The sequence below is a fragment of the Dicentrarchus labrax genome, unplaced genomic scaffold, assembly GCF_905237075.1.
Source record: "Dicentrarchus labrax unplaced genomic scaffold, dlabrax2021, whole genome shotgun sequence".
NCBI lineage: Eukaryota > Metazoa > Chordata > Actinopteri > Moronidae > Dicentrarchus > Dicentrarchus labrax.
Window position 1 is genome coordinate 20,415,406 of NW_026136705.1, and position 143,488 is coordinate 20,558,893.

At 40.5% G+C, this 143,488-nt stretch overlaps 8 protein-coding genes and 1 long non-coding RNA gene across 20 annotated transcripts; 7 read left to right on the top strand and 2 right to left on the bottom strand.

The window, feature by feature from the left end:
• The first annotated feature begins 1,433 nt into the window (after positions 1-1,433).
• Positions 1,434-13,472, top strand: LOC127363728 (clathrin interactor 1). Its single transcript, XM_051400563.1, has 12 exons — positions 1,434-1,738; positions 5,798-5,902; positions 6,114-6,210; positions 6,788-6,896; positions 7,311-7,496; positions 8,234-8,402; positions 8,748-8,958; positions 9,053-9,134; positions 9,298-9,375; positions 10,049-10,371; positions 10,506-10,689; positions 11,295-13,472. Exons 1-12 carry the CDS (start codon positions 1,698-1,700, stop codon positions 11,699-11,701), a joined length of 1,992 nt encoding a protein of 663 aa, XP_051256523.1. The 5' UTR covers positions 1,434-1,697; the 3' UTR covers positions 11,702-13,472.
• A 132-nt stretch (positions 13,473-13,604) lies between these two features.
• On the top strand, positions 13,605-17,510 carry LOC127363734 (transcription factor Sox-3-like). The gene is made up of 4 exons (XM_051400575.1): positions 13,605-14,903; positions 15,759-15,998; positions 16,140-16,374; positions 16,504-17,510. Exons 1-4 carry the CDS (start codon positions 14,450-14,452, stop codon positions 16,769-16,771), a joined length of 1,197 nt encoding a protein of 398 aa, XP_051256535.1. The 5' UTR covers positions 13,605-14,449; the 3' UTR covers positions 16,772-17,510.
• A 223-nt stretch (positions 17,511-17,733) lies between these two features.
• Positions 17,734-31,498, top strand: tcerg1b (transcription elongation regulator 1b (CA150)). 4 transcript variants are annotated; one of them, XM_051400539.1, is made up of 21 exons: positions 17,734-17,860; positions 19,302-19,533; positions 21,031-21,183; positions 21,693-21,954; positions 22,056-22,298; positions 23,662-23,721; positions 24,817-25,014; positions 25,285-25,391; positions 25,571-25,659; positions 25,786-25,946; positions 26,394-26,475; positions 26,599-26,734; positions 27,025-27,114; positions 27,234-27,352; positions 27,551-27,701; positions 27,908-28,072; positions 28,887-29,069; positions 29,288-29,467; positions 29,601-29,684; positions 29,917-30,017; positions 30,612-31,498. In XM_051400539.1, exons 1-21 carry the CDS (start codon positions 17,814-17,816, stop codon positions 30,811-30,813), a joined length of 3,045 nt encoding a protein of 1,014 aa, XP_051256499.1. In that variant the 5' UTR covers positions 17,734-17,813; the 3' UTR covers positions 30,814-31,498. The 4 variants fall into 4 exon arrangements, with proteins under 4 accessions (XP_051256499.1, XP_051256501.1, XP_051256498.1 ...); XM_051400538.1 differs by having other exon boundaries at positions 17,793-17,881; XM_051400541.1 differs by lacking the exon at positions 23,662-23,721.
• Positions 31,499-31,942: 444 nt separating this feature from the next.
• Positions 31,943-41,623, top strand: LOC127363732 (prenylcysteine oxidase-like). The gene is made up of 7 exons (XM_051400573.1): positions 31,943-32,286; positions 33,438-33,644; positions 34,243-34,417; positions 35,329-35,540; positions 35,913-36,053; positions 37,678-38,089; positions 38,350-41,623. The coding sequence occupies exons 1-7, from the start codon at positions 32,178-32,180 to the stop codon at positions 38,597-38,599; spliced, it is 1,506 nt and encodes a 501-aa protein (XP_051256533.1). The 5' UTR covers positions 31,943-32,177; the 3' UTR covers positions 38,600-41,623.
• A 2,767-nt stretch (positions 41,624-44,390) lies between these two features.
• LOC127363746 (uncharacterized) lies at positions 44,391-46,332 on the bottom strand. Its single transcript, XR_007884938.1, has 2 exons — positions 46,200-46,332; positions 44,391-45,837 (listed from the first exon to the last, which is right to left on the bottom strand). It is a non-coding gene; the product is annotated as an uncharacterized LOC127363746 (long non-coding RNA).
• On the top strand, positions 46,274-78,209 carry crebrf (creb3 regulatory factor). 9 transcript variants are annotated; one of them, XM_051400545.1, is made up of 11 exons: positions 46,274-46,417; positions 54,540-54,866; positions 55,692-55,817; positions 57,465-57,530; positions 58,478-58,653; positions 60,836-61,977; positions 62,161-62,358; positions 63,842-64,031; positions 64,244-64,317; positions 64,522-64,641; positions 65,415-66,992. In XM_051400545.1, the coding sequence occupies exons 2-11, from the start codon at positions 54,783-54,785 to the stop codon at positions 65,810-65,812; spliced, it is 2,574 nt and encodes an 857-aa protein (XP_051256505.1). In that variant the 5' UTR covers positions 46,274-46,417; positions 54,540-54,782; the 3' UTR covers positions 65,813-66,992. The 9 variants fall into 9 exon arrangements, with proteins under 9 accessions (XP_051256505.1, XP_051256506.1, XP_051256507.1 ...); XM_051400546.1 differs by lacking the exon at positions 46,274-46,417 and adding an exon at positions 53,318-53,595; XM_051400547.1 differs by lacking the exon at positions 46,274-46,417 and adding an exon at positions 53,318-53,595 and having other exon boundaries at positions 65,430-66,992.
• Positions 78,210-80,337: 2,128 nt separating this feature from the next.
• Positions 80,338-84,717, top strand: bnip1b (BCL2 interacting protein 1b). Its single transcript, XM_051400586.1, has 6 exons — positions 80,338-80,456; positions 81,645-81,737; positions 81,848-81,939; positions 82,407-82,514; positions 83,121-83,239; positions 83,361-84,717. The coding sequence occupies exons 1-6, from the start codon at positions 80,373-80,375 to the stop codon at positions 83,555-83,557; spliced, it is 693 nt and encodes a 230-aa protein (XP_051256546.1). The 5' UTR covers positions 80,338-80,372; the 3' UTR covers positions 83,558-84,717.
• Positions 84,627-95,418, bottom strand: LOC127364570 (stanniocalcin-2). Its single transcript, XM_051402202.1, has 7 exons — positions 94,982-95,418; positions 94,626-94,750; positions 93,768-93,983; positions 89,229-89,362; positions 87,840-87,982; positions 85,935-86,146; positions 84,627-85,593 (listed from the first exon to the last, which is right to left on the bottom strand). Exons 1-7 carry the CDS (start codon positions 95,129-95,131, stop codon positions 85,269-85,271), a joined length of 1,305 nt encoding a protein of 434 aa, XP_051258162.1. The 5' UTR covers positions 95,132-95,418; the 3' UTR covers positions 84,627-85,268.
• Positions 95,419-95,496: 78 nt separating this feature from the next.
• On the top strand, positions 95,497-100,907 carry htatsf1 (HIV-1 Tat specific factor 1). The gene is made up of 10 exons (XM_051400574.1): positions 95,497-95,714; positions 96,350-96,514; positions 97,587-97,821; positions 98,050-98,097; positions 98,252-98,406; positions 98,872-99,035; positions 99,143-99,239; positions 99,332-99,421; positions 99,534-99,671; positions 100,025-100,907. Exons 2-10 carry the CDS (start codon positions 96,350-96,352, stop codon positions 100,268-100,270), a joined length of 1,338 nt encoding a protein of 445 aa, XP_051256534.1. The 5' UTR covers positions 95,497-95,714; the 3' UTR covers positions 100,271-100,907.
• The last annotated feature ends 42,581 nt before the right edge of the window (positions 100,908-143,488 follow it).

Genomic DNA, 143,488 nt, shown 5'->3' on the forward strand with positions numbered 1-143,488 from the left:
TATGCTTCTTTTTGGACAGATTCAGTGTTTTATTCTCATTGTTCTATTAGCTCTTTGGATGTTTTCCAATGCAGGATGAGGCTGTTTATCAGAGAGTGAAGGCTCTGTCAATATAACTTGTTCAGGTCTTCAAAGCTTAAAAAAACATAAATAAAACTTTAAAAATAACATTTTCATTCAGTTTTCTTCACAGAAATATATGAAATACTCACATATAGGCCTACTATGTATATTTTTTTACTTTTCTTACAAATCTTAAAATGAAGAAGGCCTCACAACAACCTAAAGAAGCTTTGCCGATTAATATTTATTCTAAACAAATAATAATTTGTAAACTATCACCATCTACTCTTACTCCTATCTGGCCCTATGTTTAAGATCAATAAGGTACCCATCAACTTCCCTGCATGGAAACGGAGAGGAGCAACCAGCCCGGGGCACCTTTTCAGTGACCTTCTCCAGCAATTTGCCCCACCACTGTCACTACCAGTAGATACAGACAGAACTAAACTATCAATAAACCATTGGATCAATATGTTATCAGACATAGAAACGCTCACATCAACCCTAAAAGACAATCTGACCCCAATTTATAAACACCTGGTCTCCTTTCTTGCAGTTCATCCAGAGCTGATTCCTCTCCACACCCTCGCTCCCACTCAGATCTTCTCAACCCCAATATTATAACTCAATCTGACAAAACAACCCACACATAATCTGCATGCCCAACACCATCAATACTACCCCCGCCCACTCACCTCCACCTTTTAGTTTTTATTTATTCAGTTTTATTGTTCTTTACTACTCTTCCTGCTTTCTTTTTTTATGTTTGTGCATTTTATGCCTATATTTCTGTTGTTGTTTTGTAAATATTGTTATCTGCTTGAGCTAAATAATATATATTTAAAAAAGAAAATAGAATATGAAAGGGATCTTCACACATTTCTCATGAGTACTGGCTGTGCAAATGAAAACATACTAAATATCTCAAACTACCGAAACAAACAGTGAACTTTGTAATATTTCAGATTTGATTTGCCTCTCTGTAAAAACTCCATGAATCTTGTACTTAAAAGGTGATTTCGCCAGTGATAATGTAGATATTGATCATCCAGAGTGGTTTTTAAAGGGAAAAAAACATTTCTATGTTCAAAAAAGTTAAAATAAAGAAACAATTTGTAAATTAAATCAGCAGAGTTGTTGGCCAAATATAATCCTTTACGTGATGTAACTACCACCATTGAAACACAAGTTCACGTTTTGTAATGTTAAAGTTGCACATAGTGGTTTTTAAAGAGGAGATTACAACATTTCCAGACACGGTCCTGACATTTGTCCATTTATTTTATACCTGAGGAGACAACGGGGTGAAAACTAACATTATAAATCATCTACAGGAATCAATAACGACTCAATTATATGGTCTTCATTGGCTCATTGTTCCTGCACCACACCGACTCTGTGAGCGAGGGCGCATCTCGACGCTTCGGTGACGTAGGCAGAGGACGACGTTTCCGTAGCAACTGGGGCCGGACCGTTACCCGCAGCGGCTGCTCGTACCAGCGGAGCTCGTCGACAAGCACCAGAAAGGGGGGGGGGTTGTCGTCGGTAACCGGATACCACCGCTGTCTTGTGAGGGCGTAGGGACACGGGGGCGACGCAGTATCGAGGCGGCGAGCCCGCAGGTCCGTGCGGAGATGCTGAATATGTGGAAAGTCCGAGAGCTGGTGGACAAAGCGTGAGTACCGAGGCGCAGGTGGAGCTGTGTGGCTAAACCGATGCTAACCGGGTAGCTAGCGGCTTTAACCGGGCAGCATCAGCGGCTTTAACCGGGCAGCATCAGCGGCTTTAACCGGGCAGCATCAGCGGCTTTAACCGGGCAGCATCAGCGGCTTTTATCGCTGACAGAGGAGCTGTCAGCTGGGAGCTCCGATTAGCTGGCTAGCTGCCAACCGTCAACCTTGTGGCATAAATAGAAAATGTGTGTGTGTTTTTTTACAATGGCTCCCCCCCCACACGCACACACTGGATTGTAGAGAGTAAAAAAAAAAAAAAAGCCACATTATTACACACTGAAAGCTCGACATTTGTTTCCGATCTAGACTGAATGCTATCCAGTTAGCTAATTCCGCTAGCATTGCTAAGCCCAGGTCGGCTCTGTGTGTCTGTTGTGTGTCTGTTGTGTGTCTGTTGTGTGTCTGCTGCTGCAGAAACACGCCCTGTCCCACCCCGGGGATGATGCCCGCTACCTTCACCGTGCATTCACATAATAATATTACACCCGAGCTAGAAAGCTAAACGTTAATGATGCCAAGCTGAAGTGGATAGACAAATTGTTTGTGGAATTTCCTGTCAAGTAGCTACCGACCATGTCTGACAGTGTGACAGTGTGCTACACCGGTCTAACGAGGCCTGAGCCCCCCCCCTGGCCCCAGACGGAGCTTGTTAGCACATCAGACTGTAGTAGAAGCTAATGCTGGTGTTGCAGCATACTACACCGTGGTTTATCTGAACTCTAGGCTACCCATGCTTCTTTGTGTTATCTCTATTGTTGCAGGTATAGTGTGCAGTGTAGTGTATTGTTTAGTTGCAGTATAGTATGGTTTAAACCGGCTAGGGTTGTGAAAACAAAGTCGGGTTTTAAGTAGATTTTACACAGAAAACTGTCATATTGTATTTAATAGAGCAACAATAACACAGTTACATGAAAAGCATGAGAACAGTGAAAACCAGATCTAATGACAGTATGCAATGATGGTTCAGTTAAAATCAACCTTATAGAGTCCACAATCTTCATCCAACGTTAAAGGACATATGAGTGTATGAACTCATAATACACATCAGAGTCATGACTATCTGGATTGATATCAAAGCCATACGTCATAAAAATAGCACTCGTAGAACCAGACTGTTCTTTCTATAGAGTAACTAAAAATCAGAATTTGCCCTGTTTGAAATCCAAATATTAATATATTATAAGTAGTATGTCAGTGCTTCATCTGCTGTCACACATCAACTTTTTAGATTCTCCTCTTAAACACTGATCCAGTCTTTTAACAGTTCATTCCCCCAAGTTTATTGTGGGAATGGCTCAATGTCAATACTATAACCTTGAATCTGTGAGAACATTATAAATCAGATTTTTTTTCCTGACTCAAATAACACCTAAGAGAGAAACGTGTGTTCGGTTTAAAAGCACACACGTTATATAGGGTCTAAAGAGCCTCCTGTGACAGCAGAAGAATCTGTTTTTTGTTGTTTGTGTTCGTTTTAGGTTTTTAGGTTTTTAGATGTTTGTATTGTAGATATATTTCAGTAAAGTATATGTGCCTGTTATCTGAATGCAATCCATGCATTCAGTAAGGATTAAGAGCCGAATTAAGTATTTTTTTCATTTTCATTTATTTTTAATTATACACTCGTAACTTTATCAGGTACACCCATAAAATCTAATGCAGTGCAGTAAAAGAGCTCAGTCATGAATTCTACCTTTTATAAATATAACTTTCAGTTTTGATTAACACTGTCACATTAATTTAACTATATGTTTATACTTTACTTTGCAGTGGTATTGAACTGAACTGCACTATATTGAGAAATTTATCTAATGTTTTGCTCACCCCATTTAAAAACATGAGCAGGGATATTAGAAACACATTTCATTATAATGCAGTAAGGTACAACACCCCAACTAAGAAATAAACATACAGTATAGTAACACCTCAACTATTCTTTGTCAATATTTTCTTATCTCTTTCAACCAGTTTCTTTGTTTTTGCATATGAGGTTGATAATTTAAAGTTGGAGGTTTCGGTTCCCTGTGGATTGTTAATGTGGACATGCATTTTGATTACAATCGTGTAAACAAGGTTAACCACAGACTACCATTAGATGCATACTGTGTGGGTGCTGTATTAGCACTCATAGGTATTCTGTCTGAACACTGAAACGTCTAAACAAAATGTTGATAAAACTTAGGGTACAGTTTGGCTCTCTTGCACCATTACCAAAAGCATCTTTTTTTTTAGGGAGACCTACCCTTTATTTTTGGTCGATTGATTAAAGAGTTGGTTGTTGTCAGCCGAAGACTGAAGTGTAGGTAGAGTTTTGGTCGAGCAAGATTTTCTTCGTTTGACTACAGCTGTAGAAATCTATACATTTTTCCCTGTATACCTTTTTATAAATATTGAACAAGGCTACCAACAGGAAGTGTTTTTTAATTTTCTTTATTTACTTTTTCAATCCTATTAACAAAACTCAAAGTAAGAATTCTAACATGAAAATGTTTCACTTTGTCTGCTCACAGTTTGAGATACTGTGTTCTCCAGGAAGGAAGGACCGATTTATTCAAGATGAAGTAGTTAGAAGAAAGTCGCATTAAGTAGAGATGAGTGAAGAGACTGAAGGAAGGGGATAAGAAGAGGGAATATATCAAAGTAGCACAGACGGAGAGATCAACAGAGCTTTAGATGGAGTAATAGACACCAGCTCCTATCAGCTGTTGGTGCCTGGCTGGGCATGATGAATACACTCTATTATTGATCTACTTCAACAGAGTTGGCAGCGGCGGCCTTGCTTTTTCTGCAGATTAAGAGTCACGCTATTATGGAGCTCTCGCTGTCTGTGTCTGTCTTATCAGCTGACAATAACACAGTCAAAAGCTGTAAATGTACAGATGCCTCTGACTTTCCTTTAGGTGGGAGGGTGGCAGGGCTCAGAAGAGAAAGAGATGGAGGGGAAAGGTAGGAAAAGAGAGCAACTGCTGAGGAATAAAAAAGTGATGATGGGTTTGAAAATCGGGAGAGGAGAGATAAAACCGGGTAGGAAATGATGTGAACTTGAAGAAAGGCCAGTTGAAGAAGTAGGGATGAATGACAGGCTGAAGGAGCTGCACATAAAGTTATGATGGAGAGGAAAATGTGTGTTTCAAGTTGCAGTGCTGTGGCTGTGTTCTTTTTGTTAGGGGTCTGTAGAGCAAGCCATGGCCATAAAGAGATGTAGCACACACACAGGAAAACAAACACAGCAGCAGGTGAGCCCACAAAAACAAAAAAGGCAGGAAGCAGACATTGCTAATGGGGGGAGGTTTGGCTGTGTTTACCTCGATGTTTTACATACACACACACACACACACGCATACTCTCAGACAAATGGATATACACACCCTTCTCACCCAATATGCTTTTGTGTGCATGTGTGCACACATGCATGACTGTCCTCTGAAGTGCAGTGGTCAGGATGCAGGCTTTTAGAAAGCTGTCATTCATTATTCAGTGAGCTGAGATTCTTCTTGTCTTACTTGATTTCATTGTGTGTTGTGTGTATGACACATGAGTGAGTATAACTATTGTGATCATCTGGTTTTCCACCGTTCTTCTCAGCTTGAGTGTGTGGTGTGCATGAGTGAGGTGTTGCCATGGTTGAACAGAAGGTGGACATCTGTGATGTGTAGAGAGTGTGTGTAGAAGTTAGATACGATAGTGACGCCGTAGTGTTCTGCCCTTGTGTTCTACTGTGTAAATGTGTCTGTGTGTTTTTAATTGTCAGTGTTTTGGTCTGTCCGACCTCTGGAAATATGACCACCTGAGTGTGAAAGGGAATCAGCATTGAACATTTGCTGATTTGGAAAGGTGCAACAAGACTGACTGACTGAAAGACAGTAATAAGCACTGTGGTCATAATAAGTGAACAGACAAGAAAGGAAAGCCACATTGTTTCACCTTGTCTAGGTCTGAGATACTGATGTTAATATGAATATATTATTGGTGTAATTTATGAAGAACATTTGTGTCAACAGCACCAATGTGGTGATGAACTACTCGGAGATCGAGTCCAAGGTGAGAGAGGCCACTAATGACGACCCATGGGGACCCTCCGGACAACTGATGGGAGAAATAGCCAAGTATGTGTAACATACACAACAACTGCACAGTGTTCACATACACACATTCACATAAGGTGTTTTATTAAGGAGAAATAAGAGTTCTGTAAGAAAGACAAGTAGGATTTAATTCTCCCCCAGCTCTGTTCTTTAGACCCAATTCTGCTTTGTTTACCTGCATGAGTTTTCCCAGCACTATAATTATTGTGTGTGTGTATGTGTTTGTGTGTAGATCTACCTTTATGTACGAGCAGTTCCCAGAGGTGATGAACATGCTGTGGACCAGGATGCTGAAAGACAACAAGAAGAACTGGAGACGAGTCTACAAGGTATGGCGGGTTGGTTGTTTCCCAGGTGTGCCTGTGAATCTTAATTCTGTATTGTTTCGTCAGGATGTATTAAAGCTGAGTGTCAGTGCTTTGTTGTGCCTGTATGATTGTACATGTGAGGTGCAGTGATTTCAGAAGGAGCATAGTTTCAGTTTGACTCTCTGCTGTATTGAGGGATGTTTCTTGGTTCCTTAATGATTCCATGTGTACAGGTATGAATGAATCCTGTATATGTGTAGTGCAAACAGCGGTACAATCCAGCTACATTCGTGTGTCCTGCCCAAGTAATCATATAAGACTAGAAATGACTAAGAATATGAAAAGATGATAAATTATGCAAGAGCCAAGGAGGAATGGGATTGGATTTTGAGGAGAGCAGTTCGAGAGGGGATGTGAGACAGGACGGGGAAACTGTCAGAAGAATAGTTGAGTAAGGCAGAACTGACCTTAAATATTTTTTTAGGAAAGATTATTTCTCACTGAGCAATGGTGACTACATCCCCCATAATTATCTCTCTTATGATGTCTCTCACTCCATCTCGGGGTATCTCTCTTTTTGTCTGTCCCCCTCTGCAAGGCTTTACTGCTGCTGGCCTATCTGATCAGGAATGGGTCTGAAAGAGTCGTCACCAGTGCCAGAGAACACATCTACGACCTACGGTCTCTAGAAAACTACCACTTCATTGGTGAGTCTCTAAATTAAAATCAAATTAAAATTAGCTGTGTGCAAACTAGACGCTACCAGAAAGATGATTGATTGTTAAGATAGAATAGGTTAATTAATAGGTTTCATTCTCTGGGGAGCATCAATACACTATGCTCAACAGATTGTCATGCCAAACTTTCCCTTTGATGTTAATCATCCTCGTGTGCAATTAGAAATTTTGTCCTGATGGTGGTTCTACAGGAAATAACCAAAAACATAACGATTGATCGTGTGTCTGTGTGTGTGTGTGTGTGTGTGTGTGTGTGTGTGTGTGTGTGTGTGTGTTGTGTGTGTGTGTGTGTGTGTGTGTGTGTGTGTGTGTGTGTGTCTGTGTGTCTGTGTGTGTGTGTGTGTGTGTGTGTGTGTGTGTGTGTGTGTGTGTGTGTCTCCCCAGATGAGAATGGGAAGGATCAGGGCATCAATGTGCGTCAGAAGGTGAAGGAGATGGTGGAGTTTGTCCAGGACGATGACAGACTCAGAGAAGAGAGGAAGAAAGCCAAAAAGAACAAAGATAAATACATTGGCGTTTCCTCTGACAGTATGGGAGGAGGAGGAGGTGGAGGAGGAAGCATTAAGAACGGTAAGTAATTTATCTCCTTTGACAGCTTGAGTCATGTGGATTAAAATTATAATATAACTTCTCAAACCCAAAGGATTTAAAATTCATTGCAGGAACAATATGATGTAAAGCAATCATGAGACTTTTTAAATGGGTATTTGAAGTTAAATTGCCTGGACTAACAAGGAATTTGAAATATTGGTTTATTGATTACTTGATTCATTTCTAATTTGATAAATGTCTAAAAAAGGACAATCAAAAGAGCCCATTGATACGTCTTTAGTGTCATGAAACACAGAACAGCATTATCACTTTGGATGATCTTTAACAAGGAATTGTCAAGTTTTTTAAATGAATAAATGACCTAAATCAAAACGGTTATGGATTAAATTTATTCCAAATGATTTATTGTCTTAGCATTAGATTAAAGCTCCTATTGATCCAGTAAAGGAAAATTTCAGGTGACTGCTTAGCAGATGTCCCTTTTCCCAGTACTGTGCCTGTTTCCTTGCTAAAAATATGTTAAATTAGTCAGTTAATCAGACAAAAGAACATTATGGACCAAGTGATTAATCAAAAAATATTTAAAAAATAATTTGCAGCAGCTCTAATCTTATTGTAACATCATATAGCTGAAATTAGGTTTATACCACTACACCACTATGTCCTTTGGTGAATGTCTGTGAAACTGCACAGTTACACAACTTAAATTCTCTCTCTTTCTCTCTCTCTGTCCTTTTCTGTCTTCTTCCTTCCAGCTAATGAGCTGGATCGGAGTAAGTGGGATGAGGACTGGGATAAGAGCAGAGGAGCATTCCCCTTCAGTGAGAAGCTCGGAGAGATCAGCGACAAGATAGGTAGCACCATTGACGACACCCTCAACAAGTTCAGAAAGAAGGAACGAGACGACTCACCCGACAGAATCAGGTAACACACAGACGATGTCCACAACACACTAATACATGTTAATAAGACATCTGAACAAATGGTAGTTTTAAAATGAACTGAGGGTGTATATGGAAGTTACTACATGCTGTCTTGGTTGAGCATAGTGTTATTGCAATAGGTAATTGGCTTCTTTTTAAATAGCTGCCTTTTTAAACTGAGATAACGCCACCCACTTGTTGCACATCAGCACTGGTTGCGTGTCCTGGATTATGCATTATATAACCAAACACACACAGACAAACAAGAATCTCAAAGCAACTAAACCGTCAATAGTGAAATCTCCTGAGTACTGCTTCTCATACGTCCTTCGTCTGGTTGCCATAGCGACAATGAGGAGGACCGAGCATCCAGAAACGGCAGGCAGGAAACCCTCGAGTTCAAAGATGAGGAAGAAACTGTCACAACGAAGAGCATCCAGATCACACAAGCAACAGAAACCACAACCACCACCACGCGGAAACGCAGCGGAGCAACAAGCAGCAAGACTCTGGACCTGGGAGCTGCAGCTCACTACACTGGAGACAAGAGCCCAGAGGTACTCACACAAAAGACTTGTGCTTTTCCAAATGTGGGACACATTTTCAATACTACACATTTAATCACCTTGTCCTCTCTACTTCTCTCTTTAGTCATCAGTCAGGCAGTCTTCCAGTAGCGGTCTAGCTGACTTACTAGTGATTGACCCTTCATCCAATCCGAGCACTACAACAGGTAACTAAAAACTGTTACACACTTTGAGATGTGGAAGAAAGATATGCCATGAAGGGGATTTACAAATTTGGTTATGTGGTGTACAAGTTGTGTCACCTTTTGCTGGAGAGTTTTCAGTCCTTTTGCTTTTTTTATGAATGCATGTATGTGTCCGTCCATCCAGGTGGCAGTTCAGACCTCATTGGTGGCTTTGCTGACTTCTCCTCTCCTGCAGCTTCTGCCAGCCTCCCAACTTCCACCGGTAAACTTGTTCTTGCCTTTCACAGCTCTTCTTCTAGTGGTTGTAGGGTGCTTTCATACCTGTAGTTTAGTTAATTTGGCCAAGGGGAAAGATGAGAGATTGCTGCATTTTGACTGATTTTCTATTAACAAAGAGGAGTAAACCTGAAGTTGTACAGACAAATCGACTGAATGTTCTAGATAATGACAAACTGTCAAAAAAGACCTGTCTCTTTTGTACAGAAATATTCTGGGGGCTAGCTGCTACTACTACTGTGCAAACTTCTGCAGTTAACATGCTTTGCCGCAACCCAGAATGCAAAGCGGTTTAGCTCAAACTTGCAGACTACACCTGGATAGTTGGGTTGGATCACATTTTCATCACAAATGAACAGGTCCAGAGTTTATGTGGGATCAGACAGAGATTACCTCCTCTCTAAGGTCTCTGTGTGGTAGTTTTGGTCCACATCTGAGTGCACCAAGAAGGAAAACATACCAGAGTCCAATTTAACTCGACTAAAAAGTAAAGGTTTGAAAACACCCTCAATTTATTTATCTTCTTTTAGTGTATTAAGATTTTTTATAGTGGATTTTTAGAAAATGAATGTAAACTTAATGAAGAACACAGTTCCTGGTAGTTCCTGTTAAAATCCAATATGTTACAGTCCCAACTCAACATATCACTCGACTCACAGCTGCTGCATCATCCAATGGAAACGGAGAATTTGGAGACTGGAATGCCTTCTCAGCCAATCCACCAGCTTCGTCCAGCTCTGGTCCCTCCCAGCCCGTCACTGACCTGTTTGGCAGCGTCCAGTCACCTACAACCCCAGCCCCTAATCCCGCCACTGTCCCGCCTTCTGCCGAGCTCTTTGACCTCATGGGTGGAGTAAACCATCAACTAACCAATCCACATACAACACTGAGTGCCTCTCAGAGCATGACTTTTTCTCTGGGAGGGGCGACGCCAGGACCATCTGTTGGTATGCCCACCATGCCTCTTTCTCGGTCTCAACAGGTAGGTACAGTACATATCCCAGGAAGTCCTAATTTGTCTCAGATTGTAAGAAAATCTGAAAATGTGGTAGATTATGAATGCCACTGAAAATCTTATTGAATAAAATAATTTAAAATGTTTGCAATTTATTTCAGAGCTTGGGAGGTATGACATCGCAACAGCCCATAGGACAACAGCAGAAGGTTGGTGTTGGAGGTCAAGGATCTTTAGGGTCGACCTGGTCTGACCCCTCTGTCAACATCAGCCTGGACTTCCTATCAGCAGGCCTCAACCCCACTAAGACACCACCCACACTCAACAATATCATCCAGCAACAAGGTATCATGTTTCTATACTGTGATTCATTTTCTGTATGCAGTTTCCACAGCATGTGGATGTAAAAAAGTTATATATATATATAATGCAAGGTATATGCAGGTCTCGAAAAGTCTTAAAGAGTGTTGATTTCAATCTCCTAAAAAAAGACAGGTCTCAAAATGATTCATATTAAAAAGTCCTGAATTTCATTTAAAGGTCCAGTGTTGGTGGTGTTAAAATGTGATATAAATACATGGACTGGGTAAATAATACTAGGCCATACTATCTCTAGTAGGTTTCATGGATATCTTTCATACATTGGCTGGTATGACCATGAAACGGGTATTAAATTGAATTCTGTGTGGTACTACAACATATTAAAAAGAACCCTGCAAAAACCTTGTTATAGGTTTCAAAGTTTTTCAAGGTTTCAAATTGAGGATTTTAATTCAGCAAGTCACCAAGTGATTTAGTGGGACATGTTGATGTCAGTGGACATTTGAAATATACATTGTTTAGCTCAGTTAATTACCTAATAAAAATTACCCACCTCCTGTTACACAGTATAAGGCTTTATATGGTAAAACAGTGTATTAACTCGTCCCTGCCCATATGTGTCTGTGCAGGAGTGCCTCCTGTCAACCTGTTGGCCCAGAACTTCGGAGGACTCAACCTCAGCTCCCCGCCCCACGTGACACCCATCAGACCACCAGCCAACGCCATGATCGCAGGCAATGCCATGACGATGGGCATGCCCGCATCGATGGCAACCGGCATGCCTGCTTCCATGGCAGCGAATATGCCCTCTTCAATGACCACGGGCACCATGGGGATGGGGGCAATTCCTGTAAACCAAGGCATGATGGGAATGAACATGAGCATGAATATGGGCATGGCCGCTCCAGTGATGATGGGTGGTATGGCTGGCATGGGAGTGCCAGGAGTTGGGATGGGCCTAACACACTCCATCACCCCAGCTGTGGTTCCACCCAAACAAGATGCCTTCGCTAACTTTGGCAGTTTTGGGAAATGAAGGAGTGCAAATGTGTGTGTGTGTTTGAGTGTGTGAGCGTGAGTGTGAGTGTGCATGTCTGACATTATGAGAGTATGAACCACTGAAGGACTGCTGTACTTGAAGACAACCTTGCATGTTTCTCTTATGCTTCTGCTCTCGTTGGCGAACTGGCACCAGTGATGGTTCACTATGATCTTGGAGGTATGGGGAGAGCGCCCACTGGTGCCCCCTTACCCAATGGTAATTTGATGATGTCATCAAGTAATGTCACATAGAGGACGACCCTAAGAGCAGGGAAGGTGTCTAGCCACAGCTTCTAGTCCTGTGGTGAAAGGATCTTCATCTTAACCTGTTTTTATATATGAACTACAGTATATCCCCACACCATTACAAAGAAATCACTGCAAAACGTTCTTCTCTGTGACTGAGAATTCAATCAGTACAACTCTGTATTGTAGCCCAAGATATCATGTTTTGTATTATTTAACCAAATTCTATCACAAGATTTAAGCCATTACATTATTGGCAGGGGGTTTCTCTCGATCATTGTGCAAACAGTATAACAGCTGCAGTATCTGGAGTACACTGAATCCACACTCTGGTCCTCCAGCAGAGAGCAGGATGGGTGTATGTGTTGATATAAAACTGTATGGTGGTACTTATTCTAGAGCCATATTAGGGTGGATGAAGCACATATTACACCCTTTTTTCTCTCCCCTCCTCTTTTTATCTGGCTTGACTCAGTGTACAGTAAGACACTCAGTCCTATTGTTTGTTGATGTTTAAATGACAACATGGGTGAGGCCTTGAACTGCTCAGAACAAAGGTCCTTAAAATGCTGTTGGGCTCTTTGATATTACAATAATCGCTCACGGTTAGAAGTGATATTTGTCCTCTACTTAACATTTTTTCCTTCTGTCAGATGAATGCGCGATGAAAGGGTCAGTCAGTATTTTATTCAGAGTACTATTCACTGATATTTTCTCTTTATTTCTGAGCCACATAGATTTATGCTGCCTAGTCTACTTTTGCACACATACAGTTTAGGGTTAGAGGTACAGGTTTTTAAAGAGTATTTTCCAGCTGGCTGTGTGAACAGAGGGTAAACGATGGTCACCATTTTAAAGACTCACATTCCTCTAAATTTCTTCCATGTTTAAGGCAGTTGCACATCACAGAGTTTTGTGTGCGACAACCCAGCAATGTACCTTTTAATTACAAAGTATTTTTGCCAGCAGACATTTTTCACCCTGCAGCTCACTTGGTGGTGTAACGGTGGCATATTTTTGCGCCCCACAAACCACGTACTATAAAATTACCGCCGTAACATCGGACTTGGATTAGATAAATTGGCAATTATTTTTCATTAGCTGAGTTTTAAATTGTTTCTATCGCTAGCTGAGACAAATCTAAAAGGTTTTTTGGGGGTCTCGATTGAAGTGTACGTGTGAGAAAAGCGTGAATGAGTGTGTGACTTTATGTATGGGTATAGTTTTCTCTGTTTGATGTGCAAACACAGCTAAGCAGAGCCTCTTGTCATTTTCCGAGGCACTGCACTCCAAATGACCAAATCTTTATTTTGTTACTCTCAGAAGGATGATTCCATAGCTATTAGTTTAATATTTTATTAGCTTAACTTGTAGGTTCATATGTTCATATGGGAGAGCTACTACTAACATAACTTAGTTGACGGGAATCATGTTTTTGTTTCTTTTTCGGTACATCTCGTTTCATTTGATTGTACTCTATATTTTCTGTACTTCATTCGACATTAAATTATAATATTAAAGATTAAGTTTCCTCCTTTTTTTTTTAACAAAGCACAACCTTAATTAGTATCGTTAGTAACACCTGTGTTTACCCTGCGATTTCATGTCAAAATGGTGGCTGTGATAAAGGTCTGTTCATTCATCCAATTGTGAAATATGGTTGAGTTAGGTGCAAATACATGTTTGTGAGGTACACGGTAGCCTTGATCTTTGACCACCAAATTCGAATCAATTCATCATTGAGCCCAAGTTGACTTTGTGGATCTAATTTGAAGAAATTCCCACAAGAAATTCCTGAGCTATCTCGTTCCTGAGGCCACAGTGACCTCGAACCTCCAAAATCTAATCAGTTCAACTTTAAAGAAATCCCCTCCAGGCGTTCCTGAGATATTGCGTTCATAAGAATGGGACGAATGGACAACCCGAAAACAAACATCTAATATTTATATAAATATTTTCTGAAGGAGAAGGGACCTTACTTCCTCAAGAGGTTGGGAGGGTTACTTTAAAAATGTAATCCAGTACAGTTACTAAATTACCTGTTTAAAAAAATCTAGTCTGTAAGGTAAACAAAGTATCATAATACTTGATTACTTTGTTACTTTTGGATTACACCAATATCAGTAAGAAGTATTGATGCTGTGAGTGTATGTAACCTTTGAAAAGAAGATGGAAAGAATTTTATAATTGTAATGCTGCTAAATAATCCCATTTTTTTTACTGAATGTACTGTAATGGATTACAGTTACCTTTTGTTTTGTATCCTGATCACATAACCTGTAATTATTGTTTATTGTTTGTCCAGTCCGTTATATTAAAAAAAACTGTTTTGCCTTAAAAAGCTAAATAGCTGTTAGCTTGAACGTCACAGCCGTTGAGCTCTTTCAACGTCCAGAAACGTTCTGTTGCCAGGGCAACCAACGGTTTTTAATTCAACACGAAAATCCCCCAAAAATATACAGTGATAGTCGCGACCCTGGACACAACCCCTCAAAAAATGAAACCAGAAAGGAGTCCACCAACCAGACACACTGCCGCCGGCCAGGACCCAGCGACGGCCGCCTCTCAGCGGACCGGAGAGTCGAATAAACCGCTGGACGGGGCCGGAAGTGGCTCCTGGGAAGAGTACATAGCCTCCATTAGAGCCAGTTATCAGTTTGGATGCGGAGACGGAAAGATCCCGCCTTTATCCACCGTTATAAACAAACCACCCGGTGGGGTCCGGTTAGAAACTGTCACTTCAGGTTCATGTCCAACAGCAGCAGCTGCAGGTTCCCGGGTCAGTGGTGAGCAAAGTGTCCCGCTCCAGGTCACCGAGAGGCCGGGTACGCCACAGGCCACTGCGGCTGGAGAACACCTGAACCGGAACCCCAATCCGGCCCTCCTCACACCGACCTCACCCGGACCGGGAGCCGGAGACTTCAGATTTAACATCCAGCCAACGGAGGAAGGTACAGTAAGTAGTCCCTTAAGGTCTGTGTGTGTACTGCGGGATGGGAAAGGAAGCAGAGGAACAGGAAGATAAAGAGGAAATATGTGGGAAATCTAAATTAAATTAAGAGAACATAAGACAAACTTGTATTTTGTTTTAGATAAAGTTAGAAAGGGAGAATTGTGAGATTGTAAATCACATTAAGACATTCAAGTTAGACCCATGAGTCAGTAAAATTAGATTTACAAGACAACTAGTCAGAATTATGATATATTAAAGAAAAAATATGATGACTTAAAGTAAAAATAAGACAGATACCACATAATATAGGTCAAAATTCTGCGATAGTAAGTCAAACATTGGACTTTCTGTGTCAAAATTATGAGATATAAGTAAAAGGTTTAAATCTGGGTCAAAATAATGATATATTTGTAATAACTTTGATAGTAAATCAACAGCAAAATTCTGAATTCTTTGATTTATTATCTAATAAGTTGTACATAATATGAGTATTTGTTTTATTTATTTTGTCATCCCTAATATTTCATGTTTTATTCTTTTCCTGGTGGGAATGTGTTTCCTTGAATCTGGTAAGTGTCTAGAAATCAGCATTTGTTATATGAGCTTCAGTTCAGATATACATAACTCCAAAATAGATAAATCATCTGTGTCCCAAAATATATTTAATAACAAAAGGGAAAATAATGAGAAGATGGAGTTTGACAGACAGTATTTAGGGGCATTTCTTCATTAGGTGTTTTATCTTTCTGTATGTCTTTTTGCTGTAAAACATGTTTGTCATATTCCAGATTTCTAAGGGAATCTTTTTCTACAACTGCTAGCAAACTAATTAGTCCCCAAACGTCTCCACCAGATCTGATGCAGATGCAGTCTGGACGAGACAAGAACGGATACATTAAGCGGCCGATGAATGCCTTTATGGTGTGGTCTCACATCCACAGATGTGCCCTGCGCAAAGCCTGCCCCGGAGCCAGCATGACAGACACCAGTGTTCAGCTGGGCTGTGAGTGGTCCAAGCTCAGTAAGGAACAGAAGAGGCCGTACTATGAAGTGGCTCACAAACTGAAATGCATGCATACGCAGCAATTCCCCGGTACGGACGATTACTCAGCTAAATACTACACTGTTTCTTACTACTGTGTCTCGTATGGGAACATACATTAGGATATATATAAATATATAATCTGTTGTTTTTTCACTTACTCTGGCTTTCTGGTTTGTTATATCATGCCAGATTATGAGTTTCACCCCCGGAGGAAGAAAGTCAGAAAGTGTTTGCCCTTAGGACAGAGAGCAGGACATCAATCATCAGTCTTTGTCTCACAGGCCATGCCCCAAGCTCACTCTAGGTTGCAGTGCCCTAGTATGTATGCCATGATGCCCCACACTGTGGGCTACTATCCCTACCCATCTTGTTGTCAGTATCAGCCAATGGGCCTCTACTCCAGGCTCCAGGTCCAAAGGTCAAGGTCAGTGAAGTGGGAACTATTTTCTTACAAGGCTGTAAGCACACAGAATTCCCCATTCAATGACATTTGCTTTGATGCACTCAAATACTAGCAGTAATTTCTAATTTACTTGCTGTGTGCGTATATCAGGATTTTCTACAGGTACCAACATGCTAGCAGCTCCGTGGAGGAAGTGAAGAATTACTACAATACTTACCTGCAGAGGGATGAGACCGCTCTGGCTGCCCTCGCCGGGGAGCGTCATCCAGCATACGTTAGTCATGAAGTCGTCATTAGCTCTACGACAACATCGGGGAGCCTTGAACAGCCTGATATTGTCACCTGCCAACAGCTTTCAACCAGCAACAAAGTGGAGTGTATATGTGAGGATGATGTTGATGTTGTTGGACTTCTCTAGGTTCGGCACACACAAGGTCAAATAGGTCAAATAAACAAAGTGCCCTGTGATGTGTTAGTCTGCTTTTGTAATGAGGTGAACAGGTGTAGTTTGCCTGCAGCAGAATATTGGCAGAAGGACTCTGCTGTCCTGACTTCAGTGGGAGGTTTATTCCACCGAGCCTTGACTGAGATTGTGCATTATAACTAAATATTGCTTGTATTGAGCTGGAAGGTTAAATAATTGACTGCAGAAATATTATATAGTTTATATACAATATAATATAGTTTGACAAATGTATCTTCACGCAGAGAATGAAGCTGTAGTAAGTGGACCTTGTGTTAAGAGTTTCGGTGTCTCTGTATTTATTCTGGTTTGCAGGCCCACTACCAGATGACCCGTGAGGGTTCATATGGTCAAAGACTGTTGTTCCCAAACCCCAGAGAGATTTATAGACAAGCAGTTAATCCTTTCATACTCTATTCAACTGCACACTGGATGATTGGTGTGATGTGTTACGTTTTTTTATCTTTTTTTTAAGGGAGAAACACAGAAGTCGAACAGGAAATAATATTGGTCATGTTTCTCTAAGTCATGCCTGGACATGAATCATCTGATTCTTGACTGATGTTTTAGGATGATAGCATGCAGATTTTGTTATGGATTTTAATGTTGGGTATGTAAATACAGTTTTAAATACAGGACATGTTTACATACAGGTTTTTACTACAGTGGGCACAACAAAATACCTACCACCATCACAGCAAACACACAGAGAAGTGGTACGGAACATGCAAAAAACAAAAAAACAAACAAAAGTGTGAGTGATTCGGGTCCAACTTATCAACAACTCCCTGCACACTGCCTGAACAAAGACATCCTGTAAAAGTGGATCCAAGCACACCAATGAATGCTCAGCCAAACCTCCCAGAAAACAATCACCAACCAATCAGAGCGCACAGACGTCGGGCTGCGCTGTGATTGACACCAACGCTCGGCCAATAGGAAGCAGAGAAAGCACGTAGGGGCGTTTCCAGGAAGAGAGCGGTTACATTTTCCTGTAATGGCGGACCAGGGAGAGAGCGAGACTATCGGGTTCAGCGACAACAGGTCAGATAAATGGCAAATAAGGTGCTAAGATTAAACTCACTATTAAGCATGAGCTGATATTTAGTACGGAGTCGGTCGGCGGTGTTTTCCGGTCGGGAGGTTGCGATAAACGCGGGTTTCACCTGTGAATGTAGCCACGCTAGCTCGTTAGCTCCTCGCTAACTAGCCTGTGTTGCCGAGCGGCTCGTCCGTGCTCTCCGCTCGTGACACGCGGTAAACACAGGCAGCCAGGTCACATACACCGACCCGTATCTTCCTCCCTCACTGGGCTTCCCACCTCGCCAGGACCCCCCCTCTCCACGACATTGTGTTCAGACTCAACTCTTGTTTTAGGTTTTTTCTGTACGCGAGTGTTAGTGTAGCAATAGCCAGCTAGGTTAGCCAAGCTATGCTACATTCATTGGGCACACAACTCCGTCCGTGGTGTTTTGAATGAACTGGCTTTCTGTTGCTCTGTTTGGGAATAGGCTTCCCTTTTTATCCGATTGAGTGTTGGGTTTTATTTGTTTGTCAAGGTATGCAGTCTTTTATGTGGCCAACAGGATATCGCCCTGAAGAGTTCAACATTTAAACATATTACAGCCACATAACGTAACGTAACTACAACACCCACAAACATCATCCTGTCGGTGTTATTGTAACTTCAAGAGAGTATTTGTGCAGCTCAAAACTAACTGCGTCCTTCTCAATAGAAAACCTCTAACTTAAGTCTGCCTGGGTTGTAAAGCAAGTATCACTCTGTGTTATTTTGTATGACTTGCAAATATGTAGATGTTGTTAATGTTCATAATTTGTTGCGTTAACTAACAATATGGATTAAGTGCGAAGAGGATTTTCTTCCAGAATGATTTCTGAAATAGTTGAGACTAGCAGGTGAAGGGGACAGCTTCAGTGGGACTTCATATGCACTCTGATATCATGATAACTTTGCAAGTTGCCACACCTAGATAGATGTTGTGATCATCCTATAGTTAGTGCAATAGCCCCTTTTTATGTTGTAGAATTACCTACAGATTTGTGTAGTAGTTTAACAGCAAATTAGCTTGTTTGTATTGATTAAAGTGGTGATGTTGGAGAGTTTTTTTTGTCAGTGCTACTCAGTGATCTGCCATCAAACACTGGTTGTAAATTGATAAGCAATGTAAACATATATCGCGAGACGGTTAGATTGTGATATGAATATGTGAAGATTTAAACTGGTGAGGTGATTGTGTTGGGTGAATCATTATGCACAGTTTATACCCTATCTCAGAAATAAAAAAAGAATCTCTAATTCTCTAGAGAAAATAATATTTTGTAGATTTTTGTGTGAGAAAATCTTTTTCCGTCCTAATTTGTCTTCAATCTGTTAAGAACTTAAGAAAATTGTATTGCATTGTGAACCCACTATCATGAAATGTTTTGAATTGTGAGTTAAACTTGATGTTGTTTTGGCGTGCAGAATGGTGCAGCAGGCAGTGCGGTTCCGCGGCCCTGCGCCTGCACCCGCGCCTGCCCAGACCCCAGTGTTGCGAGGCCCTCCGCCACTCCTTAGGCCACCGCCACCTCCTTTTGGGATGATGAGAGGGCCACCGCCGAGACCCCCATTTGCACGTCCACCCTTTGATCACAACATGCCGCCCATCCCACCACCAGGAGGCATGCCACCACCCCTCGGACCACCTCATCTACAGGTAACCCGTTTCCCATTCTTATATGACGTGCATGTTTTTCTTTATGGATGTAGAGATAAACTCTCATATTTCTGCTTTAAGCTTCTTTCTTATTGACAGTTGCAGTACCTATGCTACTGCGATTGATATCCTTTTAATATCTTGCCTATAAATACTAGAATCTCGGATTCCACTGATTAACACACCTTCATCTAAACCCGTTCAGACACACTGACCCATTGTGGTGGTCTGTTTGAATGGGTCAGCATACGTCGTCAGCAGACCCTCCTTCACAGCTTCCCTCTTTGGTTAACTGGCATTTCTATCAAGGATGTAATTGGAAATTTGATGATACCAAACGGTCAATCAACATTTAAATGATCCCATTAAAAAAAGTGAAAGATGAGGTGAGAGAAGATGAAGAGAGAGAAATACACGTGAGTGAATGAGAGAGAAGGGCAGTGTGTTCATGGATAGACAGAGGTGAAACTGAAACTCGGCTTCGATCAGGAAATTATTCAGCAGAATTATCAGTGAAGTCCACTGCTGACTGTCTAATATGATTGGGTCCATCATCGCAGGTCCAACACATGTTAGACCAGCATCATATGTGTATCTCCTGTGGAAATGGTGCTGTTAACCTGTATACTCTGTCCTTTATTGCAGTAGTGGTGGCCCACAGTCATTGTAATGTCACAGGGATAATGTCAGTACACTAACTTATATTTGACTAATTAGTACTAATGGCGGTAATCTACATATTACACTTTTCTTCTTCTACTGTTTATATTCAAAGTCGTCTGATCAAGAGTATTAATTAAATAAGAGTAAATGCTGTGTGCAGTCCAAAGTTAAGTCAAAAGAAAAGGGTAAATCCTTCAGCAGAGGTGTGATCTTATCGATCAGTGGTACAGCCAAATAAAAGACATACATTTACGGTATGTACCATGGTTTTGGGGTTTGGCATGCTACAGCTGATAGACTATTACTTGTGCACCGCCAAAACTTTGCGGGTAAAACTCAACCTCTACAATTTCTGTTTCACACGTGTGAGTAGTAAACATAAACAGGTTATTTTGATAGTAGTTGTTTGGGTCACAGGGCGCACTGAACCGAGGCAGTCGCATACCAAACGAAAGGTCCTGTACCAAATGTTTCAGGACAAATACACATAATGTTGCGCCTCTACTTTTAATCATTAGAACAAGACACAAAACAAAATCAAGTAGGAATATGACAAACAGGGTTTTATAATGTCCTTGGCTACCACCTTCTTCTTAATTGATTCTTAGATGCAGTGTGATTCTCACTTGTATGATACAAAATTGACACACAAACCACCCAATTTGAGAGGTTTCAGTAAGCTCTGACTGCAGGCTCAATAGTCAGCAGCTTATCTGACTGGCCACTTTTCCATACCCAATTAAGTCACATTTAGTTGTTTTGGGTAATTTATATTCCTAACAATACTCCTGAAGATCTGAAAATGGAATGCTGGGTCTCAATGTTTTGCTACAGAGACCACCGTTCCTTCCCCCTCCCATGGGGAATCTGCCGCCTCCTCCAGGGATGCTGTTTCCTCCTGGGATGCCCCCCATTCCTACATCTGGAACCCCTACACTCAACCCTGCAGAGGAGATCTGGGTAGAGAACAAGACGGCAGAGGGAAAGGTAAACTTCAACAAACAACAGACTTGCACATAGCAGGGTCCCTCTACTGGTTTATGCAGGCTGGAAAATATGGAGAATGAATTAACGATTTTACAGTATCTTTAAAGTTTTTCCAAAAGTATATTCAAATTTAGGAACATATCGCCCTCGAGCCCCAGGGGTTGTCTGATCATGTGGAAGTCTAAGAGCGAAATATTGTACTACAAATCTAATACACAACTATACATTGCTGAAGGGATCCACTAACCCACTAAAATGATTTGTTTCACTGGGGAATTATTGTGTTTACACACACACACACACCCTGATCAAGGAAAATCCTGTGGTAAATTGTCTAATTATTATCTTTATAATATTGGGCTGGTATTTTAAAATAAGTAATTTGGATTATTACAATATTTAAAAAAATTCAGCAGTGTGATTACTAAGGGTTGATGCTAAATATAACTTATATTGTAGTTACTCTTTGTCAAGTTAAGTGTTTTTCTTCTCTATGATCCATTCAACAGGCATATTATTACAATGCCAGGACCAGAGAGTCGTCGTGGAGTAAACCGGATGGTGTGAAGATCATCCAGCAGTCTGAACTCAACCCTCTACTTGTAGCAGGGGGTTCTGTGACGGGTGTGACTGCAGCTGCCAGCTCCAGCAGTGTTAACACTACAGCCAGCACAGCCTCTCCGACTCAAGCCCCGTCCACAACCCCCTCCCGCACAATAACCTCCAGTCCAGACTCCACCTCTGCCCATTCCCCCTCTGTGACCATTGCAGGTGAGTACACAGTCGAATATCAAGCGCACACAAACACACACACACACAAAAGCGCAAAACTAAAAATTCCTCTTTTTGTTTGTCTTTTTTCCCCCAAAAAGCCACTGTTGTAGCAGACCTCAATTCTGTTGCCACAGTGACCTCAGCTGTTGCTGTGTCTCCAGTCACTGTAGTAACTGTTTCCACGGTGCCATCGCCTGTTACAGCGGTGCAGACCGTGCCTCTGCTGCCTGCAGCCCTGCCTCACAGCGTGGCCCAGCCCACCGCTGCCATACCTGCCTTCCCCCCTGTCATGGTGCCACCTTTCAGGGTGCCCTTGCCGGGAATGCACATCCCTCTGCCAGGTAAGAGCAAGAAACTAACAGGACACACTATCTAGCTGTTTCAGCATTTCCCAACAGAGTCTCGCTGATTGAGTATTCCAGTTATTTAATTACTCTGATGCTAATAGGCTACTTAGCTGTATAAATGTTTTGTAGCATCTGGCATGTAGTTTACAGTCTTGATGGAAAGTCTGAATCAGCATTATGGGTGAATCTTTGATAACAATAAAAAAATGAGGGTAGCCAGTGGAACACCACAGGAGGATATGATGATTGACGTGCAAGGGACAATGCACACAAATTAACACAAGGACTTAAGTCCACTATGTTAATCTGCCAGATTTAGCCAAACACTAATTTTCATCTCCAGTTCCTGGCAGGTTGATGGCATATCAGAAACATTTAAAGAAAACGCACAAAAGCACGTAAGCACAGAAGGACAAATTGTATTAACACAATGGTCAAATTGTGTGTATGTCATAACCACATGACTCATAACGGACATTACAGGAAAACATACACATGAGCACAGCCAATTAGTAACAGAAATAACAGAAGCTCTAGATTATGTATCCAGATAAGTATCCACCAGTAACCACTGTTTTATAGATTTGGAGAAGGAGTTGAGGGATGTAATGTTCCTTAGTTCTGTGGGTAAAGTATTCCAGATATGTGCTGCTCGATAGGAGAAGGCTGACTGCCCAAAGGTACTTTTTGATTTAGTTTAAGACCATGGACATTTTGTATACAGTGTTTAGTGGCTTAAATTTAAATGTAGGCTTATGTAAATGCTCCTGTTAGTCCTCTGTGTTTGCTTTCAAGTCTTTTTTTCTGTTGCTTACCTCTTCTCCTCCTCTGTTGTTTGTCTTATTTGCGTCTTTCTTTTCTCTCTGTCCCTCATTTGGACATAAATTGATTGCAAGAGATCATTCAGGTAGTTCATTTCCTCAGTTTATTGTGTTCTTTGTGGACCAAGTGTCAGATGGAGCTAGGTATACATGAGGCCTGATGGTTATTCAGCTGACAAATATCAGACTGAGAGCTTCCTGACTGGTGTTCCAACATTATGCTTTTTTAAATTATTATTTTCTTTGTTTTATGTTTATCATAATTGTCAGTGTAGCAATGTCCTCCAAATTCTTAGTTTGTAAACCCAGTGAACACTGTGCTCATTCTTAACATCTCTAAATACTTTACAGCCACATAAACGTACTGACTAACTAACGTAACAGTGATGCACCATCCAAAATTTCGGCCGTGTGTTTGTCTGACTCGGGCCACACACTCACACACACGCACACACAAACTCTTACACACCGTGTTAGTTGATGTCTAGTGTCCTGCTGTGTTCAACCAGATGCTTGCTTGTCCGTTGTTCTTGCAGGTGTAGCAATGATGCAGATAGTAGGTGCACCCTGTGTAAAGGCAGGCCACAGCGCCAACGGTAAACACCCAGCCGCTCGCCTCTCAGATCTACAGTAGATGGCATGGTAGTGAATGATATCTGCATAAGTCATATGTTTTATATAGGAACCCTCAAACAGTGGCATGGTGGTGAATGGTGTGAACATGATCCATCAGGTGTACAGTAGTGAAATTTCCTCCATTCCAACAGACAGAGGCAGAACATACAGCCTGATTGTTGTAGCCTAATTTGGACTCATTAGTGATTATACCTCCAGATTTAAAATTATCAGTTTACTGTGTTTACTCTGCAAGGCATACACCCCATACAGCATTTCATCACCAGCATATTTTCAAGATGTTTTACTGGACAACTTGCTTGCTTGCATTTGCTTGTTTAAAACAAACAGGAAAGAAAACTATTCCCTGGTGCAAACATTAGAGCACTCAGCGTTCACTAAGTGACGAATGCACTTTGCTCGTGTGTTCCTCAGGAAATGTTAGGTAAAGTGTAAGACTTCATTGTTTTGCTTTAGTAAATGAGAAGACACTTGATTGTAATTAGCATCTAAATTGTTAGATTGGGCCAAGTTGTAGATTTTGAGGTGTGTGGTTGGTACTGTAAACAAGTTGAGACCCATCTTTGTGAGGACAGATCCCATAACGCCAGCTGCTGTTGCCTTGTAGTGATTCAGTAGCAGTTAGGGCTACATGTTGTGGTCATGTGGTTGTTTTCTTTTGTGGCATGGTTGTTTGTGTGGTCACTGCTTTGTTTGTTTGTGTATGTGGCCTGTGTTTGTTGTCAGTTATGTTTCTTGAAGGCAGAAGTTTCTTCAGACAGAATTCCTTTCATTTCACTCACTCATCTTCTCCTAGATGACTTGGCAAATACTTAGAGGGACAGTGCTTTTATGTTGAAGTGAGTCTTGTTCTGCCTGTGGAGCTGTCTGCTTTTTTTCTGCTAACACATTATTGAATATTAGTGGGCTACCTCGGACATGACATTTCACAAATTGATGTATGAACTAATGTCTCTTCTAGAGTTTAGTCCACTGCAGTTACTATTAGTGGCTCAGACAGAAAGAAGACTCTCAGCCAATCATGGTCTGTCTCTTTCCTCTCTGACTAATGACAGGCATGCTTCCTGGTATGGGCCCGCCTTTAGTTTCCATGATGCACCCACAGCTGGCTCTCTCTGCAGCTCCCTCCATGGCTGGATCATTGCAGCTGCCTGAGTGGTCAGAGTACAAAACAGCTGATGGGAAAACATACTACTATAACAACCGAACACTGGAGTCCACCTGGGAGAAACCACAGGCCCTGGTGGAGAAAGGTAGGCACTGCCGGCTAGTGCACACACACAAGCTTTGTCAGAAAAGATGCACAGCCAAACACACAAGAACCCTGATCCCACATTAGCTGTTTTAAGATTGACCTGTGTCACTCGCAGGTATGACTGGTGATTAACAGGTTTAAGCTAAGGAAACTGAACATTAAACTATGGTAAAATTGATGACAAGCTGCTTTTCTTGACCTTCACTACACCACTTTTACTTAACTCATAGTTTGTGTCTGTGCGCCTTTTTCTCCTCCCCGTCTTCAGAAAAAGAAGCAGAAAAGATCAAGGAGCGTCTGGCCCAGGAGGAGGCTGAGGCTATGGAGATGGAAGATGAGGAGAACAAATTAGAAAACACTAATAATGTCAAGGAGGTATGTGAAGAGTCAAATTACCTGCTGGAACAACAAAGAAACTAATTTTCTCTGTCTCAGATTTTGAAATTCAAATGTGCTTTGTTCCTATGACCCTAATTAAGTACAGTAGTACATAGTATCTGTAGTATACTGATATAGTGAACTGATTTTTTCATTACCTTTTTTTTTTTTTCAAGGAGCCTAAAGAAGAAGAGATGACTGAAGAGGAAAAAGCAGCTCAGAAAGCCCGGCCTATAGCCACTAACCCTATTCCTGGCACACCATGGTATGCACATCACAGCCCACACCATCTCTCCCTCCACTTTACTGCAATAAATCTAATGCCTTCTTGTTTCCCCTTCTCTTTGTGCGTGCTTGTACGTCTATCAATGTGAAATGTGGTATGGTACAGGTGTGTGGTATGGACGGGTGACGATCGCGTGTTCTTCTACAACCCGACAACAAGGCTGTCCATGTGGGACCGGCCCGAGGAGCTGGTTGGTCGAGCTGATGTTGACAAACACATCCAGGAGCCGCCTCACAAGAGAGGCCTGGAGGACACCAAGAAGACAGGTGTGGACTACACTCACAAGCATTAGTTGCGTGCCATACCATATAACACTGCTTGGGACATCCATTGTCATTAAGCATTGTTTTGGGTGACGCATGTGCCTCGAAGTAATTGGCGTACGTTTGTTAGCAGCCGTTCAAGCAACTACTGCATTCAGAAAACCGATTAGACCGACGATTTAAAAGTGCTGAGGTTTCTGATCGTCTGGTATCACGCGACCACATGCGGACAAACACATGTTCACATGCAGTCAGTAATTATGACAATATATAATAATGATAATGAGACGTAAGCAATTTGATTTCTTGTTAGTGTTGATAACTTGAAACAATAAAATGTACAAAGTCACAACACCAGTGGCCAGAGAAACACATGTGCATGATGGCTGCTATCATATGTATGCTACAGTGTGTGTAGTATTTATTTAGTGTTTGTGTGTTCATACACAGGTGTCAATAAGGAGGAACCAGAATTAGCCATTGCTACTGAAGAGAATCAGGACGAGGAGCCAACTAAAGCCAAAAAGAGAAAGTAAGTCATGCGTGTCTCGCCTTAGTTAACATTATAATACTGCAAAGGTCACCCTATATCTCTAAAAAATATGCTGTCAACCCTCCTGATGCTCTTCTGACCTGTGTGGTGTCACTCTCACAGGAAGGAGGATGTGAAGGAAGCAGACTCTGAGAAGGAAGCGGCAATGGAGGCAGAGCTCAGAGCTGCCAGAGAACGAGCTATAGTGCCACTAGAGGCACGGATGACTCAGTTCAGAGAAATGCTTCTGGAGAGAGGGGTAAGACAAATTTTATTCTGAAGTTACTACATATATCTGTGTATCTAGGCACAGGCCTATGGTAGACAGGAAAAACCTATGCATGCTTTGAATTTTTCTGTAGGTTTTAATGGACATTCTTAATTATTCCTTTGTGTCTTAATTACTTGAGCTGTTCTTACTTGTTAATTAAATTATATTGTCATGGAAAAAATAGTGAAATTTGACATAATAGTGTTGTGATGTAGTGTTTTAAGTTTTAGCTGTCCGTTTAATGCCTGTTTTATCCGTTTTTCCATCCATCCATTTAGGTGTCTGCATTCTCGACTTGGGACAAAGAGCTTCATAAGATTGTGTTTGACCCACGTTACCTTCTGCTCAACCCAAAAGAGAGAAAACAGGTTCGGTTTCTCACGTGTTTCTGTCTCTTGTTACTCACGTGTTACTCTTTCTCACTTTCTCACAGTATTGTACCGGCCATTATTTTTAAGTCATATATTTATGTTTACGTCCACTTCAGGTGTTTGATCAGTATGTGAAGACACGAGCAGAGGAGGAGAGGAAGGAGAAGAAGAACAAGCTGATGCAGGCCAAAGACGAGTTCAGGAGGATGATGGAGGATGCAAAGCTCACACCTAGGTAAAGGGACTGGCCACTTATCTACAGTTATTTTACCATATATTTGCAATATTTACTATTATAATATATTATTAGTATTAAACAAAAGTAATATCTCGTTGTGGTGAATAGATCATTTAATTTGGATGTTTATAACTGTTCGCTTTGCTTCAACATTGTAAATTTAATCTCTTTTTCTTTTGGGTTTTATCTTTACAGAACAACGTTTAGTGAATTTGCAGTGAAGCACGGCCGAGACCCACGATTTAAGACCATCGAGAAGATGAAGGACAGGGAGGCTATCTTTATAGAATTCATCACTGCAATGAGGAAGAGAGAGAAAGAGGACTCCAAGTCCAGAGGAGAGAAGGTATCACCCACACTCAAATATCAATGTACAGTATCTCTCTCTAGAACAAGAATGTGATGTTTTGTTTTTTTTAGGTTAAAGAGGTCGACTGACCATGAGTCAAGACCTATGCAGGCTTTTCTTACCTTGTTGATGTGCCTTGAGAAAGTTACTGAGGTTCTGCCATCTGCACAGTTTTGATGTGTGTGTGTGTGTTTTACTCTCAGGTGAAGCAAGACTTCTTTGATCTCCTAACTGAGCAGCACATAGAGGGAGGCCAGCGGTGGAGTAAAGTGAAAGAGAGGCTAGAGACTGACCCACGATACAAGGCTGTGGAGAGCTCCGCACTCAGAGAAGAACTTTTCAAACAGTACATGGAAAAACAAGCCAAGGTAGGAGCAGTTCTCTGTATGGGGGATGATTGCTTCAATGTGTATCTTCTAGTGATATCTGATCTGATGAAGATATTGTTGAACATTTCTTATTTTACTTTTGTAGCTGTGGGTATAAATTAGATGGTACACAATTGGATGGTGTTAGTAATAGATTAATCGGACACATACCTGATTGTTCTCCCCCCCCCCCCATTTATTATTTTTATGGAAATAATATGCTGCCACACGGCCAAGACAACATCCTAAAAAATATACCCGAATATACACATGACTGCATAGAACAGAGGGGTACCTGCACTATCTCCACATTTTTGCTGTAATCCACACCAAATTAAGGGAAAATACTGCAATACATTCTCAATTTAATGTCCTACTTTAATAGTATGAATTAGTATGTGATTTCGAACACAGCCACTGACTCCTAATGAGGGTGTTGCATTATGGGTTGTTTGTAGACTCATTGTTGCTATGCTCGCCAGTTTCTTTAGGTCCATTTATAGAGTCTGTCTTCTTATCAGCGTTGTCTCATATTCGGTTAGAACGGAACATTTCTTCTCTGTGCAATTAGTCAACTTGGAATCGAGGATATTACGTGACTACTCAATCAGTGAGAAAGACTCAACATGCCTAGTATAAATAGTGTTGTCCTTGTGATTGACTTTAAATGTCAGGAGGAGCATTGTAAAGTTAATTCCTACCCATTTATAACCAAATTATTTAATCAACTAACCCTGATTTACGGTTCTGATTTCAAGCTACTCATCACATAACAAATAAAGATTACACAGACAACGTGTGTCATACTCCACAGAGCGTGGACATCGATAAGGAGCGGGAGTTGGAGCGGCAGGCTCGCATCGAGGCCAGTCTCCGAGAGAGGGAGCGGGAGGTGCAGAAGGCCCGATCAGAGCAAACCAAAGAGATCGACAGAGAAAGGGAGCAGCACAAGAGGGAGGAGGCCATCCAGCATTTCAAAGCTCTCATGTCTGATATGGTGAGATCCTCTGCAGCTGATTGTAGCCATAGTTGTATGTCCTCACTAACCCCCTGCAGAAACAAATCAGATTTTAGAGCTATGATTGTGACTGCAGGGATTATTATTTGGGACGTTTAAGATATAAGTATGTTGGCAGGAGCACAAGACGGACTAGTGTCCAGAAACTTTGATCCCATGGAGCATTAAATGAATGTTTGTGTTTGTTCATTCCTCAGGTACGGTCTTCAGATGCAACGTGGTCAGACACGCGCCGTAACCTGCGGAAGGACCATCGCTGGGAGTCAGCATCACTGCTAGAGAGAGAGGAGAAGGAAAAGCTGTTTAACGAACACGTAGAAGCACTGGCCAAGAAGAAGAAAGAACATTTCAGGCAGCTACTGGACGAGACCAGCATGGTAAAGACTCTCTATTTGTTTTTATTTCTTGCATGTGCACACAAATACTACTCAAGACTTAATGTCACGTCCATTTCTACACTTTATCACTTATTTTGATCGACTTTTTAAGTGTATTTTGTTTGTGTTGTAGATAACTCTGACAACTACGTGGAAGGAGGTGAAGAAGGTCATCAAGGAGGACCCTCGGTGTATCAAGTTCTCCTCCAGTGACAGAGTAAGACTCTTAATGAGTAACCTCCTGTCTGCTTGTATAATTATAAAATAAAAAGATTAGTCACTTTCTGACAATTATTTACTTTGAGTGTTGTGACTCTAGTGACCCAACTTCTGATTTGATCAAAAGGATTGTTGATATTTTTATGTCTTAAAAAGATTTTGGTTAGAGTATAATTAGGTTTTAAATGTTTCCTGTGAAATGGAGTCTGATGTGTTAACCTCTTTTGTAGAAGAGACAGCGGGAGTTTGAAGACTACATCAAAGACAAGTACATCACAGCCAAAGCTGACTTCAGAACCCTGCTAAAAGAGACAAAGTTCATCACATACAGGTCTGTACATTCACTCTTTACAGACTAGATAATCAAAACTGTCATTAATAGTAATTAAACATATTACAAAGTGTTGTTGTACGTATAAATTCAATATACCTAACCTGATTCAATTAGAATTATTCGAGATTCTAACCTGTTATACGACTTAAGTATCTATAAGCAACTTCATTTGTCATAGTCTTATTATTTTCTCACGTCTTTAGATGCAGTTTCAGTTTATTTTCCCCAATATTAAGCAGACTGTTTGACAAACCTTTAGAATTAATATGCAAAGTCCTTGGCTCAGTAACTTTGGTAAATGATTGGAAGATTCTTAGACAAGTAGCATTTAAGTCACGACAAACTGCAAACTGTCATTTAACACTCTTCTTGTGTCACTTACAGACAGTCGCAGTTGTTTTTTAACGCCCATCCAGTGAAAATATTTGAGTTTAAGTGACTGTTGCAAAGGAAAGTCTGGTAGTTGACTATAGCTTTAATGAAGACTCATAAACCACAGTCTCCCCCAGAATCTCTCGTGCACAAAAAGGAAAGCACTGTTACCATCCTGCTTCTGAGTGCCCTCTGCTTTTCTGTCCTCTCCTCCCCCAGGTCGAGAAAGCTCATCCAGGAGTCAGAGCAGCATCTGAAAGATGTGGAGAAGATCCTTCAGAACGATAAGCGGTACCTCGTTCTGGAGTGTGTCCCAGAGGAGCGCAGGAAGCTCATCATGTTCTACATCGAAGACCTAGACCGCCGTGGCCCACCACCTCCCCCCACCGCCTCTGAGCCCACCCGACGATCTACAAAGTGACCAATTGCATCATCTTCTCGGCCGGTGCCCTACTCCTCCTTGCCCTCCCTTTGGCCAGAGCATGACCCCAACAACCCCCTGAACCCCGCCCTCCAGGCCCACGGCTGGCCTCGCAGTGTTATTGCTGGGGGTCATGTTGCTTAGAGATGTACCATAGAGATGAACGGTTAAGGTCTCTGTGTTATGTCGCCTCTTAGCCCTGTAATAGCCCAACATTTAAGGCAACAGCAGGGAACAGAGGTTACCTGATCTCAAGGTGACCCATGACCCCTCACCTCTGACTGACCAGATTAGAGGGAGAAGGGATAGTGATAAGGCTGCTGCCTGAGCAGCCACAGAGGTGTAAGATAGTGGATGTAAATGAAGTGTGTGAGAGAGAATGCGTCTGCGTCTGTGTGTGTGTGTGTGTGTGTGTGTGTGTGTGTGTGTGTGTGTGTGTGTGTGTGTGTGTGTGTCTGCGTGTGTGTGTGTGTGTGTGTGTGTGTGTGTGTGTCTGCGAATGTGTGTGTGTGTGCGTGTGTGTGTGTGCACGTGTCTGAGGCGTCCTTAAGCCTTACTGCTCCACTGTGCCAGTCATTGTTTCAGCGGCTCAGTGTGAATGTTAGTTTCTGCTCAGTGGTTTACTCCGATGTCGCAGCAGTTTCTCTGTTGAATGAAATAAAAGCAACTTCCACTGTTTTTTCAATATTGTCGTCCTGTGAATTTTTTTTATTTTTGTTTATAAATGAACATCTCTAAACACACTTTACACATGTTTTGTAAATGTGTAAATACAAGATTTTTTACAGCAGCCATTTTGACATGAAATAGGGTAATCGGGTGTTAATTATTATTATTAATGATACTAATTAAGGTTACTTAGTGTAGCAGAGCCTTTCTAGTGAGCCAACATGAACAATAACCGCATCCTGATCTTAAATAGTATCACTAATAAAGTTTCATGTCAATATATCTGTTCTGTATCAGCTTTAAATTAGCAATTAATTAACACATCCGTAGTTTGCGCGACCGTACGCAACATTAATCAACCAGAATTGCAGCGTTACGTAAAGTACGTAGACCAACGGCCGCGGACCCGCGCAGACGGCTCTGATTGGTCGAGGCGAGTCGTTCTTTGAGATCACGTGATGTTGCCGGACGTGGGCCGTTCATTGGTGAATTGATTTGCATCAAGCTTTCATCTTTTGTGGCTTAAAACGCAAACTCATTCATTTACAGCGACCATCGACATGTAACGGTTTAAAAAAAAAGTACTTTTGTTCTGAATCGACCGTTAACGTGTGTGTGTGTGTGTGTGTGAAAGAAAGAGAGGAGCTAACGTTAACCGCTCCTCTCCTCCCGGTTGTCGCTGCTCTGTTTCCGCTATGGGCGGCTCTCTTCTCCCGCTGTTCGTCGTCGTGCTGACAGTCCGGTCGGCTGTCGGAGACCCGGCGGGATCCGCTCATGTCGACGGAGCTCCGCCTTCTAAAATAGGCAAGAAAAGCAGGTGTTAAAACATCAAAACCAGCCGCGGAAACGAGCTAATGTTATCCCGCTGTCAGAGCACTAGCGTGTGTTTTAATGAAGCAGACACATAAATGTAAACTCCTTCAGGTTATTACATATACACATATTCCTGTAATATCTGCAGGTTGGGTGTAATTTTATTTATTATTAGACTTTACAAGGGATATAGTTGGTGCTGCCTCATTTATCTAAATATACATTATCCGGGTGATAAAGATAAAATCACTTGGCATTGTGGTTCAAAGGTGTTCATGGAGAAAGTCTGGGCCCTCGCCTCTTTCTTCTCATCCTAACACGACCCTATTTTCACCTGTCATCATCTGTCCACCTGCTCACAGCCCACCAACACATACTGTACCTACACACAGAGACTTATATGACTGACTGGGTAACCTTTTTCATAGGCATGGTATGAAATTCAGTTGGTTTGCACTATAAGTACATAAGTACGTTTTGCAGCTTTTTTTTGGTGATCTGTAATTTTGACAAAGGCACAAGATTGTTTGGGTGGCAACTTAAAGTCCAGGTAAGGTTAAAAATGTGTTAGAACAAACAACAACCAGTTCTGCTGCAAAAAATATCTTACAGAATTAAATGGGACAAGAATTAGTTATATGAATTTAAAAGGCAAAAACAAAGCCTGATTAAGAAGTTAACCAATCGCAGTGTATTGACTGCGTCACTGAAGTTAGCTTGAGGGAGGTTTCTCCCGTGATTCTCTATTGAATCACATTAAGGGTGCTATTAAAGGTAAACCCTGCAGTGGAAATTTCCAGTGGGGAAAAAATACTCCCAGAAACAGCAAGTCTGCTTGCTTCTCGCTACAACAAGACACCATTATTCATCGTCTGCATTCCTCTGTCCAGCTGTAGAATCATGACTACCCACTGAAAGCTGCAAAATAACAGAAAACAGTATTACTTTTTAATCACTCAGTTGTGATTACTTTATTTCTTCATCCATTTGAGACACATGTACATGTTACCATGTCCTTAAACACCCAGATGGCCCACAATAATATAAACAGTTCTGTATGGTTGATGGTCATTTCATTTCCAAACTGCACTCTGATTTTAACACTTCTTCTCTGTCGTTGGCTCTGATCCTCTGTGCTCCAGCGGTGGTCGGGGCGGGCATAGGAGGCAGCGCCACCGCCCATTTCCTGCGGCAGCACTTTGGCCCTGAAGTGCAGGTGGACGTGTTTGAGAAAGGGGAGGTTGGAGGTCGTCTCGCCACTGTAACCGTGAACCATCTTGACTACGAGTCGGGAGGTTCCATCATTCACTCCCTGAACCTCCACATGCAGGAATTTGTCAAACAGCTAGGTTGGTTTACACACACACACACACACACACACACACACAGATTAAAAGGCCAAGACTTTTTTAGTTGTTTTAATGAAAAGGATGCATGGTTGCATATTAAATATAAAAAGAGCTAGGCTTAAAAAAGATTTTCAGTACAACAACAGCAACAGGGGTGACTCCAAGTGTAACCTTCAAACATCTGTTCATGGTTACAAGCTAAGAAAGCTTCCTGGTTTAAATGAGGAACGCTTTTTTTGTAGAATATAGAGATCCTGAGTATCAGCCATGGAGATAAGTATGTAGCTTGATCAGATAAATGTTGTGCCCCCAGCAGATGTACGCTGAGCAGGAAGAGTGGTCGATGGTTTGAGTTTAATAACCACCGCCACATGTGTCTCTCTCTAACTGGAAGACAAATCATTATGGTTCTGCAACCTGACAAAGTAATCAGACCACATGACTGTTTACATCTCGTTGTGGTGCCGTCCATTACTCCTTTGATTTCTTCAGTAAAAATTGACAACTGTTACAGACAAATTCATTCAAAGCATCCTCAGTATTAAAGTTCTACCTGTGTGTGTTTGTCCTTTGTGTTTTCCTGTTTCCGCCCCTCAAGGTTTAAAGTATCGTCGCAGCGTCGCAGGTAAGACGGCGGTGTTTAACGGCGAAGAGGTGATTCTGGAGGAGACAGACTGGTACCTGCTGGACCTGTTTCGGCTGTGGTGGCGCTATGGCATTAGCTTCATGCGCCTGCAGATGTGGGTGGAGGAAATTATGGAGAAATTCATGAGGTGAGCCAGAAATATTAATGCCCTGTTTGCTGTTTAGTTTCATGGCAGCTGTATGGGCCCAACTTTAGTACTTGCACCTCTTCAAATTGATTTGTCTTCCTGGTCTGCTCCATATTTTCTCCCATCTGTTTCTGGTATCAGTAATGTTACTTGATAGTTAAGATAAGGTAGACCTGGTCTTAGAAGGTATAAAGTATTCTTCACTTTTACACTCTTCACATGATACCAAACAAGTTTACATTACTGTAAAAGCAATAACTTCAGCTGTAGAATAAACAACACTCCCTCCCAGTGTTGCAGTCAATGGGAAAAGCCTATTCTGTGCCATTTATTATTTCCTACACCTGCAGCCGTAATCGCTGTAAAACCTCGACTCAGTGTGTGACTTTCCAAGCATGAGGTTGGCATAAATACAGACAACAACTTGCCTGAAATCTTTAAGTGCCACTATAATGAAAATTGAGCTCTCTTCATCCTCCCACAACAAAATGATACAGTATAAATCAACAGAATTAATGTCCACAATCAGCCAGTCCTCAGACTGTCAAATATTAAATCAACGCATTCAGTCTTTTGCTGCAGTTCTGTTATCTTTCTACTCAGTTTCTGCTTGAAACATGAACCAGATTTTCATGTTACCCTTCCACCATAACAATTCGCTGACCTCTATTTCCTCCCTCAGGAAATGATTTATCTCTGTATCACTTCTCTGTAAATCAACAACAGTGAGCCTGAGTATCTCTTTGCCTGTCTCTTTGTCTTTTTTGTTATGCTGGGATAATCGCTGAGAAGTTACTTATAATCACAACTTTCAGATAGACATGAGGAAAATAGATTCATATCAATTTATAAATCTGTCTACAACTAAAATTCAAAATGAACAATTTGTTGTGTGTGCTTGTATAATACAGGATCTACAAGTACCAGGCCCATGGCTATGCCTTCAGCTCGGTGGAGGAACTCCTCGACTCTCTCGGTGGGAGCGGCTTCATCAACATGACCCGAAGGCCGCTCTCTGATTCGCTGCTGGAGCTGGGTGTGTCGCAGCGCTTCATCGACGAGGTCATCGCGCCCGTCATGAGGGTCAACTACGGACAGAATGTCAGCATCCCCGCCTTTGTAGGTCAGATAAGTGTTAAGAAATGAGCAGTAGAAGAAGAATAGAGAGCGAGGGGGGTTGATGAGTGGGAAAGAGACAGTGAAGAGAGGGAAGAGCGAGGCTGCGGTGCTGAAATTAGAGCCAGTTATGAGCCGAAAAAACATCTACGTCGCCGCTGATGTAGGTCAGGAGAGATGAAAGGGAAGGGGAAGGAAAAGAAAAGAAATACAGGAGACGAGGAAGGGAGGAGCGGGGTGTCGAGAATAGCAGAGAGGAAAGCAAGGTGAGAGGAGGGGGTGGCCTGTGGGAGCAAGAGAACAGGAAAGTGTGTGGGCAGCTGATAATTGGTTTACAGCTCTTGGCTCTGTCTGTTGTGAGTCTGTGTGTGTGTTTCAGGCGCTGTGTCTTTAGCTGGTGCCCAGAACAACCTGTGGGCGGTGGAAGGAGGCAACAAGCTGGTGTGTTCTGGCCTGTTGAAGATGGCCAATGCTAACCTGCTGCAAGCACAAGTCAACTCCATCTCCCCAGTCTACTCAGGTACTTAACCCCAATGTTGGTTGAGTGGGATCATGTTAGAAGTCTCAGTATTTTTACAAACTGATATTAGATATGCATCATTAAAAGCAGCACGACTGGGGCCGTCACACGTTTGTATGTATGGAAGTAAAGAAATGCTATGATCATTTGACGTTTAAAGCAACTGAATACCTGATCGTGACATTCAACCACTGCTGAATAATGATCTACAGTATCTGAATGTATTTCGTTCGAATCCCCCTTCTTTGAAATTTCCAGAAGGTCATTTCATGAGTTGAAATTTTAAAAACGGGATTTTATTTTTCTTCCTTTTTCAGGGAGCTTGAATGTTGAATGTCCTTCCCTATCTCTCTCCCATTTCCTGTCATCTCTCATTTCATAATAATGCCCAAACATACTCAAAGTATCTGATATTGAATCATATGACTGGCAGAGCATTTTCTGATTGGACAGATTGATTCCATTCAGTCTTGACTACGTAAATAATCAGAAGTTTGATTTTGAATTTACTTGAATTTTTAAATCCAGAAATGACAGCGAGCAGCGTGAATATAGTTTTTCTTTTTAGATTGGACACTATATTGTTGAGTTAGCAAAAAAAAGAAATAAATCAAGTTTTTACCCTTAAGTTACCCTCTGAAAATCTCAAAGAGGGAGATTAAAACCAGACATTCAGAGTTTTCTTTTTATATTTCAATGCTGTTATCTACATTTAAACACTTAATATTAATTAAAGATTAAATATCTCAATTAGAAGCTCAGAAAGGAATTAAGACTAATTTCCTTATTGTGTTTTGCGTGTGTAATGGCAGTTACTGTTATTAAGTTGTAGTTGTTCTTGTTGTCATGTGTTGACCAATCAGCAGTGCCCACATTTCCAATGGCTGCACGTTGTGTATCTTTAAGTTATAGAAGTAGAACAGGACTATATGACTGATTATTTTCTCATTCCCTATGATAACCAGCGAACAACTGAGATATTTACAGCAGAGTGAGAGAGAATTCCTACGTTTGATACCACAAAAATAAAAACAATCTAAAACACAAACATAGTCATATTGTGGTGACCTTCTCTCATAATCAAACAGAAGAGGCTTTCGGTGAAGCAGAAACAACTGTTGGTCAGTGAAGACTCTCAGTCATCCAGGTTACAGGACATCTAAAAATACTAAATACTTATATATGCTAGATATACTGTTTGTCCAGTGACTATAGCCTCAATAGACCAGAATGTAAAGCACCAACAGAACATGTTATTTAAAAGGCACAGTTAAATGCTACAAGGTCAGGTCTCTGGGTTGTTGAAAGCAGCTCTGGGAAATGTAGGAAAACTGAAAATAGGGTATATATTTCATATAACTTCAGGACTGTGACCTTTTTCACACTGGAATCTGATATAGGCCACAAAATAAAAAATTGAGCGCTAAGGCTTGCAGTGTGAACGTAGCCATAGAAATGCATATTTATCATTCTAGGGTGTCAACATTGCCTGTTGGCACAGACATCTCGAGACATGAGAAATGTGCTGGATGTTTATATCTGCCAGTAGATACCAGCGGACTTTCAATGAATTTCTATCTGAATCATGTCGTACACTGTTGACATTGATTTTGTGTCTGTACAGCGGAGGCGCCCCAGTACCAGTTGAGCTTCACCACAGCAGCAGGGACGGGATCAGAGCTGTATGACATTGTAGTGTTGGCGACGCCGCTCCAGGAAAGTGTCAGGTCCGGAGTCCACTTCCAAGGTTTCACCCCTGCCTTTGAGCAGCTTCCCGGCAGCTATCACAGCACTGTAGCAACCATTGTCCATGGTTACCTCAACACCTCTTACTTTGGTTTCCTGGATCCCCGCCTGTTCCCCTTTGCCAGCGTCTTGACAACTGAGACACCCGATCTGTTTTTCAACAGCGTAGCTAGCGTTTGTCCAGTCAACATCTCGGCGGGCTTCAGGCGTAAGCAGCCACAAGAGGCTGGAGTCTATAAAGTGTTCTCGCCACAACCTCTGGACAAGACTCAACTCAAAACACTCTTCAGGTCAGCCACCTTCTCTCTGGTGAAGTAATCATGGTATTGACTAGGGCTGCAGGTATCTATTATAGTCATCGATTACTGCATAATGTGACAATTATCTTCTCAATTGATCATTTGATCCAGAAAATAGTGAAAATGCCCATCATCATTATGGCTAAAAAGCTGTTTACATCAATTCAACAGTTATTAAATGGGTAATGTGTTATCATAATGAGAAGTGATTAAAGACAGAGTAACAGCTTTACTGTACCTCCCAATCTTAGGTCGTACTACTCAGTGCAGGTGACAGAGTGGCAGGCCTACCCCAGTTATGGCAGCAGCCAGGGACTGCCGCCTGTGGAGCTCCACCCCAATCTCTACTACCTCAATGGCATCGAGTTGGCCGGCAGTGCCATGGAGATGAGCTCAGTGGCCGCCAAGAACATCGCCCTGCTGGCTTACCACCGCTGGAACAGACAGACAGACATGGTGGACCAGAGAGACCTGATGCACAGGATCAAGACTGAGCTATGACCTGGTCAGCTGAAAGCATGCCTCAGCGAAGGTTACTCCTAAATGTGTTTATGTGGGGAAGCAGAGAAAGGGTTTATGGGTAACTGAAGCTCTCATAGCTACATGCACACACATCCAAAGTATTAACTACACTCAATTAAATTTTATGTCCTGCTGAATTCTGAGCCAGGGAGATTCTCGTATTAGAGTACTTAGCTGTTACAGGTTGTCTTGTGAGAAGTCTTCAGTGTATTTACAGACACATCCGAGCAGTATATTACTACATTATTACTGATACAACAAATTAATCATTAATATATTGAACATAATCTGACCCTGCCTTATCTTCAATAAGCTTAAACACACATTGTCATACAGAAAAACAAGCAAGTATCAAAGTCAAATCAAGTGTAAAACTCATCTTAATCGGGCCACTCAAGCCGACAGTGCTACTGTCCAAAGCCCAGCTTCATTTTGCTGATTGCGTCGTTTTCTGTGCCAGCGACATTTCCGATATATGAAACATATCGAAGTACTGGTTGAGGATTGATTGCTAATGCTAATTAGTGGTTTCGCCCAAAAAAAATCTGCTTTTCTTTGCCAAGAAATAAGGAAAATAAGCAAACATGGAAAACACCAGCTAATATTTAATCTCAGTAGAGAGTGAACTGACTGTTAGGAGGCTGTTTTATTGAGTTGCCGTTGGTGTAACTGAACATCAGTTAATATGAGTATCAGGTCATTGGATCTGCTCTGTGTAAATAAATAATCCTGTATGCAAGTCAAGAATCAGTGCACCTGCGAATCAGTATTGAGAGCATGTATTTAAAAAGGCTGTGAGATATGAGACAGACCAGTGAACATAAACACCACTCTGTCATATAATCAAAAACAACTGCAGCACTCCTGTTACTGTATAAATTTAAGTTCTGTTAATGCACTTGCTGTTGGCGTGAACTGTTCCAAGGAGATCTCATTTGTAAATTAAAATCATTATTCAGTGACTCATGGTAGTGGCCACTGGTGCTGTGCTCTATTGCCCCCTTTCATCAGACTGTTTCATTATCTCCCCCCTTCCTGCTGCTTTTGTTGCATAATCCAGCGGAAAGAATTTTTTTTGAGGAATGGAGCCAACAAGCTTTCACACTGGACCAAATAAAAGCATGAGGACAGATCTGTGGAGCTGCCGCTGGTGATGATGGCACAAAAGCCTTGTTGGGATCCTGCATTTTTATTGAGTACTGTAATCTTGAGAAAACACATACAAAGATTTAGAGTTGGACGTTCACTTCCAGAAATGGCAAGTGTCTATAAAAGATGGTGTGATGATATGATAGGAAAACCACTGACTGTTGATTATCCTCATAAGACTTTGAGAAATGCCTTGTTTTATTCATTACTAATTTATAAACAGGTTTTGGACTGAAGTGGATTTTCTGGATTCAGAAAAACTTAACTGTTGTCATCTGAAAACCTTGTGACTTCAAAGGGCTTCATTTGATGTATAATGTGATTGTGTCATGTGATGGGAAAACATCACAACCCTTTAATCTGATGAAATTGCTTCAAAACGCTGCAATGGTGTCAGAAATGGTCGGGCTGAAATGAAGGTCGTTTATTTTCGATTCTGAACAGCCGACTTTGTTAAAATTCACTCTGCAGCAGCTTCTGTGTGTACAACATTAATAAATATTTGTAGCAATACCGTCTTTACATGCTGTAAAACAAATACACACAGTGAGCATTATGGAGCCATCGAAAGAAAAAACAGTCCCAGTTCGAGGTCTTCATCGTCAGATAGAATTTGCTCTGTTGGTGGTGAACCTCTCGTCCAGGTTGGCCCTTAACTTTGAGCATGATGAAACCGGTGTGCTACGGTTGAAAAGACTAGTAAGTGCACCTTTTGTTGGGATTGTTTCCAAGGGCGACAATGAACTTTAATGCATAACTTCTGAGCCAGCAAGTCCTTAAAGTGCTGTGGACGTAATCAGCTCAACAGATCTGCTGATAAGAAAAAAGCTAATAAGTGAATATTGAGTTGGGATTGTTCTGCCAAAACAATTTTTTCCAAGGTCAGAATGAACTTTAATATTTGATATTATGGATATTTTACACAGCGAGTACGAGTGCAGGATGAAGTTTAGTCTTAAAACAATGAAAGACAAGTAGTTGGAATACCACCCTTGAAAACAAAGGTACAGTTTGTATATTTTTCAAGAGATTTGGGGCAGTTGTGGAAGAAGTACTAAGATCTATGGAGTGAAAAGTACAATTAGGGCTGCACAATTAATCGAAATATTATTGAAATTGCAATATGCAAATCTCAAGAGCTGTAATGTTTTCATAAAGGTCAAATGTGTTACAAAACAGCATTATAATGAAGTACTGTACTTATAATCTCGAGAATTAAGAAAACATTTTTGTTTCGTACGGACCCCCCAAAATGTCACATCATCATGATTTTAATCAGTTTCTTTAGTGACAGTTCAATTTGTGATGAAAAATGATAATTCCCACATAATCGTGAATTGCAATATCTGTCAAAATAATCATATTATGATGTTTTGACTGTATCGTGCAGCAAGTATAATATCTCTCTGAAATGTAGTTCTAGCAGAAAATTACATAAATAGTCCAAAACATGCTTTTATTACTTCAACCCCACTGACGATTACATTGATTGAGTTGTTTCTATAAACAGGATTTATATTTTGTTTAACTACAGATTTGTGCACGTTCATTCTCGACCTTAGGAATAGTAGTTTGACAAATAATTTTGCCTCAAGGTCCACCTGTTAGCTTTTTTGCAGAACTTTTAACTGCATTTTATAGACCTTGTGGATAGTCTTTGAGTTGTCTTCAGATGGACTGACAAACTGAGCAATCTCCACCCACTGAGGAAGATCGTGAGATGCGATTAAAAGCTACGACAACAACAGATTTGGTGTCACATCTAACCACTGATGCTCTACAAACTTTACTTTCTGCTGAATACGGCATGTATCAACATATTTCATCTGCTGATAAACAGTAATGCTGCTGTTATGCTGTCTGATGTGCATTATTGATACTATACAATACAATAAAAGGATGGTTCGGATGGCTTTCCATGAATAAGGTATAGTAAAAAGTCCACCTATCCACTGATTTACATCTGAAAACTCAGGTTTTATTTCCTGTCTACTAATAATTTCACAGTAGAAAGTTTACACCTCTGAGCTCTGAACATAATCTATTTTCCTGCTTGATTTAATTCTGCTGGTGTTCAGCCATTTGAAGTTTAATTTTCTTTTACAGGAATGGGAAGAAAAAAGGAAAGTTATTAAGTAATATGTCACTAACAGGACATCTAGCGTGGCAGTCGACTGCCCATAAACCCCCGCCACAGTCGTTCCAGTGGATGATTTTAAAAATCTTGATTTACAGATTTATAAATCAGATTCATGCAGTTAAACCGACATCTTGCAGTAGCTTTGTCACTGTGATGGAAGTTGGAGGTTCAGATCCTAAATCTGTCCAGCCGCCAAAGTACATACACACCAAATTATTAAGTTGTTTTTTATTTAAGTCTTTATGTCCTTAACCTGAAGAAATCCTCTATTTAAAGACCCAAAATGAAGTTCCCCGGACCATGGACACCCTCTTGCTGTGATTTAAGACAGATTTCTGCTTTTACTGCAGGAAACATTGGAGCACGATCGTTTCACCATTTCATGATTAAAATTCTATGGAATATATTCTGTATTATTCAGGGAGATTTTCCTGTCAAGCTTTAGGAACAGTGTTGTATCCCCAGTCAGGAATGTAAAACTTTCAAGGAAATGACAACCACTAAGAGGCCTGCAACAAAGCTTATCCTCTCCACCACATCGGTCTGTTTACTATCATGTATAATGGGCCCTGTGTCTCCTCCGTCTTGGCTTCCTAGCAGCAAGAACACAATCACAATGCTAATAACAGAATCAAAGGGGAGAATTTCAAAACAAAGTGTCCCAAGATCTCAAACATATGACTCAGTTTGGTGTAACATGGGTCACTTCTGCGGCACTTGAATCCCTGTTGCTGATGAGCTGTTATACACTCAGCCAAGTCAAACTGTTGTAAGTTAAAATAAACTTTGAAGGGAACTCTTCACAGAGCAGGTTTAGAGAGGTTTCAGACTTTTAAACAGTCAAAACTGAAAACAGTGACAAGCTTTAATTTTTTTGTTGATTCTGGCGACCCCTGTGGACAAAAGCGGTAGTGTTTCCATCGCCTCATTACATTGAATTTGATCCGGTGGCAGTTATTAAAGGTCCAGTGTGTAACATTTAGGAGGATCTATTGGCAGAAATGGAATATAATATACATGAGTATGTTTTCATTAGTGTATAATCACCTGAAGGTAGCAATCGTTGCATTTTCGTTACTTTCTAATAAGCCTTTTATATCTACAGACGCTGCAAGTCGCCATGTTTAACTGGCATGTTTCTACAATAGCCCAGAACAGACAAACCAGAACCAGAAAAGAAAAACACTGGCCTTAGATAGGGCCTTAGTGTTGGAAGGGGAGGGTGAGGCGAGGGATTTGAGATCGGCAACTACCCCGCTAAATCCTACACACCGGTTCTTTAAGTACAATTAATTTGGCTTTCAGTGGACTGAATTTAAATTGTTATTTCCAGTCTATCAGCATTCAACTTGTCCTTGTTAACAGTACTGTATGTTGGTAGCATCTACCACCCCTAATGTGAGACTTTCACACAGTATCTCATTTAGATCATAAAATATTTAAATTTTATTTGCAATGGTATACAAAGAAATTCCCTGAAAAAGGATAGAATAATTTTACATGTAAATAGACTGTAGCACATTATATTTCTGTGTAAATAAATGCACAGAAAGTCAGCAAAAGTACTCCAGAGGGTTAACACATAACACATCATCTCATGTACCCTGCATGAAAATCCTCAAAAAAACCTACAAGATGCTTTGGGGACGCACTGAAGTTTCATTTCACTGGAAGCTCACCAATTCCTCACAACTCACACACTCCGATCATCTCCCATCCTCGCCAGACTTCACGTGTGCTCTGGAGTGATACTGAAACAGAAAGAGACCACAGCTGTGTTTTTCCGGATAATTCATGTTTTTATAATTTTATTTATTCAGTTATTTGTTTTTCCTATGTTGTCACACTTGATAATAATCAAGACTGCAGTCATAGTTTCTCTTTCCAGTGAAAGGAGGGGTGGGGGCTGCCTGGAACAGCTGCTTATACGCCCCCCTAGAGAATCTGGACTCAATGGAGTCTTTTACTATGTAAGTCAGTTTATGGGAATCAGGCAGTTGATTGCTTTTAACTTGTGTTTTCCTCTAGTGGGACTGAATGTTACATATGATGGAGAAATGTGAATGCAACCTTTAGTTTTGTTGTTTGTTGTGAAGGCTGAACGTCTCGCAACGTTGTTGAAACAAAGCGAGGACATAATTCTTTGTGATCTGTTTGACCAAATGGGGTTAGTGGGTGTGGATCAGAGTCAGGCTGAGATATTTGGTTTAGGTTTAAATTGTGTTCTCTGGCAGGATTGTAGGTTTCTCTTAGGGTTAGGAAGTTATGGGTAGAAGATTGGATAATAAGATTTTCTGTCTCAGAAAAGTGTGTGTATTTGACAACAGCTTGATCATTAGGCTAAACATGAAATCAACAGCCCTGCCATTGTACATTAAAGGAGTACTCCACAGATTTAGCATTGCACTCTTATAACATTGTCAGACTACAAATGGACAGTGTAAATAAAGGATCAAAATCAATTCAGCAGACCCAGAGATATCTGATCTTTTATTCTTTATTTTCTTCTTCCTTGTCAAAACATGGTGCCTACATTACCCACAATGCAACTTAGCTGCAGACAGTTTGGGCAGAGATTTAGGTGCGTTATGCTGAAATCAGCTAGTCCCAAGAAGATGACGAGTAAGGCTTCAGCGTGCTGGTCAGCTCATCTTTTCTACGTCCATGTTCAGATTTTTTCTTCAGACCCAACCGATGCTGACTCAAGTTACATCACTCGAGGCGATTTATCCGACATCACACATTCCCTCTAGAGCCACAAAATGCCGTATACAACTTACATATGCAGTAGACCTGAACATACACTTTAATGTGAGTTCCTCTTTAAGATACAGACCATACAGTGGTGTAACAGTAAGTGTGAATTTGAATGTGAATTTATTGAAAGGATATCCCCTTGAGATGTAGCATCTCATTTTCGAGGGGGTACTTAAGACACAAATTCAAAATAAAACACATATAAACAAAAAACAGCATTGCATAACAAACTGCAAATCCAGATAGACAGAAAATAAAGTTAAAGTTAATAAACTTCATGATATGGTTAGTAGCGATAGATAAAGTCTTTAGATGTAACTGTTGAACACTGGACATGCTTTGTATGCCAATATTGTATTAGACATTAGAAGGGCACATGAAAGGTTAATAACAACCTACATGTGGAGGAGGAGGAGAGAGGAAGAGTCTGGATGCTTTGAAGCACACCTGATAAAAGGAAGTGAAGAAAAAAAGCACATGGCTCCTTTGTGAGTGATAACTGTTTATGTTGTGTATCCTTGAGGCTGAACAGACTCGTTGAAAATATCTCCATCCTCATTTTTTCTTGAAATGTTGAACACTACTTGCTGTTAAAGCCATGTTTACTTGAGTTCTTCTTCCTGCCTTTGCTTGTGCCTTGCTTTGTTTCTTTGCTCGTTCGCTGACCGTAAATCAGTGGGAAAGGTGTCCTTGTGCATAACAAATATAAAAGAGGACCAACATGCACAAACGTTGCTCCAGAGCGCTGCTAGTAGTGGAAAACTCCACATGGTACCTTTAAGTGTTTCAAAATGTGATGAAGTGAAAGGACCAGTATGTAGGATTTATCTAGTGGTGAATCTGCAGATTGCAAGTAAATGAACAATGTTGGTGTCTGTATTTGACGACCTAGGAATGAGAACAGGCTATAAAGTGAGTAGGAGAAACTACGGTGGCTGCGAAACTTGTGAAAAATGTGAAAGGCCCTATCTACAGCCCAGTGTTTAGTTTGTCTGTTCTGAGCTACTGTAGAAAGATGGCAAACTCCACCTGTAGCATCACTCGCTTCACCCACACCTTCCAACACTAAGGCCCTTTCTAGAGCCAGTGTTTTTCTGTTCTGGTTCTGGTTTGTCTGTTCCGGGCTACTGTAGAAACATGGCAGACTCCATGCAAAGGTGACCTGCAGCGTCTGTAGATATAAAAAGGCTCATTATAAAGTAACAAAAACACACCGATTCGCTACATTCAGGTGATTATACACTAATAAAAACATACTTATGAATCTTAAATTACATTTCTGCTAATAGATCCTCCTAACTGTTACACACTGGACCTTTAAGGCAACAAATGGTGACCACACACACACACACACACACACACACACACACACACACACACACACATAGGGGAATTAACTCTACAGAAAACATAACTAAATAGCAAAATCACTAAAATATGAAAAAATTAAAACCTTTTTGACCCTTTTCTTTGGGTCTGCTATCTGCACTACAATAAACACAGTATTTATTGAGCATAGTGAAATGTTGTCACCCAGCCTCGGACTCTGCTCCTATTGGCCCACTGGCGCACCACGTGGTCGGGCAGTCACGCGCTTTCCAGGAACCCGTCAGGAAGAAGAAAAACAAAACAAACCCGAGAGAGCTGTAACAGCGCGTGGACTCCATTGAAAAGGGGGCCTTATTATCTCCAACACGGGAAACTACACGAGGTCCAACATGAAGCAGAACGTATGCGTGGGCGTCCAAGAAGTGAGTGGGGTTGTTATCGATTAGTTGTTGTGAAGGGGGAACTTTGGATGGGTGTTTGGTCCGCGGCGGGAGGATTAGCTTTGAAGCTAACAGGCTCGGGTCGGTTGTTGTTGTGTATCGAGCTTCAGCTGGGATGAGGAAGGGGGCGGACGGAGGCCATACTGACTGTGAGCTGCGGGTGAAAAAAAAAAAAAAAAAAGGAAGCAACACACTCGTTTTTTAGTTCCGCATTTAACAGAAAAACAATCCTTTTTTTTTTTTTTTTTTGAGGAAAACACGGTTAGCATTGTCGCTTCTTTTTGCTGCAAGTTGTTGTTGTTGTTTATTTTTTATATCGCGCTCTTGCAGGAAGTCTTCAGGCAATGTGAGGAGCTAGCTAACGCTTTCATGATGACTGGAGATTAATTACTAGTCAAATGTCACTCAGCGTTACACCTGTCCGGCTGATTTTATCGATTATGCCCTTTTGCACAGGTGATCGATCAGCCTCTTTTATTAGTGTGAGATACACGTCCAAAACTCGGATCAGGGTGGTTTTAAAAACGACACTTACATAAGACTGACTTGCACTCTACTTTTAAAACTATCTTAAAATCGTGCAGCGCCTCTTACAATGTACCTAAAAACAATTTAAACGTGTCTTTAATGTGTCTGGAGCGTTATTGATTATTATTGAGGTATTTAAAAAGCCTCAGTGTCACAGTTAAATCCTCAGTGGTGACTTTTTTGCAGGCTCTGAGCTCTCTGTTGGGTACACGCCCCCCCTCAGCACTCAACACAGCCACTGCTGCTGGACTACAAAATAAATAAATAAAGCTCGACACAGCTAGAAATGTACAAATGATGGACGTTAAATAATACACCCGGATCAGACTCATGTGTCCCCCGAAGAGATATCTTCATCATCGATTTATTTGTGATGATAGATTAGTTTGGATTTTGTTTTTTACCTAAACAACCTGCTGTGTAGTTTATCAACCGGATTTGGGCAGATAAACGCTTGATTTTCTGTGTTTTTCTCAGGTATAGTTACTAAATAAATATCACGGATTGACGTATGATCTTGTGCTGCGTTCAGGTTTTGCGCTATCTGGTAGATTTAACTTTAAATGTCTCTTAAATAAAGCTATCTAGGCCACGGGCATGTAGGCCTCCAACTTGTTTATCTTCTGCCTCAACCTAGATTGAAACGGGCTGTTTATTATGTAGCAGCTCTCGTGATTGACAGTCGTAGCGGCCACTCAGACACGCCCAGGGGCGGGACATGATCTCCGCTCGACCAATAGGGAAGAGGGATTACGTGGGTGTTGGCACCCAGGGTTAGATTGAGGTTTTGTTTTGCTTTACTGAGGATCTGTGATGAGTGCAGAGACTATGGAGGTACTGGTGACATTTATGGCTTTATTGGTGTTTATAATAGGTAATTTATGATCTATACCTGCATGTTTGATGGTGATGATGCTGTTTTGAGGTGTAGACGTTCGTGCTCTCAGACTGTGCCTCTCTAAAACGGAGTGAATCCATCACAAAGAGATGCAGGGATGTAACATTCAGTGTTTGTGTGGTTTTCTTTTTTTTTTAGAAGGTTGAGTTAAAATATACTTGTATTTTCAGCTTCTAGTACTGTTTCCTACCTTTTTGTGTTGTGATTGTGTTTTTCGACTGGCATTGTAGTTGTTTATAAAAGGTTTTTGTGAAACTGCAAAGCTCATTGTGCTTATATCAGCATTTGCAGTGTCTCCAGTAGAGCTGGTCATCCATTGCTATCGGTTGGTATCATGTGGGATAAAGGGGGAAACATTTGTATACCATGAACACAAGTGCTGGTACGTCACCTATATCAAGTCATCACATGCATTGAATTCAGGATGTTTTTAAAATGTGTTTTTCCAAGTATTTAATTATTTGTTTTTATTATCATACTTCATTTGCATTCATGTGCTTGTGTGCTTACAGCAGTCAAGAACCGTTTACTGTTGAATGATTCTCATTCACATGAAATATGTAAATACAACTGATCAACCTTGTTTTTACACATGGCTCTGCTGCTATATTGACTTGTATGATAGTAAAGGTGAGCTTGAAATCAGACTTCTTCATATTTTAGATTTGTTGTTGTTTTCTTTTCTCAGTAAATCTTGCTAAGCTGAAGCCTTGTCCCCACCAGAGTGCTCTTGTTTCTGTATCGTTCCCAAATGGATCAAATTAATTGACCTTGTTCACAGCAGACATTTTGACCTGTCATAGCAGGACAACAATAACGATGGCTCAGTTGTAGAAATTATTACAATGCTGCACAGCAATCAACAATAATATTAGTTACACCTCTTTCAAGTCAAAATGTCTGCCGTGAAAACAGTTTGTTGAACTCTAGTTTCACTGCACGTTTTTTCCTCTGGTCATTTGCGTTCCCATTGCAGTGGCTCTGTGTTCCCCAGTTTGTCACTGGTTTAGTGATCCTCCTGTGGGTGCGTAGTTGTGTTTGAATCTGAAGTGAAGAATATCTAAACGTTGTGGCGTATACTTCATGTTTGTTTCTCAGTTGCTGAATACAGCCATACTTGTGGGGGTCTTAACTGTAGAGTTTAGTAAAATTAAGGTATTTGATCAGCCAAACACACAGCAAGCAAGACAAAGCAATAATATACCTGTAAAATGTTGTATTTTTAAAATGTACACCTGAATTATAACCCCAATGGCCACATAGCTGCAGTTAATTTGGTGTCTTAAGAGCTGTTCATTGTGCAATACTGAACAGTACAGCACAACAAAGGGCTGTTCAGTGGACTGAAGAAAGAATTTGCACTTGTATGTTGCATCTTTGTGACTGAGAATGCTGGTCTCTCTAACTGTGACCTTTAACCTGTAAAGATGAATCAGGGCTTTTTAGCCTTTATTGTCCTATTTTCAGTATTTTTTTTTTTATTGAATTGAAATTTGTCCTCTGCATTTGACCCATCCTAAACGGTTGGAGCAGTGAGCACCCAGGGAGCAACTTGTGGTTGACTGCTCAAGGACAATTTGAGACATAGACAGGGGGAGCCGGGGGAATCGAACCACCAACCCTGCGGCTCAACTTACTGAGCCACAGCCGCCCAAGTATCAGAATCATGATATAAATATTAATGTTTTTGTAATAGTATATTGGTATATATTTGGATTATGGCAAATGCACTTAAAATGATCAAATAGATATTCAGTCCGATGATGCGTTTCCCTCCGTTATGCATTACAAACGACAAAAAAAAACAAAACTGGTGAAACATATTTTGCAATTACATTTAAAAACATTTCTTAAAATCATGATATCACATGTCTGAAATCATATATTACAATACGACCCTGTAAAAATCGATACGTAGTCAATAATATTGAATCGCAAGCTCTACTTTCACCTGCCTGCTCATACCACTAAATCAAAAATGTCCATATAGATCAATCAGCAAAAGTCCCAACCTTTGCACACAATTGGCTGTAAGTGAGCATCCATATTCTGTTTGTCTGTTGCCACACTGTACCGAACATTTAGGGCTTGTGGATTAATGACCTTTCATGGTGTTTGCAGAGATTCTCTCACATGTCCTTTTTGGTAAACAGGCCTGAATATCCACCTTGTTATCTGTGTAGGAATAAGGGACTGACTGGTATCAGTAGGTAACTCATTTCAAATAAGACACTGCTGATTGGCCTACTTGGATCATGTCCAATGTTGTGAGGCGGAGAATGTGAGCTGTTTGTATGATAGTGGAGCTGTGAGTTGAGCGCAGCACAATCACAACTAAACTCCTCTTTTTGTTCAGACGTGAACTAACAGGGAGAGGAGGAAATGTACAGTGGTTGGTTGTCTGAATATTTATTGTTATCTGATTGTTTATTAAGATTCAGTGATAATGGTGACCAGACAATGTTGTCTCCAAGCACTTGCTGTGATTAAACTATCCACTTAGGCAACCAGCTTATCATACATTTGTTTATATTGTTTTGTACATAGACAGTTTTGTAGAGCCAAAAGTATTTTTGTTTAAATACTCATTTAGTCTGGGAAGCTACCAGATTTATAGTAATAATAATAAAGAGCAAAGTTTGGGTATCTTTACTTGATAAAAAGCAATTAATTGTAAAATGTATGACCATCAAACCTGCATTTAGTTTCCTTTCTACCACTTGACTTATCCACTAATGTAAACATGGCATAATAATAATGATTTTTATCATTATAATACTGCGTCCCCAGTTGATGTTCATTTCTAACGTTCACAAACAAAGAAGACAGAGCTGTTGTCGTGCGAGTCCATTTTGAGCTCATAAAGGACATGTGCATGTGTGACATCGCGCAGGAAGCCGTGCATTTGTAGAGAGAGTGCATTGTGACCTCGCATGTCAAAGTTAGTTGTCAATCGACGGTATAAAAAAAAAAACAAAAGCACAATTTGTAAATTGTGTAAGAAGACATTTGATATATATATATCCAACATGTGAGTTGCAGCAGAGTGATGCAGCCACAGTGCATCATAACAGCGTAATCAAAAGTCAATCACATTACCAAGAGTGAGGGTAGTGTATTGTTACCTGGCCTGGACGGGCAAAAGCCGTTCCTTGTTTCAGACTCAACTAAAATTGTTTATCCCTTATGTACTTCTGTGATGATGCTGCAAAAAATTCTGTCCTGTTAAACAACTTCTGTCTTCATCGGTTTGTTTATCTTTCTTTAGTGAACAACACTAATGTATTTTTCTATAAGTTTTTTTTTATGTTTGTCATAGCCTTCGAAGTGAAAAAAGATAATATTTAAAGAGTTGAAAAGAAGGCCATGAGAAAATCTGAAATGGTTGGAGGTTACAGGTTAGATTGGTGGTGGCCGTAAACCAAGTGAAGTCTAGTATGAAGTATAAGGGCTAAAGGAAAAAGCTCTAATGCTTCATCACTGAACTACGTCTGACCGAAGCTTGGGAGAGAAATTCAGATCGAGTCTTTTGGGGCCTGTCATGCTCGGTCATAAATATCCGGCTCTACATCACAGCCTGTGTCAGCTACTGAGTAGTGAGTTGGATTATTAGATTCTGCTGCCGCAAAATATTCGGTGCAGCTTTGCTTGGAGAGGTGAGGAGGAGCGTTGTGACTTGCTTTGTGCACGTTTGTAAGATTGCTCGTTGTGAACACAGCCTTTTTTGTTTCCTTCTGTGATAGCGGAGAGTCTGGATTAATGTTGGTGTTACTGTTGTGCTCAGGCCATATGTTTCCTCATTCTGTTTCGGCTAGAAGTGAAGCTAGACACAGCTGCCCTGGAAGGAAGTACACACTGAGATATGATAATGATCGCAATTTGTATTTCAGAAGTTCCAAATATACAGTTGGGTCTTTAAGAGAGTGTGTGTGCATATGCATATTTATGTGCATAGACAATTGTGCTTGCATGTGCCTTGTTTTTTGTAAAGGTGTTGCTTTTACTGTCGCTGTTGTTGTAATAGTACTACCAATGTGTTTTCTGCCACTTCCTGTCTCTATGCAAAGTATGTATACAGGGCGACTGAGCTGAGGGGTGAGAAGTTCAGTCAGCACCCAGTGAGAGGAAGTGATGTCGTCAACCGGGCCTCAGAGGAGTGGGATTGGTGCACAGTTGTGTGTCAGCTGTTCACTGCAGGGGTCATGTCTCCATGCAGATTCACATTTATTTGTTATGCAAAAGCGCCGAAGGGACCAAAGATCAGTTCGTGTGTTGCAGACGGTACGCGTGAGAGGAGGGTAGAAGGGACGATTAAAATAAAGTTAAAGTTAAGCCTAATGTACTCAGAACAAATCAAATGCTCTCTGAAGGAAGGTGGGGAGGCGGTTGGGTTGGGAAAAGTCGGTACTTTCTGAACATACGGTGGGGGCAGGGGTTTGGAGCGCACCACAAATTTCTCAGAAGCTTATTCTCACAACAACTTCCGGCAGCAGACTGAGAGCTGCTGTGTGCTTTGAGCGCTTTGCTAATGGATTTACCGGTTCGTTATGTTGATTGGACGAAAAGACGGAGAAATATTTACAAATGATTTTATTACCAGTCATTATTTTCTTACTTCATATTATATCTGAAACAATTAGTGGCTTAATCAAAGGTCCAGTGTGAAGCATTAAGTGGCATCTAGCGGTGTAACTGCAGATTGCAACAAGTGTGAAGGAGAAACTACGACGGCTGTGAAACGCATGAAACTGTTTGAAAACCACTGTCTAAAGCCAGTACTTAGCTTGTCCCTGTGGGCTACTGTAGAAACATGGCAGTTTAACAAGACTCCCTGCAAGGTGACCCGTAGCATCTGTAGATATAAAAGGCTCATTCTGAGTTAACAATAACATAATTATTATATTCAGGTGATTATGCACAGTTGAGAATTTATCTATGAATATTTTATTTGATATTTGTTAATAGATTTCTCCTAAATGTTACACACTGGACCTTTTTAATCAATTAGTTAACTGACAGAGTAATAATTAGCAAGTATTTTGATACTCGATTATTTTTAAAGTCATTCCGTAGTTATACCATCTTAACTGTGAATATTCAATGCTTTTCTTTGTTTTATATCATTGTACATTGTTTGGATGTTTTTACTATTTTTTGGACTTTCTATAGAATAAACAATAACAGTTATCAGATTAATCAGTAACACAATACGGTTTCCCTAACTGAACAGTCCACTGTACGCAGACTGCAGGTGAGGTCTATTTGGATAGACTGTCTGCTGCTTGGCACAGTGGATTTCTGCAGTCTGCCCGGGCTGGCATTGCCATAATGATTAATTGGCTCGTTAATGAGTTTACCGCCACAACCTTTTCTACCCTGTCTGTCCTGTTTTAAACCCAGAGTGAATACCTGATTGTCTGTCTCTAGCTTATCATAGTAGGTACCAATAAAATGTATGTTGCTCTTTATACCTTTTATGATTCCTCTAAACTCTGGACTCCTTGTTTGGATCATGAATTCATTATGTAAACTGGACTCCAAACATGGTGCCCATTAGTTCAAATGAGAATCGCTTGCGTTAACTAACATCTTCATTTATTTCCATGTTGTATGTGGTTACCGTGACGATCTACCCTGGTTAAAAGTGAGCCATCTTCATGATACCCAAAAAGGTCAAGCTCAAACACTCATCTTGCTTCATCATACAGGCCCCAGAACATCAGAGTATATTTAGGTCAGTGTGTGAAAGTGAAAGTGAACAAGAGGGACCGAGGAGGAAAGATGAGATTACAATAGAGTAGCAAGGCCTAATGCTAGGCTGATGCTGGTCCAGAGACAGAAGGAAGAGCCTCCCATCCTGCAGTTATTAGTAAACACAGGGATGACTGGAGGCAAACGTTCAGCATTTTTAGAAGCACTGGGACAGATTTTCCAATGATATGTTCCTTTAAAGGACCAATGTGTAAGATTTAGGGGCAATCAGAGATGAAGTTGCAGATTGCGACTAACACTGTTCGCGTGTATTTGACGACATGAGAATGGGCTGTGAAGTGTGTAGAATAAATTACGGGGGCAGTGAAACTTGCAAAAAAAGGCAAAAAGCCCTAAATACAGCCGGTGTTTGGTTTGTCCATTCTGGGCTACTGTAGAAACATGGCGGTTCAACATAGTGGACTCCATGGAAGGTGACGTCTGTAGATTGAAACGGCTCATTATATTCCTATTTACTAATGAAAACATACCTAACTTGCATAATTGCAGGTTAAATTGTTGATTTTAGAGCTACAACAAATTATTATTTTCATTATCTATCAATCTATTAATTGTTTCGGTCTATATCAGAATAAATGTCCACCAAAACTTTCCATTTGTCATATTTAAGTTTTTATGTCTAAACACCAAACATATTCAGTTAACTTTAATTAAAGACTTAAGAGAAACAGTTTCTTTAACATATTATAAGTTGATTATCAAAATTGCTGTTAATACATCACAGTTCATCCTGTTGCAGTTTGGTGCGTGAGAGAAACAAGCAAACTCAGCAGCTGTGGTTAAAATGTACTTGCATGTTACTGTTCTTCTTCTTTTGCTCCTGTCTCTTTTGATTCTTATACTTCTATACTACTTATACTTACTTCTTATACTTGCTCTGTTTGCTCTCTCCGTTTTTTACCACAGACCTGAAGCATACAGCCTACCACACCAGACCACAACAGACCAGACCAGACCAGGTTGAGCCCAGTTACTAACCCCACCTCCCCTCCCCCATTTCCCCCAAGCCTTGAAGGCTGCATCCACCAGCGCTCAGCAATCGTCTCATTAAGCAGTAATTTATTGCGCTCATTAGACAACATCACACCACTGGGACCGGACAGGAGGCCCAGAGGTTCCCCCCACTTGAGCTCTAAGCTGTGCCTGGCGATGCCTCAGGTAAAAGGAACAGAAGAACGGAAACGTTGCCGTCACTGGTACACACAGGTTGCCTACTGGACAGTTTTCAAAAGTGTGAGAGTCTGATTATTTCTGTTATTTGAATACTTATATAATCAGCCAAAATGTCTGAAACAGAATGAAAAACCACAATGTTGTTAAATCCTTATAAGTACAACTAATATACACCTCAAACTAAATTGACCAAATAAAAAACTGACCCAAAATCCAGTGAACAGATAGAAACAAAGGAGCTTTGCAGAAACCAGATACAGACGTAGAGTATCAGAGATGTGAAACATAGTTCAGCTGTGTTGAAGGAAGCGAGCGGCTGACCCTGGTCCAGTGTGACGTCTGTAACCGCTGCATCCAAACAGCTGCTGCGGGCAGATGGGCTAACAGTGAATGTGTTAGTGAATGAATATGAACTCTGGATCCTTCTAAAAATACGTATGAAATGTCTCAACTGAGTTGAGTGTGAACATAACTTTGGATTTTTTATTCTCTGTGGTACTGACTTAATAGAAACATTACACAATCGGCCTCAGGAGAAGACGATCTTGGCCCCCTAAGTGGTTTTCTTTTTTAAATGATGCTGCTCCTTTTTTCCTTTCTGCTCCGTATTTATCTCATTGTGGTTCATATTAGACACTACAATGACATAACAGACAGTTACTCAGAAGTATGTGGTATCTTAAAAACAAGACACGTCAGAGTAATCCTGGGTGCCACCTTTTATAATGTGAATCTCTGTATGTTTTTGTGAATGACATGTATTAAAACAAACAATTACACTTAAAAAGTTAGTTTGTTAGTTTTTATGAGATTTTGTCTTTTGTGTTTATGACGATTACTATTTTTTGTTCACTACGTGTTTTTTGTCTTTCTGTTGCGTTGCAGCCTAGCGTCAGTGGGATGGAGCCTCCCTTTGGGGACGCCTTTCAGAACTACTCGTTTGCTGACCAGGCCCTGACGAGCACTGATCTGCTCGCCACCAGCTCTGACCCAGATTTCATGTATGAACTTGTGAGTGGCTGCACACACACACACACACACACACACACACACACACACACACACACACACACACACACACACACACACACACACACACACTATATAAACTAATATAAAATAAAGTAAGTAAATATTTCTTTGTACAAAGGTTACTATCACCCACACCTGTATGTACAAATATATAATTATGTATAACAACACACACACACACACACACACTCACTCATCTCACTACTAGACGGGCTCAGACGTTGCTAACCATCCTTTGAACCTGACTTCTTTTCAGATCAGTCACAGCTGCTCATGCTGCGCTGTCACTGAGCTGCATCTGAATGAAGGATCCAAGTTTAAAGATCACCAGTCAAAGTTCACTTCTCCTCGTGCGTCACACATTTGACATAAATAGTTACATATATTCTCAAACACACCTTTTTTTTAATCACTTTTTTGCAACTTACTCACAGGATCTTTTGTCATATATTCTTCTTCCTCTTTGTCACTTTCATCATCTTCTTGTATTTTGACAGCCGGTTCATGAGTTAGGAAAAGGGACATGGCAAAATTGTGAGAGTTTGTCAGTTTACAGAAACCAGTTTAGAACTGAGCCACTCCCCCCTTTTGCCAATTGGCATTAATACAAACACACACAGGCAAATATAAAATAGGAAAATTTGACATTTTTGTGGACTGACTGACAGAGCCAGTTATAGAGCTGCTGGTCAAAGCTGAAAATGCTTCTCATACTAACTGATCATCAAATCATTCTGATGTAGCTTCTTACTGAATCTGTGTAGTTTGGGGTTTAGTTTCCCTTCAGTTATCAGCGTTTACTGATTTCAGCTTTCAGTCATCGATGCTAGCTGAACAATCGTGCTGCTGCCACTTCACGTTAAAAGCTCTCCACTGGCATATCAGCGATAGCCTTCTATTGTGAAGCTCCTATAGTATATCACATAGTTAGCAGAGCAAAGTTTGCGTTGCTATTCTTGGTCAGTGGATCAGTTTTAAATGTTGCAGCGTATATAGTACAAGCTGAAACAGCCGCAGTTGAGATGTTAGATGAAGACCTACAGACTACAGGCTCTTAATGTGGTTTTCGCGAGTTTCCAGCACACCTCCAACACGTCAAGGTAAACAGCTTCTTTTACCTTGCCATGCTGTGCAGTGGAAAAACACTCGCACTGAGCCAGCTTGAGTGGCTTGAGTGGTCACAGTTGCTCACGGCTCAGCTCTGCACGAGTATCCCCACCCGTATCAAAAAACAATATTAGGTTACATGGTACACAGCACACAAGCTCCCAACAAACACCAGAGAGAGTTCAAAGAACAGTAAGTGGCACAGCGATATATTTTGTTTTTGATCCTAACTTATTAGTATTTAAATAAATAAAAGACAACAAAAACACACACACTGCAACATTTAAATTAAATACAAACAGGGAAGCAATTAGGTTTTGAATCCAAAACAGAAGAGCTTTTAGTTTACTAGGACTCCTGCATAGCATGAAGCCAGTGTTATGGTGTTAAAAACACCTGTGCTTTCTTTGCTATAACAAAATGTCTGCACAGACGACAGTAGACCTTTTTCAAAGCAACCATTTTGACATGAAACACAGGTGTTGCCAATGATACTAATTAAGGTTCTGTTCCATTCAGGTCAAACAGAGTCAGGGGACTGCTACTGGGCATGTTGGCTCACTGGAAAGACTCTGCTACACTAAGGTGTTTACCCTACTATTTCATGTCAAAACGGCTGCTGTGAAAAATGTCTGTAGGCCTTCTTCACAGCAAACTATATGTAAATTGAACATTTTAAGGGTGGGAGTAAATGGAGAGTCCCTTGCATCCCTCATACTGTGTATGTTAGTGAAAGAGAAAAACCTTCTCTTTCACTCATATCAATAATCCCAATCATTTGTTTGCTTAAAATACTTTTGATCACGTCACCGTTTACTGTTTTTTTTAATCATAGTAATAGTAGGGATAATTGTATGAATTTATATTATGTACTAAGGTCAGCTCAGCTGCCAGCATGGCATTTAAAACAAAGAGGCCTGTGCCTAATTGTTCAGCAGCCGTGTGACATTTGCCAGACTCACAGGCAAACAGACAGCTCACCTGTCACCACTCATACTGTCAGCTCCAGGTGCCCGCCTCAATTTACTGTCAACTGTAGTCCAAACAATAGTGATCACTGCCGTGCTCTCAATTTCTCGCACCATAGCAACACATTAATGGGTGATTGGGTGTTAGATAATCTGCCATCTTCTTCAACCCTGGACCGACATGGTCTCGGTAAACTCTTTTACTATATGTAAAATAAAGCTGCAGTATTTTGTTAAGATCTTCTCTATCTGTCCTGTAAATACATAGAAGGATCTGATCCTGACAACCAGGAGAACAACTGTGTTGTCTCATTTTGGGCAAATTCAAACGCTTCTGACAGAAAAACAAATTAGAAATGTCGTCACACCTCAGCTTCATAGACATTCCCCCACCAGGCATAGTCTGAGTTATGAATTTATAGAGAAATGATTTCTGCCGAAAAGTTCTTATGACAATGTTGTGATAGTAAAATGAAAACAAAAAGTAAATTAAATAAAATTAAAGCTACAACATCTAACCCGCCACCTGCTTGACTCACCTCCACTTTTTCCTCCTCTTTGCAGGACAGAGATATGACCCACCGGCAGAGCCCCTGTGGGGACAGCATGGTGGGGGTTGGCGATGGAGGGAAGGAGGTGGAAGGTTGCGTGGATCAGCTCATGGGTCTGGGCGAGTGTGAGACGGTCTACAGCAGCTCAGCGTTTGAACAGTGGGACACCTACTGGGAAGACCTCACCAGGTACTGGATTATTTATTTATGCGCTGTAGCTTATTTTAAGTCAAGTTTAAAAACAGCCACAAGTAAATGAGACATAACAACATGCTGATGAATTTAATGAAAGTCACGCACACAGTTGAAGTGGGTTATGTTGCGGATATTTGTGCCTAATATTACCTATGAATGGATCTTGTACAATAACTACAGGAGGTTTAGTGTCCAGAAGGTGTTTGTTTGTGACTTATCAAGCCTGTAGACTAACAAGCATTGTCTTGTGTATCCAGAGCCTGATATAGCTTATCCCGCTGTGCCATAGACCTCCATTATTATCCCTAAAAAATTGAAAACACACCAATGAGCCACACTGTTACACTGGGTGACATGTTCCTTCATTATAATGGGTAGACTATTTTGAGCCAATATCATATACACTATCCCGCTTTTGTAAATAATCACTAGGGTACCAAACATTTGCTAATGTGCTGCTGAAAATACTCCACTTTTCTCTTGCTCAAGAAACATTTCATAAAGAAATTCACTGCCCAGCTGTTTAAAGAAATTAAAGAAAAGACAAGAAAGTAAGAAAGATATATAATAACATCCAGTGTTATCCTTTAAAATCAAAGACAAGGCTATTACACTTCGTACGCTCCCTCTGAATGAACTCGGTTCTGTATGAAACAGACAGTTTCTGTCCTAGTTTTTCTATGGTGATACTGTAGTTTGAGTGATCACATTGGGAATATTAAATAAATAAAAGAAGTGTGTCTCATTTGTCACATAAAAGGCTCAGGCCTGCACCTTCTATTCACACAAATGTGTATTGCAATTTCCCAGAGGCCAAGATTATTTCTTCAAACTGCTTGTTTTGTCCGACCAACAGCCAAAAGCCCAAGAGTATCAATTAACAATGGTTTCAAACGGAGCAAAACCTTGCGTTTGAGAAGCAAATGTTTGAAATTTTTGCTTGATAAAATGCTTAATCGATTGTCAGAATTGTTGTCGATAGTTGTTTTCAATAATTAATAATCAGCTAATCATTTCAGGACTAGCTGAATTGCCTGAATAAAGAGGGTCGTGGCACAGAGGAGGTTGTACTCAGTGGTTCCCTGCATGCTGTGGGCTCAAGATGTCTGTAGGAAAACTGCGAGCAGATGAGAAGTCAGTCTGTGAGCGTTATGAGATCGGACATGTGCCTAAAGGTTTTTATAGCAAGAGAGATTACCGTAACTGACAGGTTATCGTCGAGGCAGGTCATCTTGGCCTGACACAGGCAGGCTGACAGTGGGTGATTTGAAACAGGTAGTGGTTTTGCTTCAAGGCAGGGAGTGGTAGAAGAGGTCTGTAAACAACAAAGCAGCTGGCTGCCGCAGTCTCCTGAGATCTCAGGTGATGCTCCGTCTGTCCTGCAGTTATCTTGATGCTTTGCTGCCAAAATAGTTTGTGCACCCTCTGCTCGGATGTTGAGTGTCAGCTGAGGGCAGAAAACAGTTCCTGAAGTCTAAAGGTTGTTATTGTTGTTGAGGTGGAATAGTGCTGGCTCTTGCAAGGTTAGGGGTATCTGCTGCTAGAAGGGTTGACTGAGGTCATGTATAAGTAGAACAGAGGAAAGTGCTGCATCTTTTGGCTAATGAGTGAGTCATTCTTTACAGCCTCGACTGTCCAGATTAGTCCCACACTACTGTCTGCTAGCTGTGTTATGGAGCGTGTTTCTGGGTCAGAAGAAGTCATACTCTATTTGTGTGTTCTGATGCATCTTTGCTCCTCACTGCGGTTTAACTAAACAGTAGTTTTCTTCACCTTTCTTCACCAAAGAGACACATACAGCAGTGTGTGTGTGTGTGTGTGTGTGTGTGTGTGTGTGCGTGCGCCATCAGCTGTAGTGCTAAGTCTGGCAGTCTGAGGCACAGATGCATCATTCATATTTCAACTTAAACAACAAACAATTCAGTATTACTGAATGAATCTCTCAAATAGTTTGCCTACTAACTGAGTGTTCCTTTGGTATATATTATAAAATGTCAGAAAATACTGAAATAGTCCAAAGTGATGTCTTCGAATGTCTTGTTTTGTTCAAATATATTTACTTTACAATCTAAAGCAGAAATAAGTAGAAGATCCTTATCATGTTTTGGATACTGTTGGATTTTAGGGGTTATTCACAATGAAAGCTTTCACTGTTGATTGTCTCTGTGCTTGGCAGATACACACGGCTGGCCAGCTGTGACATTTGGGGCACCAAAGAGGTCGATTTCCTTGGATTAGATGATTTCTCTAGTCCCTACCAGGATGAGGAAGTGATTGGTCAGACACCGACGTTGGCTCAGCTCAACAGCGAGGATTCGCAGCCTGTGTGTGAAGCACTCTACCCCCCTGCTGACCTGACCCTGCCTGCCCCCCAGCCTCAGCTTCAGCCGTCCCAGTTTCCCGGTCACAGTAAGAGACCCCTGGTCCCTGGCCAAGGACTGGGCCCTGGCTCTGCACGGCCCTCCCCAAGCTCCACATCCTCTTCCCGTCCCACCCGCAGCCTTCTCCCAGACTTTCCTGAAGGCTCCCAAAAAGCCACCAGACCTGTCGCCTCCAGCACCGAGACCATGGCCAAGACCCAGACTCTCCTCAGTCTCACCCAGGACTACGGCCAAGCTCAAACCAAGCCCCAGGGGCGAGGAACGAAGATGGCGGCCCCAACTTCTCATAGCGCCGACTTTGTGCGTAAAGCCAAAGTCCGTGTGAGTGCTGTGCAGAAAACTCAGCCCGACAAGCCCATCCAGACACATTTTGAGAGGTCAGATCCCCCTGTCTCCCAGCCCCAAGACGAGAAGGCCTCCACTTCGGTGGGACTTCCTGCTGCTGCTGCAGCCAGTGGCTCTAACAGTCTGTTGAGTTTTGAGAAGAGGGCAGAGGTCACAGTGAAGAGGGAGATGCCTGTAGGCTGGTCTGCTGCCGTGCCTCAGCTTGTTGAGGCGAGCCAGGCCCTGGAGGGCAGCACCTCTGGGCTCGTGAGCGGCGGCGATAGCGTGGCGGGGGCTAGTGGTGGCGTTCTTGTTGTCGAGGGCACGGAGAAGAGCAAGGAGGAAGAACACAACTACTCTCTGTTCCTGACCCGCAGCAGACTGGCCGGCAGAGCCCAATCCCAGCTGGAAGAGGATGAGGAGGAGGACGAGGAGGAGGCGGAGGAAGAGGAGGAGGAAGGGGATGTGTTGGAGCTAGATGACGAAGACCACGATGAGGGTTTCGGCAGCGAGCATGAGCTGTCCGAAAATGAGGAAGAAGAGGATGAGGAGGAGGATGAAGACTACGAGGCAGACAAGGACGACGACATGAGTGATGCCTTCTCAGAGCCAGGTAGCAACCCGTCATCTTCATGTTTATGGTTAAGACATATGTGACCAATCACTGGCCATTTTGTTACTTATTTATTACTTAAATGATTACCTCTTAAATTATTGCCTCCATTTCCTCTTAATTACTGTCTGCCTGTGGCTCTGATTTCCTCCCTATTCTCTTATTTTCTCCCGCCTCCACCAGGCTGCGACATGGAGCTGATGGAGGACATTAAAGGCCTGACAGCAGGAGTCTCCAGCCGGAAGAGAGGCAAGCGTCGCTACTTCTGGGAGTACAGCGAGCAGCTCACCCCCTCCAAACAGGAACGTATGCTTAAGCCATCTGAGTGGGACAGACACACGCTGCCTAGCAACCTGTACCAGAAGAACGGGCCTCTCCATGGTATACATACATACACACAGACACACACACATACATGTATATGTATGACTGCACAGTGGAGCAAAGTATTAATACAAGCTGGCATTGCAGGATATAAGCCTTGGTTTAGGACTTAATATAATAATGTTTAGTCCAAAGCTTTATGGGAATCTTCAAAGGAACGACTTAATTTTACACAAAATGAAATCATCTTTTGGATTATTGTATTTTTGGTGCTTTTTTGGGGGGTTTCATTTCACTGCCTCCATCACAGCATAAAACGTATCATATATGCCTTTTAGTGGCGACCGTAGCTCAAGCTTTAAGTGGGACTGTGACGGTTTAGATTTTCCACAACAGCAGCTGCGCACAGCATGCTGCGGTGATACTGTAGTTTGAGTGATCACATTGGGAATATTAAATAAATAAAAGAAGCGTGTCTCATTTGTCACATAAAAGGCTCAGGCCTGCACCTTTTGCAAAAAAAACAAACAGTGGTAATGAAAAGCGAAGCCAGCAAAGTCTTTCTCTTGCATTCATGGGTGTATTTTTGTAATTCTTTTGTTGGTATGTAGAGGATGAGTCATATTGCATTTTGATCATTTCGTAATGTTTTTCAAAAAGAAAAAAGGCACTTCAAGCTTTTGGCGTTTGAAAATTCAATAATAACTAATGGGTTGTGGTCCAACATACAGTAATTATTTTCTGAACCGACATGTTATAGATCCACCGCAGGTGTCAACAACTGTGACTGAATGGAAAATGGCAGTTTAAAGTCTGTTTTCTGCTGACAGCAATGAGAAAATGTATTCAGTGGCAGAGTTTCCCCCAGGAAAAGTTACCGAGGACGAGGTGCCCTGCGGCTGCGCTTCATCAGCCCGAGACTGGGCTAACGTTGTTGAGCCACGAATATGAGCAGTCTCTATCTCATCGCAATCGCTTCCAGTATTCGGACGTCTGAAAAAAAAAAATGTTTTGGCCTTGACATTATCTCTAAATGTCAAAGGAAGTATCCGTGTTGCTGACTGGCTAGCTAGCTAAGGTTGCTAGGTAAAATTAGCTTGTGTTTTAAGTTTTTACAGATGTTGCTTTACAATCATTATTCCAACTTAACTGCCCCACTGTACTTTAAAAGCTTAAAAATAATTTTTTAAAGTAGTTCTCCAGTGCTTAGGACCAGCAAGGGAGTCTGTTTAGGCCTGACAGGCTGTCAAGCTTGCAATACACTGGCAGAAACCCTGAGTGAACAGAAAAACTGTGAAAAATTCTAGTTAATTCTCCCACTTCAAATTGAAGAGAGGAAAAAATAAGGAAAAGGAGTTTTTGCTCATAGAAGTGCAAGAGAAAGTTTCACGATTGATTTATCATGTGATTGGGTGGTTGTTTCTTATTCCAGTGTGAAGCGTGAAGTGCATGCAATTGCATTGTTGATCCTCCAGCTTCTAGCAGTGACATACGATGTGCTCGTCATGTCTAATAATTCTTTCTGTTGGTTGTCATGAAGGAAAGTATATGCTGAAGAAGTCTCGCCGCACAGACGTTGAAGACCTTACTCCGAATCCGCGCAAGCTGCTGCAGATCGGCACCGAGCTCCGCAAACTGAACAAGGTGATCAGCGACCTGACCCCTGTGAGTGAGCTGCCGCTGACCGCACGACCTCGGTCCCGCAAGGAGAAGAACAAGCTGGCATCCAGGTAAAGCATGCACTCACATACAGTACGTACACACCAGATTGACACAGATGTTTTTTGTATAATCACGCTGACCTCCACTGCAGATTCATTTACAAAACTTTTCCCTTCGCTATCAATTTGGGAGCAGTATGTCACGTTTTCGAGTGCTTACTGCTCTGGTCCTCTTTCCCGTTATGCATCAGTTAACTTCCCTCATCTGTTGTGTTTTGTAGAGCTTGCCGTTTAAAAAAGAAGGCCCAGTATGAAGCAAACAAGGTGAAGCTCTGGGGACTGAGCACAGAATACGGTACGTCATTTTTACACCAAATTCATCAACGTCTGCACCCTTTTCTTCATGCCTTTTTAGTTCATTCTCAAATGCATAACTAACTCTGTCTACTATATCTATTAATAATAATGATGATAATGTACCTGTACCTATTTTTAAGATTTGTCAAATTTAAAATTGATCTTATCACCATTCAGTATTTTATGTTCATGCTTTCTGTAGATCGGCTGCTGTTTGTGATCAATACCATTAAGGAGGAGATCGTGGCCCGAGTGGAGGACTCTTCTCCGCGTCCAACCAACATGACTGACACTCTGGAGCATCTCATCCAGGAGACACTTGGTGAGAATAATTTACAGCTCACTGGTCACACGAAACAGACATTTTAATTAACAATACGTTTTGAAAGATGATTAAAAAATACCATTTAATTTAAATGATTAGTATCATTTCAACTAACTGCCTCTGTAAATATGACAGTTTAGTACACCCAGTGGTTATTGTCAACTGTTGTCTAGTTCAAATAGTCTTCAGCTTCCCATCGAGGCTATTTAACCTTTGAGGCACCTTAGGGGACCAAACATGTACATTCTGCCTTTTTGATTTGTTTGATTCTCAATATATCGGTCAGTTTAAAGGCTAATTGTATGAAACTTGGCCAGGATTTGTTTTTTATTATTATTTTTAAAATTCCATGATCCCCTCTATTGTAAGTTGTATAGGATAGAAGATTCGCATCTACACCTACACCCTTTCACCTCGGGCCCGACTTGGACACATTGACTCCCATTATAACCACATATTTTTGATACACTGTAATCCTGACATACTATAATGCTTTTCCCATGAATACCTAATAAATCTAAGCCACTACCTTCAAAATACAGGGTCCCCCCCCCCAAACCACCAGGGGCAGCAAAGCTTCATCACATAAAGTTTCAATGGAGGCCTGGTTCTCTTACCTTGCAAAATGCACCATAAAAGTGTGTGTGTGTAGGTGTGTGTGAGAAAGAGAGAGAGAGAGAGAGAGGGAGAACAAAAACAAGCACATAAAAAACAAGCTCTTATGAGGACATCAGGACTTTTTTTACTATAAAACTGTGTCCCCATATGAGGACGCAGGGTTGCAGGAGGCTATACTACAGCCAGGTTCCTGCCAGGGCACTGCAGCTCAGTGGAGGAAGAGGAGGAGGAGGAAGAAGAGGAAGAGGCAATGGAGGATGACACCTCTCCATGGAGACCAAAAAATGGGGAAATCCTGTGGTCTCCCACACATGAAGAGTCCCTGCCATTTGCCCAGAGGACCGTCTGCAGCCAGCCTGGTCCTACAAGCCTGGGGCCAGGTCCATGGTCAGGAGGAGGAAGAGGAGGAGGAGGAGCCACAGCCAGGGCCCTCCAGAAAGCAGAGGCAGTGTGTCTTGTGCCCACAGTGCAGAAGGGTGTGGACAAAAGTGCGCCAAATGTTGAGCACATGCATGTAAAATGCACATCAAATCAGTGGTTTATGCCTTGAATTGTGAACACACGCACATGACAATACACATGACATCTTATGACAAAAAGGGCACAAAAACATAAGAAATATAGTAAAAACTTTATATCTATGGTTAGGTCTGAAGTTGTTGAAAAAATTTGATGCGGTGAAAGTGAAAAAAAAAATTTATATATGACCTTTTTATTACACTTTTATGAGCGACCATTTTGGGTCCCAAGGTTAAAAAGTTTTTTTTCGAATAAACTATCATTGCTCCCAAACTAATAATGCATCCAAATCAATGTTGTTATCAATTATTTACCTAGTCAAGGCTCATCCCAAATATTCCACTTTGCACCTCATTTTTGGAAAATATTCATATTTAGTCTTTTTCCATTGAGAAAATCAGGTGTTTTTATGACACAACGGGCAAAAAACATTGTACATTTTTAAAAAAAAATCTATGGTTAGGTCTGAAGTTGCTGAAAAGATTTGATGTGGTGAAAGTGAAAAAAAATATTTATATATGACATTTTTATTACACTTTTATGAAGGTTAAAACTTGTATGTTCATTTTAAAGGTGCCTCAAGGGTTAAACACTGGAAGGTTATCAGCTCTTTATTTGAAGATTATATATCAAATAATACAGTATATCCATCTTGTAAGGGAAGCAAATAGGGACTTTATGACAATTTTTTTTTACTGTGTGGGAAACTTTAAATGTGGTCTTAGAGAAGAGTTAATTAAATCCTATTATATACAGAAAAAAAGATTTTCAGAGGGAAAAAATGCAGTCAGAATTTTAAATGTTGGTTATATTATGAAACTAAGATTTAGATATGATATTATTCAAAATAAGATTCAACATAATCTAAACTGAGCTAAATTAAACTTCAAAGTAGTTTAAAAAAGCAGATGACAACAAATAAGACAACAAATCAGTCAATTATCATCAACCCAGAGAAGATAATCCGTCATATTATGAACAATGATACAAATCAGAAAATAATATAGAGGAAATGAATAAATTTTTTAAGGATATCATATCCTTAAAATATATATATACTATATATATAAATATATATAGTGGCCCATTTATCTGAAAAAAAAAAAACCCAATCTGTTTAAAATGTTATTCAGGCAGGTTAATGACACTAATAAAGTATATTTAAAGTCTAAATTCATATATTTGCTTTAGACAAGTAATGTGAATGTCTCTTTGTGTGTCTCTGTTCTTGCAGTGGCATCACCTGTTGCTGGGCAGACTTCGGACTTCGTCAACAAGATCTTGGATAACACAGGGCGCGGCGATCCCACCGGCGGACTGGTCGGCCTGCGAGTCCCCACCTCCAAAATCTAGACAAACCGCAATCCACTGAAAGGAGTGGACCAAATAATACCACCGTGCTGTCCCATTGTAACTATGCTCCCCTCTGCATGCCCCTCCAACCCAGAGTACATACACATTGTTAGTCACACAAACACACATACCACTCCCTGTGTGTATGTATGTGTGCTTGTTTTAGCCATGCACCTGTATGGCGTACACCCTAGCTTTCTGTCTCTGCACACCGTGCGAGTCAGTGCGTCACTGTCTCCCAACCCATTGTGAGCGTATGTTGGGAAAAGCGCCTCTAAAAGCAAGGGATGGTTAGGTGTACAGCTAATAGCACGTTCTAAATCCACTGGTGATTATTAGATGTGTTTAACATAGCATTGTGTAGGGTCGGTTCTGTTGAAGATCTGCTTCTAGGGCTGAGATGGAGACAGTCACACGAGTGTAACCACTGGAATACTTTCACACAATTTTTTTGAGGTTGAAACGACAGAGGAAGAATTGTTACACGTCTGACACCATCAAAGGTTGAAAAAGTTCCAGTTATCATTTCCTACAAGAGGTTTACCTCACATGGCAACAAAAAACAACAACTCCAGGATGTGAAATTGACCCACACAAGTAAAGTACTTCGATAAAAAAACTGCTTTGGTTGCCAAAACAGCTGCAGAGAAAAAAAAAAGCGGCATGCTCCGAGGCGTTTTCGGGGTGGCAGGAAATATTTTGTATTGAAGGCCTCAATATGTTCATGCCATCCCATGTTTGCCAATCAGGTCAGCTGGTGTTAAAATATAGGAGTTAACTTTTAGCAAATTAAAGCTCAAAACAAAAAAGTAGTAGAAGCTGAAAGTTTGAATGAGACTTAAATGAGACTTTAATGATTAAGCGACAGACATCCTGCTGGGTTGAAGTTTTCTACGGGCAGGAGGAAGCTTAATGGCTTAATCCTGACGACGTTAACTTAAACAACAGGAAATAGTTGACCATGCGGAGAGGAAGTGCATGTAGTTTGGTGCTTTTTGGCCTTGTGCTGGTTATAACTGGACTGGGTGAAACGGGGCATTTTGCCAGTATGGTAGCGGATTGTGAGGAAGATGATGGTGGTGATGTTGAAGATGATATAAACAGTGATCCATCTCCTCTAGGAAACTGTACATAAACGTGTCTCCCAGTGAAAAACGGCACCGGCTACCCTTTTTGTACAGTAGAGATGACCAGGCTAACAGTTTGGTGTGTTCATACTAGTGTTTGATCAGAGTTCTATTCATTGTGCCTTGTGTATGTATGTGTGTGTTTCTGTAGGTCTGAGTGAGTGAGTGAGTGAGTGAGTGAGTGTGTGTGTGTGTGTGTGTGTGTGTGTGTGTGTGTGTGTGTGTGTGTGTGTGTGTGTGTGAGAGAGAGAGAGAGAGAGAGAGGGAGAGAGAGGGAGGGACTGAATGAGAAGAGGTGATTGGTCTGAACTCCCTGAGGTCCAGCCAAGGAAAGGACTACTTTACACTGAGGGAGATAGTTAGTGAATGTGAGGAGGGTGACACGTGGGGGAGTATGTTGTGTATTTCAGTTGTCTAAAGATATTCTGAATGTACATAAAAGAAATGGAAGCTCTCGTTGCGTGATGCCACAGAGTCTGTGTATATAGGAGGGCTCTGCAATAGATTACTTTTGGTTTTTGGTACTCTTGTCTTTAGGGATTTTGGGGGTGGGGTAACAGATATTTTTCGTTTAGAGTTACAAAAAAATATTTGCACACTATATTTTGATTGTTTTTTGTACCAAAGACACATGCAACGAAATGGCGACCAGCCAGTTAAAGTAAGGTTTTGCACAGCTTACCTGACGCCGTATTGAATGTAAGAAATGTGGGAGGGTCAGGGAACTTCATTGAACTGTGAAATTAGCTTGGGTCCAATTCTGTACAGAAAAGGAACATTCATTCATTTTCTTTCTTCCTTTTTTTTTTTTTACGGAAAAATTAACCCCATCTATGGGCTTCTCCAGTAGATTTGTTGCTTAGCAAGCACTTCATTCCTGGACTGATTCCTCCCTCCACATGCTAATTATGTTAATGGCGCTATCTAGGACAAAAAACCAAGAGCGCTAGTAGATAAGCTATGTTACATTTTTGCTTGTTTGTCAAAATGTCACCAACAATAACCAAAATGTTTTGTTCTTGTGTCACTTGATTTCTGTATGTAGACGAGGTCTAGTTCATCAACAAAATATTAACTAAATTGTGTTTTAAAGTACTGTATATAGAAATATCTATCAATGGTGAAATGCCACTTTTCATGACAATTGATTCATTTTTAAGCATGACACATTTCTAAAGCCTATCCTTGCATCGAGAAAGTTAGAGGAAAAAACACAAAAACCAAAAAAAAAGGTTCTTGTTATATTTTTGTACTTTAGCTGCCTGCAAGCTTTCCTATTGGTTTGGAAGTATTTGTTGATCAGATTCTCCAAGTGGAGACAAGGAGATGTGGAGGAAAAGAGGAAAAAGGTCTTAACGAGCAGCCAGTCAAATCCGATAGTTTGATATATAAACCGACACTTTACCCCTCTGGTCTCCTTGGAGTTAAATGACAGAGAATCAGGACTGGATTTATTTAAAACATAATGCAGTAAAGCCATGGTCTAGTTTGAATGCTCTATAAAGAGAATGAGGACATGCTGTCTGTAGCGAGGACAGGGACGTGTCCAGGAAAGCGAGACACTCAGAGGACAACAGCGTGGAGAATGTGAGGGCAGATGAGGAACCAGCTGCAGTGTTTTAACAGATGCTGTAAGAAAGCCAAAGCCATCATATTTTTGTCCCAGATGATCTGGATTCAGCACTGTGCATCGTTAGATAGATTTTTCACGTGTATTCCCTCTTAAACCTGTCGAATTGAAGTCGGTTGAATTTTGAATTTCTTGGGATTGGCATTGCTGCCTTTTGAGGTTGCATTGCTGAATTTAATCTGCCTGGCCTTGCTTTCGGTCCTTTACACCCTTCCGGACTCGTCACAGCTGCAAAGACATGACTTTGTTTACCAAAACACACACACACACATTTACAATGTCCAGGCAACAAATTGGCAACGTGTCCAACCTTTAAAAAAAAAAGTAATGCATGATGCCTGTATGCTTGCCTCCCCGCTGCTGCCATTCTTAGGAATTTTGAGATTCGACCAGAATTTGTTCGATTAGCAGGTAAAATCCAAACGACTGCATGTTTTGACAAGGCTGAATTCAGAAAGTACTCCTTCACAGAATGAACTCTGATGTCTGATGATGGTGATGCAGAGCTGTGGTCTTTCTGTATCGTGTGATTGAATAACAGCTAGTGCTAAATATATATATATATATTTTTACTGTTTTCTGTTCCGTCTAAAAAGGGAGAAATGGTGCTTTTTTCTGAAACTAGAATGATGAGTATCCATGATTCTTATTTGACTTTTTAGTCTAGTTGTAGCCTAATGACTTGCTCTCCCCTACCGTCCATAGCTATTTTCTTAGTAGTGATTCATTTTTGTAAATAGACTATAAGTTAATATGTATCTTCTAAATGTTAGATATATGTATAGAATACTCTATCTTATATGTTTGAAAACAAAAGCACTTTGTCCAAAAAAGGAAAAAAAAAAAAAAAAAAAAACAAAACAAAAAGAAAAGAAAAGCATTTTTTTTCTTCCATTTGCTGCTAAAAAGGCCTGGTGTGAATGCTGCAAGTGTACTTGACGACTACTTGCTAGAATAGGTCTATTACCTGACTTGTCTAGGTCTATAAACTAGCGAGGAATAGGTGTACGGCCTGGCGAGGGTTCGATCTACATGTTTCTGGAGCCATGTGATGATATGAGGTGTTGTCTGAGAGCGTATCATTGCTTGGCTTTGGGAAGCCCAGTGTCTTGACAGGATAGGTATATTTCCTGGTCAGGGGATAGGGTGTTTGTGGTCTTAAAAAAAAAAGAGGGTTTTGATTCCAGGGCCCCTACATTGATCCTGATGCTGACCCCCTTGGCGTCATGATTCATTTGCCTTCAGTAGAGGTTTCCTATGGAAAAACTGATTCTGCTTTGGCTTCCTCTTCAGGGTGATGTACAGTGTAGACACATTTCTCCAGAGAGCTATATTGTTATCATTTGTAAACTGATTTCTACTTGTGACTTAATGAGGAGGGGTTTAGCCTGGGGCGGCCAGGAAGAGCCCGTTTGAAAGATGTTGTTCCGGGCCGCCTTGGGGGAAGTTACTATATCACTGTACTGTATGGCAAGCCAATTACAAATGGAGACTCAATCCGGACACTTATTGCCTTCTTAAATAACTTGTCACATACACACAAACAAAAATAACATGGCAACAACGTGTCAGTTTCCAAAGGGGTCTGCCCGATGGTTTCTGACATTGTTGCCAATATACGGTCAACAACAACAACAACAACAACAACAAAACCATCAGCCTGATTAGCTCAAAACAACCTTGACTGAAGAAACAGACGTGGTGAAATATGTCTGAAGAATGGCTTCAAAGATTTGAACTACTTGTACTCAGCTGTGTCTTTTGGGACAATATTTGAAGCATTTTTTCAGCTACAGTTTTGCCCAGGTCTGTTAGGGGGTCAACAGTGGTTAAAGGGCCGCTGGTTGATGGACCGTAGATCGGCTCAGCGGTGCGGCCGACAAGAGAAGTGTGTGTGTTTTGTTGTCGATCACAAGGCTGGTTCAAGAAAGAGTCCTCACAGGTTTTTACATTTAACATGATAGGCGCAAGCTGTGCAACTTTACATTCAAACCAGGAGACTCTGTGGCATTTTAACAGTCAAGGAGTGAGTGAAAATCCACGCCAGTAAAACTATTCCTTATTCTTTTTTATTTCTGATGACATAAATCCTATACAGTCAACTATTAAGCTAATAGAGTGTGTAACTTTGTGCTACTCTTGTCCAATAAAAGCTAAGTGGTTCCATAAAGCTCTTCTTCAGCAAATCAGGGTAATATCGTTCTTCTATCTGACATATGTGATGACATATAAAATCAAAAGAAAATATATTTATGTATTCCAATTATTGTCGCCATTCTTTACTCTGTACAAATATTTTGTGTGTGCGTGCGTGCGTGCGTGTGTGTGTGTGTGTGTGTTATGAATTATCAATGTCAATCAATATAGTGCAATGCTCTACACAAACTGAAAACAAAAGGCCAACAGACTTGTCACAAAGAATTCACAAAGATTCTCCAAATCGGCGTTCGAACATACGACAACATACATACAACATTCTCCTCTCACGAAAGGATCTGACTCTGATTTCCAGCCGTGATCCAACTTCGGGTTTGTCACATGGTGCTGATAACTATCCACTATCCCAGAAATAAATCCATGAATTAAAATGGCATTTGCATTCAAATATACTCACAAATAACCATTTCATTTGGTTATTGTTCCCAATAACTCTCATCAGACCAGACCTCCCTGTTGGACCAATCAGAGGAAGATTCTCACACTGATTCTTGCTCTAAACAACAAAACAATTGTGATTTCTGTATTATTGATCTGTATGATCATTATTATTGAGCATACCGTTATTTATTTTGTAAAAGTCAGACTCTTGGATTTGATACCACTGCCCAAACTCAAAGATGATCTTCATTCCATTTGAGAGGTACAAAATATTCCCCAGAACTGCTAAATAAATACACATAATTGGTGGTGTTATATTGATTTAAATACCAAGTGGAGTTTCCTCATGATGTTAACGCGAAGAAATAATTTGATTGCAATGCAACATATTGGTTTAAATTAATCTTGTGTATTCAAGAGCTATCTCAAGAGGAAATACTCTGCAGTGCTTTGTTTATTGTTTCTGTAATTTTGGAATAATTTCCAAGAAGTTTCCTTGAAAGAATTATGCAATTAATAGCAAAAAAGGGGAAATTGATAATAATGATACACTTCCAGTTAATCAATTGTATTTTTAATCTGTACTAAACAGGTCAGCTGAAGATGCCAAAAAATTGAAATTTGTCTACAAGCAAACATATAATTCACATTTATGGAGAACAACTATTTACTTACTTTATTTATTTATTTAGGTTTAAAGCTGCACTTATCAATATTCTGTATAAAAAATGATAAATTCACTGCATGTAAAGTGAAAGGTGCTGCTCGGTGTAATGAACACACAGAATTAAGTAAGACTTTGCAGTTCCCCTCAGCTCTACTGAGCGTTTTAGCATCTTTCAGCTCTTTGTGGCCGCCATTTTTACTGTTTCGGTTCAGTCTAATGACTCAACAACAGGCAGTTGTTTTCTAGGAACAAGCTCTAAAACTAACCCCACTGTGCACTAGCCGTGCAGCACCAACGGCAGACAGACACAGTTAGAAACTAGTTGGTGAACCCAGTGGAGCATTTACTCACAGGAGCTGGTGGAGACCAAAAACAGAGCTAGAAGAAGAGTGACTATTGGACAAAACAAGACTCCAAACGAATGCTAACGTCTTTATAAGTGAAAGTATGTCAGTGTTGCGTTTGCAGATTGTTGTAGCTGTAACGGAGCAGTTCAAGCATATTCCTATTTTCCCTATGATTTTTTTTACCAAAATACAGACCATAGTTGTTTCCAAGAAACTTCTTAGCGGTTTGTTTGCAAATGATGTAATTGAAAGATAAGAATATTCTTGTCTCAATAAATTGGGTTTTTTAAATAAATAGAAATGACCTCCTGTTGGCCGTGATGTCAGATCTCAGAGTCTGCCTTTGAGCTTCTTTTGAGGCATTTAAATTGTTTCCTGTCTTGTTTGAACCCATGTGGGCTGCCCCCCCTCGCTTGTAAATACACCTCATCTTCAGAGGCTGTATGCTTACCACCCTCCACACTTTTCCCTGTGTAAACTAGATACATACAGAAATGTACTGAAATGCAGTGGGAATGATGTTTTCTGCATGCCGATTCCCCGCATAGCACTGAGAGAATCAAGTGACGTCTGGAGTTCTTCGTAGATTGGGAAATAATTTGGCCAATCATCAGAAAGTGTCTCCATCGTCACAAAGTTTGGTCACTGTACTCTCAGTTGAATGATTTCATACTTGCTGCTATTAAATGAGCACAAACAGATTTTCGATTTTTGGTTTAGAGTGTCCACGACACAATTAACAGTATATTGTTAACACACACCCCGTTTGTTTTATTCCACACCTTTTTCCTACAACAGTCGGAAAAAAAACCAACAGTGTTACTCAACTTGCACTTGGTTTTTACATTTACAAGGAGAAAAAAATAACAATACTTTGAATATGATGCCTGCTGAACCAGGTGCCTTAATCAAATATATGAGAACACAAATCTGCACCTTCTGTCAGTCTGGAGGGGGTTTCCCTACAGAAACAAGGGGCTGGGTTTCCCAAAACATAAAGTACCTAAATGAAATGTAAACCTCATTTTAAACCCCAAATAAATGCTTTTTTGTACAAGAATCCGCCTTTAACAGCCGATAAGTTTGTCATGTATGGACAGAAAGAATTTCCCTTTTAAAGCATTACTTAAGAAGAGCATAAATGACAACTTGTGAACTGAATTGATGCTGTTTTGGGAAACCTGGTTCTGTTTTTAACTCTTTCTCTGCCCACTACGCCACGTTATTGTGTTTTCTGTATTGGCTGCTGCTGCTATCACCGCTGGTGTGTCCGTGTAGAGAAGAGCAAACTTCCACTGTGTCTGAGGCAGAGGGAGACCTGGGCCTGCTTTTTACCTTGTCAATTACAATGTATTCTTCTTCTTCTTCAGTGGTTTTGACATGGAGCACTGTGTTGCTGCCTCTTGACCTTTTTGAGAAAGAAAAAACAAAAAAAACAAAAACAAAAAAGCATAAAACAGAACATTTCCGTTTCTTAACTTTGCTAATATGAAGTGCCAGACCCTCCTTGAAGTCAGTGTTGGCACTGAGTCGCTGGTTGCGAATGAAGCGACAAACTGAGCATGGAGGTAAACTGTGGTGCTAATCTGTCTGTGGCTGGGTGCTAACATGGCTGTGTTAAAATAAGCTGTATTAGCCATATTATTCCTTCTGTTGATGACTCTGGTCAATCTCGTGTTTCTGACTGCTGCACTGCTGTATGCTGACATAGCGAGGTATAACTCTGCTGCTGCTGCTTTGCTGATGAATGTAGACTAGTCTTCCTCAGCAGGATCATACAGACAGATGTGAGTGTCTGGTGGAGCTTTTTTCCTGTTGTTCTGCTTCCTGTTAGACATTGTTTGGAACACAGAGGGAGACTCTTGTCGTCAGGATCCAGAAAGATCATGAATGTTGTATCTTTAATGGCCGCTGTCCTGCTTATGTGTTTAAACCTTTTTTTTATTTTTTAAAGTAATATTATGGTTTGATATTTATGCTCTGACTCTGTCAAAAGTTTGCACGTTTGAATTTTCTTTTCCTAAATTATATTTGAATGCCTTTTTCCCTGATCCCAGTGTTTATACCATTTATATGATATTTATTTGTTTCGTCCTATAAATTAACATGTAAGCAGACAATTTGTTGAAACTAGACTTTATAGCTTTCCACTGAAGCAGGCTTTACCCGGAGTCAGAGACTTCACAGGCATGAATCAAAGTCACAATGAAACCAGAAATTACTTTTCTTACATATTTTTTTATTTACATTTAATTTTACATAAATGTACATAAATTATTTACTTATAGGTGTCATATTGCCTCATCAAGTACCATAAATACTATTTTTGTACAATCCTGCCTCTGCGTTCTGGAGATATAAATGGTTAAAAAGACAATCATTAATTAAATATGAATTAAACAGTAAAGAACCCACCAATAAACAGATTGTAAGACAATGTTGTTTGACAATAAAAAGTCAGATTAGTAAAGTAGAAACCAACTAAAACAAAAGAATTTCAAATAAAAAGAAGAGTGCAGAAATTAAAATGGATATGACCCGTGTTACTTCTGCTAACGACACACATCAAAGACAGCACTGTCTCTTGTCCTCAGAGGAATATAAAATTTGACCATTTTAGTAAATGCGCTTACTCGTTTTCTAGCTGAGAGTTGGATGAGAACATCAATCATATCTGTACTTTAAATATGACGCTACAGTCAGCAGCTGGTTAGCTTAGCACAAATACTGGAAAAAGGGGAAACAACAAGCCTGACTGTCCAAAGTTCAACAGCATCCACCTACCAGTACCTCTAAAGCTCACTGATGAACATGTTATATATTGTTTTATTTGTTTAATTAGCACAAAATAAAACTGTAGAAACAAATCATTTGGCAGAGGTTAATGCGCCAGACTATTTCTTGGCACGGGGCAGTGACTTCCTGAAGTTGTGAGACTCCAGTTGTTGGCTGTGATTCACACAAAGAGCAAAAATGAACAAGGGATTTAGTCATTTTCTCTAGTGTGAAGGGAGATATTTACAGATTTGTGTGGATTAATCTTCTGAAAGTAACACGTAGACTTTTTCACCAGATTCATCCATTAAAAAAAATACAATTTTCCATTAAAAAAAAAACATTTAAAAGATGATACACTCGAAAATATGACACATAGTGGCTGTAGTTATTTCTGTCTGTTTTTACCTTCCTGTTCTTCAGTATCTTATTACTTTATACTTTTTCTGCAGCTTCATTGTGACTTTGAGCCATCGTCGTCTGTGAAGCCCATGAAGGGTTCTGTCATTGGAGGTTTCAGGCTCCGGGCTCATTGAGTCTGCGGAGCACCTCGCCTTGACACAACTCTTCTTTTGTCAAGACTCTGGACTGAGGATCAGGTGCTCCATGGCCTCGGAGCTCAGGTTAGGAGTTGGCTTGCCTTCTCTCTCTAACTTTGGTGGGTGAATTTTGAAAAAATTTGCTCAGTTTTCTGGGAAAACTTCACTGCGCCAGGGATGTTTTGCCCCCTTCTGGGTGCTTTTTTTATGTTTCAGAAGGGCTTTGGTTCGCAGTTGTCTTGTCAGGGAGTTCCTGAGATTAGCCAGGGGTCACTAAAGGCTGGTGGGCAGAGACCCCTCCCCCTTCCCTGCAAAGAATGACGAGGGGGGATTCGTTTCCTCTTCTGCAGACTGACTCTTCTGCAGAAAATGACAAAAACTAAAAAAAAAAAAAATCCTCTTTCCAAATCTACACATGTCCAACTCATCCAACACTGCAATGATTTACATCTCCCTCCAGACTTGCCAAAATGCATGGAGCGAGAGACATTTAACAAGAAAAATGTTTATCCTAAAGCATCTATTCTGCTTCTTTTTTTTTTTTCTTTCTTTCAATTTTGATAATAACAACAAACAGTAACAGACAATTTTATAGGAAATCCATACAAGTCCAAACATGTAGAGGATGTGGGAGGTATCGGTCATCCTGAGCTCCACAGCTACATGCCATTGTTATGATGCTTCTGGTCTTGTATGGTAACTTATTTGATTAGATCAACAGCATGGGATCTTTCTGTAGTTAGTCCTGTGTGTGTTCCTCTCCCCAGTCTCAGTAGGAAGGCTGTACTTCATTGCTAAGTGCTCTACAATAGATCTCTTGGTGATTATAATTTCATAAAGAAGCAAAACCTGCAGAAAGTGTATCCTGCTGAAACTAACTTGATCCTCTCTTTAGCAATGACGTCTATATTTGTAGTTCACATATATGCCTGTTCGAATACAATATCTTGACAGTTGTTATATTTATGTTGTGTAATAAATGTTGTGCTGGGTTTGTACTTTTTGTTTTATCTAACTTTTTCTTTTCGTTTTACATTGTATTTTTTTTTTCTTTCTTCGAGGCACAGTGGGTGGCTTTATGCACAGGCATGGAAATCTAAAAGATGTTTTTGTTTTTTTGTTTGTACTGTAACAACTCATTCTGTTTCAGAGCTTCTGACAGTTTTTGTCTCTGGCTGCTCGACATCCTGCGGACACCTGCCCTGAATCTCTGTTGTGTTATTGTGCCTCTCTCTTTTTCTTTCTTTCTTTCTTATTTTCTTTTTTTTTTTTAAATCATTCTTTCTGTGTCGTATCAGCCGGGAGTTGGTACCACAGCTCTGCTTGTAACCACAATAGTCTGATTATGTTTATTGATTTTAATATCAAAATAATAAAACCATTAGCACCCCATCCTGACTCTTCTATGTTTGATTGGTTGATGTAACTGTGTGATTATACCTTTTAATGTGTGATTCACACTATTGGAGATTAATCCAGTTTTAGAAAATAAGATGAAACTCTCCTGTTAAGTCTTTTGTGAGAAGCAGGGTTACTGAGACAGTCACATAGTCTTTATCCACCTGAGGAGAACCAGCTGCTGAGCGATCTATGCAGGTTGGTTTGCTGTGATCCAACAAATCCTGTGAAAAGACCCAAACCAACAAAGTGTTAATCTGTTCCTCAATACTGTCTGACTGTCTGTAACAAGCAGCCCCAAATCAGTTTGTTCCTACTGGAAAACAATGGTTGGAAAAACAGAAGCAAATAAGATTTACTTTAGTATAATTTGGTGCTTTAGTAAGTATTTACTTCACCATGATGTTTTGTGTGGGATTGATTTAACATAAGCTACAGTGCTCATCTTCACCCAGTGTGATGTTTCTTGGATAACAGTGACGGTCTATGGGACAGAGGAACAGACAGTAGTTGTTAGTAGGATCAGTTCACTGTTGTTGGTCTGTGGGATATTATACCTGAAATTTAATGTGTTTAAATGTTATTTTTTTTCAAGCTTAATGTACAGAGACAGTTGAAAAGAGACAAGAAATGGGGGGGAAAGAGAGGGTAAGACATGCAGCAAAGGGCCGCAGGTTGGACTTGAACCCAAGCAGCCCCACTACGTGGGGTGGCTCCACCGACTTATTGTACTTACTGTAAAGAATAATATGATAATATTAATAATATATATAAAATAAGCAGCAAGAATTAAAGGTGACATATCAGCATACTGGATAACGGGTTCAGAAGTACGATTACACTGATGACAGCGCTACAGTACAAAACCAGGAAAATAATAAACATAAATAAATAAAGTAATTATAAATGACAAAACATGGCCATACAGTATTTCAGTTTCAATTCAGTCTTCAATGGGTTTTTAGCACTTTATATTCGTCACAAGGGAAATATGGACACATATTAAGTATTAATATTAGTTTGATCTTATAACCATTTGAGTGAAATAATTAAGCCAAAGTAAACCACAATTTTACACAAACAATCTCAAAAGCAACTGAGGATAAACAAAACATTTGGCACCCATCCACGTCACTATTTAATTCCGAGAAAGCGGTCCAAGGAATTAGTCCAAAGTTGTGTTCAAAGTCAAAGAAGGGAATGGGAATGTGTTGGATCGTGTGACTGAACACAGGAACAATGTGAGTCTCCGGCTGCAGTGTAGCCGACCGCGCTGGCAGGAGCATTATGATTGTATTGTATTGATAAGCACACACAAAAATGGTGCTAAAGAGCACAAAAAGTGGTTTGTTGGCTCGTAATCACAGGGGAACCCCTTTTAGTGCTATACAGAACAATTAGAGGTACCATATAGTACTATTTAGCTTCAAAATTGTGGTTCTTTCTTTAATTTCTAGCTGATCTGACCTCTGACCTTTGTGAAGAGAGGGAAGTAAAAAGGCATGAACGTCAGGTTTTTAAGTTAGTTGGTAGATGTAAGTAGCAGGTGCTCTTTTATTAGTACTTGTAGCACTTTCTGTGAAACACTGCTTTTTGACCATTTTAAATCAAGTTAACCTGATAACTCATTGTGTTGTCAGGTTGAGACACGGAGCTTAATTTAAATTCTGGTGTCGGTCCTTTGTATAAAAACATATTTAGTTTGATTTCAGGTCACCTATTTTGTTTTTTCCCCCCTATAAAACTATAGACATACATATTTTAATGAAAAAAACGTGTTAAAGATGTATTTAAATTGATCTGAGGAGAGATTTTATGCTATTTATTTTTTTGTTTCTTAGTTTTCTCACACATTGTGGCCCACCCCCTTACCCCACTGTCATAAAACGTTCCCAATAGCACAAAACAGGAAACTGACATTAATGTCTAACAAGCAAAACAAAACAGCAGTAACAAAATAAAGATACATACAAATAATAAACAAAGATCAACAACGAACAAAACATACATTTAAAAATGAACGAATTCTATTTTAAAATTAATAATTAGTCTATCATATGTTAACATAATAAGGCTTTTATTCTGACAGTCGCAACCCTCGCCTTTAGCAGAGCGCGTTGTCTTTTGGGCCTCCAGGGTTGCCATACAAAAACAAATATGGCGTCTGCTGCGGATGTCCACGTCCGAATTTGTGGACAAGAAATTATAAAATATGACCTGGAAATTAAGGCTCTCATTCAGGTAAGAATAGAAAAAATATGTTTTGTGTATTAATTAGTTTTTCCCTTCCTCATGCTGGTGTCTGATCTGCGCTGGAGGGGTCCGTGAAGGCATCACACAGGTCTGACACAGCGAACAATTAAACCTCTAAAAGACCTTTAAAGGAGGAAACGTTCATTATGGGGATAATGACTTTGTTTAACTTTATTTCCTCCAGTTACTGCTGACGGTCTGATCTGTTATCATCAGTTACACAAATATTATAAGAAAAAATAATAAAAATAAAAAAATAGCTAAAAATGACTAGTTCCAGCTCCTCAATTGTTAATGTTTGCTGGTTTTCTTAGTTTTCTTTTACAATAAACTTATTATCTTTGGATTTTGGTTAGAAAAAAACTTTAAATAAGGAAGCAAGAGCTGTTCATGATTATGATTAGAAGAGTTTTTTTGTACTATAGTCTGACATTTTATTGACCTAACGATTAATTGACAATGTAGACGAATCCATAAATAAGTTAGTTGAATATTTTGCATTAAAATATTTGAAAATATTTACAGAACATATATTATATAAGTAACTTTGGGTAGATGATTACTAGATAAAAGTAATATAATGTAATGATAATGTAAATGGCTATTTTTTAAAATTTGTTTTAAACATAATATATACATAAATATAACTACATTTTAAATATAATAAGACGTGTGATCCATTCATTTCACGTTTTATAAACAAAAGTTGTCGCAAATACATTTAAGAACAATGTTTTAAAATATATATATATATATATATATATATATATATATATTTTACTGGGAGGAGCAGTAGTTGTACAAAAACATACAGTTGTCATGCAAATGAAAATTATTGTTCCTCCATTTCTATTTTATTTATTTTAATTTTTAATTAAACAATCATCAGTCCTACTCTGCATGTGAACATGGGTCACCACCAGATTATATACATATAACTTACAATAAAATGCATTTTATTTATTTAATATTTGATTTGTTTACTGATTTAACAAGCGTATGCTCAGTGCATAATGCCACAGTATGATTCTGTATTTATTTTCAGTGTTGTGTTTTAAGTGTTTTGCTCAGACAGACCCCAAAGGACCTTGATCAAACGTATATAACCATAAATACACTGTGTGTGTGTGTGTGTGTGTGTGTGTGTGTGTGTGTGTGTGTGTGTGTTACCTGCAGGACATCAGGGATTGCCCCGGACCTCAGTCAACTCTCATGGAGCTCAACTCTCAGGTCAAAGACAGGTTCTGCAAACTCAGACTCAGGATACAGGTCGGTCCTCACACTTGATGCACACCGTGTTGCATCTGACAGATTTCTTGTTTAAAATCTGAAGCCGGTTTATTTTGATGTGTTGTTGTTGTTATTGCTATTGTTGTCAGGATCTGGAACAGATGGCCAGAGAGCAGGACAGAGAGACGGACAGACTGGCCATCCAGGCAGAGACAGAGAGCCAGCGAAGGCAAATGATGAGGTGGGTCGACATGCACACAGACAAAAACTAGCCTGTATGGCAGCAATCATTGACTTTATTCACATTATAAACCCTGAAGTGGGTTCGAGGCTGCAAAAGCCTGTAATTTATTATGTTTATGACATTGTAGGTGTTGACCCTCAGAAAGGTGACGTGATGTGACTTAAGTTGCGGTTTGGTGTTGCACCAAAAAAACACAGATTTGTTGGATTTCTTTTCTGTGATGAGCATCATATTTGACACCTACAGAGTTTTAACTTATCCGGAAAAAGAAAATGTGCAGTACATCCACATCTGGAGCTAATTTTCCTAGCTAATTCTTTGAGAGGCAGGTAAATGCAAGTAGTAAATTGGGATTCATAGGGTTAAACAGCATGTACAAAATATAGATTCACATACAACACATCAGATTAAATCCAGAAAACTTGATGTTTGTTTGTGTGTGTTATCTTTTCTGTGGATTCCAGTAACCAGACAGCGTGGAGAAAATCTAACCTGGCTTGTAAACTAGCGATAGACAACGTGGAGAAGGACGAGCTGCTGCGTGGAGGAGATAACCAGAGTACCAGACAGAGGTTAGTATAATACAGCTGAGGCTCTACAGTGGTGCTGAAATGACGAGGGAGTGAGTTTCATAGCACTGTATATTGAATAGGCTTGGAAAGCGAGCTGTATTAATTTGGTTGCAGTCTACAACTTCACGGCTAGATGCCACTAAATCCTACACATTGGTCCTTTTAATTACAGCTAAATCATCACGGTATGGTAAATCATTGTAGCATTCAAAATAATACAGTGTCCGCCAGTAATGAAGCTCTGATGGTTTCGCTGCAGCATATCTTATCTTTGTCTGTTTCAGAACCAGCTCCAGTAGTTTGCCAGTGGTTATTACCTCCCCCTGTAATATTAATCCTACTGAATGTGGCTTTCGTCAGTGATTTTAAGATAACACTTTAGTTTCTGGTACATTGTGATGGTTTAATCCAAAAACTGAAACAGTTGCTAATTGAGGCTTTGCTCTGCCTGTAAAAACAGGAAGCTCTCAACAGAAACTATTCCAGGAGAAACACCATCTTCCACTTGTACAACAAATTAAACAACTGAGTGTAAAACACACTATATTAAATTGGAAAATAGCACCCATGCATCACCCATGCTTTGTGTGTGTGTTTTTGTCTCAGGAAGGCGACCAAAGAAAGCCTAGTGGAAACCAGCAGCAACATCACAGAGAGTCTGATGTCTATCAGCAGGATGATGTCTGAACAGGTGCAGCAGAGCGAGGACAGCATCGGCACACTGGGTAAAAAAAAAACCTCTACTTTGTCCATGTGTACTTTTGTCAGTGTTACAGTTTGTGTATGTTTTCATCTCCCATCAGCATTTACTTACCCTTCTTTTGATTCTCCTCTTCCTCACCACAGCCACCTCCTCTAGGACGGTGCAGGAAACCAACGAGGAGTTTAGAAACATGACAGGAACCATCCACCTGGGAAGGAAACTGATTCTCAAGTACAACCGGCGGGAGCTGACGGACAAGCTGCTTATCTTCCTGGCTCTGGCCCTCTTCTTTGCCACCGTCCTCTACATCCTGAAGAAACGTCTCTTTCCCTTCATTTAGCTGGTCGGCTGCTCGTTCATGCTGTTCCTTAGAGGTACCCAGGTTTCAGGAAGAATGTTTTCCAGTTAGCCGGTATGGAGAGAATACATGGACCACAGTTAGAAGTAGCACTGAGACCAGACCTCCGCACATGGAGGCTGTTTCCTCTTGTTTAGCACCCTTGTTTTTAGCTTGAACAATATGCAATATGTGGGTCTATAAAATGGGTATGAAAGTTTTTGTAAGATCAACTTATGGATTTAAACTGGCATTATGGGGTTTCATGCAACAGTACTGATAGGTTTAAAGCCATAGCATGCTTCACACAAACCTGGTCGCCAGCGCAAAACTGATTACGACACAACAGATAAACATCGGCCACTGACATCGGTGAATACCGTCTCATTTGCCGATGTTCAGCCTCTAAGAATTGACTGTATCTCGATGCAACAGTTCATATAAATTAGGATAAGGATGCACACTTTCAGACAGTCTCTCCTTGAAGGTCTTTATGGCGCTGCATGTGCAGCAGTGACAGCAGTAGATGTTTAAATTCTGCCTACTTTCACACGTCTGCACCCCTGAGCAGATGCTGCATAACGTGAGTGTGACTATTTTAAAAAAGCACTTTGAAGCGTATTGAGGTCTTACCTCATCTGACATTTGGAACTTACCAAGGTCAAGGCCGTAGTATGTAATAACCCTGCTTTTGTTTACATTTTGTCAAATAACAATCAGTGTGTGTTCAATATGGAAAGTGTATGTCGGTCTGCTCTTGATGACTTCCAAAGATGCTTTTGCTACAATTATTGACAAGTATACCTTGTGCCTTCCTTCCTTCCATTTCAACATCCAGACTACTGAGTCAGAAATCTCATTATGTACCATGTTGAGTCAGAGACTGTGTGAATGCACAAGGTTTGTTTGTTTGAATAAAGTTGCAAAATATTGAGGGACACATTGTTTGTGGCAGCATTGCCACAGATGTGCCAGTAGATGGCAGGATACCCAACGTTTATCACCATCAGAGATGCTACACTGTGAATTTGTGTGAAGAACTATCTTACAGAACTTAACACACTTCTCTCTGTTCAGTAACATCATTGTAGTTTATTGACTTTCAATTAAAATGTTTACAAATGTATTTTTCGATTCATTTAAATAAAAACGTACAAAACATAGCTTGAAACCTGGGGTTTGTATGAAATGTGATCGTTCAAGTAGAACATCAAAAAATACATATTTATAACACGTCATAACCAAAGAGTGCTTCCCTTCCTGCAGTCCGACTGTCTACAAGATAACGTTTGATAGTGTGTCAGCTATACGGTGCATAATATAACAATCCTCATAAATACAAAAACAGACTTAAATAGGTAGAATATTGACTTGGAGCCATCAGCTGCACTTGAGCTAGAGACAACTTCCCTGTAGTGTTGTCGTGTGTGTCCATGCCTTTTGCTGAACGATACAGTCACTGTGGTTTACTGTGATGTTGCAGTGAGGTAGATAATTGTTTTTTCATCCTTGTACAAAGAAAAATATTAATATAGCACAAAAACCCAACAGATTAAATAAGTTATGTTGCATCGCTTTCACCATACTACACTTAATACTCTGATAAAACTAACACTACCACTACTCATTGTACTACTAATATAATAGTAATAAGTGCATGATCTTTGTATCTTTGTGTACCCTGTCTGCACCTCTGCGTGACCTGCCTGTCTTTTTATGACGCAGTAACATTGGATTTCTCAGACACGGGCAGACCAGATTCGGTGGTGTTGATCTTACTGAGCGCGCTCGTGTTCTCTAGTTCTGCCGCTCTGGTTGGCTGCTGCGAGGGTCCTTGAACAGGGATGGGCCAGGGTGCGGTGGGTGGAGGGGCGGTGGTGTGCTGCGGAGCATCCAATTGGCTGAGGGAGCAGGTGTTGCTAAAACTACCGCACAACGCACCCCATTGTTGCTCGCACTGCCCGCGCAGTCGCCGGCCGACCCACAACCTGACCTCGTCTCCACACTTCAACAGGAAGTTCATCAGCTCCACGTACGGTCTGGTGGGACATGCACACATGAGTAAATTGACCAGCTGTTGTGTTCATTAGAGCAAGTGAAATAGCCTTTTTCCAGCAGATATGTTGACTCATTATAGTAGGAATAGCACAGGTGCTAGTAATGATAGTAATGAACAATGGCTCTGTTCTACTCAAATGGTCCAGTAAGTCATGACATTGTGACAGTGAGCCAGCAAGAACAACACCTGGACCCTGAAACTGAAGCAGCTAAATGGAATTCAGCCCTCATTCAGGTTCACGTTTCATGTTTTTATTTAGATTTTTCTTAGGGTTTAAATACAAAAACTTGCTGATTCTTTATTAATGTGTTTCTCTCTCACCCCGGCGGAAACATCAGGTGGAACTGGACCAGGTTACCCATGGTGTCCATGTGGTCCCGTACAGCCAGGCAGAGCTGGTGTCTGGAGTAGCACTCTCTCTGCAGCGAGAACACCATCTCTTTTACCGCTGAGCACCGGCGGCTCACACAGCTGAAGCGCTGCCGCAGTCCCAGCGCCATGCACCGCAAAGCATCCTTCACAAATGACTTGCCCTGGGGGGAGGAGGGGGAGGAGGAGAGCAACAGAAGGAATCAGTGGGACATGTCTTATAGCTTGCACTGATTTGGCCTGGGATGTGTGTCAATTCCCTTGTTTCTGCTCACTTCCTATGTAAAATTCCAACACGAATCTTATTTCACATACCTCTAACATTACTGTTTAACACTCCAATGTGTTAGCAATCAGTTACCTATTCAGAGAGTGAGAGCAAAACCTTTTCAAAACCCCAAAACACAGGTGAAATTCTGTCTGCTTACAACATACTGCTGTAATCTAACGTTAATTCCAAGGCCTAGAAGTAAATCATGAAGTAACTGTAAATAAATCCCTTTACAACACTAGAATATCCACTGTGAAATATTTCCATACTGTGCTGCAATTCGACCTGCGCTACCTGACATAGTGCTTTCTTCTTGTGATGTTAAAAGTAAAGACAAACAGTTTGAAAATACTAAGTGTGCTTATGTTAAGATTGCAGTCTTATTTAAATGTTTCCATCTCTACAGTCCAAGAACAGTACTGTTTCTTTATTTACATGTCTTCTGCATAGATCATCAACTGGTGACTGAGGGCTGACTGTTTCATTGGGACATGGAGTTTACCTTTAGCCTCAATTGTCTGGCACAATATCACATAACCATCAAATGCATATTTATTAAATATGCATTAAGGACTGATTTAAAGGACCAGTGTGGAGGGTTTAGTGGCATCTAGAGGTGAAGTTGCAGATTGCAACTAACTGAACAGTATTTAACAGCCTGAGAATGAGAACAGGCTGTGAAGTGTGTAGGAAGAACTACAGTGGCTGCAAAACAAGGATGAGAAGCCTGCCTTTGACTACCTCTAACACCAAGGACCGTGCCACCTGACGAACAGTATTCACTCTCTTGTAGTTCTGATTTTGGGTTTCTTTCTCTTTTTAGCCGCTGAACGCTCCACTATGTTCACCAGCTCGTCTCTGAGTGTGTCTACCTGCTGTTTGGTGCTGAGCAGGTAGCATAAAGCAGGGTTTTTTGCAAAGGGACCATGGTATAAGTGGGATAATGCCCTTTGAGGGGTCCATTATCAGGAATTAATAGACAACATGGAGGTTAATTTCAGCGGTGGGTTGGTTAAATGCTTACTTAAAGCATCAGTAATGTTGCCACGGTGACTCGTAGAATACAAATTTAAAAGACACCTCCCAACAAACTCATGGCCAGGACATTTGCCTTTCAATATCTTATTATATTGTTTGTTACTGGCTGATACTGTGCTATATCTCCAGTAAACGGTCACTCACAGGTCTTTACTGAACATCATCCACTGTGCCTGATCCTGCTGGAGACACATTAGACTTGCATCACTCTCTCATGCACTTCTATTCTAGTAAAGTAGACAAGCTGTTCCCTCTCTCATTTCAGTTCCCTTCTCAGTTTGTTCTGTAACCCATGCTACCATGCATAACTATACACTGCTCCTTATACAACGAGCATTCCTCACAAATGACTGTAATGATTGAAGGGATTAAATGAAGTAAAAACATGTATCTTATCTAAGCCTGCCCCGTAGTTGCTGTTGGACACGGTTTCACAGTGTCAGTTAGTGTAAAAGGGGCCTAATGGCAAAAAGGGGCGACTTTCAAAATCTGCTTTTTTGAGTGTCTGAGTGTTTGAAATTGGGTCAGACTCTCATGCTGCTCCCCACCTGAGAGTCGTAGCGCCCGGCGTTGTGAAGCAGAGTGAGACAGATGTCGTGCAGGCCTTGGATTTCACAGGAGTTGTTGTTGAAACACTGAAACGTCCCACAGCCGACATCCCCTGAGCTCACCAGGCAACTCTGAATCTCCGCTGAAAGAGACAGAAGCAGAGATAATAAATTCCACCAAAGTGATACCACAATGTCTCCCAAATTACAATGACATCACATGGTCAGGATGACCTCGGGAGCTTCCTGTTGTGTCATGTCCTCACATTACACTGCATCAGTTTTACAGACAGGAAAAGTTAATTGTGACCCCTCCTGGTGCACCCATGTTCAGACAAAAGTGATAAAGTGCCCTCTGCAGTGCTCTTCCAGCGGCGAGAACTTGATGCAGTGCCATATATGTGCTTCCCTAGAAGGTTTGGAAGTGTTTAACCATAAATGCATCAGGACTTTCTGTGCACTGGTGCCCCACAACATGCCCCCTGACAGCCTGGGTCCGCCACTGCAGAGGAAACAGAAAACTGAAACTGACCAACATCAGAGATGGACAACAATTCTTTTCACTTTGAAATCTACATAATGATGAATGTAAGGAAGCAAGGAACGCATCCCCCGTTGTTCAAACGTGCTATATGTTATTGCAATTATGTTCTTCTTGCTGACATCGGCCTCTACTATCTGTTATTGCTGTTGTTGATGTTGTGCAGCCTGCAGGTCAGCTCCGGCTCGGAGGTGCCGTAATGCACCGCCCTGCTGGTACGGAGGGAATGTGCTTGGACGGGATCGAGCCTCCGGAGCTGCGCATTGAATTACAGCCACCAACAGAGCAGGAGAGCCAGAGGAGAGAGGCGCACTGTACTGCCCGGCCCGGTGAGGGACAGACCGGTCGGCCTATGATATAGCTTATTAAAACAATATAAACTAAACTAGACCTATTTTACCAATGCAATAAAAGGGCAACATATAGAAAACAGACATAATGCCATGCAGAAGATACACAAAATGAGCTGCTACTACTATTTACAACAAAACTGTCATATATTAAATGATGATATAATATTAAATATAACACATGTGCAGTACTGGGCAGTTATAGCCTTATAATTCAGGTGTTCCCCGGTGGGATCCAGGGGGAGCATCACAATACAGATCACATATACGATCCGTCCTATCAGTGTTAAAGCTGGACAGAAAGGAATCACACAGGTCTGCTGAATCCAGCGACTGCACACAAACAATGCGCAAAAAGGGCATTTTAAACCCACAAAAAGAAAAGCTTCCTTAATATTTCAGTGTATTTTAGCACTTTTGGGCACATTAAAACAATCTGGATGCAATGTGCAGTGCAGGACCGACAAAGCGTAGCAGTACATGCTGTTAAGAGCTCACCTGTGCTCTGCAAAGAGAGGCGTCTTTTGGCCTGGCTCACTTGTTTCTCCTGGACATCATGCGGATCCACGGTCAGCACCTGGGCCAGGAGCACAAAAAACACACAAAACACAGCGGACAAGTTCGCCGGCATGCTTTAGACCAATCAAATCTCGTATTTAGCTGTTTCTTTTTTTTTTTTTATGTGTGTCTAATTTGTTTAACAAGGTCAGAGCAGCAGGAGCCCAGCAGAGGACTTTCCACTATACAGTACGGCCGCGACATGAAGGCTGAAATATATAAAGCCGCATGTGATCTGCGCGTTCACGACGGCCCTTGAGTTTGCGTCTCCACCAATCACAGCGCAGCCCCGTGTGAACGCGCACCGCACTGGAGCCAAAAGTTTATCATTGATGAGATTAAAAAATAATTTAAAAAATGGCACTAACAGTAGCGGAGTGTGTGTATTTATTGAGTCCGAATAGGAACATACTGAATGAGAGAGAATCAGCCGAGGAAGTAAATCCTAATTTCATAAAGTAAAGATGCTCTTATAAGGTCTTCCTGTTCCCCTGGAGTCTGCGGGGGCACGTGAAGGTCAACCACTCAAGACATCCACACTCAATTAACCCACCAGCCAGCCCTGTGTGTGTGTGTGTGTGTGTGTGTGTGTGTGTGTGTGTGTGTGTTTGAGTGTTAGCAGCTGCTTTCTTGGCAGGGAGACGTGCAGTGAGGAACGTATCTGAAGCACGCAGACTGAAAGAGAGAGAGAGTCTATGTGAAGAGGGTCAGGTTTTTTTTTTTTTTTTTACAAATTGTTACAGTGCTACATTCCTGTAAACTCACATTTTTCACATCATGTCTGTCTGACATGCTTATATAAATAAATCCTGTAGTATTCTTATACAAAACGTCTGGCACCAGTTTGCAATAACACTCGGTTTATAAAGGGTTTATAAGTTGTAACAAACGGCTTTTACAATGGTTAATTAATAAGTTAGTAATGCTTTGTGGATCCAGATCAGTTAAAAGCCTTTACTAAGTATAAATGTTGGGTTTCCAGGTTGGGAAAAATAGAGCTCAACCGATATATTGGTTGGTCAATATTGGCCTATCACACACACAACTATCGTACAGGTATCGGCGTATATGTCATTCGAAGTGCTAATATAATATATAATATAAATAAATGTAAAAAGGCTGATCTCTAGCTATTAATTTATTTTTGTTTAGTCTTTAATAAAAGTTTGTTTAAGACACCAGCCCTCTGAGGACCACCATATGGGTAATTTCCACTCTAAAAGGGGTATCTGTCTCAAAAAACTCTCACCGGGTCGGGCTCTAGTGAAAAATCTCGTTGACCGATTATTTCTTATGCTATGTTAACTGCGAGACTTATGCTACAGCAGTGCTTGGAGCTGGTTGCTAAGATCAACATACTCAAAATGACAATGCTAAAATGCTGATGTTCAGGAGGAGTTTAGTGAGTTTACTAAATACAAAGTAGCCCATAGCTGAGGCTGAGGTCATTAGTTCTGTCTGTAACTTTGACCTCAGGGTGCCGCCATGTGAAAAGTCCCAATTCATCCTCTCTGCACCACGGATATCTGAACAATAATCTAGCATTTTTCAGCTTTTTCTTTTTAAATGCTGAATAATTAGGTTGAACTTTAACGTTGCCACCAGGCAGTGTATATATTAAATGATATTTTGCTTAAACTTGTCTTGAAAAACACCAAATCTGGTGAAAATATCTGTGATAAAATAAAATCATTGTAGTGGTATATTGACCAGATTTGCTGTTACTGCCATTAACAGCTACTAATCTTTGATGTGTAAGCTGTGAATTTAAAGTGTTTGTTCACACAAATTCACCCCCATTGTATTGGGAAGGAAGCAGAAATCTCAGCAACAGATATCTCAAACCTCAGCAGATAGGGCTACAGTCGATCAGTAGATCACACTATATGTTTTTTTGTTAGGTTTGTTTGTACCAACTCAAAATTGCAGGGGATAGAAAAAACTTTGTAGTGCAAGCTGAGGTCACCAAGTTATTTTTTTTGTTATCAAATCTTGCAGCCTGGTTGTTGTGGTTGAATGTTTTGTCTCACAACAGCCATGACCTCTGACCCTTGACATCCACAAAAGGTACAGGCCACAGTCACATGACATCAGCAGCTCCACAGGAGGCAAACAAATACCCCTCGCTCCTTGCTCTCCTGCCTCCTCGGGTTTATCTACCCTACGTCTAAGAGAGCCGTCACTATACGTGGCTGAGACAAGTGTTTTGTGCTATAGAGTGAGGTCAAGGTAGAAAGACGGGGTGTGTTTAGTGTGTGTGTGTGTGTGTGTGTGTGTGTGTGTGTGTGTGTGTGTGTGTGTGTGTGTGTGTGTGTGCAGGGGCCCAGTTAGGTAAGACATTCTCTTACAGGGACTAATGTTTGGACTTTTTCCTGACCTTTCCCGCTTGTTCTCTGTCTCATCCTGCTTCAAAACAACATCCCTCAGCTTCCCTGACACAACCCCTGATGACCACCTACACAATGACCCTTCACCCCGACACCGAACACACACGCTCACATGCCCAAAATGGCACAAAAAACGTACACAGACACCACTGAGCAAACAGTACACATGTAGGACACTCTTGTACTCTGTCTCTCACATGGTCATGTTGTAAACAACATGTCTATGTGTGTTTGTCTGCATATAGATCAAATTCAGAAGTATCGGCTTTGTGATAATTGATCTGAGGGAGCATTACAGTTACCTTTGGGTTTATATCATTGATCATATCACTGATCAGTTGCCCTCATGTGTTTAGTTCACTACAGGATGCAGAACTTAATCCACTTCAAAGGGCCACACTGCTGTTTTTGCGTCAGTTCACACAAACCACACACATAGTTCAGGTTTGATGTGCTGAGGCTTTGACTTACCAGGACTTTATTTTTGTAAAGACACGCTGCTGTTGAGTTTTTCAAATACAATTTGATTGCATTTTTTATGCTTTTAGCACCACTGGGGACAACTAAGAAAATATGATTATTTTGTGATTTAGCGTAACTCATATGGAGGATCACAGGCATCATTTGAAAGTATATAAAGCATTGTATTATATTCAATAGCTCGTTGAATGGTTAAAAAACAGAAATTCGTTTTTGGAAATTAATAAATAAATAAATTAATAACTGAAAAAATTTATTTACTTGAAACAGTTCCTGCAACAAAAAAAATAGATTAAACTATTGCAATGCCTTAAGTGCCTCTGACTTCACTCTGACACACACATTTGTGTTAAAGTGTGGATCAGTCTCCTGCCAAAAACAAGTAGCTAAATCAATAAAGTTACGCAAACTCTGATAACACACACACACACACACACACACACACACACACACACACACACACACACACACAAAACTGATGGACTGACGTTTAAGCCAGGACTTGTCGAGACTTTGAGAGTGAAAGGACTTGAGTTTTGTCTTTGAAAAGGAAACTGAAAAAATTATATAATAAATAAACATGAATCTGTAGCGTTAATGGTATATTTTACAATACAGGATGAACACAAGTATTTGGAGTGTACTTCCTCCTTAAATGTCTCTGTCTCTGTGGCTCTTGCAAAAGGTTCAAGTAAGTCATCACTCAATGCAACTCCTGACAAAATACCCAACTGAGAACAACTACCCCACCTGGTGGTTTTATGATTACATGATCTGCTCTGTTTTCCACATAGGGAGCAGAGAACGTTACTGCATGTAGAAAACTACAAATGGGTACAAAGTGAAAAGAAGAAGACAGAGAGGAACATGATCTCAACTGTGTTTACTAAAGCACATAGGATTCACAGTCAATACTACATACCAACTAAATACATGCACCAAAAGAAAACCCTACATGATGTGATGAAAAATTAAGACCTTGAGATACTGAACAAATGTATTTAGAAAGAAACTGCAGGATGTTCTTCCTCTAATCCTCCTAACTGGAAACCAATCAGCTCATCGCCTTCATTCATCATCAGTTTAACATATTGTGAGTCAACATTAATGGGAAATGTCTATACAAAGTGAGAAATCTGCATCACAAAATATACAATTGTCCAAAAATAAAAATATGTCCAATATCGCACATAAAAAAAAAAGGCCCAAAACAAAAACTCAAAAATAATAATCCAGGTTTTGTGCCATGTTTTTCCAAAAGGCAGAGCCGTGCAGTGCAGTGTCTGGGCACCACTCGGCATTGTCCAACTTCTCCAGGAGTGGCCTCGTGCAGCACAGACGGGCAATGAAACAACATCTCATGCTGAACATTTTGAATGCGGAAACACTCCGGACTCCTGACTACAGTCTGTTAAACAGAGGCATCAGGAAACATCCTCCTCTTGTCTGATGCTGCATCTTCTCAAAGGGCCAACACAGCCACACAACATTATGTGTAGACCACTAAAGACCAGCATGTGTACCTGCAGCAAGAGAGAAAATACGGATTTCTTAACTATGTAGCTGAATCGTTCTTGACTTTAGACTGTTCTTCAGTTTTTAAAATGGACCTCAGGGGGTTTTGGGGCCAGAGGCAGACGCCGGGGCCTCTTGTGGTTCTGTTTGTTCACATGGTGCAGAGTTACAACTCTGGGTGTTCTCCTCCCTCCTGTCCCCCGACAGGAAGTCATGGATGGCAGTTTCTATGTGCGGCCGGAAAGTGTGGTTCATCTTGGGGTCCACGACCTGAGTGATGATCCTGTCCACACCGGACTCCAGCATACCCGATCTAACAAACACAACACAAACAGAAGTTAATGAAGGAGAGCTGAAGAAACAGGAGTGGAAGAAGGCCTAAGGGGGTTTGACCCAAGAAGAGACGCTGTTATTTTTACCATAGAATTACCTTTTTACTTGAATGGAAACTATAATGAAACTCCTTTCAGTGTGATCACCACTAAAGGGGACCTCCAATGTGTCTTATATGACTGTAAATTGAACATTTTATGGGTTTGGTCAGACAATCTGAAGACATGACACTAGGCTCGAGGAAGATATAAGGGAAAGTCTGAATTGTTTCATAGATAAAACAAAAATAATTGGCTGATTAATTGAGAATGAAAACAATAATTAGTTGTAGCTCTAATTCTGACTGTCTCTTGGGAGTCCTTCAATTATATTTAGATATCTGGAGAACCCCTTTATTGGAACAATGTGGCACAATGACTGGACTTCACTTTTATATGTCACAGCAAATGACAGCTATGCAATCATTAACTTTAGACTGTGGACTGCCTTTTCCAATTATTCACCAAAAAAATAAAAAAACAAACAAACAAATAAATCCTGAATTCATAAATAATCTGTACATGTGACATTGTTTGTTATTGCTTTAACAGTGTGTGTGCACAGTGTAATAGCGACCACTCACTGAACGACACTCTGCCTCAGTCCGTTCCTCATCTGGTTCTTGTTGATGGACGGGTTCCAGTCCTGTGTGCTCAGCTGAGACGTGACAAAGTTGTCAACTTTCTGTCGCAGGTTCTGATAGGCAGGCTGGGAGCAATGACAGTGACAGCGATCAGAAGTCAACTCGTAGCACACAAACAAAGCGTAGTACTCTGTGAACGAGGGGAGGGGCGGGTATATTGTAGCAACAACGAAAACAACACCTTGTTAACTTCATCCCAAGTAAATCAGCAACGGGTTAAAAGATAAATGCGATATAATAAAGTCCATGAGTACTAGCACAGAGGAAGCCAGTGTAGCGTTAGCTGATTACGTTACCTTCGTATCGACGTCGGCAAGACAGTCCCGACGGAACTCGTCAAAAAGCCCCCGGTTCTTCAGATGCTCCACAATCATGCCGATAAGTTGCGGGTCTCCCGCAGGAAGGTTTGCCGCACCGGCGTTAACGTTACCGCTACCTTCCGCCATGCCAACACGCCTTTTAGCAAAGATTTGCTAAATGAAAGCTAGCTGGCTAGCGACGCTGTCGGTGCTCGTTTTGCTACAGGACATGAGGTCGACTCGTTCTGTGTTTACACCGCCGGCGGAGTGATCAATCGGTTCAATTTTCACATTCAAAGAGGCTTTACTGGCATTGGAAACAGCCGTTTACGTTGCCAAAGCACGTGTAAAATAAATGCATTACACAGACTTAAAATAAAATAGAAAAAAATAATTAGACTTGTCGTTAAAAAATATAAATTCAATCGCCGTGTGCGCAAATCGCTAGAGTGAAAAGGGAGACGCCGTATTACAAATCAAGCGCTTCAGATCTTCAGCTACCACGCATGCGCATTCGGAACCTGACACCGGATGTACTTCGTCGTCGGCGGACTCTGAAAACGTTAGCAGGCGGCGATTAACGATGGTTTCAATTCAGAAATAATTTAAACCACCAACAACTGCATTATTAAAGCACAGAGACAGCCTCTCTTCTGTGGGTGTGGAGCCTGTTTTCATTAACCTTCGTACCGAGCTTCCAGATCTGAGTTTGCCTGGACTATTGTAAAAGGTAACGCTAGCTGTTAGCTGTACTGGCTAACATGAAGTAATTGATTACCAGTAGGACTCATGCTGTCCGCCACAGACCTTCAGGTGTTAGAGGAGGGTATCAGTCATTTATCCTGATGTGAAATAAAACACAACAGATGTGTGAACGGGTGGCTTGCTGACATTGTTTCAATCTGACATTTCTCAACAATCACATTAATGTGATGAGTTAAAGCAACTGGCTGATTGTTTGTTTATACACCATTGGCCCGGTGTATAAACAAACAATGTATACGTTTACAGTTATATATTTTACTACTATTTACTGTAACAGTTGTTGATGAACCACACACACATTTTGTATATATTTCTACTTAATCTGTGCGTACAGAGAAAATACTTCTTTGCTGTCTTCTGATGGATAGAAACCAAATCATCCTTAATCTTTGCCAGACTGTGACTGCTTTATGTTGTAACAACTTCTGAAATATGTAATAGAAGATGGCAAAGCAGGGTATTACGACTATTATTACTACTGTTATTACTGCTTCAGTGTGAAATACTTGCTACATTGGGGCTTAATACAGCTGCTTTATACCGGTGAAAAATAATGGCTTGTTGATCTGTGTAACATTACATTTCATGTTGTGGTGGCAGATGAGTGGTGGACCAGAGGCCAACAAGGAGTTTATGGAGCAGCTGCGGATGCAGGAACTCTACGGCCAGAGAAATGAGGATGGCTCTGACCCGTACACCTACACTGACCCCCAAGATGGGACTGTGTATGACTGGGACCATGAAAAGAAGGCCTGGTTCCCTAAAGTATGAACTTTTCTTCACCTCCCAGCTTTTGTTTTTCTACATCATATTTGTTCTTTAAAGTTGATCAGTCCCTTAGCATCAGATCTTTGTTGCTATTATTTCTGTTGCTGATATGATTCTGCACTTAAATGCGTGTGGTCTTATTTTTTCAACACTGATTGTGGGTTGTGCTTATTATTCTGATGTAAGGCCTTGCTTTTTGCCAGATTGGTTGACTTTGCGATGTTCAGTATATTATGTTACTCTGACTGGAGAAGCTGTGACATGACAACAATAGCATTAACTTTAAGATGTGTCGTTCAATTCAAGGTATGTTAGTATCATATCAGCTTGTATACTATCACTGGCCACACCTGACAATAAATGCATCATGGGTACTACGGTACAAGGTACTGGCTTATCCATGTGACTTCAGGAGTAACTCTGTGACTCTGCTGGCTGTAACTTGCAGGTTAACTTGAAATACAAAAGGTGGATAAGTTCTACCCAGTATAGGTTGTCATGGTAATTTAATGGTAACGCTTCACAGTTAACTCGATGTTACTCTATAAACCACCTCCCCTCCACCCACAATCTTGTGGAAAAAAATGCTGACATATATGGAAGTCGTAGTCGACATTGGCGCATGAATTGTGAGACTTATTGCTGAGGGCGAGGGTTTTAAGAGACAGTCAGAATCCTTTAGTTTACCCCAATGATGTTCTCTATGAAAGACATCCTTTCTCACCTGAGGGAATTCAGTATCTATGCCAGTTTATAGGGTCAGAATGCATTTATGTTCCCATTTAGTGATAGATAGATAGATAGATAGATAGATATACAGTAGCATTACATTGACACAGGTAGCCCTTCTTCCTCTGTGCTTGAGGGAGCAGATCTTAATTCAGGACATAAAGTTCTCAGGTACCATGCCTGATTTTACGCATAGAGCAGTTTTATGTTCATATAATACTACTTTTTGTTAACTGTAGGGCATTAACTTTTAACAGTTACAACCTCTATGAGCTGTGGCATAATTAGTCACAGCCACTTTCTGTGTTAATGTTAAGTAGGTTTGCTTTATTTTTTTTAGATAACAGAGGACTTCATTGCAGCCTACCAGGCCAACTATGGTTTCACTAAGGAAGGAGATCCAGATGCCAACAGTGCTACAGTGAGTGGCACCGACCCAGCAGCTCCAGAACCAGACAGCAAGTCTTCAGAAAAGGAGAAAGCCGGCGATGCCCCCCAGGCCCCACAGGCAGACCAGCCTGAGACCCCAGATAAAGAAGCAAAGCAGAAAGGAGAGAAGAGGAAAGCAGAGGCAGGTAAAATGAAAACCAGTGCAGTAACCAACACACAAATAGGAATCAACAAATGGTTGGTATCGGATTTTTGTTTTGTTTTAAACACCTGCAGTTATTGGTGTATGTTTCCACCTTTCTCCCTTTTTACAATAGTAATTAATTTGTTTACAACATGTACAATTAAGTCTTAAGTTTAAGTTTGTGCAAACGCATGTTTTGATCATTTCCCCCCCTTTTTTGTGCCTGTAGGATGGTTCGACATTGATGACAATAAAAACACGAACGTCTATGTGTCAGGTTGGTATTGCCAGCATTTCTTTTCTCATTGTCAAGTGTCATGAACCAGCTCAAAGTTCATACAAATCAAGGGAGACCAAGCAGATACCCAACAGCTGCCTCTGTTTTATTCTTTCTCACTCTTCCTTTTTCTCTCCTGGTCTCTTTCCCTCAGGTCTTCCTCCTGACATCAGCACTGAGGAGTTTGTTGAGTTGATGTCTAAGTGCGGCATTGTGATGCGGGACCCCATCAGCGAAGAGTACAAGGTCAAACTCTACAAGGACAAAGAAGGGAATCTAAAGGGAGACGGCCTCTGCTGCTACCTCAAGGTTAGTCTGTCGTTCTGCTTGCCTGAAACTTAAAGTTTCCTGGTTGCAGCACATCAGTTTGTCTGGAATATGACCTTTTTTTTTGTCCTTTAAGTTGAGTTTTGGATGCAAACTTTTCTCTGTTTGGCAACAAAAATAAAGTTTCTGACTCTCAGATAACATAATTGTGTAAACTTTAAAACAGCACAAACGCCATATTAGAAGGCAGAAGAACTCCAAAACAAGCTATTACATTGCTAACATGTTTGCAATGGAAGTCATAGAGCTACATTAGCATTTACTTTCCTCTTTCTGACCAGCTGACAAATATAACTTAACTATTAACTTTCTGTGGGTAGAGATGCATCTTTTCTTTGTCTCTCTGATTTTGGCTTTGAATTGTATTGTAAAGAGTACAACTATTAGTTAGTATTGCATTACACTCCAGTGAAGGACAGTGTGTGTGTTTCATGTGATTCTCTGCAGAAGGAGTCGGTGGCATTGGCTTTGCGTCTGATTGACGATTCGGAGGTCAGAGGTTACAGACTCCATGTGGAAGCAGCACGGTTTGAGCTAAAGGGCCAGTATGACGCCAGCAAGAAGAAGAAGAAGAGCAAAGATTATAGGAAGAGGATGCAGCAGCAACAGAAGTAAACTGTACTTCCTGTTCTTTTAATTTAACCTCCCACAAGTCTCACTTCTTAAACACATTACATGGGTTCCTGCTGATTGTGCCTGTTTGTCTTTGTCTGTGTAGACAGTTGGATTGGAGGCCAGAGAAGAAAGGAGAACTGAGGAAAAGGCATGAAAAAGTTGTCATCATTAGAAACATGTTCCATCCCAGTGACTTTGAGGTGCATAGAGACACACATGCACATACATTCTCACACATGCACATTGTCCACATAGGGTATTAATCTCTGTGTGTCTGTGTTGGCCTCTGTAGGAAGACCCACTGGAGCTCAATGAGTATCGTGACGATCTGCGGACAGAGTGTGAGAAGTTTGGGGAGGTCAAGAAGGTCATCCTCTTTGATGTGAGTTTTAATGTCATTAGTGCTGTTTGCATAGCCGGATTTGTTATATATTTTTTTATTTTAGTGACATCAATAAAGAACTGGTGTGTGTGTGGTTGTGTTTATGCTGCAGAGACACCCAGACGGCGTGGCGTCAGTCGCATTTAAGGAGCCTGAGCAAGCAGATGCATGCATTGAGTCATTCAATGGTCGCTGGTTTGGAGGGAGGCAGCTGTCTGCTCAGCTTTGGGATGGAACGACAGACTATCAGGTATATCAAAGGCAAAATACAAATATTTTGATATTTATGGAGAACTTTGGATGCACAGCCAAGCTAATGAAAGGATTATACAAGCTTCTTGTATATGATCACTATATGACTCTTGGTAGCTCCTGGTTTATACTCTTTGCAACCCTTCAGCCACACATTTTGTTTGTTTCTGTACATAAACACAGATGGGACAAAAGTGTTTGGGCTTTGATAATAAAATCAAGTGTTAAAGCTTACTTCTAATACTATATTCACTTTTGCTGTTAATGTAAGATTATTGTGGTTAATAAATATTGTGATATTTAAGTTATTTGGATATCTTTGCATCCTTGATGTTATTTCTGTGTGTGCAGGTGGAAGAGACAACACGTGAGCGGGAGGAGCGGCTTAAGGGTTGGTCTACTTTCCTGGACGGAGGCAATCCGGGACAGCAGAACAACAACGCCAAGCCAGCAGAGGCCGCCACTACCACTGAACCCACAGAACCGTCCAGCACCACGGAGCCCGAACAGCCCCCAGAAACAGAACCACAGCGACAGGAGCAGGAAGCGAACTCTACAGACAGTAGCCTCGCAGGAAGCGATGATGAGGAAGCGTAGACTCTTACACACCCATCTTTGGTCCCCGTTGCAACCAATTAGGACAGTCCTGCTTGAAAGTGAACTGTGGCGAAGCTCCGTGTTGAGCAGGCATGGAGGAGGAGGAGACCTGGACAGTTTGAGCTGTTTTGTAATGTAGAAAAATAAAAATATGATTTTGTCTACCCTATTTTCATCATTTTACATTGTAATCAGACCATCTGGTTATACACAGCTTCTCTTTTAATTTCAGTGTGTCAGTTTGTTTACAGTATTGTGCTGATGACTCTAAAATGTTGAATTACAGAAGATTACTTAGACTAAAACTGTGTTTGGTTTGAGTTGTATAAGATTGTTCATCTTCAGTACTCGTTACACTTTATATTAAATGCCAGCAATTCGCTCTGATTTGTTCTTTAATTCTTGGAGTTTGTTCAAGGTGTTTTAAAGTTTAATTGGAACCCAAAAATGATCTACATATACTGTATATTGTTTATTTTATATCTCCCCACCAGATCCAATACCATTATGTCATTGTGTTTTGCAGTTCAGCATGTTGTAACCTTTTGGAAATCAGGGTTTCGAGGTTTTCTGATTCTCTTCTTCGAGCATCTGACCACAACGCAGAATACTCGTGAAATAAAAGTTGTCAAAAGATCATCGAGGAAAATTATGTAAGATTCATAATAAATAAATTCAAGTTAATACAACTGATACAGATACCAAAGGGTCAGTTTCCTCTGCTTAAATCATAAATTTATATCATTTTATTACACAGAACGCACATTTAAGGGGATGCCTTTTCATTTTCACAACGGTTGCATGTTTTGCTTCAAATTGTTTTTTGGAATATTAACAACAGCTGAGTTCTAGAGTCTCGTGGTTCTAGAGTCTCGTGGCATCGTCGCGTTCTGATCCCGGCGATGACGACACATTCTAGAACTCATTATTGCCATTATGATGAGTTCCAGAATGTTTGTTTGGATTACAGCAGAGTGACAAAGTCCAGCCACTTTCAACCTGACCTCCAACAGAGACGCATCTCTCAGTGGAAACAGAGCGACAGCTACCAAACGTACGCTAGAGCTACAAACAAAAGTAAAATACTACAACCCCCAGTACTGCTACACTATCTCTGTTCAGCCGACATGGGGAAACGCAGCAAGACAAAGAACAAGGTAAGATTTTCTAAGCAAGGAACACTCTTAGGCAGTTTTTACTTATCTAGGACAGTGATTCCTAACATTTTGTTCTTAGGGGCCCCTTTTATATCATTGAGTAAACTGATAACCCCTGACTTAGTGACATATTTTTATACATATTTCATATCATGTTTAATGCATAACAATAACAGTACAGAACAACTGATAAACTGTATAATGAACCCACACAGTGAGCGCAGTAACTGCAGGAAGTTTGTGTCAAATGAGCAAATTATTTCCTGTGAATATGGATCAGATAAATTTTCCTAAACATTTATATTAGCTCTTTGGTATAATTTATTCTACTGCAGGATGAAGTTGTTTAGCAGAGAGTGAAGGCTCTGTGACTATATTCTGTGTTCAAGTCTTCAAAGTTTATATCTTAAATTATAAACTAAACTTAAAAAATAAAAATTTTATTTAGGCTTCTTCACAGAAATGAAGCATATTTTTAAGTTTTCTTTAGATCCATTAAAATCAAGAAGTTCTCACGACCCAAAAAACCTCATCTGACTGTATCCACAGTTAAAGATGGGACAGTATTTTTTACCTATTGCATGTTTTTGTGTCTGTCAGCCCTCCCAGCAAACTCCCAGTGGAACCTTGCCTGACCTGCAACAAGCCCTTCTGGACCCCAAAGCAGAAAACAGGGAGCTGGCTGCAGAAAATGCTGCTCTGAAGGAGCAAAAAGCCAGCAAGGAGCTCAGCTGGGAGCAAGAAAAAAAGAAACTGCTGGATGAGAAGGACAGTTTAGTGTCAACTCTGTTTATGGCTAGAAATGACCTGGATAGCCTGGTGAAGACTGTAGAGTCTGAAAGAGCCAATGCCAAAGACCACTTTGAGGAGATAGAGAGAAAACTGACAGAACAACAGGTGCAAAAGGTCAAAGAGATGAAACGCATCTTTGAGAAATCTGTGATAGACATCAACACAGAGCGGGAAAGACAGTGGGACACTAGACTGGAAGAAGCAGCTGCCGAAAAAGCAAGCCAGATCATCCAGGAAAAGGATGACAAGATCACCAGTCTCAGAAATGAAATGATGGCACTGGTGGAGAGAAATCTGGCCATGCTGAGAGTGATAGAGACCGAGTTCCAGACGAGCGAGACTGAGTGGCAAACCAAACACGAAGCTCTGGAGGATCGTCTCGGGTGTGAGCTTGCAGCAAAGGAGGAGAGCTTTAGGAAAACACAGGAGCTGCAGGAACACAGCACAGAGGTGGAGGAGAGCTGGCTCGCTAAGGAAGAGGAGTGGCTCAACAAGGCGAGCAAGTTCGAGGAGGACATTAAGCTCCTGATTGTGCAAAATATTGAGCTTCAGGTACGCCACAATTAATTAATCCTTTTGATTTGAATGATAACTTGTTGGATTGTAACAGTTGGTTTCAGATTTCACCTCTGGAAGAGAAAACTGAATTACATGTTGTCTCTGTCTTTTCAGGAGCTCGCCTTAAAAACGGACAAAGAGAAGGCGACGATGAAAAAGGAGGAGAAGAGGGCAAAGAAAGAGACAGAAGAGAGGCTGGAGAAGGAGAGAAAAGAGAAGGAGGAGAGAGAGAAGAAAGAGAAAGAAGAACACGAGAAGAAGGAAAAGGAGAGATTGAAGAGAGAAAAGAAAGAAAATGAGGAAAGGGAGAAGGAAGAGAAGAAAGAGAGGAAAGAGAGAGAGATGAGAGAAAAGAAAGAAAATGAGGAAAGGCAGAAGGAAGAGAAGAAAGAGAGAAAAAAGAGATTTAAGAGAGATAAGAAAGAAAATGATGATAGGGAGAAGGAAAAAAAGAGGGAGAGGAAGGAGAGAGAGAAGAGACAGAAGAAAGAGATGGATGGAACAGAGAGATTATTATCATTCTTTCCCCCTCTCTAATCCATCTCACCCCCTTTTCCATTTCACCCCTTCCCTCCCCTCCTACTAACCCCCTCTCCACATCCGTACCCTCCATCTTCTCACCCAGATGACCCCCCTCCCATCCTTCCTCTCCTTCCACCCCTAAACTATCCCTTTATCTTCCAACTTCCTCCAACCTCTTACCCCTTACCCTCCACCCCTCCAATTCTCTATCCTTCCTCTCCTCTCCTTACACCCCTCAACCATCCCCTCATCTACCAACTGCCTCCACCTTCTCACCCTTACCCCATATCCATATCCCTTACCCTCTACCCCCTACCCTATACCCCATTACCCCATTACCCTCTACCCCATATCCCTTACCCTCTGCCCCTTACCTTCTACCTCTTACCCCTTGTTTCCAACTTGACTATCTTTTTATTTCTGCATGGAATTTTGTATGAAGTGTCTGTATAACAAGCACAAATAAATATAAAAAAATGCATTCATATCTGTTTCTGTATTTGAGAGTAGAGTTAATATAAATACCCTCGATATCATTCGATATCCTGACAACTTGACATGAGGTTTCAGTCACTTTCCTTATTTAACTTTCTGTAAAATGATCAGTTGCAGAAACTCTTTACTGAAGCTAACCCTTCATTTTCACCTTAACATGACATGAAGTAATTCAGAGGAAAGTCATTTGTAGGTTTTCGCTGTAACTTTCGTGCAGCAGAGAAATACTGCCCTCCAGTGATATTGGTTTAGTATCGCATCAAAGTGACTGTACAGACCTTAGAGCACTTCAACTTTTCAGTGCCAGGAAATGGTGGAAGTAAGTTACTGTAATTACTATCTTGGAGTACTTTGCTTGAGTGTTTACATTTGCTGCTCCTTTAAACTCTTAAAACTTTTTTCTTCATTCAGTCAGAGGCTTGAAGAATTGTGTACATGAATGAAAGCTTGAGTGTAGACTGGAGATTTTATTAAATGTATAACTTTTATTTCATATAATGGGTGTTATACACAAACCTGAATGATGAAAAGACAATTTTACTGTACAAAACATGAGTACTGGAAAACAACCAGGAAGCACAGGCATATACCAAAGCTGCATAATCCTCCTTTTATATCATTTTTACCACAGAAAATATACATTTTACTGAAAAATACTGAAAAAAAGACTCAGACTCAGATTAAACCACTGATTTATGGCCATTTAAATGAATCCTGTTGCCATATGTGTCTAATGTTGACTTTTTGGTTACAATAGCACAATGTACTTATTTGTGGCAGTTTTTATCAAATCTATTATCAGCAAAACAGGTGTCATAACTGGTCTCCAACTCAAAGCTGTTTTTCAGAGTCTTTCCTTGTGTTGCAACATTGAATCACTATGGATGTTTTAAGCTGATAAACAGAAAAGATCAGAATACTTCTTCCACCACTACATCATCCCTTAAAGATATATTGTGAAATGATGAGATAGCCTCACAGTAGAAGTATTCATGGCAGTAGAAGTGCCCACAGTATACTTTTTCACATTTATTTTAGAAAACAATTTGTCGTCTGCACATTAAAAACCAGCAGTAACTCCCTGATAAAGTCAGAATCATAAAACCTAATGTTTTGCTGTGTTTGGTACATCTGCTCTGTACCCTGCCTCACCACTAGATAGCACTGTAATCCTGCTGTTGTCTCTGTTCATTGGTGAAACTTCTCATATTCAGCAGATATCATAGTTATGTCCCATTAGGGCCATAACAGGACTGTCTCCTCAAAGTTTTGGAAACTTGAAAAATACAAAATATTGTCACAGTTTTAAACTTGACAGAAAAATGTGCCGTTTTACATTTAGCACACATGGGTGGACAAAGGTCAAAGCATACTCACTAAATATGGCCTGTGGACAGTGATGGAAAGTAACTAAGTGCATTTTCTGTACTGCATGAGCATTTCCATTTTAATGCTATTGTGCAAATATTGTACTTTTATTATTGCTATACATTTATAGTTACTTTGCAGATTATTAATACAAAATATAATGAAAAAGAGTATGTGTTATTTTACATTAAGCTACCCAGCAGTATATAAAGTGATGCTTACACATGAATGCATCAGTAATTATAATCTAATATAGAATATTATTCTGAAACGGGTCATTCTGCATTATGGGTACTTCTGCTTCTTGAAGTAAATTTTGATGCAAGATTCTTATGTCCTTTTACTTGAGTAAAAGTTTGAATGCACACTGCTACTTTCACTTGATGATTTAGATTTAAATCTGATTTGAGTTCTTCTTCCAATACTGCTTGCAATACTATTGACACTTTAAACGAATTTGAGCCAATTTTAATGCAAAGATTGATTTGTGTAATAAATACAGTAACTTGTGTAGTTTCTTTGGAAATACCTTTTTAAATAAAGGATACAGCGCTAATCTTATTAATAATACCCTTCAGTGTCATTCAGTCTTATATATACTGAGAAGGCATACCTCCTGATCAACCTAGTGGGTGCATTTGTATTTCCAGTTGTTCTATCTGTAACTAAATGTGCTGCAGCAGTCTCGACCAGGTCTCCCTTGTAAATGAGATCCTTAATCCCAGTGGGACTAACCTGGATAAACAAAAGCCTTACAAAACACTCACAAAGCATGTAATGTACAAATGGGTGTACGTGGTACAGAGAGTTCAGCCGAGCCAAGAACACAATACTTGATTTTGAACACTCCGTTCTCTGTTTTCCAATAAACTATGACTGCAACACAGTTTAAGAGTAATGCAACAATATTGTATGAGTCAACAAGGAGGTGCAGACAGAGAAAGATATGGGATAGAAGCAGAGACAGAGGAGGAAATGGACAGAGCATGTGAAGGCAGGGTCTCTCTGTGTGTTTGTGTGTGTTTGTGTGTGTGTGTGTGTGTGTGCGCGCATGAGCTCTGTTCCCTGGAGTCCACCCTGGAGATCGCTTGGGAAAAAGACCTCTAGGTCTGCCTGAGGTCTGACTTGCAGCCAAGAAAAGCAAGACTAAAATAGTGAGAGAGAGAGAGAGAGAGAGAGAGAGAGAGAGAGAGAGAGAGAGAGAGAGAGAGAGAGAGAGAGACTAAACTGAACCAAGAATCAAAGAGGCAAAGACTGGGCACGGAGAGAGAGAGAGAGAGAGAGAGAGAGAGAGAGAGAGAGAGAGAGAGATGGAAGATGGAGAGGGCGTGAGAGGAAGGAGGAACTAAAAAAGATGGAGAAAGCTGTGGACAAAGAGCTTTGTATCTGAGGAGAAAATGTATGGAAAATAAAAACATTCACATGGTGTCACTCACACACACTAACACTCACACAAACACACTGCTGATTGGAACCATATGCTGACAGACAGAGAGAATAATGGGAAACTGTGAATTGTTTGATTTGTTTTCCCTCTTTGTTGCATTGAGATGGGGAGTGGGCGAAATGGCGGGGGTGGAAGGCGTCCGTGACCGTAGATGATGATCGGCCATGGGAAATTCCAGTGAGTAGATGTGTCCGCCATTCTGTATAGACAGGTCCGGTCCATTAACAGCATGCACAAGGGGGGGGGACTTCCACTGTGTGAACTAGGAACATGAGCAGTGGGGTGCCCAAGAAGTCATGTACTGAGTACAAACGGTGGTTCTGATACTGAATGATCGCAAGCCAACAGTTGTCCTGACCAAGTTATTTCTCTGTATCTCTTTCCCACACACACATAGATAACACTTTTACTGATCCTGTGCGACAGACCCAAAAGCAGCTGTTTTAAATGGCCAGATTCAATTAACAATTTAATAGAACACAGAGAAAATAAATCAACACCTGTGTAGTTGGCATTGGTGAGGACAAACACGTGTCAAGGACACACAAGACAAACATACCTGCTTCTATCAAGGCAAAAACACAACCGCACACATACATGAACAGTGGGTGGCATGGATCTCAGTAATTCACCTAATGATGCAATTATGAGAGATCTTAAGAGAGCACGGGAAAGGCGTCTAGCAATAATTTGTTCTACTTTCTTTTTCCTTTTGGAGTCCTGTGTGACAGATGAGACAGGACAGGCTGAAGACAAGCACCTGTGCGTGACAGCAAACAGAAATTAAGAGCCAATGAGTGTGTGTCTGTTTCAGAGATAGAGAAGGGAAGATTTTTGGCCAGTTACACTTACACTTACACACTCCTAATAACAGAAAAATGTAAAGAGGGAAAAATAGAGGAAGAGGGTGGAAGCAATTGAGTGGGAGAGGTGAAGGAAAAGCGAGGCTGATTTGCTGCAGATGCTCCAGTCTACTGGGAAAATGACACAAGGTTGATCCTTTATGGAAATGGGTGTGTTTATATTGGTGTGTGGGTTGGTGAAAAAGACATTGTTTCACTTATTTATTATTTTAAGTTTGACCAGCTGACGGGGCCGGCATTAGCTAAACAGCTACAGAAGGGAGTTTGCAGTCACAAGATTGTTTAAATTTTGAACAGGTTAAAGAAAGTGTAGGGATGGGAGAACAAATGAAGGTACGCTGCCTTTACCTGCAGTTACTGTTACTGTGAAGCCCTTGAGCAATGTAGTCTCTCCTTCCTCATTCTTGGTTAGGTCTTGCAATCCTGGTAGAGAAGAGAGCACCAATTTGACTTCAGTCATAAATTATTCAAAATATGTACATTATACAAAGTTGCAGAGCACGATAGTATAATGACTGAATGAAGTTAAAAAGAGCTAAACTTGTGGATGTGCATGGTTTTAACCATTTATTTAAGCCAAGACAACAGCCATGTGAATGTTGTTGAGAGTCACGACCACATCCCTCTCTTCTTTGCTATGTTCTGTGTTCTCCCATGGGAACTATGGTGCTGTATCCTGTGTGTCTGATATCCTCTTTTTACAGAGAAACTATGACTGTAACACAGTGACTAATCACTTAGGAGGACACTGAATTACATGAATCCCCTGGAGACCCTACCCTCAACCAAAAACTGAAATCTTAACCCTAAAATTTAATAGTTTACCTTGTGGAGACTGGGGTTTTGTCCCCAAATGGAGGGTGAGTTTGTGTCACATGCGACTACGTGAAGAGATTTATGTCCCCACAATGTCATTAATACATTTCAGATACACATAATCTGCACACATAGACGGTTTTACTTGGACAAAACAGTTAAATCAAAAAATAGTCTGTTCATAGTTTTCCTCTGGGTCCATCCATCGGTCTCTCTTGGCCTTGGTGTTAAAACATGACCAACAGCATAAATTCACAAAATGCCTACTGGGCTGTATTTTAATTGATATTTTCCTCATCAAGCCAGTATTAAATACAACCAGAGAGCTGATCCAAGAATTGTAACCTTTTGGCATTGGATATTTGAACACTACAACAATGTCTCTGTTTCTCCTGTGAGTTGGAATCATAACTCTGACTCTCATTATGTCTCCTCTGCTTTAACACTACGCCTCAGGCACTCAGTTGTTATTTTAAATCTTTGCTAATTGTCGGACTTTGGCTTGGTTCCTTTCCATCACCTTATGAAATCCAGTTCATGCAATTAATGTGTAGTGCGTTCTCTGTGTGTGTGTGCGGAGTGAGTTTTACTGGCTGGCGATATCAATGTATTCAGGGCATGCTTGTGTAAATAGAGTGAAGTCACATACAGGGATCGTTTCCACTTTCCTTTACATGAATAATATTATTGTAAACTATCTGTGACCTAACCTTTTCTGCTATAACTTTCCTGCTGAATAAAAACACATGTGGATGGTTTGGGGTAGGCTGGCCGCTGTTCGAGCGCTGGGTTACTGATTGATGACATCACGGCTCCCCGGTGTGAAAGTGGCAGATTAGAGTAACTCTGGGTGCTCGTAAAGTAGGAGTTTGTGCTGTATTTTAGCTTCTAGTCATGAAAACAATACCATTATTTTCCCACATAGGAGTTTAGTTTTTCATAACTGATAATTACAGGTTTGAAGCATTTACGTATTTATCTTCCACTGGATATTGTTTTTGCCAAGTTGCTCTTAAATTTGGCCACTTGTTAGTGCTTAAGTGAACATATGAGGGTGTTGTGTGTGTAGATACTATATGTTAATGTTATGCAAAAAGTACGTCTTGTCTTCAGAAAGCACAGAATGTGGGGAAATGGGGAAAGAGTATGTATGTGTGTGAAGTGATGGTGGTGGTGGGCGAGGGCCTGATTTCAAGGTTGGACAGGAAATGCCTGCGCAGATGGAAGAGTAATGCAGACACACTGAGAACGGTATACAGGAAACAGCCTACTCTGCAGCTGTTTGTGTGTATTTATACGTATGTGTGCTTGTGATTAGCAGCAGCAGTTTGTGATTCAGAGGATGCAATAGATGAATGCAGTAATAGCCAACAGAACTAGGTGGCTTGATACATCACTACAACCTGAAAATGTCATCTCAATCTCTTTCATTCTCTCCACACCTGATTTATTTATGCATGACTGGAGGAGAGTTGGGTGCACTGTACAAAAATTCGATGAATATTGGTATATTTTAAAGGATAGTGCAAAAACTAAGCAACCTGGGAGTCAGGACCACATAAGTGGTAATAAGTTGAACATGAGGGGTCGGTTTCGGGGTAGGGAAAACAAAATTCTTCTACATAAAGTTATGTTATTTTTGGGGGGTTAGAAAACCGATGAACCTAAGAATGGCCTTGCTTGGCAACATTATAGGGATGGCGATGCTGGTCGATCGGGCCAACACTTTTATCCAAACGGAAATATCTTAACTCAAATATCAGACGATCATCAGATACCATATCAGATTTGACAGACTTTGCCTGAGAATTTAGCTCAAAGCACAACTTAAAGGGAACATTTCCAGATTTTCAACCAGCTCTGTAGCGTTACTTTGTGGGTAATATATACAAATGAACACTGTTAAACTTCCCCCCATGTCCCTGCAGCCAGAGCTCTCTGCTCATTTGCTAGCAAAAGTATTGGATTGTTTTTGGAGGACTTCAGCTGACATCCCAGAGCACATAAGGTTACTCACTATTGTCACCAACTCCTCTTGCTGCACTGAAACATGTTTTTGACTCTGATTGCACACATCTAATATGTTTATGTTTAGTTTGCTGTCATACTGTACATCCTGCCTGTACTCTGAATGAGGTCAGCATCAGTTCACCACATTGCACATCCATCATGCACCCAATGTTTGGTGAAATTCTTTTCACAAATTTTTGTTTTCACAGAATATTGAATGTCACAACATGGATTTAAATTCTGGCCCATCTTGACCTTTTTGATGGTTTCTTGTACTTCTGTTTCCTGTCAGTGTATGTATGTAATGGACCTGATTCAAACCGGGGTCACTCTTGCAGGAAACCATACATCTACCAGTGGAACAAAGGGGAATCCCCCTCCTTCCCAGTTAAAGATATTCAGAGAGAGTGAAGCAACGTTTAGAGGGAAAACACATTAGTGGGCTTCATAGTTAACAGATTTGTATATAAACTGACTAATGAGCATATTATTTAAAGGTGCCAAGATTCTGAAGCATTTTATGCATAAAATTGAATCACTTTTTATTGCCAATGACTGAACGGGTTGTAACATAACTTAATGCATTTGAAATGGCGTTGGTTGCTTCATGGTGTTGGCTGATGGGGTGATTAGTAAACGGCAAGCTAGTTAGTAGCGTGGAGTCAAATAAAATATATGTAATCCATTTTCAGTCAAATGTATGTCACTTTTGGCTAATGTCAGGGATAGTGTTTATTTGCGCCTACGGACTGCGTATGAAATGTGAGCAACAGGACGCTGACTGTAGTTCACTTAACGGCCACTAGTGTCACTGTTAACAGCGGGTTTCTTAAAGTCACACACAGAATCTTTGAACCTCTGGTTTTGTCTGTGCTTCAATGAAGATTTAAGCCATGATGGATTTTACTGGTTTCGATGTCTGTCTGCAACAAAGGTATCATGTGTCTTTTAAAGGAAAACAGAGATATTCAGACCTACAATTTTTGGTTTTAGACAAAGATAAAACAATACTAACATTGCACTACTAGACAGAAGTGCACTGCATCTTCTAATAAAATTATATTAATTAAAGAAATGACACACTTTTTGGATAATAACCTCACTTTAATTTCATGATTGAAGGAGGGATTTTAAGGACACACACACATAGACACACAAAGCTATGGGGTGATTTTTGTGTCAGTAGAAACTGAATTTGAAACATTTAGAACTGAATCTGAATTGCTCAACTTGAATAATTGCATTAAAAAACTGAATTTGAATTGCATAATTTGAATTAGTATTGTTTAACTTGAATAGCTGTATTGAAAAACTGAATCTGAATAGCATAATTTGAATTTGAATTTATTAGTTTGAAACTGAATTCCAATAAACTTGAAACTGAATATAATATTATGAATCTGAATTCACTTGCAACTGAAACTGTATTTGAGCCTCACTAAAAATTCAACTTTTTATGTACTTTCAATTTCACTTCTCTCAATTCAAATTCAGTCTCTAAATTCGAGTGCAGAGTAAGCCTGCATTCTTTCCAACAGCCAGCAGAGGGCGATTTTACTGGATAAAGAAACCCAGTTCCATCAGAAATAATGGCAAAATAAGTTTCCCACCTGACTGTTATCTCATTAAACATTTTTCTTATGAGTTTTTGATCTTAATCGTCAGTTTCAATGCCTTTTAAACACAGCATGATGTTCATTTAAAGGTGTAACTTCCGATCCTATTTAGAGGAAAATAGACAATAAAGCAGGGTATGCTTTAGGGCGGGGCTACCTTGTGATTGACAAGTCTGTGGCGACCTATCAATCAACGGAGCAGCGGGAAAGGAGCGCCGTAACTATCGGATCGAGCTCTGTGCATCTGCACTCGATTGCTCTTACTGAACGACCTTGACCCGTCTGTGACCTTAACAGTGAATTTTGTTGTTTGAAATTGAATTTAGAGAACTGAAATTGAATCGAGAGAACTGAAATTGAATCGAGAGAACTGAAATTGAAAGTACATAAAAAGTTGAATTTTTAGTGAGGCTCAAATACTTCTTTAGGCTTATTTCAAGTTTATTGGAATTCAGTTTCAAACTAATAAATTCAAATTCAAATTATGCTATTCAGATTCAGTTTTTCCAATACAGTTATTCAAGTTAAACAATACAAATTCAAATTATGCAATTCAAATTCAGTTTTTTAATGCAATTATTCAAGTTGAGCAATTCAGATTCAGTTCTAAATGTTTCAAATTCAGTTTCTACTGAGACAAAAATCAGCCCATACAAACCTTCCTTCACTCGGTCACTGCTTTGATTGACAGACAGACAGACAGACAGGTAAACCACAGGGCATTCCAAGGCTGCTCAGGTGTGTGTGTGTGTGTGTGTATGTGTGTGTGTGTGTTGTAGCCTCATCACTATTCATCAGGCTCGGCTGTATTTGCGTCTCATCTGCATACTGGTCCAACAGGGAACAGATTAGCATTAGAGAGAGAAAGAGAAAGATGGAGGGGAGTAGAATCACTTTAATTTTTAACAAGATGATATGAAGGAGACACAAAGACCCAAGTACTGCTGGTGCTGCTGCTGACACAGCCAGGAGAGAGAGAGAGGGAGAAAGAGAGAGAGAGAGAAAAGAGAGGGCCGGGTGGGGTGTGACGCGTGTGTGATGTGTGTGTGTGTGTGTGTGTGTGCGTATGTGTGAGTGTGTTTGGATGGGGGGGTTGTGGCGTGCGGGTAAGACAGAGGTATCAGTCATAACACAATGAGGGTTATGCAAATGGAAATAAACAGTAGATCTGTGTTTTCCAAATGAAAATAACATTAAAGACAATTCTGTGTTAATGTTGCATATTGATCTCTCTGTCTCTCTGCCGCGCTCGTTCACCATGTGTGTGTTTGTAGGAACTCGGCTGAACTCACACATCAAGTGTTCATAAATAAATAAGTGGGATAAACAATGTACCACAGTCACAATGGAGTCAATATCTCATTAGTGGACTGCACACATGCACACACGCACACACAAACACACACGCACACACACACACACTCTTCCAACACATGTTACTTCGTAAAACTATAATTCATCATGAGTATTTTCTTTTTTTTTTTTACCAGATTCTTGTTAAACTCTTAACACTATGTTTATATACAATTACATTTAGCAGTGAAATGTAATTGCTGCCTGGATTATGTTACCTGGCAATGCATGTTCAGTGCACAGTACTTTGTATGAGTTTGTCATGTTTATGATTTCCGTTACGTGTTAACAAAGTAAACATGTCTCCTGCTTCAAGTCACTTTTAACATGACATTTTTTTTACTAAGAGCACAATCTTTCACTAACCTTAACCTTAATAGGAAATATAGGATTGTTTAAATTCGACTGACCATATTTTAGCACATTGCAATTAACTTTTGAAGAAAGATGAGAAAGAAGAAAGATTTCCCTGATGGTCAGAAACCTTTATTGCTTTTTCAACACCTGGACACAATATAAAGACAGTTTGAAACCCTGTCTGCACTGTAGCCTTTTAGTATAAATAAAAAAACTTCCTCAACTTATGTGAACTTTAAAACATGCAGATAAACCATATTCATTCTTCAGCTCAGTGAAAAACACAAACGTCTGAACTGTCACACTATCACAGTTCTCTTGCACCAGGTAGCCCTCTTGGGTTTGTGTGATGTGCATGTTCATGTTTCCATCATGAGAACATCAGCCCTGTGGTGTGTTCACAGCAGTGCCCTGAATATAATTAATACCCATCTCTATCTTTCTCCTCTGATCTGTATTTTTGACTCTTCCCTCCATCCTTCACTGTCACACCATTCCTGCCTTTCCCTTGTGGTCCTCGCACCTTGATCTGTTACTCCCTCACCACTACCTTTCTGCCACATCCAAACCTTTTATCTATATACCGTGTCTTTTTTTCTTTTCTCGTTCTTTCCCTTTATATAATTTAACTCCCTCAGTTCCTTGAGGTCCTTTCATGTCCTTGCTCTCAGCTCACTTCTACACTCTCACCATGCTAAAGTAAAGAGTTTACTCGCTACAAAACTGTATTAAATTGAGCTGGTTTGGGGTGAAGTGTGTGAGTGTGAAGTGTGTGAGTGTGCAGGCTCACAGTCTATCCAAGCCTGTTTAAGTGTTGTGATGATGATGACCAACTGCTGCCTCAGAAAATAAAGTGGCACTGTCCAAATGTTCACAATCTGATTTATCTGTCTATAAATGTAAATTGCACCTTTGCAATGTTGGGTTGAGAACTGGTGACTGCAAAGGCCATAACATATGATTCATATTGCCATAAACCATTTATATGCCTTGTGTCTGTATGTTATTATATAACATACATTTTGCAACAATCTATGCTGAAGCGGAAACAAAAAGTCTCATTATTTTGTGTTTAGCAAATACATTTGTGTCAACGTGAAGAACATGAAATTGCAGATATTTGTAAAGAGGCTATACACTTGATATTGATATAATAAGAGTGTATCAAATGGCAATGTTAAAACAATGTAACAATGTGAAAAGGGTTGCTAGTAGCGATGCCTACAGAGAATTATCACCTGAATCTGCAGCTCCCCACGGCTTTAGTTTAATAACGAGTTTCCGCTTATGGTTCACTAGCTGGTGGACACAGTGGAGCATTTAGCAACAAAAGAGCGAAATATTACCCTCAGGAGTTGGCAGAGACCAAAAGCAAATCTAAAAGAGAGTGAATATTGGACTTGAATAAAGCAGATAAACCGTAACTTTTGAATGTGTAAATAAGCAAGTGTGCTATATCTACTTTAAAGGTGATGATATATATTGTGTTCACAACTTGTTTGTTGTACCTGGGCACCCTGGTGGTCATAATGTTATGCAGGCTGATCGGTGTATATATATATATATATATATATATATATGAAATAATTAAATGTAATATGCCAGTATAAGAGCTGTTGTATTTGACTGCAGTTCAATGGGGGACACGTTCACCTTTGACGTAGAGATACCGTAACAGCTTTTTATCCACCCCTTCTCCATTACACCCTCAATCTTCTATCCACCTTTCCATATATCAGTTCATTCTCCCTTTGGGCTCCTTGATAATGATCGGGTCCTACTGTGCCCTAATCGACCCCCCTTCTCTCTCTCTCTTTCCCTGCATCCCTCTGGGCCCCTTGTCTGCAATGCTGCCCCACTGTAGTGCCATCCCTAAAGTGTTGAGGCTCCCTGAGGACGTGGTCTGGATGGTAGTCCCTCAGGGGGCCTGGCACTGGCATGTTCTCATCTCACACACACGAATACACACACTCACACTTTTACTCTCCTCTTCAGACAGCAGTGGTCTCAGCGGGGCTGCCCTGGAGCATCGCTGCAGCATGCTGGGTACCTGAGAAGCCAATGATACCAGGGCAAGGCCAGAATGTTAAGTGGTGTGTATTTGTATGTGCGTGTGTGTGTGTGTGTGTGTGTATGTTGCCTGAGTGGGGTCAAAATGTTAAGTGGTAGATTAATCAGTAGTAATTGTGTGTATGGTCCATTAAGGCAAGGGCTGGCTGACAGACAAGGGTACGATACAGAAAAAAAAAGAAAAGGCGACGGGTGTGTATATGAACGTTCATGTGCATACATGTGTGTGTCTACCAACAGAGAAGTGAAACTGGTAGAAATAGCATTTTAACTGTACAATCCTTTACACGTGGCTCTATACTCTATATCTTTTTATAAATCCCCATTCTTGTTTGCTTTTCATGCACCCCCATCATCAATCTTCCTCTCTTTTTTAGAAATTCATCCATCTGTGCCCAGAGCTGTTGCGAAGTTGCTCTCCTACTTTTAGAAGCGGGAGTTACTGAACAACGGTCACCACTGGAAAAACAAGGCTGCTTTCTGCTATCTGTCTCACTCCTGCACACACACACTCACACATTTACACACATTTACACACATACACACACACACACACACACACACACACACACACACACACACACACACACACACACACTACACCTTTCCCCCAGTGATCTCTGCTGGCTGATTTGGTATTCAAGTGCTGTTGCGGGCCCAGCAGGCCTAAAGCTCTCTTTGTATTGTTTTATTACCCAGGGGCTAGGCCTTGCCACACACACACACACACACACACGCACACACACACGCACGCACATATGCATGCACGCACACATACACTTTGAAACAACACACATAGCATACAAGTGCAAAGCAGGATTAGCATATTAGCGTATTAGTATCCTGTCTGTCAATTGGCTCTGTCTGGTTTTCTTTTTCTCACATGCTGTCAGAATGGAGAGGAAGAGTTTCATGAGGAGTAGGCAGAGGAGGAGAAATGGAGGGAGATAAGGAGGGAAGTGAGGAGGAGGAGGTGGAGGAGGAGAAGAAGTAGGTGGAGGGCTGTTCACTCTCCAATAGACAGATGGTAGTCTGACTCCTACTGAGTTGTCAACTGGCCAAGAGAGAGAGAGACAGAGAGAAAGGGATTGAGAGGAAGAGAGGGAGGGAGATGAACCTTTCCTCTACTTTTTCATCTGCTCTTTCAACCTCTCACTCACTTTTGCTGCCAGCTTCAACTCCTTTTACCCATCTCTCTCTTTCAACCCTCTATATTTCTCGCAGGCGGCCATCAATCTCTCCATTCGTGTCTCTGTTTTTGTCGCTCATCCGTCACAGGTTACTATTTTTCATCTATACTTTGTCTCTTCTCCATGTGTGCATCCATCTCTCCCTCTCTCTATGCATCTCTCCGTACTGCTACAGGAGGACGTTGGCTGGCCAAGTTGGGACACATGTAACAGAGGCAGAGCGAAAGAGCAAGAGAGAGAGAGATTCAAAGAGAGAGAGAGAGAGAGAGAGAGAGAGAAAGAAAGAAAGAAAAACTTGAAAATGTGAGGTCATTGAGTATAATCCTGCTTTTATAAGTAGGAGAGCAACGTTACAGACCAGTGAAAGTACACACAAAATTCACAACTACTGTGGCTATCTTTGTATGTTAGTTATAAGAAATCGGTTATGTAGGATTCCAGTGGTGGAAAGAAACTAAGTACAAGTATAATTTTGAGGTACTTATACTGTACATGAGTATTTACATTTTATTCTTTTTCACACTACTGTACTTTCTCTACAGACACAGCAGGTTGCCTTCCGTGGAGTCTGCCATGTTGAACCGCCATGTTTCTACAGTAGCCCAGAACAGACAAAACAAACACTGGCACTAGATAGGGCTGTTTGCATTTTTCCTGCATTTTGAGGCCACTGTAGTTTCTCCCTCGCAGTTGGAAATAGGACAGAGGATAAGCTTACACAATAAATCAGTCACTCTCAACCTTTGTACAAAAAAAGCAGTGTACTTGCTTCTTATCTCATTTCAGATGATCTGTACATGAGCTGTTAACACTGACACCAAATAGACCCTTTCCCTCTAAACCCTTCAGACTGTTAAATAAAGATTTGAGTCACAAAGAGGTCAAATCATTTCCATATACTTGAGTGAAAAAAGTAAACAAAGAATACAAATTTGTGTATCAGAACTTTTTTTTCTTCTTTTGTTCTAAATCATCTCGTGACCACTCAGATTTATCCTGTGACTCTCATAAAATGGCTCAACCCTTAGGTAGGGAAACATTGGACAAAACCATCTAACTGTATATAAAGTAGTTAAACCTAGCATCTGCTATCAGCTACAACATCAAAATGCTGCTTATGTGTAAGGCAGGATATATATACTTTAACTTAAATATGATTTTGAATGCAGGGAGTTTCCTTGGAGAATTTTTAGATTCATGTTTTTTCACTTTTACATAAATAAAGGATCTGAATACTTCTTCAACTTCTGCAGGTCCCCTGGAGGTAAAGGTCATGTACCCTCTTGTCATATTGAATTAATCTGCCTGACTACATTAAAATAATTCTTACTGAGCCTTTATCTGAGATAAGACGTGACCAGAGACCCTGGTTGGACCGCCTGAGAGGTGCTTTGTGTTTAAGGATAAATGGTGCCATGATCTGTCTGACACAACAGGGGGCAGTATGGCTCTGTCCATCACCTTCTTCAGCCTTCAACTAAAATACTCTTGTGATATAATGTAAGAGAGTATTTCAGATACAATGAAATAGAATAGAATAGGACTTGTGTGCTGAGTTAAGGCAACTCTATGTGCTCTTTGCTGCTGCCGAAAATCTTAATAAAGACTGATCCAGGGATTACTTTTGACATATATGTAGAAACTTTACAGTTCAAACCCACTTGCACAGGCTTAAAGAACGACACTGCTCTTAGTGTTTTCATATTTCTGTCATGTTGAAAAATGCAACACTGCAGTTTTGTAGTTGGTACAAAGTCAAGGGAAAGGAAGGAGCAGTGGGCTTTTTATCAGGGACTCAAGTGGAGCTCCCAACTTTCCCTTTTTTTCTTCTGTATCAAAAAGGGCTCAATTACTTCAGAATAACAAGGGGGAATTTGAGCAATTGCGAAAATTTGTGTTGCAACTCAGGGGTCAAAAAGAAGGTAAAAGGAATGTTAAAGTCATAGTTTTAGCTAGTTTTTTGGTTTCATGCACCTCAGTGAGGTTGTGAAGGTTTTGTATACAACACTGTGATTGACTGAAGACAATAAATGCTGTGATTAATCCATGAACACGCTTGAGTTTATTTACTGTAAGTTCAAGGCTTTAATTCAAATGAGGATATTTTGTTGATACAGTCCAAGAAAACAAAAGAGTTAAAGCACTAATTAGTCCTGAAATGTTGACAGATTTTTTACAAAACATAATCATTTATGTTCTGAAAAACATCCTTCTGTGGAGATAAACTCTTCTGACATATCAGAGTGTTGAATGCTATATGATATTTACACTAAAACCCATCATATTAATGTTAGTTGTGTCTCTCTCCCTTGAGAAAATACAACTGACAGTTTTTGAAGCTAATATTACCCCATATGAACATAAATCCTTGTATCCATCGTGTCTGTGTTTGTATTCATTAGCGCTTGCTGTTGGAGCGTCATCAGAACTAAAAAGGCAGTTTGTTTTGTAGAAACACAAGAGGTTTCTGTAACTCCTTGGCTGTGCATTTGCTGTCTGTGTTAAAATGATTTTGCACATTTGTCAGCGTGGTATGGTAGCAGTGTGTATGTGTGTGTGTGCGTGTCTCTGCGTGAGCATGCGTGTGTGAAGACATTTTTGTCTGTGTGATGTACTGATGAGAAACACAAAAATGACAGCCGTGAGCTGCGTAATGACAGTGTGAGACTTCTGTCACTTTTCAAACAAATTTGTCTGGAGTGTGTGTCGGTGTGTGCTCACGTGTGTGTGTGTGTGCAGTGTGTGTTTATGATGTGTGCGGGGGGGGGGGTTACACACATGTATATATGGGTGTATGTGTGTTTCGATGTGTGTGTGCTGTCATTTATTTGTCATCTGCCAAGTAAGACAGAGTATCTTTCATCCTTTTCCTCTCATCTCATCTTTGATAGAGAATGTAGTTCTCTCTCTCTCTCTCTCACACACACTCGCACACACACACACACACACACACACACGCCACACACACACACACACACACATAGGCACGCAAACACACAGACGATAGTTGTTTGTCTCAAAATGTGCCCATAATTATACTGCTTGTTTATACTTTGTCTCCGAACAGAATGCAACAAAGTGTCGAATCCTGTTTTGTTTTTGCGGAACAAAAATAGTTTGCTTTGTCTCTCTGTAATGATGCTCCACATCACTGTCACATATTACAGTGTAACAGCATAGCAGAGTGAACGTGTGTGTGTAACATGCATGTTCTTTAAACAAAGGTTGTCTGTATGTTTGCACTGTACGTGTGTATGTGCTACCAGCCATACGATGCTGTGCCGAGGAAGTGAGGAAGTTGCTGTGGCACTAATCACTGTGCATACAGAAAACTGTGGTTACTCACCTCAACCCCGAGTGTGTTAACATGTCAGAGGTGTTTCCAACTTTTTCTCACTCTGCATGTCCTGTGAATATGCCTGTTTCGCTCATTCTTGCCACACAGCACTGCAGTGAAAAGCAGAAAACTGAGCTAAATGAACAAATGAAGAATTATCTATTATAGAATAAAAGCATTATCACCTTCAAGCTAAGTCAATGAATTAAACAGGTTAGAAACCATCTCAAGTTTATCAAAGTCGGAGTCAAGCCTCAGTACTCAGGGCAAGTCAAATGTCTCTTCATGTATCAAATCAAGTTTTAAAAATGAGTTCATACTGAATGCAAAGTGAATCTGGCCTGAAGCTCAAACAAGTAACATAGACTGTGTGTGCCTGCATGTGATCAGACTGATCTTAAAACTTACCAGGAACTCCACTTCTTTCTGTTATTTTCCTCCAGACACCTCTCTTGATCTTCTTATCGCCATAGGTTCATGAATTGGTTCATGAGTCTTAGGAGAAGTGTTAATTTTTTGTTCAAGCTGATATTTTTAATACAATCAGATTTTCCTCTTTAGTTCCCACCGCCCAGAGCAAATTCACATGCTTTTGTGTTTTCTTTAGTCTTATCTTTGACTTTTTATGCTATGCTGCTTCTAAGTTTCACACTCTAACGTCAAGTTAGACAACCGTTACTCAAGCTAGACTTGAGTCAAAATGATGTGACTCACAGAACATATTTCTGATGGTAGAATAAATGTCAGAAAACAGATTGTGAGGAGATTAGGAACCTGTACTTTACTGTCCACTGAAGTCTCAGTTTCTTTTGGCTAACTTGAGGAGACATCATGCCTCTGGAAGATCATTTACAGCCAGTGTCACATGATAATACTTTACTGTATGCTGAATTATTATACAATACATAAAATGTTTTCAACAAGGACAAAATGAGCACTTAGAGAAGCTCTCAATCTATAATATGCCTGTGAAGCTCTGGGCAAATTTGTGTATTTTGTTAAAAATCACACAAATATAAAAGAATTGCGCTGTTTTGATCGAGCAGGTAGGTGATATACTTCTGCATACATGTATGGATATAAACCACAGTTTTATCACTTAGAAGTAGGTGATCAGTTTGGATAAGTCACCAACTGTCTCTCAATGTGCAGTATTTAATGCTAAAGCGTTAGCTCGGAGCAGTAGAGAGAAGGATCTACAAGAGAATTGGAGAGTTCATTTAATAGTGGTTAACTCTTCATATTTTGTTATTTGTTCAGCTAGAGAAGAGTGTTGATATACATGACTGTGATATAACACTCTGTGGTATTCAGGTGTGTGTGCGTCAGGAGGCTCTCTGTGGTCTGCTTGTGTTAGATTCCATCCACTCACATACATATTCATAACAGGAAATGGGAACCATGCCCAAATATGGAAGAATGTGGCTTCCACGAACAAGACGATGTCTGTCGGAGTTACGAGGGGCGAGATACTGTAAATTGGTATTCATGAGCTGACGCACAAATATGCACACATACACAGAGTGAGGAGTATTATCTGTAACTCTAATCATTGCTGTTACAAAACTTAAATCAATTTCAATCAAAGAGGGACACTAGCTGCACCAGGAGGAATGTGACCTTAGATGTTTGCACTTTTCTTTCTTCCCTCCATCTCTTTCTCTCTCTGTTTTCTACCCTCAGGCTACCTTCTGGCTGTCCCCTGAGGCATCATGGTTAAATGTGTATCTACTGGGCAAGTTGCGGCTTGTTTTTGTGTGTGTGTATGTGTGTTTTTTTTGTGTGAATGAGTGTGTCTTGTGGCTAATGATGAATAATAAGCACTACATACACCTATAGACCTATAGACCACTGGGAGGGCAAAAAGGTGGATTTAGGAAGATAATTAAAGAGTTTAGTGTAGTGTAGATTGGTATATAGATAGTATATAGATAGATAGATAGATAGATAGATAGATAGATAGATAGATAGATAGATAAATAGATAGATAGATAGATAGATAGATAGATAGATAGATAGATAGATAGATAGATAGATAGATAGATAGATAGATAGATAGATAGATAGATAGATAGATAGATAGATAGATAGATAGATAGATAGGAGCACAGAGGGACAAGAGGGTACATCTATAAATACTATCCATCACTTAATTACATGTTGTGTGTTTAGAGAACAGATTCCTGATGCAACCAGCCGTAACCGGTACAATGGATGTGGGCCCAGTTTTGCAATATCCCAACTAATGGTGGGATACGGTGCAGAGAAGCCGCTCCCTTGTCAGTATTCAAGGGCAAATTTCCCTTGAGGGCCATCAAAATGCAGCATGGGACGACAGATGGGGGAGAAGCACTTTCCCAAGTTTGGTGGGATGTCAAGATTGTGGCTGGTGAGGTTCTTTTTTTGGCATCCATATCTTTTAATATAAGGTAACCATTGATGGTTAAAACATGAGGCCAAGACTAAAATTTGAGGTTATTGTATACTGGCTTTCAGTTGCATTTTGAGGATACAATCATATTGTGTTACTGCTTTACAAAGTTCTATTGTCCAGCTGATTTTACGAAGGTTTTTGAGGTAAATATGTATATTTTATGTAATACATAACAGTGGAAAATAATGAATTGCTTTAAAGCTACACTAATAAATATTTTTATATTAGCAATGGATCAAATTAATATGAATAATGTGAAAGGAGTTGCTTGTAGTGACAGACATATCACTCAACTCTGCAGTTTCCCTCAGCTTTACAGAGTTTTTTAGCATCTTCCAGCTAATTTTTTGTCCATCCAGCGCATCACACAGAATTCAGATCAGTCAGTCAATAGAGCTGATCAAATATTGAATCAAGATTTTGTTACTGCATTGCCTATTTCTCACCACAAACATATTCTACTGTGCTGTGAGAGGGCGAGCTGCTATCGTTTTCTTCTATGGACGAGTCGAAACCAAACGCAGCCAGTGAGTGCAGCTCAACTCGCAGTACGTCTCTGCTGCTGGTTGCAAAAAACCAACATGGCGTCAGTCATGAAGCCAAACTTGAGGCTACAAAACAGTACTCCAAAAACCAATGCAATGATAGAACTTGGTTACTCCGTGTCTGCTGGATGTTTAAATAGGCAACTGTTTGCTAACATGTTCGGACTATCAACTGAGTTGATAATATGTCAGTTTTACGTTTACTTTTTGTGTTTTCTTTTACCCTAAAGTGGCAAAAACATCAGTGACTGCTGCTCTAAACATCAATTTGAGTATTTTATATGTAATCTTGCATACAATTGTGAATTATACATTGATATTGGGATATTATTGTGATGTTTATTTCGTAAAAAACGCCCTACTTGTTCATCTCTATGTATCTCTTACAGCGCTAATCTGAGAAAAAGTTTCTACCATCTATGACACAATTACCCTGCAGGTTTCTCCTCTCCTCTCCTCTCCTCTCCTCTCAGGTGTTAATTCCTCCCTCCAGGTGATGAGATTGTTGCTAAAGTTGTAACAATGACGTTAGTACTGGCAGAAATAAGTCAGAATGATGGAGGGATGGCCGGTTTTCAGAGCAGGAAAGAGACATCAGTCTTGGTGCACTATGAATAGACCTCTGCAGCTGTCCTGCCCTCTCACTCAGTAACACACACAGACGCACACACACACACATATGCACAGGCTTGTCCTGGGTGGCCACAAATGAGCGGCTGCAGCTGCCCCTAAGCTTTGCCCAGGACCTGGACTTAGCCCCAAGCTGCTCTCTAAGTTCAACAGTATGACTTACCAATCATTCCCTCCAGGCCACAGACTGATGAACGCTTTATGGAAACCATTAGACCACTGTGTTTAAGCCTCTGTGTGTCTGTGTGGATGTGGTATGTTTGCACTTAGTAGTATACTGAGAGAAAAAAGGTCCAAGGATTAAGATTGTCAGTCTGAGACAAGTTTCTTTTATGATATACAGTCAAGTATGAATGAAGAAACTATGGTCACTCATACTGACTCATATGAGTCTAAATCTTCTGAGTCCGAAATCTTCCTTTAATAATATTAAATGTTCTTAAATGCTCAGTTCAGTGAGCTTGGTGTTTTAAACTTTGAAGAGCAAACGTTAAATGTTAACGTTTGCTTTATTATGGACGCCACGAAAAATGACCAACAATGAATTGATCTTTCTAACAATTATTAACTGTGTTGCCAAAGTTTGATATAGCCTATAGCCATCTTATTCTTCTGTGCCATAGAGCTCCAGTGTGTAGAAACACATCAGTGAGCCACACTGTTGTGGATGGTGACATGTTTCTTTATTATGATGAAAATTGGTAGTTTATTCTGATTAAATTCCACATCCTCCATGCTGCTGACATAAATGCTGTTTAAAGGACCAGTTTTAGTGGCATCTAGCAGTGTAGTTGCACCTCACTTTATCCACTTCTTTCAAGCTTGAAGGAGAAACTACAGTGGCCACAAAACATGAGAGAAAAATACAAAACATGCAAAAACACAAACGGCTATGTGGAGCCAGTGTTTGGTTTGTTTGTCCTGAGCTATGGTTGAAATATGGCAGATCAACATTGTGGCCATAAGTGGCACACAGTTTATACTATATATAAAGAGTGAGTGGTGCACAGATAGTTTCCTTCAGTCTCTCAAAGATCTACACTGTTGATATTCACAAAGTGAAAAACTTGTGCTGATTTATGAGAGTTAATCTACTGATTGTGGTCATACCACTGAAATGAATTGATTTTGCCATGAAATGTTAGTATTTAAATGTCTGGTGTGACCAGGCCTTAAGGCTACCAAATCACATCATCTAAATTTTCATAGTAGAAGAATAATTCTTTAATAAAGATTTGAACCCCAAAAGCGAATCAAACCACTTCTGCTGCTACCAGTAAAACAAATTAATAAAACAATTGAAAGGCTCTCAGACCTGAACAATAATAAATAGTAGAGTTTCAGTACTGTGTGGGAATGGACCAGAAAACAGAGCCCCCCTCCTTTGCTCCATTAAGTGGTTATTGTCACTCATTACAGGCTTCATAATAAGTGCAGGAGAGGCCCTCGAGATAAGACCATGTCCTGCAATCCCAAACCTGGCAACCCAGATCGTTATCATACCTGACCTCACCGCCCTGATAAATATCACAGCCATTACACACAACTGCTGCTCAATTAGAGCAGCACACAAACACAGACATGCAGGGCAGTGTAACACATGTTCAGTTACTCACACACACACACACACACACACACACGCACAGACTGTCAGTCTGTCTCTATTTCTCTCTCACACACACTCCCCATGATTACAGTACACCTGACTCTTGGGTGGCAGCTTTGTTTCACTGTGTTGTAGTCGTTGTTAGGGGGTTAACACAACACTGTAAATTACTACAGCATGTAGTAGCTTATATGTACGACAACACTGGGTGGACTAGGCTGTGTGTGTGTGTGTGTGTGTGTGTGTGTGTGTTAGTGTACTTTGCTGAGGGGAACACACTGAATTGAACAAATTATACCATCATATCTGACTTACTAATGAAGAGTTTAGATTTAAGGTCTCATTGCAGCTGAATGGTCCAATCAATCTGGTATTTCTGTGTCTTTTTGTGTGTGCGTATGTGTTTCTTTCATGCACAACCGCCACAAATCAACCACCAATTAGCTGTATGTATATTTTGTTACTTTTTAGAGATTTATTTTTTTACACCATTTGTTTCTGTATTTTCCTCAGTAAAGTACAAAACTGTGGTTAACACAAAATTAAAATGTAATGATATACTTAATTGTCTGTGTGTAACTGCCCAGAAGGGCTTTGGATTATGCAGTATTTTAAGCCATAACTATTTACAGTGTAGTTTGGTTGAAGAGAACATTTTTATTGTTAAACCAACCTAGTAGCAAATAATTGACTGCGAGGAGCTCGTTTCTCCTGTAAAGTTGCGGCTGGAGTCTCTCTATGAATCAGTGCCTCTGGGTCATGTAGGAGATTTCAGTTTGTGCTGACAAGGAGTTTCAGAAATTGTTTTTGTTAATGTGAGACACAATTAGCTGTCGTACTATAGTGTTTCATATTGCATATTCTCCCCTGGCACCTTCATCTTTTATTCACCCATATTACCTTCTCCCTGCCACTATCAGCAGACATTTTCACACTTCATCGTCATTATGTAAAACACACATTCCCACTCCACTCTACACCCCTATTCTATACTGTATACGCTTTTATTTCTTTTGCTGTCAAAAGAAAGCCTCGGTAACTCCCTGAGACTCACAAGCGCACACACCTTGTTTAACATGTGAAAGCACCTCTCAGTTCTTTAAGATAAGAAATGAGGCCCATGGGCTTTCTGGCAAAAGAAAAGAAGCATCCTGACAATCGTAACAGCTTCAAACAGTGACTGAGGGAACGTGTGTGTGTACATCTGTTTGTGTATGGTATATGAGGGAGGGTGGTGGGAGGCACTGCAGATGCGAAAATTAATTTTGTTAAAAACGTAATTGCTTTTCACAGGCCTCTGACAAAGAATGAATCACATGCTGTTTGATATGAAAGCTGAAATGTCAACATTGGTAAATGTTTATAATCGCCTCCGATAATCAGTGATTGAATCTTTGAAGATAAACTTTCTTCAGCAGTTGCCAAAAGACAACTCAGATTTGCAAAACCATCCGTTCCCACCACTCACAAAAGCACATTCATTATCTAATCGTCTTCTCAAATTCTGCATTTTCTCCTCTGAGTGAAAACACGGAATAAATTTATCAGTGCACTCAGGGTTGAGATTTATCTTTTAGTCGCCCAAATAACAATAGATTTCATTGAATATGCATCCAAGTTTTTAAAAATGGATTCTAATATCTCTTCAAAGTGCAACCATAACATTTTGATTTGGAATCAGCTCTCTGTGTCCATTTGTCTCATGGATAAAAACCAAAAATGATAAATACCCAGATTACTAGCAACATCTAGTCAATTGTTCCTTGGCCAGAGTGGTGTAATGTGAGTCCATCAGATCTTGAGGAAAAATGTTTTTGAGATGTTACTGACCTGCTGACAGAAATGTAATGTCCATGGTGGAGGCAATACATCATTACCATATTGATCTGGAGAAACTGATACACAGTAATTACTATAAATGAGATCAATGAGAAAATAGGGAATGGATGGGAAATATTCTGAAGCCTTGACAGACACGACTGGCTGCTGTGCGGGCAGTAATGTGCACAATTGTGTTGCTTGCTTATTGAAAGCAAGACGAGAGAGCAAGATGAAGGAAACATTGTGCCCTTTTCCTGGCATTTAAGTGTGGTGTTTTATGGCTTTAAAGTGTGTACCAAAACATAAAGATCCCTTATACATGTAAACTGCATTTTTGGGTTAATCGTCATTAGTGTGGATGACTTCAAATTACCTCCTCCAGTGCAAACAGCTATTTTCTCTTCACTGGACATGGTAACAGTGTACCCCACAAAGTAAATGCATAGATCTGGCGGCCAGTCCCTCCAGGGATTGTTGCAGTCTAAAATGCCTGATTGCATGCCAGCTTTCCTAAAAAAATTGCAATGCAAGGCATTTTTTTGTAATGACATTGCAGGCGCAAGTGAAGACTGCAAAAATAGTTGTGATTATTATTATTTTTTGTATAATTCATTAAAAAATCAAAGGCAACTTGATCCAGTGAGAATTAAATCGCACTGGTAAATGTGACACATTCACGTTGCACATGTCTGTATGGTCGGTATCTTCACAACTATAAACAAGGAAGTGAGTTTGGAGATGTGATGGCTTAACTTTTCGTTGCAAAGCATTCATGGGGATTGGTTATCACAACATTGCAACTTCCTGGAGGGACTTGGGCAGCATGGCAACATCACTGTGTAGCCAGATAGTCTGTATGATATTCATAATATCAGTAATAATCCCTCTTCTGTGTGACAGTGAGCTAGCATGAACACCAGGACCCTGAAACTGAAACCATCATTAATTATATTATTTACAACTGCACTTTTCCTACAGTTACATGTCAGAAAATCTTATGTGCATAACATGAAACATGAAAACAAGCTACAGGTTTTTATAAACCGGTTAACCAATCTTTTAACCATGGTTTCATTGCGTGCAGTAATCATACCAGGGTATAGCACTGAGATATTGATATGATCTGAAACGCCGTTGCAGCCATGAACTGTTCTGTTGTTTGGGTTACTGTGTGGGAGACGAGTATTTGAGCCCAGACAGGAGCACAGAGTCACAACAGGAAGCCCTGAAAAGCTTCATTACTGGGTCCAGTTACAATTAGTCCTCCAACAAGGACGCCCATGCATGCAAACACACAGACACACAGACACACACACACACACACACACACACACAAAACCCCCCCCGGCTGGATCATGTCTCTGATAGCGGAAGAATAGAGAAGACTGCTGTGTATTAGGCCAGGTGTGTGTTATCATATGTGTGTGTGAGTGGGTCCAGTGTCTCTCTCACTCAAATTAAATTGTGTTTTCATCACAACAGTTGCTGTGACCACCAGCTAACCTGACAGAGCTGACCATTTACTTTGTATCATCATCATCATCACACACACACACACACACACACACACACACACACACACACACACACACACACACACAAATAGCCTCGACCTATCATCAGCCCCCTCTACAACCCCCCCTAAAGATGACCTCTGAAGTCTGCGGAGTGTGTGTGTGTGTGTGTTTGCGTGCACCGCATATGTCTGCTGCTACTGACAAACTAGAGACAAGTGATGACTGAGACTATGCAGGGCTGTGACTGGTGGACAGAAGCCCCCACCACACTTAGTCTAATAATTTTTATTTATTGTCACATGTGTCAAACTCCAACCATCTGCCACCACAGAAGGCTGTAACATTCTATAAAACATTTTTACAAATACGTTTAAACCCCAAAGAAGCCATATATTTTTTTTGTCCTGCTGCTCTCGCGCTCTCTGCCAACCTGTTTGACTTCCCCCCTTTTTCTTTTTCACTGCATGTTTTATGTTCTCCTCATTCCTCGGGCTTTGCTCTGTCCCCCCTCCGTCTTCATGTTGATTGAAGGAGAGCTGACAGAGCTAACCAGAGTTTTACTGCCTCCTTCCGTCTCGCCCACCTTCCCCTTCGTCCCTCCAAAGTCTTCCAGAGAAAACAGAACCTGATGAAGTTTACGACCCGATTACTGCCTGGACACACTGCTGGCTACTCCCCCGCTGCGCCACTCACACACACACACTCACACAGAGTCTCGGCAGTGGGCGCTGGTATGGGGGAGAAACTTGCAACTTTACCTGTCATCTCACATTAGTAACACTCAAAACGACTGCTCACAGTATGGAGAAAAAGCTAACTATTCCAGCTCCAAACGGCAGCAAGGCTATTTGTGGCTGAGGAGTGGGCTTGTAATAAATGTCAGGCCATTAAATAGACATAGCTCAGAGGTGTTTAAATAAACTTAGACATGACTGTGTTTCTGTAAATCCACACAACAACACCAGCAGCTATAAAAAAAAAAACATCTAGGAACAGCCAGTTGTAAAAATAGCGGACCAATGGGGTGAAACCATTAAGGCCAGTTTCCTGCATTCCTGGTGGGCTGAGCAGCATTAGACAACTTGTCAACGTACCATCACATGACTGCTCACCTGCCTCTGTGAGCAGCTAACTGTCACCCAGGGAAACAGGCCCCTCCCACAGGGCGAATAAGTGATTTACCCACAAAGACAAAAACAGCCTTGAAAAACATTTTTATTTTGCTGCAGTTAGTTTGTTAAGATCTTTTGATATTTTGGATTTGGGTTCATAATTTCTTCTTCCATAGAAACACAATATTTCATTTTCAGTTTCACACAATGTGGCAAAAACTACTACTCTAATATTACCTTCATATTTTAAACCTTTGTTTATCTGATGTTTCATGAATGTTATATTTGTAGGCTTTGAAGGATAATGCAGTAGGCCTTCTTCACCCACCCCAAAAAAAGAGAGTTTGAATGCCAATTAGCATGGCACAGACATAGCTTACAACAACATACCAACAAAAAATCCCCATATGTAACAATGCACTCAAACATCATTTTATATTTAGCTAAATTTAGTAATAATATATTATAACCTCTTCAGTTTTTGTCAGTGTGCTCTGTTATAGGACTGTATTTTAACATGTCATACAAAATAATCGAAAAAATATAATAAAAGAAGCCCACAGAGGTCGCCTCCTGTTTTGTGGGATGTGTATAATGTTTACAGGAACTTTGGGAAATATTTGATCTGTAAGATTTTATTTTACAATTTTACAGTTTGTTCATTTAAATTTTCACAGTTTTTTTTATTAGACACATTCAATAATGAACATACATCATTTGTATGTTACAGTAGTGGTTCCAAACCTGGGGGTCGAGACCCCCACAGTGAATCGCCAGATATTTAACAGGATAGGAAAGCAGAAAACAAAAAACATATTTCTGCCACTCAAAATAATGCAGATTTATTAAAGACCTTCCTCTAATATTTTTTTAACCTGTTAATTAATGGATAATTTTACCTCTTTGGGCCCCTAAACATTATTTAAACATCCAGTGTGTGACATTTAAGAGGATCTATGGCAAAAACAGAATACAATATTCATGAGTACATTTTCATTAGTGCATAATTACCTGAATATGAGAATCGTTGTGTTTTCATTACCTTTGAATGAGCCTTTTTTTATCTAAAGAGGGAGCAGGTCCTCTTCCATGGAGGCCTTCAGAACAGAAAGACCAAACACTGGTACTAGATAGCCTCAGAGTTTTACTGCCACCTTAGATTTTCTTACACACTTGGAAGGATGAGCTGTATTCAAATGGTTGCAATCTGCATATTCACCGCTAGATGCCACTGAGCACTGCACAATGGTCCTTTAAATAACACCTGGAAAAAGAAAAACTTCAGTGGAACAGCTCAGAACTGACATGGTGACTTGAGAACCACAACGACGCCCCACTATTGCATAGTTTCAGGTGTAATCAACATGTACAGTTTCTGGCTTGAATCTGGCCCTTTGAGATGTTGAAAACACAGTCAACAGATTTTAATGGTCCTCCCAAAAGGGAATAAATTATGTTGGAACAATTTTTTGTTGCTAGGCAGTGTTGTTTCCTTTCTGGGCTCAATGATGTCATGCAAGTCAAAGGCTGGAAATTCTCAGCTAGTATCATGTCGTCTTTGTGCTCCAGAGGTCTTGGAATTAGAGAAACAGAGCAACCTTCAACATATACTGTATGTCTACCTGGTTTCCTTCCATATACATCAGCTAAAATTTCAGTAATATTTGGAAACTTATGTTAGGTACCATAGATAAATATACAGAAATAATTTCTATCTCACCATGCTTACGTTTCTTAAACTTGACTTAAAACGCCATTTCATTGCATTTTGAGACGGAGAAAGTCAGACGGGCAGCTCAACGGTTGAGGTCTGGTGATGTCATCAAGGGAAAGGTTTTCGGCAGAGTTGATTGGCCAGCTGTCAGGAGCAGTCTGTCCGGGCTCTTCTATCCACGCCGCAGTTCCCATGAGCACATTCTGCTGTCATCTGGCACCTGTGACCTGTTGATTATTTAGATATCAAAAGCAGACACATGCCAACAATGTACAACACACATACTCACAATACCCACTCTCTGTTTCTTTTCTAAAAACACACTAACACGTATGTTTTCATTCAAATAACCACAGAAGAAATGAAAATAGTACATTTAATAGATTTAAAATAGGAAATGTAAGGACAGGTAAGGACAGCCGCACACACACACACACTCACATATTATACACACATCTAGTTTGTGGTGGATTAGTGTGCATCCTGATGCTGTGCCACAGTGCGTCTCTGTGCCTGACAGTAATGTAATAAAACTACTAGCTCACTCCCACACAGACCTGCCTGTGCAGCAAAGCACTGTGGGTATAGTCACCACAGCGTCCCCGGAGACGCAACGTGAAACCGCTGAAAACGGTCTTCTCTGCCTGCTCACACACACACACATACACACACAGAGTAAAGAGAGAGGAAACCTTTATGAATAAACAGATGAGAGTCCATTAGTTGTAATGTTATTATCCAGCTGTCTGAACTGTGACCTCGCTGAGGGTGTGTGTTTACGGGAGCAACACAGAGTGATAGATAGTTTAGAAACCTATTTCAGTAGCCAAGAATATTTTTTCAAGGGATCATTTTTCCAAAGCAACACATTTACCCTTTAACCTTTTCCTAGAATGACCATATCTCACCACCTCCTTACACAACACGATATCATGGCTGTTTGTTTAGCTCACTGTTATAATGTTCTGCTCTTTTTTTAAACATTATTTTTATGTCTTTTTTGTTCCATTTTTGGTCCCTTTTCAGAACAAACTATTTGACTTGTCATTGTGAAAAGACTCAGGTGTTACTAATAAGATCAAAGATGGCTCTTGACAGTGTGACAGTGATCCAGATGCACATACAAGGACGGTGAAACTGAAGCAGCTATTGTTGGTTTTATTATTTACACGTGTTCTTTTCTTACTGTGACATCTCAGAATCTCCTCTGTGAATAAGCCCTGTTATATGAAATAAATTAGCTTTACTCTGCTTTGGTTTTAGTGGGACAGGACTCAAACAAACAAGCATCTCAAAATCATCTACAGATCCCCGACAGATCAGCTATGTTTCACTCAAGTTGCAAGTTTCAACCAAATTTTGGTTTAATGAAATGTGGATCAGTGAATGTTTTCATTATCAATGTGATCAATGAACTTTCTTATGTGAATATAATCAGGAAAAGGATGTAACAAGATCACATAATCAAAATCTTTTTGATCTTTGATGTGGTTTGTCTTTTGTCTTTTTCACTCTGCTCTGTTTCCCAACGCTGCTTTTGTGTGTTTATCATCAATTTTAATACAGTGTTTCAGTTAATCTATTAAATTATCAATCAGGTGTTACACAAGTAAAAGAGCAGGCAAGGTTATGTTCTGCTGAAGGGCTCTGGTCCTGCTGTGATAATGTTTCCTATGTTGTTTATTGTTTTGTGTGTCTTAGGTGATATTAGATCATGTGCATCATTTGGGAACAGTGATCTAAGTGGTGAGTGACTGGACGCTGTCAAGTTGAGTAAGGAAAAGTACAGGGTATATGTCCATAGATGAACTGTGAGCAAAACAGAAATCTTACATTATATTAGTAATAATATTTAATAATACAGTTTGTTTGTGTTCAGGGGTCCATTTTGCCTCTGTTTGGTTAGTGTTATTGTTAATAATCACCTTTTTTTTGGTTTTGTTTTGCACGTACTCCAGCCCATCGATCGGCTTCTTGAACATCCCCTTTTAAGTTTTCCAGTGCCAGCTACCTCTGTCTTCAGTGCTACAAAGACCATACATCTTCCTCATATCTGATAATAATTGCCATAATACCACCCAAAAAGCTGTAATGTAACTATAAAAAGCACTGTCCAACAGTGAAGATCTGTTGTCAAGTCTCTCCCTATTGAACAGTTGTTTGTTTTCATTTTGATGTCATTCCTATCCTGCAAGAGTGACTCATTGTTTTTCAAATTAAACCGTCTCTTTGAAATAAAACTCTCCATAACAATAAATAATCATTTACAATAATTTTCCAGTCAAATAGGTTAAATCTTTTTTTATTTACAGGTACCTGAAGTTAACAAGCTGCATGGAAACCTCTAACAGTGAGTCTCAGTGTTGCTCCCTCGAGTGGAGTGGCTGCTGTGTGTTGGTGCTGATAATAATTAACTCGATGAACATGAAAATGAAGATCTTTTTGCTCTAATGTATGTGTGTGTGTGTGTGTGTGTGTGTGTGAGAGAGAGAGTGTGTGAGAAAGGCAGAGAGAGAGAGAGGGTGTGTGTGTCAATGTAGTGCTGAGAAGAGAACTAAAGGGCCATTTATAGCTGTCACACACTGACAACCATTACCCATGCATTTACAGTGCTCTCAGCACATACTGTCAGGAAGACTCTGCACACATACACACACACACACACACACACACACACACACACACACACACACAAAGACACACTCCCCTCTCTACCTGACAGAGCCTAATTATCGACACCTCTCCCTGTCGGATGAAACAAAAAACTGCTCTATTTTCAGACTGATGGAGTCTGATGTCTCTCTGTCGTTTTCTTCTTCTTCTCCCCCTCTCAGCGTCTTTTGTCGTCTCTGCGCGCCGCCTCGCCCGCCGCCCACCCCCTTATTCGACGTTTGATTCTCGACTCGTTAAATAAGACTCAAATTAAAACAGACAATGAGGAAAGTTTCCCCCTCACAGCCACTTTCATTTGTTGTGATTGTTATTCAGAGTCATGGATGGTAGTGTGCCTGTGTGTGTTTGTGTTCAGAGTGAAAATGGCAGCAAGTGCCATCTTGTCTTTGAGGCCTGCTTCATTAGTTGTCAAACAGAACAGCCTTGCTCACCCCTGGCCCACTATCTATGTGTGAGTGTGTGAGTGTGTGTGTGTGTGTGTGTGTGTGTGTGTGTGTGTGTGTGTAGCATGGGTGGGGTGGGGGTTTAGGATCAAGTGGTGCCTCTTTAGCTCTGCAGAATTTGTTTTATGTGAGGTCAATTCAACTTATCCAAGCTCTGATTCATTATTTGTCCCTCCGGCCTGATGCAACAAACACCACAATAATGACATGCATTGTGTGTGTGTGTGTGTGTGTGTGTGTGTGGGGGGGGGGTGGGTGTAAAATGACAATACATTTCAGGGACATTTCAGTTTTGAATGGAAGTGGAATGCACTAAATAAACTGATCTAACCAACCATATAGCCAGCACACCCAAGCTGTAATGTTCACCAGAGCTATAGTGTGTGTATGTGTGTATGTGTGTATGTGTGTGTGTGTGTGTGTGTGTGTGTGTCAGTGTGTGTGAATTTATGTGGCTGTTGGCACTTTCTGGTGAGTGGATCACATTTCTGAACATTCCAGAGCCATGTAAACATTTATACACAAGCAAAGAAAAGCGCTCACACACACTCATACTCATGCACAAACACAGACACACACATTCTTCATAACATTCTGAATACTTCGTCAATAAACGAGCGCAAAGAGCGTTCACACACTCAGATGGAAATTCTCTATATGTCAAATTTGTATGGAGGAAGCGATGAAGAGAGGAAGTGATCAAAGCCCCCAATTTCTTCTTCCTAAAGACTTCTTCCTGTTACACCAGTCACGTCCAGTTCCAGCTGCTACAGTTCAGTTGATTTTCCTCTCAATTAATCTAAATCTAATTCAATCTAAATAAAAATTAAAAGTAGGATTTTTTTTGTCACTTCATGTTTGTTCAGTCCTATCTTTCCATTGACTTTGTAAGAAACCCCCAAAAATGAAACATTTACATGTGACAAAGATCTCTAGCTGGATATAGGCAGGAGGTTGAGACGGATGGATGGGTCAACAAAACACTGGACCTTAACACAAGAGGCCGCTGTTATCTTCCTGTTTCCAAACAATAATCAACATTGGTTTCTTCCAAAACCTCAACCAGCTGTTTATTTATGACAAAGTTGTCATTTTAACCCAAACAAGATCTTTCCCTTAACTTAACAATGTCATGTTTGACCATAGCATTGACATCTGAAAACATATCATTTATCAGTGATTTGTGGCGTTGGAAGTCAAAGACAAAGGATTTCATCCCTGCTGATAGGGGTATGTGTGTCGTCCTAGAGGGCACGGACAAACAACGTATTTTGTCATTTTAACTTGGAGGACTTGTTGGAAAGGCCCTGTTTCCTGAAGGAGGATTTGAGAGACAACACTGAATGAATGATATTTGATTTTGATTGAGTGAACAGAAGTTACACTCACACACAAGCCTTAAGGTGAGAAGGCTGAGTTGGCAGGTAGCCAGCACGAACATGATGCTGTCACCACTGGCTCAATCTCAATATCCATCCTGTGTAAGCGCTGGACCCTCAGAGAGTTTTATCAACGTCGCCTGCATGCTCAGCGAAAATGTGTGAGGCTGCAAGGGCTTGAAGTGGTGTGAATATAAGGACCGTGACTGCGCTTTATGACATCGCTTGAGCGATTATCTTGAGCAGAGGAATTTCTAATGTTGTTGAATCATATCGAAGGAACACCGAAACAACAAACTCTGTATGTGATTGTATTACATGTAAACCTCTACTTGTAAGTTCTTTCAATGTGTCTTTTTTTGTACTTCCAGGTTTCTCATTCCCATCCCAAGTTTGCATGAAAGGCTAAAAAAGTCTGCAAGAGAGTCTTTGTGATAAGCAGATGATAGAACTGAGTCAATGACAGCCGACATTAAAGGAATGATTTGACATTTTGTGACGTATACTTATTTGATATCTTGCAGAAAGTGAAATGAGAAGATTTACACCAATCTCATCTGTACACCAAACTTGAAATTACAGCCAGGAGATGGTTAACTTAGCATAGCATAAAGACTGGAAGCAGGGGGAATCAGTTAGCCGCTTTCTTGGCCAGTTGCAGTGACTTCCTTGAGCCTCCACTGGTTGCCTGGAAACCTCACACTGACTACAAGACTGCAGAATGTCATGGATTGGCCAAGAAAGGTTGTGGTATTTTAAAATTCAGTTTTTGTCCGGATTAAACAAACAAAAAAGACACATTGTAATAATTAATGAACTTTAGAGGTGCTGGTGGGCGTATTAGTTTACCTTTGGAGAGAGCCAAGCTTTCCTGTTTCCACTCTTTATACTAAGCTAAATGTCTTCTGTCTATAGCCTCATGTTCATTTTACATACAAGATCTTCTTACCTACTCTCAAAGTCCTCTCAAGTGTTCCTTTGAAATCTGGGGCAGATTAGAGTATTTTGTCTTTATGCATCAGAGTTGTATTAAAAAATGCTGATCAACACTGCAGTGGGTTGAGTAATTATGACTTGTAAATTGTAAATTCATAAATTTTCCAACATTGTTGTGACTGTAACCTGTCCAAACATAAATACAATGACATTCACATTTCAACATTTACTTTCTCTACTTGAAATACAGATGTTTAAATGGGCTATTCACACTGGCCAAGAGACAGTTTTACTGGGAACATAATTTGGACAACGTTTATATTAACATCACTACCTGGGTTACATTTCCAGATAATCCTATGACTCTTTTCTGTCGTCAACAGCACAAATTTCAAGATATTTCCTTAGCACTGTTTTTAAAAGTACTGAGTAAACACACTAAGACCAGAAGTTGTTTTGGACTTCATATTTTGAGAGAAAAGTTTGGGTCTTTCCCACTGACGTCAGTGCAGTGAGACTTTTCTTGGAAGCCGAATCTTGATGCACTTTCACTCTGGCTTCAACATTTGGCTCTAGGTGGTAACTGCTTGCTCTAATCTCATTGTTAAACTTAAACCCCAATTTACTAACCATAAACTGGCCTCTGGAAGAAATGCGGACTGACCAAAGTTACATCACTTTGCAAAAATTACTTGAAAGGCCTGAGACTAGTTCTCACAGTGATAGAAGAACAACACACACACACACACTCATACACACAGAGTCCAAATGCTGCTCCTGCCCTGTACGACTTTCCGTTCCATTCATCACCTCTCCTCTCTGGTCCCACGCTGCTGTGCTGAAGTAAATAAATAAACAGAGGGAGTGAGGATGTGTGTAGAAGAGGAAGGTGATGGGAAGGCTATTGGGGGAGGTGTTAGCTCAATCATTCATCAGCTCATGGATCAGACTGCCCCTCCTATTTATCTCACTCTGCAGGGCACTGAGAGAGATGTTTTTCTTCTAACTTCGTCTCCCAGGCTCTGCTTCTCTCTTGATGCTTACATCTCCATCTTTCTCTTCTCTATCCCTCTGTACTCTCTCTTCTGCTCTCTCCTAAGGATGGATGAAGGTGAATGTGCAGCCAGGAACTTGGTGCATCGATCAGTGTTGCATTGGCAGGGCTGCTGGCGAGCAGATCTGTGAGTGATGCCACTAGGAGGCTCCACTCTGGATTCACCCAGGAGGGCTCATCTCAGACCAGAACACACGAGACCGGTAGTTGGCTGGACTTCTCTGAAAGTTTTTGCTCATATTCATCTTCAAAACAGCCACTGGACCTGACTTCTTCTTCTGCTCCCTAACAGCTATTCTACTCACCTTGCCTTATACATGAAGCCACTATGTTTATGTTTTTTATGTAATTATTCTGATGGAAAAAAGTTTTATTAAAAAAATAAGACACTCCTGGTGAAAATCGGCATTTCTTTCAATCTTCATCTAGAAGAAGACAACATCTGTAGTCCTTGTTCCTTGAAAAATGAATTCTAAAGTTCAGCTGCAGCTATATGAAAGTTACAGCATTTTTAGTACCACATATCTGCTTTGTCTTACTATCCCTGTGCTGTAGCTCAGTAAGAAAACACTGTCCATGGAAGTGCAAAGAAGGAACTTCATACAAAAAAGGCTGTAGCCACTTGTTTAGTCTAACTTAAACCACAAAAACCTCATATGCGCTTCAGCTGAACATCAAAATACATTTTTGCTCAGAACGAGGACAGTGGGATGTTGTCCCTGATCACTTCCATTGAAATTGCTTTAGAAAGGGATTTCTTTTGGACAGGAGAAACAAGTATATAAACTAACTAGAAGGTCACTTGGAGTGCACAGTCTTCAGCCAAGGTGTTTTGTTTTTGACGTGGCTGTTTGTGGTGGACTGACAGATCGACATATCCATCCACAGAACACTAGCATGGCTGAAACTTATTTAGAGAGTGAATCAACTTCCTTAATACCAGGATATATATGTTTAATCCTCAAAAGCAAAACTCTTTACTTCACTCTAAACTCTTATCTCAATGGTAGAGCTGATGGCCATTATTTCAGGATATTGTATTATTATTAATTCAGTTCTGTGTTTAATTGATTCAGCCACATATTATCATCCAGAAGTTATGCACGCTCCAAATTCACTTGTTAACTTTGTTTTTTCTTTTCTTTCTTTCTAGACTCATAATGTACCACTTTTTAATTTAAACTTCTCTGGATGATCACTTGAACCAAGCAGCATATATTACATGGCTCATTTCAGCTTGTTTACAAGTAAACTACACAGAATGAGGTCTGTGTACTTACATAGACGCTAGATTTACGTTGCCTGCAGCCCTCAATCCATTATGTGTAATTATGCTATCTTGTGTAATGGTGTATGGTTTTGTGTGTGTATATGTCTGTACAGATAGAGCACGATCACTGGCATGTTTAATGCACTTCATGCACTTTAGATTATATATATATTTTGTATATTATATATTCAGAGGGATGTGAGATAATGGACAAAAACTGTGACAATGAGTGTCACTATTTCTCCGTCTTTTGTATCAATCTTTTCTTTCTATTAACTTTTCTTCCTTCTCCCTTCCTGTCTCTTGTGCTTGGCAATGTATGTTGTCTCACACACACACACACACACACACACACACACACACACACACACACACACACACACACACACACACACACACACACACACGTGGTAATGAAGTAGGTAATGTGGACCAGCTCTCTCTCAAATACAACACAATTACAACAGATTACACAGCAATGGCTTCCACATGGTTCACAGAAAGTGGGATTACCACCCTCACAGTGTGCGCCTGAGTGTGTGTGTGTGTGTAAGTTTGTGGTAGGTGGTTTCCTTTGGACCACCACCAACATAGTACACACAGGTCTACAACATATATTGAATGGGACAAGGGGTGGAGGGAAGCACTGGGTAAAAGGGTGAGGAGGGTGATGGAAGAGAAGGGGAAAGGATTTGGAAAGAGGTGATTGTACAAGAGGAGTGGAGGCTTGTTGTGGGTCTTTGTGAATCTCTGTGTGTGTTTATATAATAGAAATCTCCTAGGATGAGATTTAAAACACAAGACAAGTTTGGATTTTCAGTTGTTGTAAACATGGCAGTGATGCTGCTGAAATTAGTTCATGCTGAGTTCCATGGAAAATGAAACGCTACTTGTGTTGTGCATTGAATGCACTTTTACTTCAGCATGCGCATCAGCCCAGATAAAGGTGCCAGACAATCACAGCTGACTGCAGGTGCTCAGAAATGCAAGTGAGGCCAAAGCAACACCTCGAAAAGCTGCTCCTGCACTGCAACGTGGGTGATCCTGTGCTCTGACATCCAGTTGCTGTACAGTATGTACAGTGTGTACTGGCAAGAAATAACTCTCACTCTGCCTGAAGGCCGATATGAAAATCATTCTGAAAGACAGACATGAGAGGCAAGTTATATTACGTGATCTGCCAGAGAGGAGATTGCAGCATATTCCATTAATGTAAGCCATGTGATATACATGGCCGAAAACACTGCAGTTCCAGTGTGTAACCTACATGCATTTTTAGCGTGGCTGTCTGTTGTCAGCCGTACAACCACGCTCAACTTACAAGACCACAAAATATGTGCAGCATGTGCGCAGTTCAAGTGTAATTTAGCAAAAAGATTCTGTGTTTTCACAGGAGGAAAGACAGATGACATACAACAGAAATAGAGAATCCAGATGATATTAAAAACTGTATGCACATTGAAAAAACATTTTGGTTGCAAAGGGCAGAGCTCAAATTCTGACAATGTATGTAGGGCAAATGAACATGTAAGAGTTACAGTAATGTGGTTAGACTGTAATGTAGTTACAACATTTTGGACAAGCTGTAATTGGTCGGTTTTTCTCCTGTGTAGAACAGAATACAATGGATTACAGTATTAAAGGCCTAATTAAAGAAATGTACAAATTTGCAAAGTGAAAGAGAAATTCTTATTTTTGAGTGTAACATATATTTCAGTATATTTACACCATTCAACATTAGCAAAGCACAGGAAAACATATAGGTGATAGGTTGGAGGTGTAGGAAGGAGGAGATGCTGTAGGGAGAGGATGAGATGTTAGATGAGGTGAGAGGAAGGTACATGTCTGCGGAGCACCTGGACAGGTGAATGATGGATTAACCCTTCAACCAACTGCAGGAGAGCAGCCTCAATCAATACATCAACAAAGACAGCATACCACCAATCACACCCCAGGGTGGAGAAAAGACCCGCCCTCTTTCTAGCTGGATATTCACACACAAACACACATAAAAGCTGACACATGCAAGTCCACAGAACAGAAAGCATGTGGATGTGAGTAAATGAAAGTGCAGGCTTTCTCCTAAAATGAACTCACATGGTTTCACGCTCTTTTTTATTCTCTGTGACAAACAAACAGACATTTCTCAGCTCATTTTTCTTGTGTTTTTTCTCCCACATTCCCAGGCTGTCCCACTTCAATGCCAATGTTTTCAATAGAGTAACATATCGGACCTAACCCAAACCAGAACCCAATGTGGAGGCTCCAACCGCAGGAGTAAAACAATGTAAGACTCCTGGGACACCTACAAGTCCACAAGGCATATGACCCCTCTGTCTTTGCCAGATTTTATTTTATTTTGTCTCTCTGTTTCTCTCAGTGTCTCTGCTCTCATAGTCTGTCTTTCTTTACCTCCTGCTCCTCTCTGGTGGTGATGTGTGGTAGACCTCAGACTATTGTGTTGCACATGTGAAAGTTTTCCTAAATAGACCCTGGTCTATTCTATTTATGGGAGACGGACAGGCCACAGTATGTTTTTTTATGAAGGCTTCAGGTTTTTCTTACATGTACATTACATTTACATCTGCTTTTTATATTGGGAGCAGCATTTATCTTGTTTCTCTATTTTTGTTTACTTGCAACTGGAGCTACTTAAAATAACTGTATGTGTACTGTACTTTAATTTTCTGCCATCAGAGGAATTGTAAAGAAATATTTCAGTTCCTTACAACTTGTATCTTGTTTTTGTATTTTTACTCACTAAGTTAATACTGAAATCTGGCAAAGTGGAGAAACAAGTCTAAAAAGGTTTAAGATCCAATTGAAAAAAGTGAAATTATTATCCAAATTATCCATCACAGAGTATTGCCACGCTCACTTTCATTTTGTACCTTCAAATAATGTGATTTAGATAATCTTGTTATAAACTGTCTGATCTTCGGCCCTGTTGGACTTACCTGCAGTGCTGTCACTGTGTGCTCAAATCTCTATTAAAAAGGATGTGTGGGTGGTTTCATTAACTATATAACAATGAGTTGCATTGTATATGCACATTATAGGTTTTCAAGATCAAAAGTCTTAATTTGCAAAGTAACTAGTAGTATCAGCTGTAGATGTCAAGTAAATGTCATCAAGTTAAACACAATATTTCTCTCTGAATCAAAGTGAAAGTATCATAAGTAGTAGTACAGGAGTCCATGTACTAGGCAAATTCCACCACTGTAACTGATAGAAATCAGGACCAGAGTTGCGATGAAAAAAAGGACAGATGTTGTAGCAAACAGAATCATGGTTTGATCATTTTTAGTTCAGTTAAAGAGTTGATTGTTGAAAATATTGACTCTGGAGCTCTGACCATCACTAATCTTATAGATGTTGACGTTGAATAGGGCACGGTCAGTTTCATACACGAATCAGGTGAAAAACACAAGTTTATAATGAGTTTGAAAACACGTTCGGTGGTGACTCCTCCGTCTGTGCAGGACTTAGAGGTCAACGACAGTCTTACTCTGGCTTCTCAGGTTTCTGTTGTCATATTTCTGGGAATTTGATGCAATGTTTGGAAACCGAGCTGCAGTCAGGCAGGGTGGATCTCAGTTTCAGTGTGATTTTGTGTGTGTGTGTGTGTGTCTTCACCAACTCTGTTCAGTCAGAGATGATTGTGTCATTACAGCATCCAGGGCGTGAGAGCTCTCTCTCTCTCTCTCTCTCTCTTTGTCTCTCTCTCTCTCACACACACACACACACACACACACACACCCACACACAGTGTCAGGGTTTATCCCCTCTCTTGTCCTGCTCTCTGTCAGTCATGCACTGTGTTCTCACTCCTCACTCTTCTGATGTCATTTGGCAGTGGATTGATGGGCGGAGGGGGTTTATGAGAAAGACACATAATCGTGTGAGCACACACACACACACACACACACACACACACACACACACACACACACACACACACACACACACACACACACACACACACACAGAGGTCTGCTGGGGTGTTAATAGTGAATTATGGGGGTTTAATGCTAACACTGTGGCTGATCCAGAGAGGAAAGTCAGGCCAACTAGCCGTTAATCAAACCATTTCACGGCATGTATGTGTGTGTGTGTGTGTGTGTGTGTGTGTG

Excerpts from the sequence above, each read along its gene's own strand:
- LOC127363728 (XM_051400563.1), top strand. The coding sequence starts at position 1,698 with ATGCTGAATATGTGGAAAGTCCGAGAGCTGGTGGACAAAGC. Across the intron at positions 6,211-6,787 it reads ACTGGAGACGAGTCTACAAG|GCTTTACTGCTGCTGGCCTA; the intron begins GTATGGCGGGTT and ends CCCCTCTGCAAG. Across the intron at positions 6,897-7,310 it reads AGAAAACTACCACTTCATTG|ATGAGAATGGGAAGGATCAG; the intron begins GTGAGTCTCTAA and ends GTGTCTCCCCAG.
- LOC127364570 (XM_051402202.1), bottom strand. The coding sequence starts at position 95,131 with ATGGCGGAAGGTAGCGGTAACGTTAACGCCGGTGCGGCAAACCTTCCT. Across the intron at positions 87,983-89,228 it reads CCTCTCTTTGCAGAGCACAG|CGGAGATTCAGAGTTGCCTG; the intron begins GTGAGCTCTTAA and ends TGTCTCTTTCAG. Across the intron at positions 85,594-85,934 it reads CACCTGATGTTTCCGCCGGG|ACCGTACGTGGAGCTGATGA; the intron begins GTGAGAGAGAAA and ends ATGTCCCACCAG.
- LOC127363732 (XM_051400573.1), top strand. The coding sequence starts at position 32,178 with ATGGGCGGCTCTCTTCTCCCGCTGTTCGTCGTCGTGCTGACAGTCCGG. Across the intron at positions 33,645-34,242 it reads GGAATTTGTCAAACAGCTAG|GTTTAAAGTATCGTCGCAGC; the intron begins GTTGGTTTACAC and ends CCGCCCCTCAAG. Across the intron at positions 34,418-35,328 it reads ATTATGGAGAAATTCATGAG|GATCTACAAGTACCAGGCCC; the intron begins GTGAGCCAGAAA and ends TGTATAATACAG.
- tcerg1b (XM_051400538.1), top strand. The coding sequence starts at position 17,814 with ATGGCGGACCAGGGAGAGAGCGAGACTATCGGGTTCAGCGACAACAGG. Across the intron at positions 27,115-27,233 it reads ACCCAAAAGAGAGAAAACAG|GTGTTTGATCAGTATGTGAA; the intron begins GTTCGGTTTCTC and ends CGTCCACTTCAG. Across the intron at positions 29,070-29,287 it reads AAGCTCTCATGTCTGATATG|GTACGGTCTTCAGATGCAAC; the intron begins GTGAGATCCTCT and ends TTCATTCCTCAG.
- htatsf1 (XM_051400574.1), top strand. The coding sequence starts at position 96,350 with ATGAGTGGTGGACCAGAGGCCAACAAGGAGTTTATGGAGCAGCTGCGG. Across the intron at positions 96,515-97,586 it reads AGAAGGCCTGGTTCCCTAAA|ATAACAGAGGACTTCATTGC; the intron begins GTATGAACTTTT and ends TATTTTTTTTAG. Across the intron at positions 99,672-100,024 it reads ATGGAACGACAGACTATCAG|GTGGAAGAGACAACACGTGA; the intron begins GTATATCAAAGG and ends CTGTGTGTGCAG.
- LOC127363734 (XM_051400575.1), top strand. The coding sequence starts at position 14,450 with ATGAAACCAGAAAGGAGTCCACCAACCAGACACACTGCCGCCGGCCAG. Across the intron at positions 14,904-15,758 it reads CATCCAGCCAACGGAGGAAG|ATCTGATGCAGATGCAGTCT; the intron begins GTACAGTAAGTA and ends CGTCTCCACCAG. Across the intron at positions 16,375-16,503 it reads CTCCAGGTCCAAAGGTCAAG|GATTTTCTACAGGTACCAAC; the intron begins GTCAGTGAAGTG and ends TGCGTATATCAG.
- bnip1b (XM_051400586.1), top strand. The coding sequence starts at position 80,373 with ATGGCGTCTGCTGCGGATGTCCACGTCCGAATTTGTGGACAAGAAATT. Across the intron at positions 80,457-81,644 it reads AAATTAAGGCTCTCATTCAG|GACATCAGGGATTGCCCCGG; the intron begins GTAAGAATAGAA and ends TGTTACCTGCAG. Across the intron at positions 81,940-82,406 it reads CAGCGAAGGCAAATGATGAG|TAACCAGACAGCGTGGAGAA; the intron begins GTGGGTCGACAT and ends TGTGGATTCCAG.
- crebrf (XM_051400545.1), top strand. The coding sequence starts at position 54,783 with ATGCCTCAGGTAAAAGGAACAGAAGAACGGAAACGTTGCCGTCACTGG. Across the intron at positions 54,867-55,691 it reads ACTGGACAGTTTTCAAAAGT|CCTAGCGTCAGTGGGATGGA; the intron begins GTGAGAGTCTGA and ends GTTGCGTTGCAG. Across the intron at positions 64,642-65,414 it reads TCTCATCCAGGAGACACTTG|GACGCAGGGTTGCAGGAGGC; the intron begins GTGAGAATAATT and ends TCCCCATATGAG.